At 46.2% G+C, this 128,994-nt stretch overlaps 9 protein-coding genes and 2 pseudogenes across 21 annotated transcripts; 4 read left to right on the forward strand and 7 right to left on the reverse strand.

The window, feature by feature from the left end:
- Positions 1-1,334: 1,334 nt before the first annotated feature.
- LOC308416639 (high mobility group protein B2-like) lies at positions 1,335-1,965 on the forward strand (annotated as a pseudogene). Its single transcript has one exon. The product of its transcript is annotated as a high mobility group protein B2-like (transcript).
- A 7,714-nt stretch (positions 1,966-9,679) lies between these two features.
- On the reverse strand, positions 9,680-15,565 carry NLRP6 (NLR family pyrin domain containing 6; the record flags this gene model as incomplete). Its single annotated transcript, XM_080912977.1, has 8 exons — positions 9,680-9,803; positions 10,190-10,357; positions 10,432-10,602; positions 11,730-11,822; positions 12,560-14,303; positions 14,455-14,490; positions 14,742-15,013; positions 15,537-15,565. The coding sequence occupies 8 exons, from the start codon at positions 15,563-15,565 to the stop codon at positions 9,680-9,682; spliced, it is 2,637 nt and encodes an 878-aa protein (XP_080769103.1).
- Positions 15,566-36,676: 21,111 nt separating this feature from the next.
- Positions 36,677-38,557, forward strand: LOC308418201 (cytochrome c oxidase subunit 8B, mitochondrial-like). 2 transcript variants are annotated; one of them, XM_080913579.1, is made up of 3 exons: positions 36,677-36,863; positions 38,026-38,131; positions 38,426-38,557. In XM_080913579.1, the coding sequence occupies exons 1-2, from the start codon at positions 36,753-36,755 to the stop codon at positions 38,125-38,127; spliced, it is 213 nt and encodes a 70-aa protein (XP_080769705.1). In that variant the 5' UTR covers positions 36,677-36,752; the 3' UTR covers positions 38,128-38,131; positions 38,426-38,557. The 2 variants fall into 2 exon arrangements, with proteins under 2 accessions (XP_080769705.1, XP_080769704.1); XM_080913578.1 differs by lacking the exon at positions 38,426-38,557 and having other exon boundaries at positions 38,026-38,172.
- On the reverse strand, positions 38,467-50,832 carry PSMD13 (proteasome 26S subunit, non-ATPase 13). The gene is made up of 13 exons (XM_080913577.1): positions 50,677-50,832; positions 49,709-49,787; positions 47,581-47,615; positions 47,441-47,496; positions 47,154-47,197; positions 46,894-46,980; positions 44,938-45,109; positions 44,001-44,080; positions 43,796-43,921; positions 41,912-41,974; positions 39,605-39,685; positions 39,375-39,491; positions 38,467-38,914 (listed from the first exon to the last, which is right to left on the reverse strand). Exons 1-13 carry the CDS (start codon positions 50,769-50,771, stop codon positions 38,819-38,821), a joined length of 1,131 nt encoding a protein of 376 aa, XP_080769703.1. The 5' UTR covers positions 50,772-50,832; the 3' UTR covers positions 38,467-38,818.
- A 191-nt stretch (positions 50,833-51,023) lies between these two features.
- On the forward strand, positions 51,024-74,810 carry SIRT3 (sirtuin 3; the record flags this gene model as incomplete). Of its 8 annotated transcripts, none has more annotated exons than XM_080911254.1 (7): positions 51,024-51,159; positions 58,979-59,073; positions 59,153-59,385; positions 60,502-60,602; positions 69,094-69,255; positions 73,216-73,425; positions 74,162-74,746. In XM_080911254.1, 7 exons carry the CDS (start codon positions 51,085-51,087, stop codon positions 74,180-74,182), a joined length of 897 nt encoding a protein of 298 aa, XP_080767380.1. In that variant the 3' UTR covers positions 74,183-74,746. The 8 variants fall into 8 exon arrangements, with proteins under 8 accessions (XP_080767380.1, XP_080767381.1, XP_080767383.1 ...); XM_080911255.1 differs by having other exon boundaries at positions 51,038-51,159; positions 58,885-59,073; positions 74,162-74,730; XM_080911257.1 differs by having other exon boundaries at positions 51,072-51,159; positions 58,893-59,073; positions 74,162-74,730.
- A 205-nt stretch (positions 74,811-75,015) lies between these two features.
- RIC8A (RIC8 guanine nucleotide exchange factor A) lies at positions 75,016-81,052 on the reverse strand. Its single transcript, XM_080911251.1, has 10 exons — positions 80,699-81,052; positions 80,351-80,398; positions 79,671-80,261; positions 79,279-79,370; positions 78,634-78,784; positions 77,212-77,307; positions 76,983-77,127; positions 76,760-76,904; positions 76,272-76,391; positions 75,016-75,940 (listed from the first exon to the last, which is right to left on the reverse strand). The coding sequence occupies exons 1-10, from the start codon at positions 80,780-80,782 to the stop codon at positions 75,820-75,822; spliced, it is 1,593 nt and encodes a 530-aa protein (XP_080767377.1). The 5' UTR covers positions 80,783-81,052; the 3' UTR covers positions 75,016-75,819.
- A 43-nt stretch (positions 81,053-81,095) lies between these two features.
- BET1L (Bet1 golgi vesicular membrane trafficking protein like) lies at positions 81,096-85,263 on the forward strand. Of its 2 annotated transcripts, none has more exons than XM_080911260.1 (5): positions 81,096-81,514; positions 81,921-82,081; positions 83,147-83,238; positions 83,485-83,541; positions 83,684-85,263. In XM_080911260.1, exons 2-5 carry the CDS (start codon positions 82,063-82,065, stop codon positions 83,849-83,851), a joined length of 336 nt encoding a protein of 111 aa, XP_080767386.1. In that variant the 5' UTR covers positions 81,096-81,514; positions 81,921-82,062; the 3' UTR covers positions 83,852-85,263. The 2 variants fall into 2 exon arrangements, with proteins under 2 accessions (XP_080767386.1, XP_080767387.1); XM_080911261.1 differs by having other exon boundaries at positions 81,096-81,252.
- Positions 85,264-87,074: 1,811 nt separating this feature from the next.
- CIMAP1A (ciliary microtubule associated protein 1A) lies at positions 87,075-89,493 on the reverse strand (the record flags this gene model as incomplete). 2 transcript variants are annotated; one of them, XM_080912232.1, is made up of 6 exons in its annotated part: positions 87,075-87,164; positions 87,496-87,636; positions 88,263-88,384; positions 88,540-88,641; positions 89,020-89,220; positions 89,385-89,493. In XM_080912232.1, 6 exons carry the CDS (start codon positions 89,491-89,493, stop codon positions 87,075-87,077), a joined length of 765 nt encoding a protein of 254 aa, XP_080768358.1. The 2 variants fall into 2 exon arrangements, with proteins under 2 accessions (XP_080768358.1, XP_080768359.1); XM_080912233.1 differs by lacking the exon at positions 87,496-87,636.
- A 1,662-nt stretch (positions 89,494-91,155) lies between these two features.
- Positions 91,156-92,206, reverse strand: SCGB1C1 (secretoglobin family 1C member 1; the record flags this gene model as incomplete). Its single annotated transcript, XM_080913226.1, has 3 exons — positions 91,156-91,188; positions 91,533-91,732; positions 92,152-92,206. 3 exons carry the CDS (start codon positions 92,204-92,206, stop codon positions 91,156-91,158), a joined length of 288 nt encoding a protein of 95 aa, XP_080769352.1.
- A 6,874-nt stretch (positions 92,207-99,080) lies between these two features.
- LOC308416442 (5-hydroxyisourate hydrolase) lies at positions 99,081-102,014 on the reverse strand. Its single transcript, XM_080911438.1, has 4 exons — positions 101,942-102,014; positions 101,439-101,578; positions 100,427-100,562; positions 99,081-99,588 (listed from the first exon to the last, which is right to left on the reverse strand). Exons 1-4 carry the CDS (start codon positions 101,999-102,001, stop codon positions 99,499-99,501), a joined length of 426 nt encoding a protein of 141 aa, XP_080767564.1. The 5' UTR covers positions 102,002-102,014; the 3' UTR covers positions 99,081-99,498.
- Positions 102,015-113,279: 11,265 nt separating this feature from the next.
- LOC308417336 (small ribosomal subunit protein uS5-like) lies at positions 113,280-114,150 on the reverse strand (annotated as a pseudogene). The gene has a single exon. The product of its transcript is annotated as a small ribosomal subunit protein uS5-like (transcript).
- Between the last annotated feature and the right edge of the window lie 14,844 nt (positions 114,151-128,994).

Below are 128,994 nucleotides of genomic sequence, written 5' to 3' on the forward strand. Positions count from 1 at the left end.
GAGACAAAAGCCAGTATTCTCTTAGGGACTTGAGAAGACAGTTCTTGCTTGCTAAAGGGACTTCTTGGATAAAAAGGACCCATGATGCTTCCATTAACATATGTTTGTGGTCCCTATTAGCATGTTAAGGTTGATGTTAGCTTCTAGGGTCCCTCAATCCCTACTCACAAAGTACTTGTTATACACTTCAAAGTCACCTCAGCTCATAGGCTCCCTTCCTCAAAGGTACCCATTCTCTTTTAACCCCCATTCTTTCTGCTTTCCCAAGAGAATAGCCTTGGTGGTGTGGAATAAGCTTTCCCCTTTTCAACCTTGGAGCTTTACTTAGTCTCTTTACTGCACCCTCACATTTGAGGAGGGATGAGATCTACTCTTACCTGGGTCTGCACTACTTATGGTAGCTGTGGGGTCCCTGGTAGGAAGAGATTTCTATTTTTGTCTGAGATTTTATTTTATGGGTATGAATGTTTTGACTGCATGTATGTCTGTGCCCTGTGTGTGTCCAGTACCCATGGAGGTCAGAAGAGGGCACCGGATTCCCTGGGACTGGAGAAACAGATACTTGTTAGCCATACTGAAGATGTTGGGAATCAAACCCAAACCAGATCTTCTGGAAGAGCAGCAAGTATTCTTGCCTCCTGGGTCATGTCCCTTGCCCAATTTTTATTTATTCATTACATGTATGTACCACAGTGCTTAAGTAGAGGTCAGAGTGATACAGGAGAAATCAGGGTCTCTTTTGGGGGGTCTTTAAACATTTTTATTTTTATTTATTTTTTAATTAATTAATTTATTTATTATATACACTGTAGCTGTCTTCAGACACACCAGCAGAGTGCATTGAATCTCATTACAGATGGTTGTGAGCCACCATGTGGTTACTGGGAATTGAACTCAGAACCTCTGGAAGAGCAGTCAGTGCTCTTAACCACTGACCCATCTCTCCAGCCCCCCTTTAAACATTTTTAAATGTTCGTTTATATTTTATTTTATGTGTCTGAGTGTTTTGCCTGCATGTGTGTCTGTGCACCGCTTTCATGCCTGATGCCTGCAGAGGCCAGGAGAGGGCATTGAATCCTCTGGAACTGGAGTTACAGATGCTTTGAGTCATCAGGTGGGTTCTGGGAACTAAACCTAGGTCCTCTACCAGGACCCTTAACCACCGTGCCAACTTTCCAGCTTTTTTGTTTCTTGGTCTCAGTAATAAAAGAATCTAAGAATAGACAGAAATGGAAGTTCAGGATAAACCAGTTCTCGCTGGAGCTTGGGGACAGAAGTCTCTCTGTGGAGGTCTGAGGGAAGAACTCGCGCCAGGTAGATGTCACGCCGTCATCATGGGCAAGGGTGACCCCAACAAACCGCGGGGCAAAATGTCCTCGTATGCCTTCTTTATGCAGACCTGCCGGAAGGGGCACAAGAAGAAGCATCCGGACTCGTCCGTCAACTTCGCCGAGTTCTCAAAGAAACGTTCCGAGAGATGGAAGACGATGTCTGCAAAGAAAAAGTCGAAGTTTGAAGATTTGGGCAAGAGCGACAAAATTCGTTATGACAGGGAGATGAAGAACTATGTTCCTCCCAAAGGTGATAAGAAAGGAAAGAAAAAGGATCCAAATGCGCCGAAGAGACCACCATCTGCCTTCTTCCTGCTTTGTTCTGAACATCCCCGAAAGATCAAAAGTGAGCACCCTACAAGTCTATTGGAGATACTGCAAAGAAACTGGGTGAGATGTGGTCTGAGCAGTCTGCCTAAGATAAACACCGTATGAGCAGAAGGCAGCTAAACCAAAGGAGAAGCACGGAAAGGACATTGCTGCACACCGTGCACCGTGCCAAGGCAGAGGGGAGGTAGGAAAGAAGGGTCCTGCCAGGACAACAGGCTCAAAGAAGAAGAATGAACCAGAAGATGAGGAAGAGGAGGAGGAGGAAGATGATGAAAAGGAGGAGGAGGAGGAGGATGAAGAATAAGTGGCTGTCCTAAAGTGGAGTATACGCTCAGGCAATTTTGTTAGGAATGAAATTCGAGTGCAGCTCAACATTAGCTTCAGTATAAAAACTGTACAGATTTTTGTATAGCTGATGAGATTCTTTGTAGAGAAAATACTTTTAAAAAGAGTTTGTAGCTTTTTCAGGAGCTCCAAAGTTCAGTTAGATTTAAAGTTTTTGATATTGAATGTTTCTAAATATTTAATGGTTTCTTTAATTTCTTATGGTAGCCAAAAAAAAACAAAAAAAAAACAAAAAACTTCATAGGAATTTGTATTACCAGTAAAAAGAATTTTTTTAGGATGTTGCTTTTTTTTGTTTTTTCTTTTTAAAATTTGTAATAAAATAATGTATATATAAAAAATGGAAGTTCAAAGACACTTTTATTAGAATTTAAAAGGAAACCCCAGGTCAGGCCAGCTGCAAACCTCAGCAGCTATCCAAAGGAGGTTGGAGGAGAGAAAGGAAGAAAGCCATGCTAACGAGCAGCCACATGGTAGGGTAGGAGACCTTAGAGAAGGTCCAAAATCTTGTGTTTGTGTTTGAAGTCCAAAGCATTAAGGAACATGCTTATAAAAGAGAAGAAGCCAGGAAATGGTGGTGCATGCCTTTAATCTTGGCACTTGGGAAACAGAGGCAGGTAAATCTTTGTGAGTTCAGGACAACCAGGGCTACACAGAGAATCCCTATCTCAAAAAAAAAAAAAAAAAAAAAAAAAAAAAAAAAGAAAAGAAAAGAAAAAAGAAAAAGAAGAAGAAGAAGAAGAAGAAGAAAAGAAAGAAAGAAGAAGAAAAGAAAACCAACCAACCAAACAAAAATATTGGGCTGACATGGCTCTATGCTATAGCGCTGGGAATAGGGTTTTGTGGAGGAAAAGTACAGTTTCCCTTATGTGACTTATTTGTCCAGTCCCTTAGCTTAGGATGAGCCTGCTGCTCCTGGGCCTGGCAGAAGAATGACCAGAATGCTTTGTTTCCACCACAGCTGTAGGTTCTATTCTCTCGACCAGCAGGTTGTTATTCTAACAAAAGGACAACTTTCAGTAGTCAGTTCTTTTCTTCCACTGTGGATCCCAGGGATCAGACTCAGAGCACCAGTCTTGGTAGCAAGTTCCTTTACTCACTGAGTCATTTTGCTGGTCCCGTTTTTTGTTAAAGATTTGCATACATATTTCTTGAGGCTTTGTCTTTTACCGTCTATTGTAATATTAAGTGTGGTCCCCCCAAAACTCGGAGTTTGCATGTAGCCCCTGGGACACTGTCCCCAAGTTAATTCTGATTGGTGAATAAAGATGCAAATAGCTGGGGAGAAGGGATGTAGGTGGGGCTGAGGGTTTTCTCAGGCTTAGAGAGAGGAGACCACAGGGGTGGAGAAGAGAGAAAATAAGGAAGTGGCCATGGAAGAAGAACATGCAAGAGGGAGAGCCTGAGCTGTCAGGGGCTAAAGGCCAAGAGAATGTGGCATGTGGGTTGGCCAGTGGGAACTGAGAGCAGCCCAGACCGAACAATGAAACATAGTGACAATTCAGGATCACTGCTGGGAAGGCAGATTCTAACAGCATGGAGGGTAGGCAGCTGCCTAGCGATTGTGCTGCCTAAGGAATATTTAAAAATATAAAGGCTGCCTGTGTCTTTCATCTGGTAATATAAATGTCCAAAGGTGGGTAAAAACCCTGCACAGGATTTTTTAATATTTTTACTACAGTTATTTATTTGTTGGCACTGATTTTTTTGTCTACTTTATTGGGTTCTTATATCTACTACCCTTTCAACCCTTGTTCCACCCTAATCCTTCCAACCTCCAACACCATGTAGGAGAAAAAGGTTAGAGGGGCAAGGAGCCTAGACTTCTTTAGACTTCTTCCTGCTGACTAGGGGTGTCAAGTTCCTTGGGGAAAACCTTTCTTCTTGTCAGGATATTTCCAACTTCTCATTTCTTCTATCATGAACACTTGCCAAACCGCAACAACAGGAACCAGCTTCTGCAGCCTCCTTAGAGCACCCCCAGCCCAGGCATTTGTACCCTCTCTAAAGTTTCCAGAATTCCAAACATAAACTCTCGGCAGCTGGGAAATAACATGCTCCTCCTAGTGCATGAGACAAATTATAGTCATTTCCCGTAAACCATTGTATTATCCCATGCCTGGGATTAAAACAAAACCACATTCATGTAACATAACTGTTTTTTTTTTTTTTTTTTTTTTTTTTTTTTTTAAGAAACCAAAATTCTTACTACATTTATTTAGTGTGTGTTGGAGCAAGTATGCACTTAGGTGCTTTTATGTAGTCGGAAGATAACCTGTGGTAGTTGGTTCAAATCTTCCACCATGTGGGTTCCAGGGAACTAACTCAGGTGGGAAGACTTGGCAGCAAGTGCTTTTCTCGCTAAATGGTCTCGCTGGCCTTCTTTGTCCCTTTGGACGTGCCCACTCTTTCGCTGAAGTCATCCATCTTCCACCTTCCCCTATTCGGGTCCCCATTGCTTTCTGTTACTTGCTGACCTTTATTACTGAAGCTTTCTTAGACCCTAAGGCCAAAAAGATCAAAGTATTCTCTTTTCTCCATCTCTGTTTCCCTATAAGATTTATAGCTTGCCCATTGTGATAGCTCCTCTTGGTTGTCAACTTGATTAGTCTGGAATCAACAAAAACCCAAGCAGTTAGGTATGACTGTGAAGAGTTTTCTTCACTGAATCCTTTAATGTGGGAGACCCATCCTGAATCTGGGATATTTGAGGTAAGAAGACCCACTTAAAGTCTGAACCACACCTTCTGGTGGCAGCCCACATCAAAGGACCTGGCAATTAGTTGGTATAAGATCCTACTTCTTTGGGATTCTAACATGGACTGAAAGCCAGCTAGAATATGCAGCCTCAAGGACTGAACAGTTACCAGATTCTTGGCCTCTCCATTAGGAAATAGCCATTGTTGAACTAGCTGGACCACAGTCATGTTACATAACACATGGCAAATACCTATATGATACAGGTACCCGTGTCATTCTTAAAGATCATATATACTTACATACTATATATTTATGTATTACATATTTACTGGACAATATTTACGTATCATCTATATACTTATTGTCTGTCTCTTTGCTAGGTCCAGAACACCAGCTCCAGGAAGGAAGGTGTGGTGGCTTTAATGAGGAATGTGTGCCTCATAGACTTGGATATTTGAACATTTGGATCTCAGTTGGTGCAACTGTTTGGGAAGGTATAGATAGGTGGCTACTCAAATAAACAAACAAATAAATATGTATATATACAATAATTATAATGATAATGCATATATTATAGTCTATCTAGAATATATAATGAATACATTCATTATATATTAATTCTAATATTCATTCTCTATGTTCTGTTCCTCTGAAGAACCCTGACTGATAAACTTGCCCTGTTGGTCTTCACTCAAGTTCCCAGCCAAATTGTTTTCTAGCTCCCTCCAGAGTCAATGTTTAAGGAGACTAAGAACCCAGGAACAGGAACTCCAAATTCTCAGTTAACACTAGCAATAGCTATGTATGATTTTGTAGCTTTTGAAATTACATTGCTCAAAGAATACAGCCAGGCTGAAAAAGAGTTAAAGATTAAGGAAAATGGCATGAGCTGGTTTACTCATTCTCTCAGAGAATTTTTTTTGTAAATGAGTTTTTAAGTTGGTTTATGAAGTACATTGCTCATATTTATGGATGAGAGATGAATGCTGACACAGTTAAATTCAAAAGTCACAAACGGGTGCCGGGCTTAGTGTTCCAGGCTGTGCCTTTAATCCCAGCACTAGGGAGGCAGAGGCAGATAGATCTATGTGAGTTCCAGGCCATTCTGGTCTACAGAATGAGTTCCAGGACACCCATAGCCACATAGTGAGGACTTGTCTTCAAAACAAAGCAAGGGGTCACAAACAGGCTGGTTACGCAGCATGTCAAAGACCATGATTCGCTCCAGAGCACTTCATAAACCACACCATGACACTTCAGAATCACAATGCTGAAAAGGTAGAAGGAAGATCAGAAGCTCAAGGTCATCTTCTACAAAGGGAGTCAGAATTAACCTGGGTTATACGATACTCTGCCTTAAAAACAAAAAACAAAGCCAGGTGGTGGTGGCTCGCCCCTTTTATCTCAGTACTTGGGAGGCAGAAGCAGGTGAAGCCCTGTGAGTTTGAGGCCACCCTGGTCTACAGAGTGGATTCCAGGACAGCCCAAGGTCACATCGACCTGTCTCAAAAAACCAAAAAGGAATTAAGAAAGACTTGACTCTCGACATATAAAAACTACAAACTAGACTTTGACTCCTCTTTCTCTTTTCATTGTAAAAGTAACTTTTATTTCCTCTGATATATTTGTTGTCTCCAAGACTCCTTCACTCCATCTGTTAACTCAGGCCTAGTCCTGGAAGCCTGTAGCCTCCATACAATCTAATCTAGGCCTAGAATGTGTCCAGCCTCCAAGACTTGCTGCTGAGACTAACCCTTTCCTAGTTCTTTCTGGCTCTGGCTGACTGGTTTAACTGTTCTGACTCAAACTCTTCTCCAAACTGACTGATTCAATCTAGCTCCTCTTTCTTGGCCTCTCCTGAATTACTTTGCATGGCCTCATAATAACTTTGACAATATGCTCTAATCTTCTGGCTCCTTCTCATTCTCTGCCTCTGTCTTCACCTGTGTCTAGCTTGTTCTTTCTCTGAAACCTGTCACTGTAAAAGTCTAGTAAACTTGCCTTCTCTCTTATGCACTGCCTCTTAAAAAAAAAAAATTATTTATTTATTTTGTGTGTGAGTACAGTGTAGCTATTTTTAGACAGACCAGAAGAGGGCATATGATCCCATTGTAGATGGTTGTGAACAACCATGTGGTTGCTGGGAATTGAACTCAGGATCTTTGAAAGAGCAGTCAATCCTCTTAACCACTGAACCATCTCTCCAGCATATATCCTATTCTATCAAATCTTTCTCTGATCCATCACTTTGTCTGCCACTCAATTAGACATCACTTTCAAACTTGAGTGTTTCCTTCTACAAACTAACTTTATCCTCATTGTTTGTGATTACAGGTGTATACTAAGGGCATGTATGCATTTCAGACAGAGGGATTATAGGTGTGTGCTAAGGCTGAGACACACCACAATTAGAAACAGGTTTTCTTTTTCAGTAAATACAATCTTGGGCCTCACAGTAACCAAATATCCTACAACATTCTGTGTCTTCTTAATTTTCCCACTCTTCCTGCACATATTTTTACTATGTGTTAATCTATCACGTGTCTGTGTGTCACACTATAACTTGCTTGTGTATTGAACATACACTTGATATTGATATATATCTATTTATTTTGTGCTTCATACATACATTTAATGTATTATGTCATATATAGTTACTGTATTTTGTTTCTGTGTTGTTGGGAGCTGGTTTAGTGTTCTTCTGTGTCAGTCACCTGGCTTGGGGTTGCAGGTAGGGATCACGAGGAAAGAAAGAAGGAGGGAGAAGGAGGAGAAGGAGAAGGAAGACAGATTGAACAGGAGGTCTCCATTACACAAGGTGCACCAGGAGAATGTGGCTGAAATGCACCCTGAGGACAAACTGATGGAACAGAAATAACCCAGGCAAAACTGAAACCACAATTACTGGGAAGCACAGCTGAGAAATAGACAGTCTAGCATAGTAGAATAGATTAGGGGTAATTGCCCAGTAATTGTGCTAAGGTTGATTATTAAATCTAGTAGGACTGAGTCTTGATTTTTTTTTGGGGAGGGGGGCTGGCCGAGTCATATTAAGAACTGATAGAGTTAATAAATGCCAGTTGGTAGTGTTGTTTGAAGGACGTCTAGGAAGTACATCCTTGATGAAACAGTGTGGAGGAAGACTTTGGGAACTTACATTTTCTCTACTTTCAGTTTTTTCTCTCTGCTTCATTCTTGCCTTGAAGATGTGAGTTCTCAGCTTCCTGTTCCTGTGGCCATGCCTGCCAACTGCTACCATGTTTTCCTGTCAAGGATTCTTATCCGTTGGGAACCATGTGGCAATTTTAATTTTAATTATAAACATCCGATGCAGGCTTGGGTATTTGTCTTAATTACTGGTCTACTGCAGTGAAGAGGCACCATGATTAAGGCAGGGTATAGAAGAAAACATTTAATTGGGCTTTGCTTGGAGTTTCTGAGGACTGTGATCATCATGGTGAGTAGCTGGTAGTATAGCGGCAGGCATGGTGCTGGAGCAGTAGCCGAGACCTCACTTCTGATCTGCAAGTTGGAGGTAGAGAGCAAGGGTGGGGCTGGCATAGGCTTTTGATACCTCAACCTCTGCCTCAGTTCCAATGATATGTCTCCTCCAACACTACACTTTCTAATCCTTCCCAAACAGTTCCACCAACTGGGAACTAAACATTCAGTGAGCCTATGGGAGCTTTTCATTCTAACTACCAAAATATTTTCACACTTAATTTTCAGTTCATGGCACTATCCGGGGAAGGTTTAGGGGATGTGGCCTGCTTAGAGAAAGTATGTCACTGGAAGTGGGCTCGGAGAGGGTAAAGACTCGTTCACTTCCAGTTTGTTCTTTGCTCTGTGCCTGCAAAACAGATGTGAACCCCCAGCTTCTGCTCCAGTTGCCTTGTTGCCATAGTTCTCAGCCATGCTGGCCCCTTATCCCTCTGAACTGCAAGCTAAAGTAAACTCTGTATTCTGTGAGTTGCTTCTGGTAGTGGTATTTTATCACAGTGATGGCAAAGTAACTAAAGCAGCAGGTTTTTGTGTTTTTCATTTTGGGGCTGAAGGGATGAATTTATGAAGAGACTGTGGAGAGAATTTCCCCTGGGGAGTAAAAGGGCTCATTGCAGAGTGTTCTGAGCGCAGCAGTGCTGGGCAGAGAAGATTCAGTTTTGAGGCATCCATGGCTTGCCCCAGCTCTGAAGGCTAAGCCTCTCTTGCAGACTTTCTGCAGGTCAGGCCAGCATGCCAAACCCGTTTTTTCAGTGGTGGACTGTGGATTAAAATTTGGATTTGTGTTTATAGATAAGATCATGTTAACACCTACTTTCATACCTTGACAAATGTTGCAGAAGTCAACAAAAGGGAATTCAAAAGAAAATTTATTATGTTAGGAGAGATCCAGTGTGTTGTGGCAGCGCCTACCATCAATGGAAGCTGTCACTCTTCTGTTTCCTTTCCTGTATCTCTCAGGCAGCAAGTGGATCCCTCTGGGCTAAAGTCCTAAGCTTTCAGGGATGTCATCCTTCCAAAAACCAACACCCCAAATTCCAGACTGGAATGGGGATCCACCTATCTTCTGCCTACAGAGGGTAGAACTCTGGGGAGCCTACAACCACCCATATTAAAGCTGGGTGCCAGATCACAGGTGAGTGACATCATTCAACATTCTCAGTTACTGAATACTTCTATTACTTTTGGGATTACAAGGGACAGATGGGAGGGCCCAGAAAGGAAAGTAGCGGTGGTTGTGGGGCTGAGGGAATGTCCAGGCTGAACATGTGCCAGGCCTGTCAGGAGCTCTTCAGGGCCTAAATCTACCTGGGTCTTTTGCCTGCCTTTCTGTGGCTTCTTGGCTTGGAAGACTTGCCTGGAGGGAGAAGCTGACATGTTTGCTTTTGAATGGGTGTGGAGGGAGGGTGGCATGTCGAAAAGAACTTTGGTTACATCATGTTCCGGACTCCAGGGCCTCAGAAGATGCAGCTTCATCCCTTCAGAGGCTGAGGATGTGTGTCCAATTTTGGATGCATGATGGTCAGATTTGGCTTTAATCTCTTCACAGCTTGAAGCTCCCTCAGTGAATTCTCACTCAGCTCCACAGAATTCAGACTGCAGCCACATGCACAAGACAGGGGACAAGGGTCAGTCAGGGGCAAAGGTCAATCAGCTGGGGGAAGAACCCAGGGCTTGAGGTGAGAGCGGAGTAGTTGGAGCTTGCTTAGAATTTAACCAGAAGGCAATCGGTGGAATCTATTAAACTCTGAGGCTCTTTGAGGGAATGTAGAAGAGAGCTATGCTCTTGCTGTCTCAGCTTAGGGATGTTTTGTTTGAGAACTTTGGATAGGCCTACAGAAGGTAGGTCTTTATAGGCTGGGCACCCAGATCTGTGTGTGAGCTCGATCATGTTTGAGGTCTCAGAGAGGACTCCTAAGCACCTACTCCCACCTGGGATTCACAGGCTTTGTCCTCAGTCCCATGCCTCCCCCTGCCTTTACCTGAGGGTCTTTAGGTAGCATTTAGGGTGCTTCAGGGCTGAACACAGAGGTTCCACCATGGTGCCAGGCAGCTGACAGCCACTGAGGTCCAAAGTGGTCAGGACAGGACTCTGCTGGAGCACAATGACCAAGTAGTAGATCACCTCTTGGAGACCAGGCAGCTGTATCCTGTGGGGAGAGCCGACCTCAGGGGTTGCTGAGGTATGGTTCCCTACCCCCATCCCTCCAAAACCAGGCCTCACCTGAGTGTCTGCACCTGGCACTTGGGCCAAGCCAGGCCTTGGCTCAGTAATCGCAGGCCTGTCTCAGTGAGCCGGCTCTGGAGGAGGCCCAGCTCCCTTAGGGCAGGAGCTACCTTCAGGGCCTCAGAAAGGTCTCGACAAACTGCATCAGGGAGTTTGCAGTGTGATAAGCTGTGGTCAAGAAGCATGTAGATTGGTCTGTAAGACTGGTCACTTCTCTACCTCCTTCTGAACAAACTACCTAGTCCCTGGTAGCCTGATATTCGGTCAAGAAATCTCCAGTTCTTCATAATTGGGATGGATGGGCTGAGCAGTTATTCCCAATGGCTGAGCAGTCATCCCCAGTGGCTGAGCAGTCATCCCCAGTGGCTGAGCAGTCATCCCCAGAAGCTGAGAAGTCACCCCCAGAAGTTGAGCAGTCATCCCCAGTGGTTGACAGTCATCCCCAGTGACTGAACAGTTATCCCCAGATGGTTGAGCAGTTATCCCCTGCCCCCAGTAGCTGAGCAGTCATCCCCAGTGGCTGATTGTTATCCCCAGTGGCTGAGCTGCCATTCCCAGTTGTTGAACAGCTCTGCTGTTTCTGATTTATTTATTCTTTCCTATTATAAATAATGAAGTGAGCACCTTTGTGTACTTAGTTCTCTGGAAGAATTCCTGGGCCATATGTGGCTGTCTTATTGGCTCCATTTGTTTTGTTTTCATGTTGTTGAACCCTGACCCCCATGAAGCCCGCTTTCCTCCTTATCCACCATTGATGTATGCTGACTATCTGCTTCACCATGGCCTATTGGTTCCTATCACTTTCCTTACTCTCTGCTCACTGGTGATAGCTAACCTAACAGCAACAGAAAACCTACCATACGCTAAGAGCTGTATCCGTGGAGCCTCGCTAAATCTTATACCAGTCCTCTGAGCTAGGATCAGCTGGATATCTCACGAAGAGGAAACTAGAGAATGGGCAGACTGACTTGCTAAAAGTCGGGGAGAGGCAGGATGCACCAGCTTCTGAGCTCCCTCAACACTTTCCCGCAGAGGGATGGCCCAGCAGTGTTCGTCAGCACTTGGGAGCTTCCTCCCGAAGAAAAACACCGTTGCTTTCTCTGTTTGTCCCCAAAACCTGTGCTGCACTCTGATTCCCAAGGGGTCTCTAGCATCAGCCCTTCCCTGATATCCCCTAATAGTGGTGGAACCCTAGACCTATGTTCCTAGCTTTCCCTAGAAGCAAATTCTGTCCCTACACAGACCACCCAGGTGTAAATCCTCTCCCTGCTGGAGCATGGCGCATGGTGACTCACATCAGAACAGTCAGGCCACATTGTTGGGCGACCATTGCTTCGCAGAGTGGACGCAGCAAGGAGACTGCGGGTTGTTTCACAGTGCTCTGAGAACTGTAAGGAGAGTAAGAACAAGGTTGGCGTCTGTAGTGCCCCTTCCAGGCTTTTCTAGAAAGGCCTCAGTCCTTCCTACCTAAGGTCCCAAGGTTCTAGAACTATCATTTATCCCACATCCCTACATCCTCTCCCCCAACAAATTTGAACAGGCCCTTAGACCAGGTCCTGCCGTTATCCTGGTGTATACTCTTAGTGGGAGAACATTGGTACAAGCATTGAGTAGAGCTGAGTTCATAGAAAGCAAATGCCCATGTTGGTGTAGGAACCTAGGATCAGCAGAAGGGTGGGCAGGGAAGAAGATATGGAATAGTGTGGTCAATGAGGGTACTTTGGGGCCAGTAGTTGGACCCAAGTGGTGGAGCCAGAGTAGGCATTGAAGACAGATAGCAAATAGTGTTGGGATGGAGGGAACGGTGGGTACAAGGCTCAGCACACAGGGAAATGGCATACTCCAGGATGTATGGAAAAGTGCATCAGAGAGGGGGCTAGGCTGCTCCGTGGACCTGTGTTGGCTGAGCTTGGAGGGGTGCCTTGATCTGGATGACGCAAAGTGGGCCTGGCAAGGTCATTTGTTGAGTAATAGTGGCAGCTGCCTTGCAAGGGACGGATAAAGCAGTCCTGAGGTCTGCCCTGCCATCTGGCTTATCCGGTGTGGACATGCCTCCCAGCCCTGTGGGCGTGGGTGTGTGGGCACAAGTAGCCCTGGTGAGGACAACCTTACCCTCTAGACTCACCCCTTCAGTCGTTTCACGAGGCTCTTCTTCTTCTTCTCCTTTGCCTCCACCAGCCCACAGCTCACCAGCCTCAGAGCCTGACCATCTGGGCAGCACTTCACGCAGTAACTCAGAACCTCAAGGTCCATGCGGGTCAACCTAACTCGCTCCAGTACCATCTCTGGAAGGCTGCTGAGAGCCTGGCGAACGAAAGCATCCTCCTGTGTCTCATACAGGCAATACAATAGTTCCAGTCCAAAGTTGAGATCCTCCTCTTCCTCCTCCTCCTCCTCCTCCTCTGCTTCCTCCATGTCCTCCACCCCATCGGTCTTTTCTGCCCCTACTGGTGCCACCTTGGGGTGGCTCTGTCCTTGTACCCACCGCAGGGTGTCCTGTTTCACACACCCTGGCACCACGCAGCCAAAATGGTTTCCAATGTCATGAATCCTCTCTGTACTTAGCAGCCCAAAGAGGAATCGAGTGGTTAGTGCAAGATGACCACGCAGCTCCGTGTCAGAGTTCAGGAGCATCTGCACACCTCCTGCGGGGGTCCCTGGAGCTCCCTCGGCGTCAAGCAGATACGACAGTGCAGCCAAGAACTCCTGGAAGCTCTGGTCAATGAACTGGTAGGTGACCACAGTCTCTAGCACTCCTGGCAGCTCCTTCTTGCTGAGAAACATTGTCTGAACTTGGGAACCCTGAAGCTTCAATCTCTCCAGGTCCTTTTCTGAGAACTGTGCTTGATGCTTCAGGATGCCCTCCCGGGCCAGGCGGCACAGCATGCGCAGCTCTCCCTGAACCCGGGGTCCATTGGTGCCAGCAGACTTCAGCATGCTGGTGATGAAGAGCAGGTACACAGAAGTAGTGGTCTTGGAGGTACGAGAGAGATCCTGGCCCAGCTCCAGCTGCTGCTGCAGCACCGTGCACACGATCCAGCACACGAAGGGCACAAAGCACAGTGCAAACAGCGTCTCGTTCTCTTTCACGAAGCGGTAAGCGCGCTCTGCCTTCCTCTCGTCCCGGAAGAACTTGAAGAAATACTTTTTCTTGTCTTTGTCTGAGAAGCCGCACACTTCTGCGCACTGTGGCGAGCAAAGTCTGCCCTGCAACCTCCCGGGGGCGGCACTGCGTGTAGTCACCAGCAAGCGAGCCGATGGTAACAGTTCCTGGCTCAGCAGCCCACTCAGCACTCTCGAGCCACTGGTAGCCTCGAAAGGGTCTCTGCAGGGAGTGGCCTCTGGGGCTGCTAAAGTAGGCAGCTCATCTGCACCATCCAGGATGAACAGCAGGCGTTGCGGTTGCGCCAGTATCCGCCGCACCGGAGCAGTGCGGTCCGGGCACTGGTCCAGTATCAGGTCCACCAAGCTGCGCGTCCCGGGCCGCTCCAGCAGCTCGCCGCACGGCATGAAAAAGGCAAAGTCCACATGGCCGTGGTATAGCTTGCCTGCTGCCCAGTCGTAGAGGATTTTCTTGGCGGCCATGGTTTTGCCGATGCCTGCCGGGCCCTGCAGCACCACGGTCAGCGGCCGCGAGCCCTCGTTGTCATTTCCTCGGAAGAGCCGATTAAACGTGTGTGTGTCCGAGCGCCTCGCACGCACAGGCTCCGGCTCCCCGGACGGTCCCAGGAACTCGTCCTCCACAGCCCCATTCCCAGGCGCAATGAGCAGCTTGGTGAAGCGCTTGTTGATCTTCACGGAGCGTGCATTCCTCTCCTTCACCTTAGCATGCTGTCGTAGCACGTGCTCACGGTACTTCTTCTTGTACTCTGTAAGACCGTAGAAGGCAGGGATGGGCTTGCCGCCACCCAGGCTGTCTCAACCTGGGCTTCCTTTCCTCTGCTGTGCCATAGCTTCCTCCCTCCAGCCATCTGAGGAGCCCAATAAGGACCTTTCATTTGTGTGCCCCATCGAACTTACCAGACACGGAGAGAAGCGCCGAGCAGGAGCCGAGCCCTGGAAGGCAAATCCTATTCAAGGCTCTCTGAGTATGAGGGATGGGGCAAGGCATTTCTCTGGGAGCTCCTGGAACTACCCCATACCCCCACCCCCAACCCACACTCCCGTGCATGAAACTTTGGGCTGGTTTCCGGGATGGGGAGGGGAGTGGCACAGTCTCAGGAGGTGTTAAGAGTGGAGAAAGTTGATCTTCCCAAGGAGAACAGGGAGGGTCAAGGGCGAGTCCGCATCTACTCTACCCAGCTTACTCTGCAACTGCTGCTCCTTGAGTCGCAATGCCACATCTCGAATGTCCGCCTTCTTCAGGATCTGTCGGGTCGTTTCTACGGCTGGCTCTGGCTCATAGAACTCGATCAGCTTGTCGACGAGGTCCACGGCGTCTGAGCGCTCCAGTCGCCCCCACGGGATGCTGCGGCCATCCAGGGGTGCATCCCGTAGCTTGTGGCGAAAGCGCTTCAGCTGCTCCTGGCTCAGATCCTGTAGTGCGGCCAGGAGCAGCTCCCTTGCCACCGCCTCCGAGCTGGGGATGGGCAGGGTTATCACTGTTGCGACCTGAATGGAACCTGTCCCTGGACCTTCAAAGCACCCCGGGTCACACATCGCACATTCTCCACATGAAGCCCCAGGACAATACATTGTAGAGACTCACCCGGGTGTTCCAAGGCTTCACCTCAAATTACCAACTGTGGCGAAGTGGAACACTCCTGCATCTTTCCTTTCTGGACACACCAGATAATGCCAGTTAAGGTCCCTACATGGGTCTGTGCTCTCCCTTGTCACATCCTTTGATAGGGCCCTAGCACAGGCCAGGCCCTGGTAGGGTTCCTGAATTCTCTGCTCCAAGCTCATACATAGCACACTTGGGTGAATCCTTTCTGGACCACCTATAGGAGGGGCTAAGTCTGAGTCCTCTGTGGGGAGCAGACTCATAAATGCACCCTTTGCAGGATGGGCATAGAAGATGGGCTTGGAATCCTAGCACAGGATAGGCTCTAGAGGTGAGCCCACTGAACTTGAAAGTTCTCTCTGGAAACCACACTCACCTGGAGCAGGAGGCTCCTGCGGCGTCCATGGACTCTCAGGATCTAACTCTCAGATGCAGAGGCTGGGAGCAGAGGTGATCCTTCCTGGGCTAACCGGGTCTCATCCTGGGAGTTGGGGTGTTCCTCCGTCTTGTTCATTCTAGCTCAGCTGGAGTCTTGCTGACAGTCAAGAGTCTCCCACACTTAAGCATGGTTTGAAACATAAGCTGGACTGTGGCCTTTGGTTTTTTTCTACTTTCTTCTATCAGAACTCCTCCCACTGGGTGTGGCATCCCATGCAGCTGTGAGGTGATTCAGATTGAGTGGCTGGCTCACAACCAGGTCTACAGAAATGGTTTTAAGGTGCCTTAAAATCTGCAGACAGGATGTGAAAGTCAAGGGGCAGGTGTGTGTGGGCAGGGGTAAGGTTGGATGGAGAAGGGGAACTAGGGCCTCAGCTCTCCAGCCCATTTAAGCCTCCCATGCCCAGCCTAAGGGCAGAGATTAGATGGTTTGACCATAGGATCTGCAAGCAACTACGGAGAAATGGAGTTCCACCGTGTGGCCTGTGTACAGGCACACGTGTATACCTCCACATGGCTAAGTTAACACTGTATTTAAGTGACTGTTTGTAGTAGACCAAATAAAGGCTGCAAAGACACAGTTCACATAGGCATGGCCGCGTTGCTCTGCAGTGTGTGCCTTTATTTATTTTTTATAAATTCTCGAGCACAAGTTTGCTCTGTCCCCTTGTCACCATTATTGAAGGTGGAAAACTGGAAGGGCCATAGGGCAGCCTATAGGGTAAAGGTGCTTGCCTGATAACCATAGTTCCATCTTGGGAACCCACATAAAGGTGGGAAGAGAGAACCAGCTCCACAAAGTTGTCCTCTGACCTCCACACCCAAACTGTGGAATGCATGCCACCCTTCCCTCAAGAAACAAAAGTTTCAAGGTGATGGAGGGAGGCCAGAGAGATAGATAACCTTAAGATTATCTGCCTCCCGTGCAGAGTCTACACTCTGGTTTCCAGAATCCACATTAGGTAGTTATCAACCACCTATGACTTCAGCTTCAAGTTATCCAACTCCCTCTGTTGGTACTCACATCCAAGTGTGTGTGTGTGTGTGTGTGTGTGTGTGTGTGTGTGTGTGTGTGACACACATGTCTAAATAAAAAGGAAGGGAAGAAATACAAAGTCTAACTGATCTCCAATACACTACTCAACAGCCGTGTGACCTTGTACAGTCTGTTTAACCTCTGTGCCTCTATTTCTTGTTCTGTAAAGTAAAACACTCATTCAAAGGGGGTTGAAGAAATGGCTCAGCAGTTAAAAAATTGACTGTTTTTCCAGGGGACTCAGGTTCAATTCCTAGCACCCACATGGCAGTGTAAATCTATCTATAAGTCCAGTTCCAGTAGATCTGACACACTCTTCTGGGCTCTGCAGACATCAGGAATGCACATGGTGCACAGATATGCATGCAGGCAGAATACACATCATATAAAATAATAAAAAAGAAGAAACACTTATGGTATTTCTATTACATGATATAAGGTCTGGGGAGATGGCTCAGCCTGTAAGGCGGTTTCATTGTAAATCTGGCAAAAGCTAGAGGAAAAAAGTTTGAATCCCCAGAATCCATTTTTTTTAAAGGCATGGTAGCTTACAAGATATAAAGTGTAATGGTGACAGTCACTGGGTGGCTCTCCCACACTGCTCCTTAGAAGCTGTGTTTTCTGGTCTACCAAGAATTCTGGGCTTCTAAACCCGACCCAGATCTGGTCACTTCACCAGATGTCCTTTCCTATTGTCAGAGAGACTGAGGCTGCAGTGCCGGAGACTGAAGACCAGCACTGTTGTGGCTCTTGGGTATCTGCCACAGGATGTCTGGGACCTGGGACCCTGAGGTTGTGACTAGACTCATCATCTGCTTTGGAGGAACCCTCTGAACTTTGTGTCCCATACAAGTTCAGGATTGTTGATAACTACTGTGGAAAGACTATAGTCAAGTTCCAGGGACCCAAATGACCTTCTGATCTGTGTGGGCACCGCATACATATATGACTGTACACATAAAGTAATAATGATTAAAAAAAAGCAAAGGCAAATGAAGTTCAAAGTAATTAGAGGAAAAGGAAACAATAAAAATCAGAACAGAAATCAATGAAATTGACAGTAAGAAAATAAAAATTAAGCTGGTTCTTTGGGAAGAATATCATAAAATCCTAGTCAAACAAAGAAGGAGATAAGATATAAGTTACTAGTATTAGAACCGAGGAGAGTTAATCACAATTGATTCCATGAATTAACACTCTGAGCAACCCTCTGTCTACACATTTATCAAAACATGCCAGTCTTCTCCTTCTTGTTTTGAGACAGGGTTCACTATGAGCCCTGGTTGGCCTGGAACTAGCTATGTAGATTAGACTGGCATTGAATATATGAGATCCACCTGCCTCTGCCTCCCAAGTGCTGGAATTAAAGACATGTACCACCAAGTCTGGAATAAACTCTTCCAAACCCATATAAGTGGTGGTTTGAATAAGGTGTCCTCCATAGTTTTAGCTTTGACTGCTTAGTCCACATTTGGCAGCCCTGTTCAGGCAGGATAATTGAGGGAGGAACTATGCTACTGGGAATGGGTTTTAAGAACCATCTTGAGTTGTTTCTCTCTGCTTGGTGCTTGTAATTTAAAATGTGAGCTCTTAGTTTCCAGCTTCAGCTGCCATGTCTGCTGCCTGCTGTCCCCAAAATTATGGATCCATTATGGATTCTCTGGAACTGTAAGCCCCAACTAAACCCTTTCTTCTGTAAGTTGCCTGGGTTAACAAAATTGGTCAATACCTCATAACTTTCCAAATATAAGCATAAGCTCCTATTGTTTCTGATGAATTCCATGAAACATTTGAAGAAGTGAGTAAGAATTCTCTAAATTCTGTGTGTGTGGAGGCATGCGCCTTTAGTCCAAGCCCTCAGAAGGCAGAGGCAGGCAGATCTCTGTGACTTTGAGGCCAGCCTGGTCTATACAGCAAGTTCTAAGACACAGAAAAATCCTGTCTCAAAAAAAAAAAAACAAAACAAAAAAAAAAAAAAAAAACAAACAAGCAGACAAATAAAAACCCAACCCAACCCAAACCAAACAAACAAACAAAAACCTAGGCCACCACCAACAGCAACAAAATAATTCTCTAAATATTAGAGAGGAAACATTTCCTAAAACACCTAATGAAGACACTAATGCTTTGTTAATATAAGACCCTAACAGAGATCTCAAGACAAGTAAACTGTAGACCACTATCTCATGGGAACACAGATGCAGGTGCAATGTCTTCCGCTAATGTTAAGTACTAGCGTTACTGATCCACCTTGTGTAAATAAAGTACATATTACAATCAAGTGGGATTTTTTCCCTTAGCAACAAAGTCTGGTTTAACATTCAGATATACATCAAGTCCATTGCCTCACATGATGGTATCAACTGAGAAGGAAAGAATCTGAGGCTGGATGTGTGATCCCAGTTTTCAGGAAGCAGAAGGATGAAAATGGCAAGTTTGTGGACAGCCTTGGCTGCATAGTAAAACTCTGCCTCAAACAAAGTGAAAACTTGAGAACTGTTCTTGACTTAAAGACAACCAAATAAAAAACTTTTAGTAGAGTAAGAATGAAATGGAATTTCCTCAGCTTGGTGAAGAATGTCTGCAAGACACCTACAGTTAACATCATACTTAATGTTGGCAAACTGGAATATTTCCCTGTAAGACTGAGGATAAGACTAGGTTTATCTCTTACCTTTATACCACATAGTAAAACCCTGTCTTAAAATAGAAGAAGGAGAGGAAGAGGAAAAAGAGGTGGAAGAGGAGGAGGAGGAGGAGGAGGGAGGAAAGAAGGAGGAAGAAGAAGAAAAAGAAGAGAGAAAGGCAGACTTGTGGATAGTCATAGTAAGACATGGTGGCACGCATGTGAGGAAATTCATGTGCTCACACATTACTGTTTGTGGAAAATGGCACAGTCATCTTAGAAAACAATTTTCTAAAACATTTCTTAAAATGCCAAACTGTTGTTGGGTATGTGGTGCATACTTTTAATCCTAGCACTTAGGAGATAGAGGTAAGAGGATCTCTGTGGGTTCAAAGTTAGACAGGTCTAGAGAGTTCCAAGCCAGCCAGGACTTCGTAAGTGAGGTGCTCAGCTCTCTGAATGTACAGAAGCAAACAAACCCACAGTGAGTTATTCACAGAAAATGTTTCTAGTGTGTAATTTACAAATTCCCAAAGAGTTTTAAAAACAGAACCAGCTTTGTCTTGTGTTAACCGAAGAGGTTTAGTCTAAAAGCCCAAGGTCCACTCGGTCACCCAGACTCCTTAGATTCTCCCCTTTGCTTTTGCGTTCTTCCCCTCAGCTGAGGCAGCCTTGGTGGAGAGGGCAGGGCTGTCTTCTGGTGAAGCTCCAGCGCACGAGCTGGTCCACCTGCTCTCCTGGTACAGGTGAGGCTCCCAACGTTGACATTGGCCAGGGCCTTTGCAAATAAGCCAGGACAAAGTGGCTCAGCACTGACCCCAGATGTTACAGTTTCATTGTGGGTTCTTCCCTGTTGAGTTCTGATGATGAAACCCAGAGCCTTGTGCTGACTGTATCTTTACCTCTTTTGTTTTTAATTTTTTACCTATTTAAGTAATTTAAATGCGAAAGTATGCTTTAAAGAGGGCAATGATCTCACCCTCTGTGGCTCATCGTTGCACTACAAGATGAAGGTGGACTAGATGCAGTCATGCTTGAAAAAAGAGGCCAGGGTGAGGCTGTAGTGCTAGTGTCTAGAGGCAGAGAGGGCCTCACCTCAGTGTGGTCTTAGCTCCCTTAGAAGGATGAAGCACCTTGGCAGCAGCTGAGGAAAGCTTTCAAGATGTTTACAGAAGACTGTTTCTGGTCTACAGTTATGAAATGATTTCCACAGCTGAAATCCAGTGCTCACTGAAGGTCTGTCTCTCCATGCAGCTGGACTGTCAGCTCAGTTCAGGTGACAGCTCTGTCCCTCGACATTAAGCCAAACAATTGGACCTGAACAGCATAAGGTCAGGGTCTAACTGTGTCCATCTGGGGCAGCTCCCACTTCTGGGGACCAAGCCTCAAGCCAGTGGGGAAGAAGAGAGGAGAGGCACATGGCCACCTGCCCTGTAGGGCACAACCAAGATTCACATAGGTTGCTTCTGCTTGTGTCAAGCCAGAATCACTCCTGGCCTACCCATGTGCCAGCCTAAATGACAGTCTAGCTCCATCACAAGCCTGTCCCTCAAAATGTTCTGACTCCTCCCGGCTTCTCCTTCTTGAGCATACTCAATGACCCCATGGTTCCACTCTGGGGAGTCAACATGGGTTCTAGCCTGAGTGGCACTGGAGATGTAGTCCCAAGCTCAGGTAGAGTGCCCACTCCAGAGGCAGCCAAGATCCTGGAGGATGCTCCAGGGAGATCCACATATTCTGAATAGCCTCATGGGAAGGAATATGGCTTCCTCTAGAACCTTTGGTCTAGCTTCCAGCCTTGGGGCATTGTGGTACCTGCATCCCAGCATCTTTAAAGACCAGAGAATGTCCCCCCAAGAGCTCACTTTTATGTCTCCTCAGATTGTCTCCTCTGTCCTCTCTCCCACCCTACAAGGGATGTCAAGTAGCCTCAATGGGAGGAACTAATGTCTTCAGACAACCATGGTCTGAGCTCTGTGGTAAATCACCTGCCTAGCACATGTCTGGATTTGATCTCCTGAGCCCTACTATGGCTAACTAAGTAAATCAGTAAAAATGAAATAAAGGACATTAGAAAGAAGGGCTCCATGTTTCAACCCTGATGGGGCTTGTGGACAGTACACTGAAGACATAAACCAGACGCAGGACACGTACTGTAGAGTCATTCTAGAAGTTTCTGGGAATCTTCAGAGTTATAGAAACAGAAAGTGAGATTGGGTGCCAGGGGCTGGGAGGCTGGGGGGGGGGGGAAGTGCTTAATCAGGACAGAGTTCAGCTTTTGAAGATAGTGAGTTCTGAGGTGGCTAGTGGCAAAGGCGAGGTGGCACTTGAATGTGACTTTCGTGACACTGAGCTGTGCGCTTAGATGTGGGCAAGATAGAAAAGGTGTGTTTTTGTTTTACTTATATCTATTTGTGTGGCTGCTTGTGTGTCCGTGTGAGTGCTATGGTGTGGGCACACATCCCACAGTGTGCATGTAGAGGTCAGAGTCGCTCTCTCTGTATACCATGTGAGTTCTAGGGATTGGATTCAGGTAACTAGGCCACAATAGCCTTTACTCACTGAGCCATCTTGCTGGCTCAGAAACTTTTTATCTTTTGATAGTTTTTAAAAAAATATGTAAGAGAGGTGTGGAGAGATGGCTCAGTGGTTAAGAGAGAGAACTCACTGGTTGTTCTTGCAGGGACCCAGGTTCAGTTCCCAGAACCCACATGGTGGCTTGCAACTGCCTAGAACTTCAGTTCCAGGGGACCTGAGACCCTCTCTGTCTTCTAGGCATGGGTACACACACATGCCATACTCCCAAAGTCATGAACTGAAAATAAATAAATCCTTTTAAAAATATGTAAGCAGTAAGGGGCTTCATTATAGAATTCCTTTATTTTTGTTGATATTCTTCCTTGGCTTTCCCTTTCTGCTGCCCCTCCTCCTTCCGCTGACTCTGCCTTTGTGTCATGTGTTCGGTTATTTTGTTTTTATCCCCCCCCCCCATTCTTTCTTAGGATTGCTTTTCTGCCTCTCTTGGTCCCATTTCCAGTATCTTGATCTCTACTCTAGATTCCCTCATCTCACACACACACACACACACACACACACACAAACACACATACACACACACAAATTAGGATCCACTGAAGAGAAAACATGCAGCATTTACTTTTAAAAGCTGGGATACTTCAGATAAGAATTTCCAGTTATACCTATTTTCCTGTAAGTGATATGACTTTATTATTCTTTAAGACTGGGTGAAACTCCTGCTGTGCTATTTGCTATATTCAAGTCAAATGTAGCTCCTTGGTAGATGGCATGTTTTATATGCCCAAGACCCTGGATCCTGTCCCAAGCACCACCAATGAATAATACAAAAGGAGTCATTACACACACAGTCTGGTTAATTATTAGCTTGGGTATTCTCCCCAGGGCCCCTGCTGCATGTCTGACTGAAGGCTGAAACCAAGACCTTGGGTACAGTAATTGTGCTGTCCCACTGGGACAACAGGGCCATAAAGTCTACCGTTATTACCTTTAGAGGAACAAGTCCATGCCTGCCTTTCACTTAGTGTAGCTGGCAAGGACCCTGAACCCTCGTCAAGGCTGAGTTAATATCACCATTGTCAGCAAAGCACCTGCCATCAACTGGCACTTCCTGTGAACGGGAGTCATGGGGAGGTGTTTGATTTTAAAGGAGCCAGACTTGAAATTTCTGAGGACAGACATCCCTTGCTTGCCTTAGCAGGTGAACAGAAGACAGCTTCCTTTAAAATGCCCTGGGTTAGTCCCTTGTATGTCTTAGGACAAAGGGTGGGAGCAAGAAGCCTGGTAGCGCCAGGGCAGAATGTCCTCAGGGTGCACAGAGCCTTTTCCCTGGGGTGAGAGAACTAACCTCATCCCCTATATTTTATAGTAGGACTGAGGATCTCCAAGCTGCTAAAATTATGAAGACTTTTCTGTTATACTGGGAAACTACCTCAAGGGCCAAACTTCAGCCTCCTCTTCCTCACAGAGTTGGGTGCTCAGGGCCTCTGCTTTGCCCTCCACCTCTTGGGGTTTTGTAGGCATAGCAGTCTCCATCTCTTCCCAGGAGGGCACTCTGACTACACTATGAAGACATCCAGCCTCCATGCCTGTTCTGTGAGTGTCCCTACCTTAAAGCTCTGAAGCCTGTGTCTTCCCATATTCACCAAGGCGCTCTGTTCCTTCCTCTCTGTCACACCTCCTTCATCCCTAGAGGCCTCTGGTCCCTACACCCAAGCCCCCCTTCCTGCTGAGTGGGCATCTGGAGATGGCTTGGGTTCTGATGTTCATTGCTCATCTGTGACTTGTGAAGTTCTCCTGACCTGCCTGGGCAGAAGTGATGACAGTCCCTCTCTTTGGTTGTGAGTTTGAAAGAAGGAACCCAGAAGCAGCTGAGACCCATTTCTGAGTGAAAATGTCCCTCACCCTACACCATATCAATCAGCTCAGCATAGACCAGTGCTCTATGTTCAATATCTACAATCACAAAACCCTTAGTAAAGAACACAGGAAAATCTTGTCTGGACTTGACAGTAAATTCTCAGATACAGTATTAAAAGTATCAGTAAATGGCCCATCAGAACCTTAGTAGAGAAAAGAGCTAGTCACATAACCTGAGCTGGATCCCTAAAGCCACATAAAGGTATTTTTTTCTGTCTCCCACACATGTGTGTGGCTGGGAATGAACATTCATGTACACATAAATAATAATAAAAAGAATAGACAAATTTAACAAATTAAAAAGTATAAGTCATTGGAACTATTTATTGCTTAATAATAAAGGGTCTCTGTGCTGATAAAAATTTTATGAATTTTTAAACAATATTTCAAATGCAATTAATGCCCACTGAACTATATATCTCCTCAGTAGGAGGATGCAATAAAGGAATGAGAGTTCAAGATCACCCTCAGCTACATAGCAAGTCAAGGCTAAACCTGACTTCATGAGACCCTGTATCAAGATAGATAGATAGATAGATAGATAGATAAATAAATAAATAAACAAATAGTGATAGTTAGAATGAGAATGGCCCTCACAGGCTCAGCTGTTCGAATGCTTGGCCCCCAGCTGGTAGAACTATTTGGGAAGGATTAGGAGGTGTGGCCTCATTGGAGGAAGTGTATTACAGATAGTGTGCTCTGGGGTTCCATTAGTCCATATCATTTCCAGTTAGTGTTCTTTCTTCTCTTCTCTCCCTGCCTGCCCCCTCTCCACTGCTCTGCCCTGTCTCTTGCCTGTAGAGCAGATGTAAGGTCTAAGCTATTGCTCCAGAGCCATCCCTGACTGCCTGCTGCCATGCTCCCTGCCATGATGGTCACAGACTCTAATCTTCTGAACACCAAGCAAACACCCAACTAAGTGCTTTCTTGTATAAGTTGCTTTATTCATGGTGCTTTAACAGTAATAGAAAAGTAACTAAGTCATAGTAGTTCATCAGAATAAAAAACACTGTGCATAAAAGGACACTGGAAAGACAAGACAGCACAGGAGAAAAAGAAAACTTTGAATCTATTCACCTCCATGAGATTAATACCCAGATGACACAAATAATGCCTCCCAGTCAGTATCAACACCCACTCAACAACTCAATTTAAGAATGGGTGAAAGGTGATTGAAGCGATGGCTCAGGAGTTTACAGCACTGTTCCTCTTGGAGAGGATGCAGGGTTGTTTCTCACCCCACATGGTGGCTTACAACCATCTCTAACTTCAGTGCCCTCTTCTGGCCTCCATGGGCACCAGGCACTCAATGTGGTATACTTGTGCACATTCAGGCAAAACTCTTACACACTGTCTTAGTTAGGGTTTCTAATCCTGGGATAAGACACCGTGACCAAAAGCAACTTGTACGAAAGAGTTTATTTCATCTTACAATTCCTAGGTCATACTCTGTTACTGGGGAAGTCAGGGCAGGAGGTCAAAGTAGAAGTGAAACCTAAAGCAGAAACCATAAAGGGATGCTTCTTACTGGCTTGCTTCCCATGACTTGCGCAGCCTGCTTTTACAGCCCAGGACTATCTGCCTGAAATTAGCATGATCCACAAAGGGCTGGACCTTCCATCAATTAACAATCAAAACCTGTCCCATAGGCTTCCCCATAGGCTAATCTAGAGGGGGAGCATTTTCTCAATTGAGGTTCCCTCATTGCAAATGACTCTTGTGGTGTCAAGTTGACAAAACACTAGCCAGCACATACACATAAAACAAACAATAAACAAAAATAAAAATTTTGAGCAGTGTGTGCTCTTTAAAATAATAATAATAATATATTATTATTATTATTATTATGTTTTGATTGTTTTGACTACATGTAAGTACCATGTGTGTTCCTGGTACCCAAGAAAGCCAGGAGAGGTCTTCTGAACCTCTGGGACTGGAAATGTTGTAGACATTTTTGAGCTGCAAAGTGGGTGCTGGAAATCAAAGCCAGGTCCTTTGAAAGAGTAGCCAGTACTCTTTTTAACTGCTGAGCCATTTCTCTGGCCCCTAATAAAGTATTTCTAAATGGAGAAAAAGAAAAAGGCAACAGACTTGAATGGGCATATCTATGAGGAGAAGATATTAAAACAAACAAATAAACAAACAAACGAACGAACAAACAGCAAGACATGGCGGTGTATGACATTAATCCCATCACTTGGGAGACAGGGGAAGGGGCTGGGGGCAGAGGCAGAAGCAGGTAGATCCCTGTAAAGTTGAGTACAGCCTAATCTACACAGTAAGTTCCAGAACATCCAAGGATACAGAGAGACCTGGTCTCAAGACAAAATAATATAAAATAAAGCACAAATAGAAAAAACAAAAAAGGAGAAAAGATGCCAAGCTTACAGAAACCAGATGCAGCCACTGTGGGTAAGTTTGTGATTGTTAAAAAGAAACAAAAATAGAAATCCATATGCTTGTAGTTTGAGTGAGGAACCATCATCCACTGGATCCAAATTGTTTATCACACATGATCAGATTGTCAAGTATGGTCAGGACCAACAGTGGGATATTGTTCAGCCACAGAAATGAAGGGATTTTTAGGCTGGTACCATAACGTGGGCAAACCTTGAGCGAGTCAAGGACACAGGAGCAAACAGGGACATCTATGCCTCTACATACGTGAAGCTCACAGAACAGACACATTCAGAGATATAAAGTAGTGAGAGGTTGAGACCCAAGTATCGCTTTGATTTAGAGACCAGCCTGGACTAAAGAGTGCATCTGAGGCCTGCCTAGGGTCCGTAGTGAGACCTTAAGCAAACAAACAGCAAATCAACGGAACAGCTACAATAAAAACCCACAACCAACACAGCAACAACCAAAGCAAAACAAGAAAACAAGAAGTGACAGAAAGCAGGGAGAGGCTGGAGTTATTGCTTTTGGGTAAGGGTTTCTGTTTGGAGTAATAAGAGTTTGGTAAATAGTAGACATTTGGGTGCAGTTAACGCCATTGAACTATACGCTTAAAATGGCAAAAACAAGCTTCGTGCTTTCCCTCTCACCAACATTCCCACCCCCTCCGCCGCAAGCGGACTGGCGACCTTTACTCTTTGGAACAGCATCTGTGTTTCTGCACATCTAGTCTACCAAACCCTCTCAAACCGCTCTCTTGCAGCACTTCCTCTGTCCAGAGAGCCCTGTTTCTGTCACCATAACCACAAGGACCTGTAGCTGTCGGTCACAGGATAAGCGATCAGCGAGAACTTTGCCGAGCGCTCTCAGCCTCTGCTCCTGCACCCTGAAATTTGCCCTGTTCGGCAGCACGCTGCGTGCTCTGCAGTTCCTGGCGCTTGGGCACACACACTCTGGCTCTCTGAACTCAGACTTCTCTGAACCCGGCCCACACCCCGTGTTCTGCTGGTAATCGCCAAGGTCAAACAACAAACAGCTCGACAGCTCCACCTGCAGGTCGCAAAGGAGAATTTCTGAGTCGCAGTCAGATCTCATTTTATGCGTCCAGATTATTTCTGTTCTGGGAACAGACTCACAGCAGCCCCCTACTCTTCCTTTGCTCAGGCCTCAGTGAACACTTAGGGAACAAGGTTGTAAACGTGGCTGTCCCACCACATCCGTTTTCTCCTCAACCCTTTCCCTGAGCAAATTCCACAGGTCCTGTGACTCTCTCCATTGTGCCTCCTGTTTTGTTTCGCTCACAGGCACAGTCCCTGGTAGGCGGTAGAAACACAGGTTGTGTTGTTGCACAAGCAAGCCTAGTGGTTCCAACACCCAGGGATGATGGATTTGTGACATTTACTTTTGTTACTGTTTAATAGAGTTTATTTGGCCTTACGGCTGGGAGCAATGGCAAGAATGGCTGGAATGGTGGCTGGAGCAAGAAGCGTTCACCTATGGAACTGCAAGCACAGATCTGAGACTGACATTTGAAATTAAAAGACATTTTAAAGATTTATTTATGTGTATGGTTGTTTGGTCTACACGTATGTATATGTATTGCATGTATGCAGTGCCCATCAGAGGTCAGAAAAGGACGTGGAACTGGAATTTCAGATGGTTGCGAGCCACCATGAGGCTGCTGAGAATACAACCTGGGTCTTCTGCCAGAGCAAGCAAGCGCTTTACCCACTGAGCCATCTCTGCAGCTCAAAATGCAGACATTGTTAATCTTAAAAGCAGTGGGTGTATGTATCAGTTTTAAGTAATACATATGAAATAAGAAATTAGATATTATTATAATAAATTATTATAAAAAACTAACATGCTTTCAGTTTCAGTTTCTGCTAGCTTCCAGTTTCTGCCTGCGCTCAGAGCTGACCCTGTGCTACAGCTCTCTGTACCTAGACTCCACTGGGAGAGAGCCAGTGTGATGGTTTGCATATGCTTGGCCCAGGGAATGGCACTATTAGAAGGTGTGGCCTTGTTGGAGAAAGTGTGTCACTGTGGGGCTGGGCTTGGAGACACTCCTCCTAGCTGCCCAAGGATGTCCAGTCTGTTCCTGGATTCCTTCAGATAAAGATGTAGAACTCTCAGCTCCTCCTGCACCATGCCTGCCTGGATGCCGCCATGCTCTTGCCTTGATGATAATAAACTAAACCACTGAACCTATAAGCCAGCCCCAATTAAATGTTGTCATTTATAAGACTTGCCTTGGTCATGGTGTCTGTTCACAGCAATAAAACCCTAAGACAGCTGGTCTCATAGGAGCACTGACATATCTGAGAACACAAGTGAGACCACCACATCTGCACAAATTCCTGGCCCAAGAGGAACCCACCCGGAGCCCTCAGGACACAGGAACTGAGGACAGGATCCTTTCAGTTTCTGCCTGCGCCTGGAGCTGACCTGGTACTAGAGCACTCTGCACCCAGACCCTGTTGGGAGAGAGCTGGTCCCCTAGTAGTGCTGACATACAGGCTTACAAGAGGATCAGGCCACTGTCAGAATCATCAAGACCAGCTAACACCAGAGATAAGCAGATGGCAAGAGGCAACTGCAAGAACCTAAGCATCATCAGAACCCAGTTCCCTCACCACAGCAAGTCCTGGATAACACAGCACACTGGAAAAGCAAGATTTTGATTTAAAAATCACAACGCATGATGATGTTAGAGGACTTTAAGAAGGTCATAAGTAATTCCTTTAAATAAATACAAGACAACACAGGTAAACAGGTAGAAGGCCTTAAAGAGAAAATAGAAAAATCAACAAAACAGGTGAAGGAATTGAACAAAACCAGTGAAGGAATTGAACAAAACCACCCAGGATCTAAAAATGGAAATAGAAACAATAAAAAAACCACAAAGAAAGACAACCCTGGAGATAAGAAAAAAAAAACCTCAGGAAAGAGATCAGGAGTCATAGATATAAGCATCACCAACAGAATAAAAGAGATGGAAGAGAGACTCCCAGGGGCAGAAGATACCATAGAAAACACTGACACAACAGTCAGAAAAAATACAAAATACAAAGCTCCTAACCCAAAACATCCAGGAAATCCAGGACACAATGAGAAGATCAAACCTGAGAATAATAGATATAGAAGAGAGCAAAGATTCCTAACTTAAAGGGCAAGTAAATATCTTCAACAAAATTATAAAGAAAACTTCCCTAACCTAACGAAAGAGATGCCCATAATGAAAAAAAGCCTACAGAACTCCAAATAGATTGGACCAGAAAAGAAATTTCTCCCATCATATAATAGTCAAAACACCAAATGCACAAAACAAAGAAAAATATTAAAAGCAATCGAATAGAATTGAAGATCCAGAAATGATCCCTCACACCTATGGTCTCTGGATCCTTGACAAAGGAGCTGAAACCATTTAGTGGGGAAAAGACAGCAGTTTCAACAGATGGTGTTGGTTCAACTGGTGGTCAGCATGTAGAATAATGCAGATTGGTCCATTCTTATTGCTCTGTACAAAGCTCATGTCCAAGTGATAAAGGACCTCCACATAAAACAAGATACATTTAAACTAATAGAAGAGAAAGTAGGAAAGAGCCTTGAACACATGGGCACTGGAAAAAATTTCCTGAACAGAACATCAGTGGCTTATGCTCATTGTAACTAGTAAGATCTTAATGTACACTATCAAACCTTTTAAAAAAACCAAGTACTGACAAAAATGTATTTGTATACTTTTATGCAAAAATGCTTAAAATCTGTACATTTATCTTTGTTTTTTAAAATAAAGTTGTTCAATTAAAAAAAAAGAAAAGTCTTTTGGAATTTTCTTAGAATTGCACTCACTAAAGCCATGGCACAGTAACTATTTATGGCTTCCTTAACTTTTCTCCAGAATATTTTGTCTATTTGTCACGTGTCTTACAGTCAGTATTCCTGATGTTTTAGAAGTTGCCATTTTTTTGCCGATTTGGATATCAGTCTTATCCAAAAATACGCTCAAGGACATACTTAGAACGATAATGTTTGAATAAATGTCTGACTCACGAGATGAGTCATCACACCATCGAATGTTTCTTCTTGCTTTGGGCACTGCTGGGCATTGAGGATGGGGTTCTGTTGTGTGCAGAGGAGGGTGTTAACGGGAACGGTGGTAATTGTAAGAAACCCCTGCTCTAATTCACAGCGTATCTGTCCACCTAAAACCTTCTTTAACAACAAAGCAAAGCAAGCTAGGCAGTGGAGGTGCATGCCTTTGGTTCCAACACTTGAGCGGCAGAGGCAGGTGGGTTGCTGTGAGTCTGAGGGCAGTCTGGTTTACAGAGCAAGTTACAGGACAGCCAAAGCTACACAGAGAAACCCTGTCTCAAAAAAACCAAAATCAAAACCAAAAGAACAAAACCAACCAACCAATGTACCCCCAACCTTTTCAAGTACCCAGAGAGAGCTGAAGTGTGAGAGATTTGCTTGCTCTTCTTGCTCTAGCAGTAGCACCTGGAGCCACACATGGCCAGTCCCTTTCACGGAGGGTCTCAGACAGCCTTACCAGTAAGGATGTCTGTCAACAGCCTGCTAGGAAATGGGGCTCAGACTAGTGTGTCAGTGAGGGCTCTGCTGGGAAGCAGAGCTGGGAAGCGGACCTCAGGCTTAGGGGGAGCACACAGCCTGGCACACACTGTGAATCACCTGGTGGACCCGAGAAGGGACCCAGCTCACCTGGGTTTGGCTCAGAAACCCAGATTTTGATAAGCACCCAATGTCTGGTTGCTGGGTTGGTGGCCACTTGCTGCGTAGGAACTGCTGTGCCCTGGTACCTCAGGTGTGCGTGACTGTGGAAGACGGGCTGCTCTGCAGTGTGCGCTGCATCTGTGTGACATCTGACGCCATTTTCCATGGCAAGCAGAAAAGGAGGACGGATGGGGCAGCACTGCAGAGCGAAAGGACAGAAAAGCCACCCTTTGTACGGCTCACTCTCCCCGGCTGTCAGTTCAGTCAGGAGCTGCAGGGCCAGAGAACCAGCGGGAGGAAGAGCAGGAGGAGCAAGGGGGAAAAAGAGAGGTAGACTAATTTTAGGAACCAGATCCCTTGATTATGGGAACTGGGGGGCCTGGAGCCCTGACGGGGAAGCCGGCAGGTAGAGACCCAGGGCAGCACTAACTTCGCATCTGCACTGGAAGTTGTCTGGAGGTGGAATTCTCTCTTGCTCAGGGTCACGTCAGACTTGGTTTTACTTATGCCTTCAACTGACCACAAGGACCGTTCACAGCATGTAAGGCTGTTTGCTTCTCCAAAGCTCACCAACTTGCCTGTTAATCTCATCCCCAAAACAGTTTTGCAGAGACATCTAGAATTATGTTTGACCAAATATCTGGACTTCGGAGTCCAGTCAAACTGACACAAAAAGTTAACCATTACATTAACAAAACAGACGGGGCTCTGTGGCAGGTCCATAGGGCATGTCCCTGTGAAGAGAGCTTGAGTCAGTTTGTCCTTCATGAAAGGAAATCATAACGTACATGTACAAGGGTTAGAAGTGCTGTGCTGAAAATGGTACTGACAGGCTAGTGAGAGGCTGGGAATGAGGTTACCACAGACAGAAGGTGGCAGCTGCTTATCGGATACACTGAAGCAGAATAAGATTATCAGAGACAGACTGTGGCAGCTAATTAGATACACTGCCGCAGAGCAAGCCAGGCAGCAAAGGAAAATCACACAGGCTAACAGCTGCTTTAAAATCTTTATTTGTTTGTTTGTTTTGAGACAGGGTTTCTCTGTGTAGCCTTGGCTGTCCTGGAATAAACTCTGTAGATCAGGCTGACCTCAAACCCAAAGATCCACCTGCCTCTGCCTCTTGAGTGATGGGATTAAAAGTGTGTGCTACCCACGAGGGACCTTTTCAATGTTTGGTTTTATTTTTTTAAATTGTATTTATTTATTTATTTATTTATTTATTTAGTTGTGGGGGGCATGCATAAGCCATAGCATACCTGTGGAGGTCAGAGAATAGTTGTGGGGGTCTGTTTCTTCCCTCTACCAAGTCGCTTCTAGGGACCGAACTCATCACTAGGCTGATCTATCTTGCTGGCTGCTGTTTTATAGTTTTGGAAACAGGATCTTTGGCATCCTAGGCTGGCCTTGTGCTCTCTACGTAACTGAGGATGATCTTGAATCTATGATCATCCTCCCCAGTGCTGGGCTAAGTACATATCACCACACCAGGTTTATGTAGTGCTGGGGATGCAATTCAGGGGTTTCCACATGAAAGCCCTCAACCAAAGGATCCTGCGCCTCTCCCGGGAAAGGCTCTCAGTTGCTGCTTCAGTGCCACAGTGCCTCAGTGTCTAGGTTGTACCAAGTAGGGCTCATAGCTGTTGGACATCTTCATTTGCTGAGTGCCTGTTACTCCTCCGACAGATTTGACAAACTCTCTGACAGTGGCTTAAGGATGGAAGTGCTCACTGGCTCAGAGCTGGAAGGTACCATCCATCATTCTGGAAAGGCACGGCAAGGAGAACAGGAGGCACCTTGTCATATCAATCCAGCCAGGAAGCAGAGGAGAAGGCTGACGCTCAGCTGCCTCCTCCCTCATTCAGCCTTGGGCTCCGGCCCATAGGAGGTGCAGTCCACACTCAGAGCAGCTCTTCCTCTCCACTTAAACTGTTCTAGAAACATGCACACAGACAAACCCAGAAGTATGTTTCTATGGTGGGTCCAAGTCCAGTCAATAACTAAGGTTAACCTTCACAATGACGAATAATTTTTTACAGAGTGGACCGTATAAATTGAAAAGTAGTTCATCAGTTTTGAGTCCATGGGAAGCACCAAGGTTTTAATTCATTATGTACCTACTGTATACATCCACATATGTGGGCACACATTGTATGCCATTGTGCACACACCAAGGCCAGAAGAGGGTTTCAGAGCCCTCTGAGATGGAGTTTCAGGTAACCATGAGATACCAGGCTTGTTATGTGGGTGCTGGCCTCCAAAGTCCAGTCCTTGTGATTGTGAGACAGCATTTTTAACCAAAGAGCCATTTCTCTGGCCCAACCATCACATCCCTACATAAATGAAGATGGTGATGTGACACGTGCAATAAGCCTCAGGCCTATAAATCTAATTGTAAATGCTTCCAGGAGAGCCAGCCGTGCCCGAGGCTGGTCTGCGCAGCCGCAGCACAGAGCATGGGCGTCCCTCTAGTTGATTTCCAGGTGCTGCTGGCTTTCTTCAGACCCCACATTCTGAACATCTGTTTTATGGGCTATAGATAGAAGCAGTGTCAATTGCATGGGAGGAAGACTATCAGTGACCTCTGGGCACCCGATAGGTTAGAGCATCCCAATGGAGTCTTGGGGAACACTACCCCATTCCTGTTCATTACTTTCCCCAGCGGCTCCTGTACTTCCAAATCTGGGCACAGGGTGGTGCCCTGTGTCCATGATTGTCCATTCAGCTCTCCAGGGGTCCTGCAAGCAGACATGAGCTTCATTTTTTCTAGAATGAATGTTCAGGATGAAGACTGTCCTGGAACCTGGGTATAAGAACAGGGCTAGGGTGGTGCCACTCAAGAATTGAGTGTAAGGGCAGCCTGTCCACCAGACACCCATCACCAGACACCCAGAGAGGAACTCATGTTCAGACCAAGCTAGGGTCAGCTGGCCTGTACTGAGACTTTTCCATGGCACAGTTTCTTGGCTGTTCCTTGGGGCCTTTATTTCTACTCTGTACTACACTTTGCTGTTTCCTCTTCCTCCTGACAATATTGTTTCCTTTAAGTATGAGGCAGACCAAGGAGGAGAGGCAACCACTTCTCTGCTCTGAGTAGCAGGACAGAGACCGCTTCAGTGGAGGAATGAAGAGGGTTGGGTTGTACTTGGAGAGTTCTGGAAGATCAGAAAGTCTGGGGAGGGTATGGGAAGGGAGTGGGGGGGCTCTCACTGGTGTGGCCACCTGGGTTCTAGGGGGACCTGTGGATTCTCTGCGAATTGTCTTCCTGCTCCAACCCTGCCCTCACTGACGCCTCATCCACCATGGCTGGGCTCAGAGATGCCAGGAAGCCTGAGCAGTGGAGAGTGGTGGATCTCTTTAGCCCAGATCCCACCTGAAGCGCCTCTGCAGTGCTGCACAGCATGCCTGGAATGGGGGGGCAGTGTTGGGTCACAGAGAAACACTGCGTTATCTTCACAACTTTCCTATAAGCCTAAGCCTCATAACAAACAAAGTTCCAGACAGATCTGAAACAGGAGAGATTCAGCCGCCCTGACATTGCTAACACAATGAGCCACTCTGAGAAGGGTGGCATGATCGGAGTCTAGGGCAGTATTGCAATCTGGGAATGGTCCTGCCAACAGCCAGTCAGAAAGTGGCCCGAGCCCAGAAAGGCAGACACAGAGACCTCCAACAGAAGCAGGTCTGGACGGGTTAGAGCCAGGTCTGATTTGTGAAAGGAGAAACATCAGAGGAAGACTGAGCCTCTCAACAAATTGCTTAGGTCCACAGCCTTATCCAAGACTGGGTCCCAAGGCTATAATTATAGGTTTAGGCGGAAGGGATTACACCAGAGGAGAGGAAGAGGCCCCCCACAGCCTGAGGCTGGAATCTGGAACCTAGTGCTGAGGGAAATAATATTCAATTAACCTCCCCATCAGAGCCCTCCCTCTGATCTCCTTGGACTTGTCTTCTTGCTGGACTGGACTGAGCCTGCAGGGTAGGTGGAGTTTAAGGAGTCCCATCTACACAGCCACTTCTCAGGAAGAATAAAAGCAAAGTTCCTAGGGAAATCAGTTCACATTATCATCATTTCTAAACAAATAAGGGCACAATGGTCTCCAGCAAGGGTTGTGACCTGGCTAACCTTAGGGGCTCAGACAATGGACAAGGACGAGGCTGAATGTCCCGTGACCACATTTCCCATCTTGGGCTCACACCAATATTGTCTGAAAGCAATTAGGCACACTGGGCTGTGGCCTTTATCAGCCATGACAATACCTTCTGATAATGGAATATTTTTCCTGATGACAATCCAGCTTTTATTACCTAGTCGAGCTCAGAGCCTGGTGTATGATGGGAACATCATCCATCCTCTTCTTGCCTAACTCACTACCCATGTACTTATTCATCTATAAATCCATATATCCTACCTGGCTAAACATTCTGCTAAGCCAGAGACTGCTCCAGATCCCAAAGACTCAGTGGAGAACACGGAGTTCCTACCTCTCTCGAAACTTCTACTCTAGTCAAGGGAGCACATGGTGGAGTAAGATACACTTCAGATGTCATTTGTGACCTGAACAGACACGAGAATAGAATTGGGTGTCCAGTAAAAGGCACTAGTGTGTGCTGACAGTGTATTATGTACACCGCTCAGGCCTTGGAGGCTGCGGGGAGGCAGTGAGTGGAGCCTGTAGGAGAATGCAATAGGGGCAGTAAGGATGGCTGCCTTCTAAGAACTGCTTGAGACAACGTGTAGAGAGGCCAAAGTAGAAATGTTTGAGGTTAGAGTTTGGGAAGGCAGGGACCTAATCCCTGGGGTGTGGTGCTACTGGTGGGTTGGAAGAAGAGTATAAAGTCCAGAGCAAATAGAGGCTGCTGAAGAAGGAACACTTCAGGGCCACAGAACTTGGCCCTGAGGCGGGCAGAGCCATTGTTGTTCGTCTGTCCTGATCACAGTCAGTCAGTTTCGGATGAAGTCTGGAAAGATAGAGACCCAAGAGCTTGGGGCTGACCAGAGGTCAGGAGGGGACTGAATGAGACAGGACAATCAGCAGCCGAGCAAAGCAAGGCTAACAGTGCTGGAAACTGTCCTTTGCATTTGGTAGGAGTCAGCTAGGACAAGAGGACAGCTGTTGCCTGGGGACAGAAGAGAGGAACATGTGGGAAGGAGAGTGGGGTCTGTAGGGTGACAGTCTCCCAAGGAGCAGGATAACAAGGCATTAATGTAAGTCTGGGAAGAAATGGACAGCACACTATCTGTAAGAGGCCCGAATGCTAGAGCTCACCCAGCCTGGTACTTTGACGGAGACAAGGGTCTGGGGACAGACTTAGTTCCTGCCCACAGCTGGCACTCAGAAAGTGGCTGGTCTATGCTCTGCTTTTGTTCCTTTGCAGTACAACTGTGAGGCAATTCACATGCAGAAATATATGGCTCCCTGGAGAATCTCCCCAGCTATGTCTAGACCTGTGACGAATAGAACATGACTACTGGTTCAATGTATACCGTTTGAGAATGGGAGAGCCAGTCTCTTATCCAGGAACCAGGTCATGGGACTTCAGTGCAGGCTCCGTATGCATTGTTTGGTTGATACCCCAAGATTTTTTTTCTTTTTGAAGTATGCTACATATCTTGCATTTTATGTCTGTCTTCCCTGGGCTTATTCCACTGAAGTTTCTTTCTGCAAAGAAATTAATCTTGTATGGAAGGGCCCACGTCATCTACCTATATGTTGAGGGGCTCCCAGGGCAGACTGGCTGTTACCAGCAGCTAGCCTTTCTGCCAAGTCTTGTGACAGGAGACAGCTGCAGCTCTCCGCCCCAGCTATAAAAAGCCCTAGTTACCTAAGTGAGCAGAGGACGTGCAGCGGACATTCAGGGTGCTTCTTCGGGGCCAAGGAAAAAGTGCGACCCCGAGAATCATGCCAAGGCTCCCCCTTGTCCTGCGGCTGCTCCAAACGCCTGTGAAGTACACAGTGGTTCCTAAAGCTCATGTCTCTGCCAAGCCAGACAAAACTCCCACTTCCGCCATGGTAAGTAACTTCTAAGGTGGCATTCCCTGGGCTTCAAGACAGCAGGGAAGATTAAAATGATAAAGGAGAGGGTGAATGTGGTGCTAGGTATCGGTGTTTTATGCAAGCCGGTGTCTGAGTGCCAGAAGAGGGTTCTGGCACTACTGCCTGCGGGCCAGGCCCTCAAAGGGCTACAGATGGTGGGGACCATCCTTAGGCCTCACATACCTCAGGCCAAGGTCAACAGTGACAGAACTAGGGGGCAGAGTTCAAGTAGGATACAGGACTCATATCAGGATGTGTTTATTCCACTGTTGTGGGAGGTTTTCTCTGAGGGGAAACTCCAATAGCAGAGCTGATAAAATCTGACATATAGTGTCTATCTTACATATATAAAAGATGCAGGTCATTTGGTCACACACATAGAGCTACAGTTTAGCCCAGATTCAGCCTAGTCTATGTCAAATTTGCTAAAACTCAGGAATAAGGTCAATAGGAAGAACTAGTTTCCAAATGACATACTGATTCAGCTTCAAGAATACCTGGACACAGGCCTCGTTTAAGAGGGAACTCAGGGTGTCATGCAGTTGATACCTCAGAATCTGCTTCTCTAGCTAAAGCTACTGAGAACTTAGGGCTCCTGATGGGGGTCACCACTGCACACAAGACACAAGGCAGGTGTCTGACCCCACTCAGCTTGGCTTCTGAATGGGACTGCTTTCTGAGACAGGCCCAGTGTTTGTTCCTAACAATGGAAGCCGTAGCTCTTCTGCTATTTCTGCATGGCACCCTAGAACAAAAGATTGGACAGGGGCGGAGTGAACCTCTGCCTCACTGGGAGCTGCTTCAGCTAAGCAGGATCTTGGGTTCTGAAGCCAAGGCTGTTTCTCCTGATTTCTGAGGTCATTCTCCCTGCCAAGGACTCCAGGCTGCCAAGCTCTCTGACACAGCAGAGCCTGCTTGTTCACAAGGCTGCCTAGAGAAGCAGAAGGGAAATGGGGACTATGGCTGACCAACATAGAGAGGAAGAGCAAGGGCAGTGATCTCCAGCTGGAGGGATGCTTCTGTCTGGGGCAGAAGCCCCACATGGCAGGATTCTAAGGAAAGGGAGGTTATCCTGGCCTATGGCCAAGCCCAAGCCTACTAATGGCCAGTGGACTCATGTTTGCTTTTCTTTCCACAGGAACAGGCTGTGGGGATCTCAGTCTTATTCATTGGCCTCATGGTTCCAGCAGGATGGGTCTTATCCCACTTAGAGAGCTATAAAAAAAGCTCCACAGCATGAAGTGGTACATCCCTGAGAGATTAATTAAATGCTTCCAGCCACCCATTGCTTGTGCTGATTCTTGAGCTTGGCACTCATAATACCCAGTGCCTTAGTGATGCTAGGCAGTGTGGACGCCTGAGCCTTGGAGAGCACTGATGAGACCTGCAAGAAGGACCCAATGCCTCCTTGTCTGACAACACAGAACACTTCTTTGGTGGCTGTTTTGTGCATGGTGACAGGGGAGGAGTAAGGTGAGTCCTCACCGACCCTTTGTCCCAGCTGACATGCTCATTTTTTTTTTTTTTTTCCGGCACAGGATTGACTAAGAAGCTAAGTCCAAGAACAGAAGCACCAACAGAACAATGCAAAGGCATTTATTATAGAAGCATTCTCAGACCACACTGGAGAAGGTCCACTCAGGTGGATTTGGGTGGAGACTACTCTGTCCCCATTCCCATTTGTGCCCTTCCTCATCACCTAGGCCTAGAGCTCCCCTCCCACTGCTTGCAGGCTACAAAGACCCCACACAGGAGCCTTCTCCAAGTACTCACACCCCCATCAGTGACAGGCCTCTGCTTTTATAGCAAGAACAGGTCCCACTTTTAGCAGGATCCCAAACTCCATCACAAATAAATACAGATCTCTGCTGATGGTTTCCGGGGTCACCATGCCTTGCAAGGTGAGGCAGGGTCTGCAGGACACTGGGGCACTAGGTGAGGATGTCTTGAGCCTGGTGTTCCACCAGCATCTCCATGCTCTTCACATCAGTGCACCAAAGCTCCAGGCGGTCCTTCATCCCCTTGATCTAAAGACAAATCAGGACCACATGGGTATCAGGCTGCAGGGGAGTCTGTGTGGGAGTGCTAAATCTCTAATTCTTTTCTGGGGAAATGCTAAGGGCAACAGAACTGAAGGTGGAGGTGTGCAATGGAATCACTGTGCCAATTCTGATCACGAGGACACTCTAATGGAGGAAGTACAGGATTAAATGTCCGGAAGCTATGATAGGGTGTGGGATCAAGTCACAGAACCAGGAACACGTGTGATGGAGTACCAATTTTAGGATTAGGAGGCATCAGCAGCACAGCCAGCACTGTTATCACAGTAAGCCTGTAAATGCAGGGCTCAGACCTCAGGGCTACTTTCCTAGGTCTCTACAGCAGTAATCCCACCTGCAACACCTTGTGTGGAACAGTGTCCACATAAAATCAGGACAGCACTGGTAAAGCCCACATCCACAAAGGGCAGGGGCTCAGCCCCCTTACCTGCTGCAAATCCAGCACTCGAGGCTGCACCCACGTCATGTGGACCCGCTTGTCCACTTCGTCTATGCTGCCTCTCACCAGCCCCACCGAGAGTGCCTTCATCACCAACAACTCCACCTGTGCAAGGGGCTTCATGAGACACGCTGGGAGCACAGCGCTTGCTGAGGCCAGATCTCTGCCAGGGGTGTGGCAGCACTGCTGCTGTGAACCCCTAAGTCCAAGAACCATACCTTGTTGACAGTGATTTTGGCACTTTTGGCAATTTCTTCAAAAGTGAGTTGTCTGTGGTTGGCAGGCCGTGTGAAAGTCATCTGAAAAACACAACTATTTTTCTAAGCAAAAGTGGTCAGAGAACTGTTTTCTTAAGAATTTCTTTTTGTTAAGGCTGGAGAGATGGCTCAGTGGTTAAGAGTACTGGCTACTCTTCCAAGGGATCCAGGTTCAATCCTAGCACCCACATGGCAGCTCTGATCTCCAGATGATCTGACACCTGCATACAGACATACATGCCATACACACAGACAAAACATCCATGTATGCAAAATAAAAATACATAACTGAGCAAGTATTCTTGTGGTATGGTAGATGGGGTGGAGAGTGGGGATGGGAACAGGAAGGATCAAGTGTGGGGAGGGTGGAGGGAATCAGGGCATCTCTGGGGTGAGCTAGAAACCTAAGGCAATGGAAACTTTCAGGAATCTATGAGGTGATCCTAGGGACTCCTAGCAATGGGGGTATGGAAACGGAACCACCATCTCCTGTAATCAGGCAAGGCTTCCAGTGGAGGGATTGGGACACCAACCCAGTGACAAAACCCTGACCTACAATTTGTCCTGCCTACAAGATGTGCAGGGGTAAAGGTGGCACAAGAAATTATGGGAGCAGCCAACCAAAGCTGGTCTAGTTTGAGACTCATGCCATGAGAGGGAGTCTACCCTACCACTGCCCAGAGGGCCAGGAGCCAGAGGCTGGATAGTCCAGAGATCTAGGATGAATGGTGTATGTACACACACACACACACACACACACACACACACACACACACACACACTCAATGAAATGCTTCCTAATGATATTCTGCTATACTGATAAATTGGCATGTAGCCCAACTGCCCATCAGAGAGGCTTCACCCAGCAACTGATGTTGCAGAGACCCACAGTCAAACATTAGGCAGAACTTGGGAAACTCCAAAGGAAAAGGTGAGGAAAACTCACAAATCACCCAACCTGAGCCCATAGGGACTCACAGAGACTGAACCACCAACCAGGAAGCCTGCAAGGGACTGACCTAAGCCCTTTGCACATGTTTCAGTTGCATAGCTTGGTCCTCTTGTGGGATTCCTAACAGTGGGAGCAGAAACTGTCTGTGACTCTGTTGCCTTCCTCTGGGACTCATTCTCCAACTGGGATCCCCTGTCCAGCCTTGATAGGAGAAGAGGAGGTGCCTACTCCTACTGCAACTTGCTAAGCGATGGCTGGTTGATATGTGCTAAGGCCGCCCCTTTTCTGAAGAGGAAGGAAAGAGTGGAGGGGGTGGGGGATGGACAGTAAGGGGATGGACTGGGAGGGGGGCTGCAGCTGGGATAGAAAATAAACAAACAAAATTAAAATAAAGAATTTTTTTTTCAGAAGTTGCAGTTGTTCTGTGGGGCCTTGGTTGCACACGCCTTTAATCCCAGTACTCAGAAGGCAGAGAGGCAGATCTCTGTGAGTTTAGACCAGCCTGGTTCATAGCAAATTTCTGGTTGGGGTTAGGATGACATAGTGAGAGCCAGTCTTGTTTAAAACAAAACAAAACAAACAAACAAAAAAACCAAAAAAAAAAAAAAAAAAAAAAAAAAAAAAAACCCAAAAAAACCAAACTTCTGAAAATATAGATTATCTTATTAGTCCCATATTCAAGCATTCAATCAAGTTTTCTTAAGCTAGTGTCCACTATAGACACATTTTCAATGCTCAGAGAAGGTTAAAGGTCAAAGCTAACTTGAAAGGAATTTTGACAAGAACAAATACTCATTCCTTGGTGAGTTTAGTTGAGGCCACCAAGTCCCTTGTACAGAGGCCACTGCAGGAAACTGAAAATGCACACGGTAATTCTTCCACAAGCTCATAGTCTATCAGAGAACACACAAACATGGACAGAAGGGTGTGTCATGAGGCTAGTGGCAGGCAGTGGCTTTAGGTTCAAATGGGCAAGGACAACTTACAAGTGTCTACTGGTGCCTAAGAGTCAAACTCACGGGCAGGTGAGGTGGTTCAGTGTGGGTAAAGGCGCTTGCTGCCAAGGCTGGCAACTCAGATTTGATCCTTAGAAGCCATCTGGCAGAAGGCAAGAACTGACTCCTATGAGTTGTTCTCGGATTTCCACAAGTGTGTACCCTTCTCCCATAAAAGAAGAAATGTTACCAAAAAGGTGCAAGATTCAAATCCAAACTTGGAAACAGAGAAGAGAGAGAGCATGAGAGGCAGAAAGAGCACGGCCTAGCTAGCTCATAAGCACTGTTCAGCACTGCGGACAGGGGTTCCTGAGCGCTCACCTCCATAAGGCACAACAGCTGGATTTTCCTCAGAAGCTGGGCCTCGTTGGCTGCTAAGTCAGGCTGCAAAGTACAGAAAGACAGAAACTCAGTTTCTGAGACTCTACTAGGGGTAAAACAAAAATAAACCAGGCAAGCCAGACATTTTACATTGTGGGTAGCTGAGGCTCAGTGATAGCTCCAAGTGATACTAAATCCCTTTGTCTTAGAATTTAAAGAAGAAACTGACAGGCTGTCTCTCAAGACAGGAGTGTATGAAACAGGATTTACTGATGTTCCAAACAAACACCACCAGCAGGCACTTCAAGAACAAGTTTTGTGTCTTGAAAGGTTTTGGGTGCCACGGCTGTTGGTCAGCACAATGCCAGCCATCAGCTGAAAATGATGAAGGCCTAATGGCTTGTGCTGAATCTAAAGAGCCAGTGATTAATTTGCAACAGACAATCTCACCATGGAGAATGAAAACACATCTTTTTTGCAAGTCTGCGGCTGGTGTGATGTCACACCTGTGTTCCAGCACTTAGGAGCTAAGGGAAGAGGATGAGCCTAGGAGTTCAAGACAAACCAGAACATAGGGAGACCATCTTGCAGAATAAAAACAAAACCAGGTTATATTCTGCCAAAGAAAGTTCCAGCAGGGACATTTCTACAGATATCCCTGAATCCTTTTTCTTCTTATAAATTGCTACAGCAAGTTGGTCTGTCTTGTCTTTAAAATAGGGTCTTTTTCATTATGTTCCCTAGGCTGGTCCTCAATTTCTAGTCTCTAGGGATCTTCTGACCTCAGCTGGGACTAGAGGCACAAATCCCAGTACCTGACCCCACCTTCCTTTGAGGTGGCATAGTTTACTGACAGATCAATCCACGAGACTACAGTTAAAGCTTGCTGGAGCTGGTATTTTCTGTCTTCTCAAAGCCCCTTCACTTATTCCCACCCTGCTCTATTATGCAAGCGCACACACATTTATTACAAGTTTTTATTAAACATTAGGAAAATCCAAAGCCTCAGGAAATATAAGAACACAACCATATTTCCTACCACACTTAATATTTTGGAAATATTTACTTCTAGTAATTTCATTTAAGAGGAGATGCTACTGAGCTGGGGAGAAGGTTCAGAGACTAGAGTGCTATGCAAAGGAGAGGACCAGACTTTAGATCTTCAAGACCCAAGTAAATGCCACATGGGCTGGGTGGCATAGCTACTCATTTGTAACTCCAGCCCAAAAAGACAGAGCTGGGCTCTCCAGAACAAGCTGTCTAGCAGGACTAGCCATACAGGCAAGCTCTGAGCTTAAGTGATAGAGCCTATCTCAATGAATAAAGTGGAATGTGATAGAGAAAGATTCCTGATATCAACTTTGTGTTCCATATGCACTTGCACAAACGTGAACAAATGCAAACACACATATGAATGCACACTACACACTTATGCATGAATAAGAAAAATGCAAAATAAAGAAACCAAATCAGAAAGGCTTAAACTTATTGTTAAGCACCTTGGGCTAACTGCTACTATTTCTCCTGGCTTCCTGTTCTGCTCTCGCTGCTGCACTGTGGCCCTGGGAACCGCCTACTCATGTTGGTCACACACACTCTTGAGTTCAGCAAATGTGCTAAGTTTCCTTGTCCTCTGTCCTGCACCTCTCCACCCATTCAAGATCACACAGGCACTCTTCCTTTAGGAGGTCTACGATGCGCCTTACCCAGCACAGAGAAGCATCTCGTGCCTTTCATGAACAGCTCTGCAGTGACCCAGGTCTCTACCACCCTGTTTCTGGGAGAGCAAGCCTGGTCTATCAATGTCCAGTCTATGCCTAGACCCTCTTGGGAGGCTTAGTGCATTCTTTTTGGACGAGCAGACATGGGAGTAATGAAACCTACCTGCTGGCCCCAGGCTGACTTCAGTGTCTGGAACCTATCTACATCACCACTATTGAAAGCATATAGGGTGTCAATCAGCCACTGCCGGTCAGTGTTCCTCAGTGACTCCAGGACAGGGTGCATGAGCTGTGAAGACAGAGACAGTCAGCTGGTACAAAGTCAGACTTTCCTCCTCCCCACACTGTCAAGTGCCAGGCCAACTTACAAGTTCTCCAAAGTTAAAAACTCCCTCTCCGAGAAGTCCAGCAAGTCCCAGTGTGAAGGCTCTCTCTTGTTGTTCTGACACTACAAAACAATACAAAACATATTCCAGTCTTGTCTGGTTTTATAAACCTCACATAATGAAGTACAGAAGCCATTCTTAGAATGGTTCTAGTACAAAACTTTATCATGAGCTACCTCTTAAGAAGCACTAGAATTCATGTATATGTGAATTTTGTGGAAATAGCTCTTGTATAAAATTTTCTCCATAGAGAGATGTGTTCAGCTTGTACTACTGACTGAAATAACTGACCCTTTGCTCCAGCCCCAACCCTCGACACTCAACTCTCATGGTTTTAACAGTCTAAACTCTTCAGACTGGAATGAGTCTGCTTTCTCCTCTCTTGGCTGCAGTTGTTGCTTCTCTAAAGTATTACTGTTAACATTGAATAATCAAAGCTTTATCTGCATTTCCAGGAGTTGCCAGTCTCTTTACCACCAACAGCACATTCAAGAAAGTGGTCAGATTTTCTTCCAAACACACTTTCCTTCAATTCTCACCCAAACTCTCTGACTACTCTTCCTCCTGTCCTCATATTTATTCCCACAGGCACGACTTTATTTAAAGCAAAGGTCTCAGCTGTGAGGATTTCATATGCCCTTCACCCTGTGGAGGGTTGGAGAGGCACATCACCACAATTCTGACTTAGCTACCAATATGGCCTGCAGAGGAGTAAAGGGACGAGGAAGATGAGTTTGCATGGGATTTGACTCAGCACTGCAGACAAATATGACATAAAATCTACAATGTACACAAAACTTTCCACCTTCAGAGTGATCAACACCTGTCAGGCTAAGACCTACTCTCTTCAGTGTCCCATAGCTGTTGGGCTTAGCCATGGACTCCCTGAGTGATGAGAACTGTGAGGGCCCTGGGTTACCTGGCAGATCCTTGATGTCCACACAGCCCAGAAACCGTAAAGCATCTTTGTAGTAGGATGCATGGTTTCCGATTGTTTGATAGTATTTACTGGAGAGATCATAGAAACGACTGTGAACTGATGTCACACCAGGGAGATTGTTGAGCATCTCTTCAACATCTTCAATGGTTTCCTGTACACAAGAAGTAAAATTGTCTTCCAACTTAAAAGATCTTTAAAGTAATAAAAGATGGAAAAGTCTGAGCTACCAGGGCAAAGACTGATAACATTAGGTAAAGTGACTATATTAAAATAGAAAACTTTGTTTAATCCAAAACACAGAAGAAAATATAAAGACAAGCTGTAGACAGGCAAAAGATGTAACTCTATATCCTGTAGGGGTAATGAGCCAGGAAATATGAAGCACACAGAAGAAAGAGATAGTAACAGGTAATTAACACAGTAGAGATGTGTGTGAATGGAGTTGCTGTTAAACCACTACCAACTGAGAAATAAAAAAATTAAACCACTACCAATTGACCTCCATTGAGTCATGAAGAATCAAATAGTGTGAAAATATCAAAGGCTGCCATGGGGAGCTTCAGAGGTGGCTGTAAGGTTTTGTAGAGCAACTTGCACTATCACTTTCACAAACACACACACCCAGGTGACTGCCATGCACAAGGAGACCAGGCCCAGAAATGCTAACATGAAGAGCACTTGGACTATAATACATGGCCTCAATCCTTTTATAGGAGACCAGATACATATGCTGTAAAACAGTACACAATGGGATATACCACACAAGCGTACACATATCAACTCACAAATCTGGCTAGGGAAGACTAAGATGTCCATCCAGTGATGGCTAATTTATCAATCTGAGAAGATCAAGAATCACTTAGAGAAACCTTTGGGAATGTCTGTGATGGATTTTCTAGATTGGAGTAACTGAGGCAGGGATACCTACCCTAAATGTGGGCACCACCCTAAGGGCGGGTCTTGGAGTAATAAAATGAAGACAGTACAGAGCACCAGCATTTCTCTACTCTGCCTCCTGCCTGCAGACTCATGGTAACCAACCACTTCTTGCTCCTGCTGCCACGCCTTCCCTGCCACAGTGGACTGTATTCCTTCAAATTATAAGACAAAATAAACCAACCCCTAAGTTCTCTCTCAGATATGGTCATAGCAACAAGAGTAGTAACTAGTGCATGATGGGGCTGAGATGGACCTGTTGGGGGACGAGCACAGACCGAGGACACATGGTCTGCCTATGTGTCGTTCTATGCTCAGGCTGGCTGAAGTCTACAGATAACTGTCACAGCACCCTCAGCATGCCATAGCTACTACCTTTGAACAAAATGGAATCAGGATGGACACGATCTGGGACTAGGAAGCAGTGAGTAAGACCTTTTTAGGCACTGTCTACTGCCATTTCTGATATTTTTGCTACATTAGGGTTACCAAAATTAAGCCAAAACAAAAGCACACAAAGTCTCTAGATAAACACAGTGGACTGACATGTTGGCCCACTGTACCACTATTGTGCCTGTCGCCCAATAGGACAACAATGCAAATGGGCACAAACGAAGCTGGAGAGATGGCCAGCCATTGAGAGTATGCTGCTATTGCAAAGAAAGGACCTAGGTTCAGTTCCTGGTACCCATGTGGCAGCTCACATCTGGCTATAATTCCAGTTCCAGAGACACAATGCTTTCTTCAGGCCTCCATTGGTACTGCATGCATGTGGTGCAGATATATACTCAGGTACCCACCAAACCACATAAATATAGACAGAAACCTTCAACAGTTCAAGAGGAAGAAAGCCAACAGGGAAACACTGCCTGCCATGATGAGAGTCCACAGGCTTTGTACACTGAGAGCACATGGAGTCCTGACTGGCTGACAGCTGTGCTCACACAGGAAATGCTCTCTGTTTAAAAACAAAAGAAAGTCTGCATTGCTCTCTCTCACCTTTGTAGCCTGCAGATCCCCGATGTTTAATTTCAGAGCTCCGATTGCTGTCTTACACAAGATCACGGCTTCATCACTACTTTTTACCTGAAGAGATTAAAAAAACAAGGGAGCCTCAGAAATGTAGGCACCAGACTTGCAAAGCAGACTTCTCCTTGGGCACTGACTTGACTGAGACCAGGAACATAACTCCCAAGGGTACAGACCTAAGTTACAAATCACATAAATACCAGAAAATGCTTTTCAAACTCTATACACACCTTCTCACGAGTCTTTTCCAGAAAAGTTAGAGCCACATTAGGATCTAAAATAGAAACAAGAACGAAGTCAGACCTACCACCAGCATCTTCTTACCAGTTATGACATCTTTAGACAAGATAAACAGTAACATTTTTCTCTCCGTTTATGACAAAAATTCCCCAATGTATCCCACAGTAGCCCACATAGCTCAGGTTGTACTTACTGCCTCACCCCAGTGCTAGAATTACAGGTATGCAATACTAAACCCAGCCAATTTGGTATTTTCTATTATGAAACAGAGGCTTACCGGTCATCTGTCTAACCACATGAAGAATTATTTCTACCAGGGACAAAGGGTTTACCCTGAAAAAAAAAAAATCAGTTTTTTAGTGTTAAAAGCACTAATGTATTCATTTTCAAAGTAAAAAACTGACAAAAAGGGATTACCTGTGCTCAAATTCACTGATGAAGTTTTCATAAAGCTGCAAAACCAAAGATAGAGAATTAGTACAGAATGAGCGTCACTGAGAAACCAGACTCCAAAAGACTGTCAAGAGCGAGTGTGCAAACCACAATGCCCATCACACAGACAGCACTGCCTAAACCTTTATTGAATGACAGGCTTATCTGAGTCTATATAAATGATTACCAGTGAATTATTGAAGAAAACCAGAGCTCCTAGCTTTGAGAATCAGAACACTGGTCTATAACAATCTTTTAAATAGCTGGGTATGGCAGCTCACACCTTCAGTCCCAGAACTTGGGAGACAGAAGCAGACAGATCTCTGTGAATTTGAGGCCAGTCTACTCTACAGAGCTGGTTCCAAGTCACCTAGGGTTACACAGAGAGACTGTTTCAAAAACCAAACGATTAGAAAAAAAATCATATAAACATTAATTTCTGCATTCTTCCTCCAAGGTACTTCAAGTACAACAGTTGGACCAGTGTGATTCTTCATCAAACAGAATAGAGCTCCTTCAGATTCCAGAAGGCTATAGGCCTTCCAAAGGCTCTTATTACCAAGTTTCTCAGCCAGTCAGCACAAAGGAGTACCTCTTCAGACACTAGGCTAGTACTATGGACACACCATGTGTGGAAATGCTGAGCTTCCAAGGAGCTCTTGCACTACTGAAGAAGACAGAACAAATGTTGATATTCTTAGTTTAAGAAACATAGGAACAAGCTTGAGAGACGGCTCAGTGGTTAAGAGCACCTGTTGCTATTGCAGAGTTCTCATCACCCACAGGATGGTTCATAACAATCTGTAACACTGATTCCAGGGAATTTAATGCCATCTTCTGATCTCTGAGGGTGGCACCAAGTATGCCTATGGTGCACATACACATGAAGGCAAAACATTCTTACCCATAAAATAAAAACCATCACAAAAAGAAAAGAAGATGGAGAGTGGGCATATCAACTGAATATGAAAATATAACACTTAATATAGAACATGCAGTATGTGATTTATCATTCTCACATAATTCTGAAGACAGAATACCCTGCAAAATCTTTAAGCTTACAAGTAACTGCAAATTTCTAAGGGCAGTGAAATGTCAAACTGGTAAGTAAAAACCACAAAAAAGTCTTACAGCCCCAGGAGGTAAGGTAGTAAGGGGCAGGCTTCATCTTGAACCTGACAACATATTCAAGAGAAAGAACTCAAGCTACAATTACAGACTACCCCTTTCAAATTCAGATGGTGTCAAGAAAGGTTCCAAAAAGAACCTTTCTGGTGAGAAAACTCTTGGGTATTCTTCAGGGAATCTGATGAAGGACGGGAAAGAGAAAGAGTGTTTTTATATTTTCTGCTGACAAAATCTTAAAATACTCCATTAGAGAGACAACATAGTAGGAAGTCTCCTTCAACCCTCTCACTTTTTTTTTTTTAAAGATTTATTAGATATGAGTACACTGAGAAGGTCTCTCTTTCTCGTATGTAATAGCAGACATAGTTAAATCACCTTAAGTTATAGCTAATAAATCACAACATTGAAACAGACTTTCTGGTTTTTAAAAATTTAGACTAGAGCTGGGAAAATGGATCAATGGGAGTGTGTGCTTCCATCCACAAGGTCCTGTTTCAATGTTTCAGAGTTGTCCATGAGCAGAGTTAGGTATGGCACTACATATGTTTAATGACAGCACTTGGGAGGCCAAGGCTGGGGGACTGTGAATCCGATCCCAGTCTGGTCTACATAGAGACCTTATCACAAACAAACAAACAAACAAACAGAGAGACCTTATCTCAAACTAAGCAACCAACCAAGCAACCAAGCAAAAATTATGAGCAGCGGCTGGAGGAAATGGCTCAGTGATAGCTAAGAGCATTTTTGAAGGCTCAAATTGGGTTCCTGGCACCTACACCAGTTGTCTTACAACTGCCCGAAACTCCAGATCTAGGAGACTCTTCTGGCATCCTAGGGCATATCTACGAGTACACGTAAGTGTGTACACACACACACACACACACACACACACACACACTCTGATGCACACATACATGTTAAAAAATTAGTAATAATAGTTTGCAAGAATACTCAACATAATCTGATCTGTATGGTAAGTCATTACCTTAATGAGACCATCTCCTTGGGCAAAACATGGGTCCTGCACAAAATCAAGCACTTGAAGTGTCAGCTGATGCCACAACCTACAAAACAAAAAGCCCTTCAGTCCCATACACCATTTTGAACTCCATGCTCTCTTACTTATTAGCTGAATACCTTACAGAAGAATAGAAAACCGACATCCAATCTCATCTGTCAATGGGAAGGATGAAATAAGCCAATTCTTTAAAAAAAGCCAATATATGAACCATTAGGACACTGAAATTGCACATTTCACACCAAGACTAAAGGATAGTTATAATAATAAAGATAAAGAGTTTTGAAAAACACAGAATGTTACACCATATATAAGCAGTTACATACTAAACACTGAAGAATTTCTCTTGAAATCCTAATAGTTTTAACTGTGGAACATTATCATGTGAAAAGGTTCTGGAGAAGAGGGGTTTCTTCATAGGAAAGCTCTTATACCAGTGTCAGCAATTCGTTGTTGCTCTAAAGTTCATCTTGTTTACAAACAAACTCAAATACTAAGATCCCATTAGTGGCAAAAAGGCCAAAGTAAAACATACCAGAAAATGGGGGCAGTGGGAGATGAATCAATGGTTAAAGAATCAGGAAGAAATTAAGAGGCTGTAGACAATCACACCGCGGCTCAGTCCAGGCTATCCGGGCTGTGTCTCAGACGGTGTGACACCGTAGCTTCAGAACTACTTGGTTGTTTAAATTAAGAGCTACTAGCATCACAGGCCAGCCAGCCCGGGCCTCCTCTAAGAATATAGAGAAGACAAAGCTTAGCAACTTATCATAGCCGGTAAGGCTGGAATGCAGGGAGTCTAGATTCAGAACCCTGGCAACAGCTCTGCTCCTTAGGCTGTCTACCCTTTTCTTCTATATCCCTGACCCTCCGGACTGATGGAGACTCTGGCCTTTCCAGAGCCCCCTCTCTCCCGTCCCAGCCTCGGCGCTTACTTCTTCGTGTACAGCTCTTCCAAACGGTGCCAAACGGCGGCCTGGCCCGGCCCAGAGCTCTGACTCTGCTGTAAGAAGGCCGGCACATCCTTCATGGTTGCAGAGAGCTGGGAACACAAACACCAAGCAGTTGGAACCGGCAGGGATGGCGGACGGAAGTGCTCGCTCACTTCCGGCACCGCGCCGTGCGGGGCATGCTGGGAGCGTCCCACTAGCTCCACCGGTTGTGGTCGTTAGGGTAACCGCGTTCTTGGCTTCGGCCAAACTTCTCTGGGGTTTCTAGCCCTGCCCTTGAGGCGTTAAAGAGTAGGGTGCCTGGGGACAGCTGGGCACCGACTGATGACATAACCTCAAGCCTTCAGCCATGGGTCCTCTGAAACGGATGGTGTCTGGCGAAGACTAGATGTGATGCAATTCCTGACCGCAGCAAGCGCTCAGAGAGCTTTGGTTATCACCCGCCTGCTCAAGGAGGTCGAGCGCGGGGTAAAACAATGAAATCTCCTGATCTGGCACCAATAAGTCAGAGTTTCACAGAGAGGAAAGCTGCCAGGACAAGGCTTAATTAAACACATGGGGTTAACAAGCCGGGGCCTGGGCTGGGCTGGGCTCTGTGAGAGGTGGAGGGAAGGCGCGGGAGGGCGGGGCTTGGCAGAAGAGGGCGGGGAAGGAGGGCGGGGCTTGGCGCACGGGGGCGGGGAGTTAGATGGCACTTGACCCTGTAGACGCCGTCGCCCTGCAGAGCATCATGGCGCTGAGCGGTCGACTGGCATTGGCCGCGCTCAGACTGTGGGGTCCGGGAGGTGAGCCACAGCAGGGGAGATACGGGGTCATGCAGATAGACTGTCAGCGGTGTTTTAGGGGCGGGCAGCTGGAAGCCATTGCGGGAGTAAGGACTGGCAGGTGCGCCCTTGCACAAGGTTCTGCTGACGGGCCATCTGTACCTCCTTAAACATATTTTTCTATGTAGCTGTTTTCATTGCAGCCCGATCTTTGAACTATTCTATAGAAGTTCATTGTATGGATGTCTTATAATTTATATCACCATTTCCTTATCGGATACTTTCTAATCTTGAATTATTACAAATAACGTGATAAATAACCTTGTTTGCACCCCATTTTGAGCATAAATACCCAGTACAAACCAATGTAAAGTTACATGGTTTGTATTGTTTTGAGACTGGGTCCCTTGTTTAAACTGGCCTTCAGCTGACTGGGTGAAGAAGGATGACCTTGAACTCCTGATCCTCCTTACTTCCACCAAGCTACTGAGATTATAGTCCTGTGCCACTACATCCAGCTGTTTCTTATGTTTTAATTGTCCCCCATAAAGGTTGTGAAACTAAAACTTTCACTAACTGTCTGCAAAATAGTTACATTTCTACTGTATACTCTCATGTATAGTCCTGAGAGGGATCAGTAATGGGGGTGGGTATTTTCAGTTTGAAATGAGTGAGTTAATTAAGTTAGAGAGAAATCATCACATTGCATATCAAAAAAAAAAAAAAAAATGCAGCAGAAATCTACTGAAGAAGCTCCTTTAAGGTAGCCAGGTTAAATTCCCAGTAGAGTCCCTGGCAGAATAGAGTGAGGTTTTTTCCTTTTTTTTTTTTTTTTTTTTTTTTAAGTAAAGCAACAGATAAAGGTAATATAAAATTGGATTCTTGTTACATCCAATAGAAACTGACAGAGAAAGTTGAGATAGTTGGAGTTCCCAAGCTCCCAGATGAGCTTTTTCTCTGTGTCAGAGCTTCAGGTTTCTTTTCCACCGTAGGCACTTTTCCCCCTATAGTGATAAACAATAGTAACCTCTGCTGCAAACGGTTGACCTTCTAGCTGTTCTAAAGGGCACAGATGTTCTCACACTTGGGCTGTTTTGCTGCTCTCTCTATGTCCTATCACACAGGGGAGCCAGCCCTCTAGACTTTGGACTTTGAGACAAACATGGGTCTGATATGGGGGAGGGGTTGTCAACCTTGCCTCCAAAGCCATCTTTTCAGTGAGCTCAAACAACACAGGACAATTTGTCATTGTAATGAACAAATTTGGATTTTTTTTGTCAGTGCTGGGTATCAAACTCAGGCTTTGCACTTGTCTGGTAGGCTAGCATAGTACCACCAAACTACATACACAGCCTGGAGTCCTTACATTTTTAGGGCCCACAGTTGTTAGCAAAAAGATGTAAGTGTCCTATCATGGATGAATATTTGGGTAGACAGTGGTATATTCACTTGATGTGGGGAAGACTTTAGTAAAGACTTGTTCATTTAGGTTACTGATACAGAGCTTTTTCTCTATACCAGACGTCTGGGTGCTAAGGATAAAGCAGGGATCAGAAAAGAAACTCTGATTTGTGGAAATATTTCTAATATGAGGTCATCTGTGGGACTGTCTGGCTGTTATCAACCCTAACACAGAAGTTCTGGGATGTCTGAGGAGGGGGTACCTTTACAGACTATTTCTTCTGCTCTTGACTTTAGATTTCGGGACTCTTTGATGACTCCATCCTCTGCATTTGCAATGTGTTGGGCAGCTCTAATACTAGTCTCTGGTCTCTCATCTCAGTGGCTCTCCATACCATGCAGATGTACTTTAAGTTATAACTTAAATGTGTTGTCTATATTTGGTAAAGTTTTGTCCACATGTATGTCAGTGACTTGCAAACTCTTCACCCCCTCCTTGGGAAAAAGTGACTAAGAAATGTCTTTTATGTTCCGAGTGATGTCTAGCAGTTGACAGACACTGAGCAATGGTCACAACTTTTCCATTGTCCCCTTTCTATTCTAGTCTGGTTTGTATTTAAGAGGAGTTCCAAAAATATTAAGCAAGAACTCTGAGTGGACTACCCAGGGTGCCATGTTTGATGGGGTATTTGATGAGGGAGGGGTGTGTTGGAGCCAGGGTTTGTTTCTTCTCATTCTTGTTTTCATCAGGAGACCCCTAGAAGGGTTTCACTGACTTAGCTCAGAAGAGGGACCTTTGTAAAGTGCTTTTATGCCAACACTGATACAGCAGGACCTTCTTCAGAAGCATTGCCCCATTTCTGCAGTGTGGGAGGAGGTGAGGCCTTTGTTGGGTTTTATTGTTGTTTTCCACCGTATTTCTTGTTCTCTCTCCTGAGAGGTTTATAAACACAGGTTTCTTCAAATAAGACTGTAAGAATTAGGAGTGGGCTGTAAGTCACAGGCAAAACTCTTGTCTCTTCATCCCCAGTGCAACAAAATACTCCTGTCATCTTTGGCCTCCTTGCTTTTAGCTTTGGCAGCTGACTGACTTCACACAAGTCGCTGAATAACTGACCACCAACTCTGTGTGAATGTAGTGGGTGCACACAGTTGCACAGGAGGTGGGGGAAGCTGAGAGCTAGTGGCAGTGATAATTTTGACAATTTAATTTAAAAAAAATCCACAGAAATAAGAATGCTTTTGTTTTAATTTCAGATGTGCTCATCCTTTGTCTTTGCAATGTCTTGGGCAGCACTCAATACTAGCCCTGGGTCTCTTCATCTCAGGGGCATTATAAGGGGTTGCCTCAGATTGTTCACAGCAGCTGACTGTGATTTGCCTTGTGCTCTGGTGTGTGTGTGTGTATGTGTGTGTGTATGTGTGTGTGTATACACTTGCATGCGAGGCTGTAGATTGATGTAGGTCTTTCTCAATCACTTTACTTTGTTTTTCTTTTTATTAAAATCATTTTTAAAAGTTTATGTATTTTATATGTATGAGTGTTTTTTCCTTGCATGTATATCTGTGCACTGTATGTATGAAGTGCCTGTATAGGCCAGAAGAAAGCACATGTTCCCCTGGAACAGCAGTTTTACATCAGTTACCATGTGAGTGCTGGAAATCGAAACCAGGTCCTCTGGAAGGGCAGTATATGCTCTTAACTTCTGAGCTATCTCTCTAGCCCCTCTACCTGTTTTTTTGTTTAATATTTGTTTTTATTCCTTTTAGTTATATGTAGTTGTGTGTCTGCATATGGATATGTTCATATGGGTGCAAGTGCTGGAAGAGGTCAGAAGCAACAGGCCCTCTAGAGCTGGAGTTATAGACAAGTACAAACCACCATGTGGGTGCTGGGAATTGAACTTGGGTCCTCAGGAAGAGCAGCAAGTGTCCTTAACTTATGAGCCATCTCTTTAACTCCTATCTTGCTTTTTGAGACAAAGACTCTTTGCAGTTTGGCTAGGTTGATTGGCATTTGAAGGTGACTTCAGAGCCTTGTAGAGCTGTGCGGAGAGAGCCCTCATTTGCTGGACATGTGTGGCCTTGCTTGACTGTATAGGTTTGGCTGCTGAGTCTTGGAAGCTGAGGAGCTATCTGCTCCAGTACCCTAGCTCTCGGGATATGGGTGTTTCTTTCTGGAGTCATCTTTAGAGCCTCATTTTTATCCCAATTATATAATGGTGTAAAGTCTGAGCACTTTAATGTTCTTTAAACCTCGTATTTGGGGAGTATCTTTGGTACTATAGCGCAGTGATTTCCTTGTTGTTAACAGGTACTCCTAGCATTAGCATCTGCCTGCTGCCTTGCCAGTCTGCAAAAGAGGCCTTTTCCCAGTCTGCCTAATGAAACTGCTCATCTGCCTTGCCGGGAACTGGATTACCAATGGTGATCTGAAATTCCTAAGGAAATTCCAGAGAGTCCTGATACAGACTGAGAAATATGTAACCAAAAAATTCAGCCCAGGTTTTGTCCAGGGGGTATAGGTAGTTTTATGATACTTTCTTTGTTGTGTGAAATAATAAGAAAGGCACCATCCCTTGCTAGCGCCGACTACTCTCTGGCCCCAGTGGTCTTGCTGCTTCCATGGCTAGCCCCATGTTTTGACTGCTCATTTTGCCCATCTTGAGGTTCTCTTGCTGCAGATTCTGCTCATATTCCTAGCTATCCGCCCCCCTGTGGTTAGCTGTCACAAATCCCTGTAACCCGGTAAAATCAAAACTCTAGAGGCTTGTAATTTATCAATCAGATTTATATCAGTAAATTTTCATTCCACAAAATGTCTACACAATGAACTCATATTCAATTGATATTGATATAAACTGCTCACCTACATAAGACAAATTGTCCTGGAATTATCCATCCCTTATAAGATATTCATAGCTACCTGTGGCTATTTGAAGCCACCCTAGATCATCTTTCTCTTCATCTTCTCCCTTCCTCCCTCTTGTGTCTCTGTCCTGTCTTTACCTTCCTTTTCCACTGAACAGGTTGCAGGCTCTTGCCTTATCTGTGCCTTCCCTCACCTGACAGCAACCCACAAGGCTTCTTCTTTTTTCTTCAGAAAAGTATACTTTAATGTTAGTTTTTAAAATGTAGTTGGTAATTCTTTGCAATCCCAAGGTCAGAAAGGTATTCCTCTGTGATTTCTCTTAAAAATCTTATTGCTCAACACTATGATGCATCTTTTGAAATGAGATCTTGCTATATCGCCGAGGATGGCTTTGAATTCCTAGTCTTAAAGGGCCTTCCTGCCTCAGTTTCTGAGTACCCATGATTACAGGATGTAGCAGTGTTCTTGGCTTATCTCTAATCAGTATTTATATATGCTGTGAAGGAGGGTGTCAATTATTTTTTTCGACTGACTTCCAATTATTCCAGCATTTAAATATAAAACAATACCAACACAACACTGAAAAGCACTGGATACCTTTGTTGAAAATCACATCACTATTTCTGTTTCTGGATTCTGGACTCTGCTTTGTGGTGTAAGTCCAAGAGCTCTACCTACCCTTTCCACAATTGTCCTTTGCATGTAGGCTTTATCCCAAAAGAGGCTGTCTTAGTCACTGTTCTATTCCTGTGAAGAGATACCGTGACCGTGGCAACTGTTTTTCAAGACAGGGTTTCTCTGTAGCCCTGGTCGTGACCATGGCAACACTTATAAAGGAAAGCACTGAGGTTTGTTTCAGTTTCATCATCGTGGTGGGAAGCATGGTGACAGGCAGGCAAGCTTGATGCTGGAGAGTGTGCTGAGAGGAAGCAGAGACAGATTGGACCTAGCATAGGCTTTTGAAACCTCAAAGCCCAATCCCAGTGACACATTTCCTTCAACAAAGCCATACCTACTCCACTCCTCCTCATCCCTCTCAAATAGTGCAACTTCCTGGTAACTAATTGTTCAAATCTATGAGCTCATAGGGGGTCATTCTTACAGAATTTTTGTTTTGTTTTTTAATGAAAAAAATAATAAAAAAAAGGAAAGACAAGGACATGTCTGCCCCTAGGTAGGATGGAGGAGAAAGTTTACTATAGATATGTAAGAGCTCATAGGCAGAGGCAGGCACATCTGGGAGAGTTCAGAGTGGTCAGGACCCCGAACCACATTGGGAGAAGGGGAGGGGAAGGGAGAGAGGAAACCAACTTCAGCTGCCAGGAGGCCACAGGTACAAAGAAGAGACAGATACCGAAGTCTGGATTATATAGGGAAGAGCCTCTGGGGAAGGGCAGCCAGCCTCTGAGTTGGAGAGTTCAGAGTAGAGGGTGGGGTGTGGCAGCCATATCTTTAAAAGTAGGGACTGAGGGGTGCTGGGAGAACCTAGAGGCCAGATCTGCTTTGATATGTTAAATAGAAACTTCAATCTTAATCTCTAAGGTTTCAATGTTTATTTCCTATTATTTTAACATATTAATTAAATATTTGCTCATTTCTAAACCTTTATTTCATAGAAATTAGCAATTTTAATAATTTCTCCCCTGAGATACTTTGAAATTCTAATTAGTTTGCCTATTTTTGTCTTTTATTCCCTAGGACGTTTGGTTTTGCACAGAAAACAAAACCAATTTAGAAATATCAAGTGTTCCCCATTGTTTAAATTCTTTCAAGTTGAACTATTGTAATTATCAACCTCTAACAGCTGGAGTCCTGACTGGCAGGTGTTCTCCAAAGTCTGTCTCCTTCCTTGGGGCTGTGTCCACATTAGCGGCAAATTAGTGAGCACATTTGTCCCGGGGACCTGGAGCCGCTTTGTTTGCCGCTTATGGAAGTAGCCCCCTTGCTTCTCACTGAGCAGTTCTGCCCACTGTAGTTTGGGTTTATTGTGTGTGCTTGCAGGAAAGTAAGGGCGCCTAGGATACAAGGTGATTTCCTCTTATGTGTGTCTTCAAACTGGGAACAAGGTTCCTTCCAAGGGAACAAAATCTCTTGTTTGAGGCTTCTCTCTGAGGCTATTGTGCTTCGTGGGGAGTTCGATTCCTCTGCCCCGATGGACTAGAGAGAGCAATGCCTCTCATCTTCACCATCTTTATGGTTAGGCCTCTCCCCAACCCCCAGAGGAGTTCTAAAGTAAAAGGAAGGGCCAGGTTGCAATAAGGAAGAGAGTAAAGTGTGAATGCTGGGAAACAGATTCTGATGAACACTCAGTACAATTGTTCTAACAACTCTTGCAACAGCAAGAGGCCAGCCTAGTATTCAGAGAAGCCAGTGGACCATCAGCCAAACAAAAGCAGGTCCAGACTCTGGAGCCCAGGGAGGACTCTCACAAATCTATCCAAGGAGGTGACACTTAGACAGTTGGACACAAAGGCCTATTCTGGCCCTTGGCACTGGTCCTGATGGCTCCTCTAATGGGACTGGATCAGCTATGGGTGGGTCATACTGAGTTACCGAGACTGTGGACACAGAGCAGCATAGCTTATTGTGAGCCCAGTATGAGTGCCCATGCCCTGGAAACATGGACTGAGGTTACAAGAAATATAATTTCACTTATGGAAGGAGTTATACAAGCGTTCAGTCACAGAACAGACAGTCAGAAATCCATTTATTACTGAATAAGTCAAGACTTCCACAGGTCTTACTTCATATTCAAAAGGGTGTTAGGTGTCCTATCCAAGGGATAGCTCAAGATAAGTTTAGCTCTGGATCTGCAGCATTCCACCTCTGGATCTGCAGCATTCCACCTCTAAAGTTCCAGTTGTCAGTCGGCTGTGGTTTTTTCAGAGCCCTTCAGCTCACACCATTGATGCCGGGACTGTTTACATCAGGGAACCTGTCTGTAAACCAGACCTTTTTTGCCCCCAAGTAAATCTCCATTCCTGATGCAAGATGGGCCTATGCTTTGATTGGTAGTCATGCATGGTGGGAAAGTAGTTGTTTGGACAGCACTGAGAGCCCATGTCCATCTTTGGCGGCGGGCAGAGTGCAGGTGCGCTCACTCTTGCTAGCCTAAGACCGTTGCCTGCTGCCTTTCTTCTGTGCTCTTGCCGTCAGTGTTACAGGTGGGAGAAGGCCCATAGCCCTGTCTGTGGGAACCTCGGGCGTCTTTGGATGTGGAGGAAACGGTGAGAAGAAGCTTTCTCTGCAGGATGTAGCTGAGCTGCTGCGGACCAGAGCCTGCAGTAGGGTCGTGGTCATGGTGGGGGCTGGCATCAGCACACCGAGTGGCATCCCGGACTTCAGGTACATATGCTGCGGTTCCCCCATGTCATTTCCCCCACTGTCTTCTGCGGGGCTCTCAGCCTTTCCCTTCTCTCTACAGATCCCCAGGGAGCGGCCTCTACAGCAACCTTCAGCAGTATGACCTCCCATACCCTGAGGCTATCTTTGAACTTAGCTTTTTTTTCCACAACCCCAAGCCCTTTTTCACATTGGCCAAGGAGCTGTACCCTGGACACTATAGGCCCAATGTCACTCATTACTTCCTTCGGCTGCTCCATGACAAGGAGCTGCTTCTGCGGCTCTATACACAGAACATCGATGGGCTTGAGAGAGGTGAGCCCTTCGGCCCCTTGCGTGTCCGTGTCTGTTTCTCAGGACTGTCAATGGCCTAGTGTTTATGTCAGCTCTGGGACTATTGCTAGGCAGCTGGTTATGCCTTTACCACTTCTGTGTTTGAGGTCACATGGAAACCTCCCTATAGGCTTGTCTCTCACGCACACATATTATTTTGAATCTAGTGTGGATCTTTCTCTTTCTTTCCCTCTCCTTCTCTTTCTTCCTCTCTCTCCCTCCCTCTCCATCTCTCTCCCTCTTCCCTTCCTCCCCTCTTTCTCCCACTTTCCCTCCATCTCTGGCTCCCACCTGAGGAACCCTTAGGTTCTTTCTCTCAGTTTCCATGCATGACACATGGCCAGGCCTTGCTCTCTGTTCCTTCACCTCCTCTCTCACCCTCAGATTCTTCTCAGGCAGGTCCCTCACATCAGTGTCCAGATGTTTATGGATGTCTCTGGAAGATAACGCCTTGTTGAAGCATAGCTCTGATGCCATTATACTGAAGAGCCACCAACATTTAAGTGTTGTCCCAGTCAGTCAGTGACATCTTGACTCTACTTCACAAGGCAACAGCAATGGTTAGCGCCTGAGTCCCCTGAGGGAGGGGCTAGTGCTTCCCCAAGCTGCAGTGTGCAGGCCCATGGCAGGTCTAGCCACTCTGCCATTCTGTGGGGTGTTGTGGCCTGAAGTAAGACATCGCATTGCAGGGACAGGATTCCTGTGAGAAGGAATCTACAGCCCAGAACCAGAGGCAGTAGTGACTATTCCCAGTTTTCCCTTAGCAGAAGGAAAGGTTTTAGGGGGAAGGCAGGGATTTCTTGGCTTTGGGTTTAAGCACTGCAGTTACCAAAGAGCAGTAATGAGAAACTTCATTAGAAACTGTATGTTGAGAAGATTCTGCTACAGCCCCCGTTCACCTCGAACTTACACTGTGGCTCAGACCGTCTTGGGACTCTCAGTTCTTTAGCCTCGGCCTCCCAGTGCTAGGATTGTGTGCTGTGCCACCACACCCAACTGAGAAGTCCTTTTCTGTCTGTGTCAAGCCCAGCAGGTGTGCTTGTGTGCTAACATAGCCATCTCAGAGGTTGCAACACTGACATTTGATTTGAATTTCAGCATCTGGTATCCCTGCCTCAAAGCTGGTTGAAGCTCATGGGTCCTTTGCGTCAGCTACATGCACAGTCTGTCGAAGGTCCTTCCCAGGGGAAGATGTGTGGGTGAGTCACCTAGTGGAGGGACTCTGCCTTCTGCAGTTCTTTGGGGTGGAAGGTCTTCTCATAGCTGGTTTTGTGCTTGTTTATGTTTGTTTTAAAAACTCACCAGAATATCGAGGCTGGCTGGCTAGGCGGCCCTAAGGATCCACCTGTCTCTGCCTTCCCTTGGGATTACAAGTATATATTACTATGCTTGGCTTGTTTGTTTCAGACAAAGTTTTACTATTTAGGCCAGGCTGACCTACCTGGAACTCAAAGAGATCCATCTGCTTCTGTTGGGGTGAAGGATGTGCTCCACCATGCCTGGCTCCTGAACTTTTCACTTAGGAAAATAATACATACCTGTAAAAGAACTAAGGCTGGGCTGAGGATGTGACGCAGCTCAGTGGTGGAGTGCTTGGCTAGTATACACAGGCCCTGGGCTCTATGGCCAGCGCTCTCTCCACCCCAAAAATGGAGTTCAGAAACATATAGGGAAAGTGAATTTCCCAAGGCAGGCATGGTTGTACATGACTTTAATCCCAGCACTTGGGAATGAGAGGCAGGCAGATCTTTGTGAGTTCCAGGCCAGCCAGAGTTACATAGTGGGACCCTGTCTGAAAAAAACAAACTAGGAGAAAAGAAGGAAGGAAGGAGGGAGGGAGGGAGGGAGAGAGAGAGAGAGAGAGAGAGAGAGAGAGAGAGAGAGAGAAAGAAAAGAGAAATAAAATGAATCTCTCTTTAGCTAATTCCTTTTGCCTGCCATTCATGATTGGGGGATAATGTAATATTCTGGTTTTTCAAAAACAAAGGATATATGTACATATAAACATGCATGCTGTATCTATATAGACATACCTCCAAATATTAAAATTAGTTCATTGATTCCTATTACATTTCTTTTTTAAATTCTCTACATTCCTGTTCAGTTTAATGGGCGTCTTATGTTGGCATCTGAGACATGTTTACTCCTTTTATTACTTAGTATGAGGCACTTTTAATGTCTATAATCTTTGCTATTGAAAATAATACGGGGTGGGGGATAGGAAGACAGCTCAGTAGGTAAAGTGCTTGTCATATAAGGGCTAGGCAGGTATGGCAGCCCCCCTGGAATCTCAGATTCTTAGAACAAGCTAGTATCTAAACTAGCTCTGCTAGGCACAAAGACCGGTGTTCTGATCCCCAACACCCTTGTAAAAGTTGGGCACAGTAGTATATGTCTGTATTTCAGGGAGTGAGTGGTTGGAGACAGATAACCTGTAGACCTCACTGGCCGACCAGCCTAGCCTAACTGATGAGCTGTAGGTGGTGAGATACATTAAATCAAAAACCAAACTCAAATATGCCTTTATTCCCAGCACCTGAGGCAAAGGCAGGCAGATCTCGGTGAGTTCCAGGCCAGCTTGGTCTACATACTGAGCTCCAGGAGGCCCGTGACTACACAGAGACCCTGTCTACACCACACACACACACACACACACACACACACACACACACACACACACACACATACATGGCAGAGCATGACTAAAGAAGGCGCTCAGCATCTACCTCTGTCCTCTACATGCATGTGTGCATAAGTGGGTTCATATTCATGTATACTATTCTGTAAGGTCCAGAGAACATGGAGTCAGCCACTTTGGCTCCTTGCAGCTGGTAAGGATGGTGGATGGCTCCATGCTGCGGAGAGGCGAAATATATGGGCTCCTGGGCCAGGGGGTTTCAGGTGATCCAGTGGCCCTCAGGAGAAGGGGATGGACAAAGGTTGCATCCTTCAGTTAGCCCCATTTGAAACCTGAAAGCTAGAAGACATTAACCATCCATGAGCAAGGACCAAAACCACAAGGCAAGATGGAAACAGTGAGAACCAGTAGAGTACATGACTATTCAGGCTGTGTGTAGAATTCTGGAGGAAACACGCTCAGAGGCCATTTCAGGGGGGCTTGTCTGCTGGATACAGCATTTACCTGAGGCCTTGGTCTTTGTGGTCCCTCTTGAAGAGAAAGCATGTGTCCTTGGATTAGCTTATTTATCTTAGTAGGTTCTTTTTATTTCTCATTTTGAGTGTTTTCTGAAAAATAGGATTTAATCATGGACAAGTGAATCTAGTAAGTGATTTCCTGGAATTTGCCCATAGGCTCATGCCGCCCACATTCATGGTGGTTCTTTCCCACAAAGTTAACCTTCTCTAGAAACACCCTGCAGATACTCCCAGAGTTGTGCTTTACCGGTAGTTCAGTCCGGTAGTTTTCCTTCCTTACTGAGTCACTTCTGAGGACTCTGTTGGTCCAGTGCATCTGCTTTCAGTTGGCGCTCATCTGCATGCACCTACTTCTGTCTTATTCTTTTATAGATTATACAAAGAGTTGTTTATTTATTTTATGTGTGTGCGTACATTGTCGCTGTCTTTAGACACACCGGATCCCATTACAGATAGTTGTGAGCTGCCATGGGTGCTGGCAATTAAACTCAAGTCTTCTGCAAGATCAGCAAGAGCTCTTAATTGTTAAGCCATCTCTTCAGTCCCCATTTTAATATTTTTAAAGTTTAGTTCCAAAGTATCAATGTTCTGCAACCAGCACTGCCATGTATTTCTAGAACAATCTTTATCATACCAAGCTGTTATATGCCAGCTTCCCCTAAGCCTGTGGTAATGTTCCTTCTATTGTCACCTCAGAACTGGATCATAGAGTCACTCAGTCCACGTCCTTTTGTGACTGGCTTGTTTCAGATATAGTACTGTCTTCAGATTTACCCGTCTCCAGGCACGTTTTATGCCTGCATGCTTTGTTGATGCAGACTTGTGTTGCTCTCTCTTTTGACGAAAACACCCTGCTCTCAATTCTTTTCATTATATTCCTAGGAGTGAGGTTGTTAATGTCTCTGGTAAACCTGACTTAGTTTTCTGAGGTTTCCTTGAACTTCCCCCAGAGGCTAACCCATTTCATCCCTGCCCATTGTCTCTTCTGCACTGCCATTGCTCTAAGGACTTTGTCACCATGCACAGAGCGTTGGGCTCTAATGTTGTTGGGTTGTTTTCCTTTGGAAGACTGGGCTGTTGGCATCTGTCATAGCCTCTCCTGTGTTTTCTTCTTAGGGCTTAAATGTTTTAGCTCTTACATTTAGGAATTTGATCCATTGAATTAATTTTTGTATACAATACATACACAGTTTCAAGTTACCAGTTGAGGTGAAGTCAGTCTAGTCTAGAACAAAGAATTACATTTATTTGGAGCTTTCCCTAACCCCAAAGACAGGCTTTTATTATGTAGCACTGGCTGTCCTGCAATTCACTCTGTAGACCAGGCTGACTTTGAAATTCTTTGGATCTTAGTATTCTGTTCTCAAAGATAATTCAGGAAGTAGAGAATGTGCCGTCTGATGGTGGCCAATTTCATAGCTTAATTTTGTGGTTGTGACAGGTGTGTGAGGGATGAACTTGTCTCATGGTGAAGTCTTGTTTTGCATGGTTCATGAGGTCTGCATATACCGGTGAGTACAAGCAGCCTTGGTCCATAGTTCATCTGCAGACATGCCTGCCACCTACCTTTACAGAGCCACACATTCCATTGAAGGGCTCACAGCCACCGCTGTTCAGCTGTGACTTTCTTCATTAACAAAAGTCATTTCTTCAGTGTACCTGTCCACTTTTTTTAGCACTTTAAAATTTGATATTATTTGTTTTATGTGCATGGGTGTTAGCTGTTATTTTATGTTTATGTGTCTGTGCCCTGAGTATGTGTAGAGTGCCCAAGGAGGCTAGAAGAGGGAGTCAAATCCCTTAGAATTGGAATATGGACAGGTTGTGAGCCACCATGTATGTGGAATTGAACTCTGGCCTTTTGAAGAGCAGCCAGTACTTTTAACTTCTCTGTTTTCCCAGCTTCCCCCAGGCTCTCCTCAGTCCCCTTTTTGGCAGGGTCTCACTATGTAGCCCTGGCTAGCTTGGAACTTGCTATGTAGACCATGCAGGCCTTGAACTTACAGAGATCCATTTGCTTCTGTGTTCTACATTCTGGGATTTTAAAGGTATGCATCACCATGCTACCATAGTGGATGAAATTATATCCCCCACCCCAAACAATAGGCTTGATGTCATTTTTTTAAAAAGTATTGATTATGTATGTAGGGGTTTGTCTGGGGGCTCTCTGCTCTGTTCTGTTGAGTTGTCTATCTATTTTTTTTTAAGATTTATTTATGTGAGTACACTGTTGCTGTCTTCAGACACACTAGAAGAGAGCATCAGATCCCGTTACAGATGGTTGTGAACCATGTGGTTGCTGGGAATTTATGTGTGTGTGCTATGTACAGAGGTCAGAAGAAAGCATTGGATTCCCTAGGACTGTAGTTACAAATAGCGTGAGCCGCCATGTGGGTGCTGAGGGTCAAACCAGGTTCTCTGCAAGAGCAACAGTGCTCTTAAACCACTAGGCCATTTCTCCAGTCTATGCAATATGAACTTTAACAAGTTTTAGGATGATCATGTCAGCCTTTTCTATTACCACAAGAAATACCTCAGATGATAAACTTAGAAGACAAAAGGTTTATCTTGGCTCCAGTGTCAGAGATTCTGGCCCATGTTTTGGGCCTGTGACAATGTATCATGATGGGAGAGTGTGTTACAAAAGTGTCCTAGTCAGGGTTTCTATTCCTGCACAAAACATCATGACCAAGAAGCAGTTGGGGAGGAAAGGGTTTGTTCAGCTTACACTTCCATATTTCTGTTCATCACCAGAGGAAGTCAGGACTGGAACTCAAGCAGGTCAGGAAGCAGGAGCTGATACAGAGGCCATGGAGGGATGTTTCTTACTGGCTTGCTTCCCGTGGCTTGCTCAGCCTGCTTTCTTATAGAACCCAGGTCTACCAGCCCAGGGATGGCACTACCCACAATGGGCTGCCCCCTCTCCCCATCACTAGTTGAGAAAATACCTTACAGCTGGATCTGATGGAGGCATTTCCTCAACTGAGGCTCCTTTCTCTGTGATAACTTCAGCTTGTGTCAAGTTGACACAAAACCAGCCAGTACAAAAAGTTCTCATCCCATGGTTATGAGGGAAAAGAGAAAAAGGAAGAGGAAGTCTACGACCCTTTGAGGACATGCTCCATGTGACCTGATTCTCCAGTGAGACCTGTCTTCTACAGGTTCCACCCCCACAACACTACCACAGGCTGGGGAGTAAGTCCTCAACACATGGCCTTTGGAGAGAAACTCTTTTGTTTTGATTTAGAATCTTTATTTTTAGAGCTTTAGCAAAATTCAGTAGAAAGTCCAGATGTTACCGTGCGTCCGTACTTTTACGTGAACGCTTCCATTGCTGCCAGCGTTTCCACCCACAGACAGCTCACAGCTGATGGACTCACGGACACTCTTCATGTTCATCTTTCATTTACCCAAACCCTTGGCAACTCTGACCTTATTTTCTTACTGCTCTGTCTTGTCTAGAATGTCATTGGGATCATACAGTGTGGAACTTTTTCAGACTGGCTTTTCTCACTGGGCAGTGTGTGTTAGCAGATGAGACATTGTTCACCCCTCACACACCTTTCACAGCCCTCAAATAAACCCTCTGAGGTTAAGCTATGAAAACGGCCACCATCAGTCGGCACATTCTCTACGTACTTACGTACTTTCTTGGCCCAGCAGCTGACTTCTTATTAGTACTCATTAGTACTTATTAGTAATGTATAATTTGTCTAGATGTGCCATGGCTCATCCACTCTGCTAGCAATATGAATGCTTCAGTTCAAGAATACAAATTACTTTATGCAAGTTTTTGTTTTTAGTTTTTTTTTTTAATTGGATATTTTCCTTACTTACATTTCAAATGTTATCCCCTTTCCCACTTTTCCCCCTGGGATCCCCCTATCCCATCCCCCTTCCCCCTGCCTCTATGAGAGTGTTCCCCCACCCACCCACTCCCTTCCACCTCCCCACCCTGGCATTCCCCTACACTATGTGAATGTAAGCTTTCAAGTTCTTTGGGTAAATATTAAACATGATTTTGGATCACAGTAAAAGTGTGATTGGTTTTGTGAGACGAAAAGAGCTAGGACTAGATATAGCTTAATAATATATGTAATGGCTATAGCTTAGTAATATATGTTTAGATATAGCTTAGAGAGCTTGCCTAGCTCATGTGAGGCCCTGGGTTCCACCCCCAGCAACACACACACACACACACACACACACACACACACATACACACACACACATACACACATATACACACATATACACACCTGTCTCCCAAAGTTACTATGATCCTGCGCTTTCCACCTGGCAGCCAGAACCCCTACTGCTTCATGTCCTCTTCAGTATTTATTAATTATCCACGTTCAGGATTCAGGTCATGATCAGGTGTGCAGTGATACCTATTGATTTGATTTAGTTCCTTGGTGATTTTTAATGGTGAGCATCTTCTCAGGTGTTTTTTTGTTCTTTGAGGAGGTGTCCATGGTTTTTGCTATTCTCTCTCTCTCTCTTCCTCCCTCTGTTCCTCCCTCTCTTCTCTTTCCTCTTCTTTCTCTCTCTTTGTTTTATTTTGTGCTTTCCTTTTTTTTTTTTTTTTTGTTTTTTTGTTTTTTTGTTTTTTTGTTTTTTTTGTTTTTGAGACAGGGTTTCTCTGTGCAGCCCTAGCTGTCCTGGAACCAAAACCTGCTCCCACTGCCATATCTCCTCCAGCCAGGCAGCATCTCCTAAACTGCCCAAAGCACCGGAGCTGAGACCAGGTGCTCCAGTGTCTGATCCTGTGGGGTCACTGCTTATTCACAGTGCCCAGGGGAAGGTGCTTGCTGCCAAGCCTGACGACTGAGTTCTATCCTTGGGATTCACATGGTAAGGGAGAGAAACAATCCCTACATGCCGACTTACATGGGCATCATGCCCTATATATACACAAAAATAATTAAAAATGTAATAAAAAGGCTTTTATATTTTAGTTAATAGTTCATTGTCAGATATGTCTTCTATAAATATTTTCTCAATCTGTGTCTCCTCACTCTTTGTACAATGTCTTTCTCAGACTAGAAGTTCTTAATTTTGATATTACAACGTCCTTTTTTCTTTCATGGGTTTGCTTCGGTGTTGAATTACAAATTTTGTTGCCATACCAGAGTTCACCTAGGTTTCCTCCCATGCCATCTTCTAGAAGGTTTTGTCTTTGCATGTAGGATTCAGATCCACTTTGAGTCAATTTTTCTGAAACCTGTAAGTGTGTGTGGGTTCATTGGGCTGCATGCGAATGTGTGTTCCAGCACATGTGTTGGCAATGTCCTTTCTCTACTGACCTGCCTCTCTGTCCGTTTGGAGTCTTCTTTGTCGTGGTCTCCCTCTCACCAGTTTGCAGTCTGTGGAGCCCAGATGTCTGGGCCCTCTGATGACTTCCCTTCTTCCATGCTGAACTGGTTTCTAAATCCATTAGCTAATCATGTTTCCTGCGTATTGTTCAGACTTTTTCCTCAAGAATTTGCAGTTTCCCTGTATTGTGTTTTCATACAGGTCCCTTTGATCCATTCTGCTTGAAATGCACAGGTCTTTCTCCATCACTGCAGGGGAGTCCCTGGCCAGGCTCACCTTACTTGTTCATCAATCACTTCCCCCTTCCTCCTGCCATCTGTTCTCCATGAGCCTCCCCTTCTCTCCAGCATCCATGGCTTCTCTGCAGTCTGTACTGTTGCTGCTGCTTGTGTTGCATTCTGGGTAATTTCTTCTGATCCGTCTCAAGCTCATCAATACCTTGCTGTGTTGTAGGGAATAAAGTTCTTTCATTGGATTTTACTTTTGCTTTTAACTTCGGGTAGTTCTATTTGGTTCTTCTTTAAAAATAATCCATAGCATTTAAAGATGTTCTTTTTCTAGATATCTTAAGCTGGTAATTTTCCCCTTTTAATTTAAATACAATATAGTTTTATTATCTGTAGCTTCTAATTTCTGGCATCTGTTGGCAGTTGTTTCTCCTCATTCTTGCTGAATTTATTCTTCTAAAATCAACTTAGCTATAAATCTTTATTTTACAAGGATGTTTCTGTGGCCTTGTCAGAAAGCGTATTGCCTCCTTTTCTGTTTGGCGTGAGACATGGTCTAGGGTCAGTTATTAGTAATTGTCATCTACTTTATCTTAGCCTGTAAGGAGGTAGTGTGTGGCAGCTCTGGTCACTCCTGACAGTGTCAGCAGGGAGCGGTAGCTGACCTCTAGGTGGAACATAACACTGGGGACAGGCCTGTGTTGCCTTTCTCACTGTATTCAGGACGCCCACAGGACACTCTAAGAGCTGTGGTCCATCCCAGGTAGAGCCTACAGGAGAATCTGTGGGTAAAACTGGACTTGATGTCTAGGACTTTTTGAAGTATTTCAGCCCTCCTCCATTTAAGAAACAGTTGACAAAAACCGCTAAAGCCACACGGGGTGTATGACAAAGTAAAGTTTTTGGATGTGTTCAAAATTGCCTTGAGAAGCTGTTGCCTTTTCATCTTTTAAGAGTCATTTTCCTCCCCCTCCCTCTCTTGATTCCCCAGGCTGATGTGATGGCAGACAGGGTGCCCCACTGCTCTGTCTGTACTGGCATTGTGAAACCTGACATTGTGTTCTTTGGGGAGCCGCTGCCTGCAAGGTTCTTACTACATGTGGCTGATTTCGCTTTGGCAGACCTGTTACTCATTCTTGGCACCTCCCTTGAGGTTTGTTGAAAAGCATGTGGGGATGGGTGGGAGGGTGGTATGGAGGGCTACGGCCTGGTCGATGGTGCCACCTTTTCAGGTGAGCAGTCACTGGTGGTGACACTCAGGATTTGAGAGCAATGGCTGTGTAGGAGGTGTAAGGGTGCATTAAACGGTTAGCCATGAGGCAGGGCTAAAAAGACTGATCTAGGCACAGAGCTGTACTATGGGATGAAGAACACAGCCCTGAAGTTATCTTTGGTGGGAGAAGGCTTGGCTGCAGCCTCAGCAGTTAGCTGGTAGGGGGCAGTCCAGGGACCAGTGGGGTTGGGGTTTACATGCAGGTATGTCTGTGGCTCTATGTGGAGATGACCACTGGGGGGGGGGTACAAGTTGTGGATTTCCATCTGAGTCTGAATGCCAGGGACTTTCCAAAAGATGTAAAGAGGTAAGACCACGGGCTGGGACCCATCTGCGTGTAGACATGGGCAGAAGGTCCACAAAACTCTGCTCAGGAGGCCAGATGTGCAGAGGCTGAGGTCTGTGCACTCAGCCTGTCACTGTTACTGCATGATGTGAACCAGACCAGTCTGGTGCTTTATCCCATGAAAGTGAGATTCAAAGCTAAGACACCATTATGGGTGGTGTGTACAGAAGGAACGTGTGAGAGCGACTGAACAGTGTGGCATGGGCTGTGGAGGGGTGACATTGCAGTGCAGTTGTTTAGTATGAGTCTTGTCAGTAGGTAAATAAAGAGGAAAGGAAGACTTTCCACTTAAGGTTTAGCGGGGCTCCCCACAGTGGCTGGCAGTGAGGCCAGAGCCATGGAGATGACCACTGGGAAGTCTGATGCTCTGGCTTTCTGCTGAATTGGCCAGGACAGGACTCAGCAAAGGCCCTTGCTGCTGGGGTTGGATAGTCCTGGCATGTGGTTAGGTAAACCAGCAGCAGCCCAGGACTGTGGGTGTAAAGACAGAGGGTACTGTGCCATATAGGACATGAGAAAGTGTCAGTTACCACAGAACTAGGATGTGGCCTGTTCCCATTGCATGGGTTTGAGGACACTAGCTCAGACTTACACAGGTATCAGATAGCAAAGGTATAATACCTTATAAAAGTATAAGGTAGCAAAATGTGGGTGTGGGAAGTAGAGTCAGGAGGGACCCGAGAAAGAACTGGGTGAGAGGTGAGCAAGTAGAAGATTCCACAGTGCTGTCATAGGTACAGGTTTGGAAGAAAGCACAGACTTGGGTGGGTGAAGAGAGGCAGTCAGGGGCCAAAGGGTTGGGCCCTCTGATCTGTGGTACTCAGAAAGTGGGCCCAGTTCTGACTATGGCAGCTATCCGATAAAGATACTAAGACTATCAGTCAACTTTATTTTTGAAGTAAAATGAAAATAGTTGTTTCTCCTTGCTTATAAATGTACCATCTGATTTTTTTTTTTTTTTTTTTTTGAGAGAGGGTCTTTCTACATATCCTATCTATTCTGGAACTCAGTATGTAGACAAGGCTGGTCTTGAACTAACAGAGATCCTGTCTCTGTATTCAGAGTGCTGAGATTACAACCACTCTGAATACAGAGTGCCTGCCAACCTTATACCCTGGTGGTGGTGGTACACACCTTTAACACCAGCATTTGGGATTCAGACACAAGACAGCCAGGATTATACAAAGAAAACCTGTCTCAAAAAACAAACAAACAAAAAAACAAAAAAACAGCCAGCCAACCAACCAACCAACCAATTGACTCATTTACAACATCAGAGGCTAAGTGGAGAATCAACTTTTAATTTTTATTATTGCTACCGTGTGTGTGTGTGTGTGTTATGTCTGCATTTTTGGTGCATGTGGAGACCAGAAGAGGGAATCTGATTCTCAGGAACTAGACTTAGAGGTAGTTGTGAGCTGTCATGTAGGTGCTGGGATTCTTTGGAAGAGCATCTAGTACCCTTAACCTCTGAGCCATCTCTCCAGACCTAAGACTCAGCTTTAATGACCAGGAGCTACTAATATTTTGGCTTGTGTCCTCATGGGTGTCTTTTCTTGGGGACAAATGGCCAGAAGCTGCACATTGTGTTATGTGGGTGGTGTGAACATCTACCTGAGCAGCCTTGCTAGTGCCCTGCCAGTGGTGTGCCCTGTGAGTGTGAGAGCACAGACAGGACAGGCCCCAGTCAGTTACCAGTGTGGGGTGACAGATCTGCAGTGTCCTACACCCCATGTTTGTGGAAAAAATAAGAATGTGCTAGATTGTGGAACACCCAGGATCTCTACTATGTCTTGTAATAAATAGAACCATATGGTCTTTTTAAAAATTGGAAATATCCAGAACTCTGCAACATTTTCAGTCATAGGGTTCTAAGTCAAGCATTTTCTTATAAGTCAAGACCTATAAGAAAATGTCTGTAGGCAGTTTCTTATTGGTGGCCAGTAGAGACAAACAGTAATGTGTGTGCTGTCTGCCTGCGGTGACTTTCCTTGTATTTATACCTCTGCAGGGCAAATGCTGATACTTGGTGTATGAGGGTCCAATTTCTCATCTTCACCTATGAAAATGACCTATTTTAGCTTTCGGCCAGTCTGAACATTTACAAATCGGCATGAAGGGGCTGCTGATGTGGCTTGGTGGGTTGCTTGCCTAGACCGGGGCTGGTCCCCAGCACAGGAAGTGAGACCTCACCGCTCATGCTATGTGCTGTTTGTCTTTGCGCACTTGTATCGCTCACCCACTCTTCTCCGGGCTGTAAGTTAGCAGCGTAACTAACGTGCATAAGCACACCACCATACCCTTTCCCACGGTGCTTTATGTAGATGTCAGATGGTGGTGCTCGTCACCCGTCCTCCCACTGAAGGTTCACATCTAGAACACCTTTCCCTCCTCGCACCGACAACCCTAGTTTATCTTTCTGAACTTTGAAAGATGTTGTTTATATGTACGTGTAGGCCAGAGACCGATGTGAGAGTCACTTCTCTCCTTCCTCTATGTGGATCCTGGGGCTCAAGATCCTTCCCCACTGAATTATCTTGGCCTTCCCTTACTTTTTAAGAGCTTTTAAGGTCTTTTGGCCTGCTTTGCTTTTTATTTTAAAATATATATAGGTATGAATATTTGCCTGTATGTATGTATGTACATACGTATGTGTGGACACCCTGGTGTGTCTCATACCTACGGAAGGATATTGAATACCCTGGAACTGGAGTTTCAATTGTGAACTGCCATGTGGGTGCTGAGAACCAAACCCAGCAGCAAGTGCTTTTAACTGCTGAGACATCTTTTTGCCCCCCCCGCCCCTTGAGGTGAGGGTCTTAAGTAGCCCTGGATGACCTTAAACTTACTGTATAGCTGAGGATGACCTTGAACATCTGACCCTGTGTCTCCATCTCTGACTGCTGGAGTTATAGGTTTACTACTATCATACTTGCTCAGCAGCTGCTTTGCTCATATTTAAATCTATAATCCATTTCAAAGTTCCTTAGTAAGAACCGGTTTTTTCCTTTTAGATAAGAACTAGGCTTGATATCACCCCTTAATGTACTAATTATTTAGTTATTCTTGGTGCAGAAATGACAGTAGTGTCGCCCTTTAGGACACTGAATGGGGACCCAGGAGGTGGGACAGTAGCAGGATGGTAAAGGGTGCTTGCTCCTCTGTCCGGCAAGTATAGGGGAGGCTCAGAGCAGGGCCCCGGCTCAAGAGTGGACAGAGAAAATAGGAGGATGATCCTTGCAGCAGAGCACGCAGACCGGGAGGAGGGCGGAGCATGGGAAGAAGTCAGGGTTTGTGTTGGCCCATTGAGCAGGAGAGGCTATAGATGGGAAAGAGATCACCCAGACCAGAGGGTAAAAGCCTTCAGAAAGGAAGTGGCGGGCTCTGTGTCACAGTGTCAGCCTTGTCTCCTGCTCTAAGGCCTCAGTGACTGTGGTGTTCAGTGTCTTGATGTGCATGAACACCCTGCCCTTCACTTTTGGGTTATCTTTCAGGTGGAGCCTTTTGCCAGCTTGTCTGAAGCAGTACAGAAATCTGTGCCCCGACTGCTCATCAATCGAGACTTGGTGGGGCCCTTTGCTCTGAGTCCTCGAAGGAAGGATGTGGTCCAGCTAGGGGATGTAGTCCATGGTGTGGAAAGGCTGGTGGACCTCCTGGGGTGGACAGAAGAGCTGCAGGACCTCATCCAGCGGGAAAATGGAAAGGTGCGAATGCTAAGCTCTGGGGCCCAGTCCAAGAGTACATTATCTTCTGGTCACTGCCCTCGGTGCATTCCCAGCATTTAGGATGGAGCTCCTACAGACCATTGCTATTTGCTTCCTACTCTGCAACACTCTGCTGGGACATGGTTCTGTGACCTAGGGGAGGGCGAGGGCTGAGAAGCTGATATCCTCTGCACCCTGCATGGGACAGAGCCAACCAGGGATAGTTTGTTAATCAGTGCCGTTATCCATTATAGCCATTGGGACTCAGGAGCCTGGGAACACTATGTGTTCTAAGCTTCATAGTTCCTGTGAGAACCATGTTACATGTGATTATTATAAACAGGTGCAGCACTGCCCAGAGGGTCTCACCCAAATATATCACAATCGATTTTATGTGGCTCCAGCCATGGCCTGTGGTCTCCTCAAAAGCTCAAAACCTCATGTGTTTAGCCCGAGGAGCCTTGGCATTTTCTGCTTCCAGAGACGTGACCACCAGGATTACATCTTTTCGCTCCAATGTTTGGCTCTTAGGGCTAAATGTACACAGGTGCCATTTATTAGAAAACAGTCTTTATTTAGCTGCCTATGTGCTACGCCTTCTGGGATCCCTTTCCTTGCTCATTTCAAAGACAAGTTTGTTCCATAAAATCTTTTGCTTGATTTCAATGACTGCTCCATGTCTGGGATGTGCCAGCCTCTCCGGCTGTGATGTTAACAGAGCTCCTGTCTTTTCTAGCAGGATGGACAGGACAGATAAGACTATGGCTTCTTCACCTGCGGGAAAGTCACACAGGAGATCATCCTATTTCCAGGGAGACCTCATCATGCCTGAAAACAGTTCCCACAGGTTTACAAACATGGGCCAGACCACAACATGTGACCTGGACTGTGGTCTTCTGAGGCTGCCTTTGGAAAGGCTGACCAGGGACAATTACTCTTGGGGCCATACCACCACCTTGCAAAGGAGTTGGTGCCACTCCATGTGTGTGCTCTGTCCACCTGTCACTGCTGAAGCTTGTAGTGCAGATGCTGCTTTCTGACAGGGGGCCTTACAATTACCAAAAGGGCAGTGCAGCATGTCCATCACCAGACAGCTGTGCACTAGGGCAGTCTAGCATGTTGGTTGATAAAGTGGCATCTTTAAAACATTATTTCTCGCACAAAATAAATTTAGTATAAAAATCTGGCATCCTTTCATTTGTCTCTTTGGGATAGTAAGTGTTGACATATTTCGGGTTATGTGGGTGTTCTCTTGGATGACAGGACTGAGCCCATTTGTCCCTTGACTTACCCTGGTGTTAACTCAGGCCCCTCTTCTATACTCCCTCAAGAATCCCCATCTACCCAGCCTTCCCTGAGGCACTTCCCACTACTTGACCCAGGCTTCTTCCTGTAACGATGGCAGGCATTACTCTGGGAAACCCCATGGGTCTCTTGTCTTCCTGTCCTGTGTGCAGTTGTGACTAAGCACAGGCTGCTTCCTCCTTGATTTCTCCTCAAACACTTTAGGCTGTTTGCCAGGTAGAAGCAACCCATTACTGTTACAACCCATTTTGACTGCAGCTGATAGTATGTAGTCGACTCAACAAGATTCCAGGGACTGGGGTCTTGCCTTCTATCCTTGTTCTTCAACGAAAGCAGACGTGTGATGATCTAGGAAATCTTGAATGTTAAATAGAATGAAATCAGTTTCCACTTAATATCCTCTCACCTGACTACGTCACAGATATACAGTCTTGTCCCAAACTCTTCTTTATTCTGTGCCTCACAAATCTCAGATTTTTACCTTGTCTTACAACTTTTGCCTTCATATAATTACTAAACCAGTGGCTGTGACTGAGTTAGCTGTCACAGCCAGTGAGACTTGGGTATGTGATACTGCAGTGGGTGGCTGAGCCAGGACCAAGAATTTCGAAGAGGCAAATGGCCCTGTGCTCAGTGGAGCCAGAAGCAGCCACAGTGATACCTGGTGTGTTTTCTGACATACTTAAATCATTCCAACAGATTCTAGAATGTTGAAAACACAGCATATGCCCCACATACGGGCTCTGGGCCGGCACCAGCACAGTCATGCTTACACCGTGTGCACCCTACTCAGTTACCATCTTCATAAATACACATTCATTTATGTGCCAAGGCAACTCTGCCCATGGTTACAGCCACATCCAAGAAGCAACTTCACTTGTGGAAATGAAAGGTGGGTTCCTGGTCTTCACAGAGGGTAAGACTACCACAGTCCTAAACATAAGAAACTGGACCAAAGGCAGATGATGGATGTGAGGAGTAGAGAGAATGGCTCCCCAGTTGGAGAGGGGTGTGGCTTCTCGAGGCAGCACCCCAGGACATGTCTGGAAGCAGCACCAGTTCTGAAGGGGAGCAAAGCCGCTGCCATCTTCAGTCAGGGTCTGAGTCGGGGTCTGAGGAGAGCTGTCCCTCCATAGTTTCACACATCGCATCTTGCAGAGAAGTGAGGTGACCCCTGGGACTCATCCCCATGGGTTGGATGACTCTGTGCCTGAAGGGAAAGGACAGTGTGGTTGGGGAAAGGACCTAGTGGGCAGGGCAAGGGGCTCTTACTCACTTCTTGGCTGCTATTTAACTAGGGTTAACTATTAACTAGGGCCTGGTCCTAACTACCTCTTAATTAGCTTTGAGACGTTAGACAGTCCTTCACAGTCTTGTCCTCATTTTCCTCCTCTAGAAACAGGGCTCAATGTGGACTGTACCCTCTCTCTTTGCCAGAAGGTTACCTCTAGGGCAAGTTATCTCCAATGTCTAATACAGTCTCACCAGGAACAGAATCATTTCCATGTCTTCTAGCTACATGCCTTTCTCATAACACATACCTGGAGAGCTTGTCAAACATGTTCACTAGCTTCATGGCTTCATGTTCCTTCTGCTCCTCTGTCATGCCTTCCATAGGATTAGGCGGCTTCTCCTCCACCCTTCCAGTCACAGGGTTGATGCTAGTTCCCAGGAACAGTGCATGGGAAATGGGTTAGAGATGCTACAGGAAAAGTGGCGCTTAGTGGGGCAGGTTAGTCTTCATCTTCATGCTTAGGGCTGGGTTAGCAGAACCCACATTCTTGGTTTTGGTGGTGATGGGACTTTAGAAGGGAGATCCCCCTCGAACACCAGCCAGACAACTCGTGCCCAGGACCTCTGGATCCCAGAGAGCTCACTTACTGGGCCTCAGTACATGACTTGTCATCAGAACACAAGTTCCTGAATTTAGGTCTTATCCTGTCCTACGTACTAATGGCTCTGGTTGGGGAGGGGGTGGAGAGGGAAATGGGGGTTATGAATGAACCAAGTATACGTTAGGGGCACCTACCTGGCCTTAGCTTCCCTGTACTCCTCTGTGTCAGTGTCCTCATCCTCTGAGTACTGGCCCTCGGGCCGGCCCCCAGCCATGAGGCCCCTGGCAGCCAGGAGGCCAGCAGCATTCCCGTAGCCCGTGTACTTGATGAATCGGGGCACTGAAGACCAGGGCAGAGGTCAATGTGTGAATATGGCTGAGGCAGGGGAGGCCTGGGGCTTGGGCTCCCTCAACTCACCACTCTCAGAGCATAAGACAAAGAGGAACTCAGCAGCTACTCTCTTCACATCTGTATCCAGGTGTGTCATGAGGCGGACAAGCTTGTTTCGAAGCAGGTCCCCCACCTCGGGCCGAGTCCTCACATCCCTCAGAGGGGGCAGGACCTAGGGAGGTAGCTGTCTCTAAGTGTTGGCCTATAAAAAGGATCCAGGCCAGGTTTCCCAGCTTCGTCTCATTTTTCCAAGTACCTGGGCCTTCAGGAACTTCCTGGCAGGGCGGTGCATGCGGGCACATTCTGTCAACACGCTCAGCACAGGTGCCACACACTCCTTCAGCCTGTGGGTCTGTAGAAGTGCTTTTGTCACTGTCATATGCTCCCCAGGAAAGATGGGGTTACATTGCACACTTCACCAGATGGTTCTGACAACCTCTTATAGAGAGGCCATGCTGCAGTAAGTTAGCTAAGGGCCAAAGATAGTGCTAAGTGTTTATTAACTTAAAATGGTATGGAAACATTAAGCCAGTCATGGAGGTACGGGGCTGTAACTCCAGTACTTGGGAGGCAGGAAAATCAGAAGTTCAAGTTCACCCTTGTCTGTACAATGTCTACGAAACTCTTGAGAAAGTGATGAAAACCAGACCTACTTCTGGAAGTGACTAACAACTTTGTGACTTGGGGTCAAACAACTTGCTTCTTTAAAACCAACTGTTAGAACTACAGAGCAGAGCCATGAACAAAACAAAAAGCATTTGGAGCCGTCTGCACACCTGAGGTACACACACTACCCTCAGGAAACGGCAAAAGCAAGTAACAGATTTCCTATTCAAAGTGCCTCAGAGAGCAAACAATGCAGCTATCCCTTCCCTGCCTTCCCAGAATCTCCCTGGAGCAGCAGCTACAGCAATACCAGACACATCTCCTCACCCAGCTCACAGGTGCTGAGCACCCTCTCTGGCCAGCAACATGGCTCCTCAGATCTAATGAATCTCATGGCTTTCAGCTGTGGGGGGGCTCCACAAGGACAGGCTAGATCACCAGCTCTCTGGATGTCCCATGGATACCCATAAGATTCAGATAACTTTTGGTTATGCCTCTTTAAGATGCAGAGGGACAACTTGGGGAGATGGTGGTGTCGGTACACACTTTTAATCCTAACACTCGTGGCAGAGGCAGACAGATCTCTGTGAGTCTGAGGCCAGCCCGGTCTACATAGAGAGTTCTAGGAGAGCCAGGGTCACCCAGAGAAACCCTATCTCAAAAAAAAAAAAAAAAAAAAAAAAAAAAAAACCAGAAAAAAAATGCAGAGGGACAACTGATGTCATCTCTGGCTCCCCATGTATAGAAACATTAGGAGCATGAGGCTTCTCAGAATGACTTAACATTAGAGCCACAGAGACCTAACAGATAACTGTTGCCTTAGTAGACGCCGAGAAGCTTGCTTGTCTTTGGTAATCAGCAGCAGCAGGGCTCACACACACAGCATATGAGCAAGCTTCTGAGAGAGCCTGACTGAACGGCCACCATCTAGCTCCACGGAGCAATCAGAGGAATTGTCCGAGATACACCATCAAGCTCAGCTCTACTTGCCAGTACCAATGGTGCAGAAACAGTTATCGACAACGGGTGCCCAAGCCCCTGGGTGTGTCCACACAGCAGGTCCCCCTCCTACCTGGTGCAGACGCTTCTCTAGGAAGACGAGGAGGGCATTGATCACATCCATATTAACTCCCATAAATTCTAAGGATCCTTCGTGTAGCTCCAGGGCAAGAAGGACATCCAAACATTTGAGGGGCAAGTTCCCCAGGAGATTTACTGCGTGGCTGGGGACAGACAGAGGTCTTGGCACAGTAACTATATTTATCAGACACAATCCCTGGCCCTTCTCCTGGGGTATACATGATATGTGGGCCTGAAGGATAGCACTGAGGACTACAGGAAAGGGCAGGTGGTACCCTAACTCTAGTTTGGTGGGGAGATGCTGTAGACACTTTGTCTGCGCCATTCTGTCTGAGCTGAGATGTCAGGCAATCTCTTGAAACCAAGATGAGCTGAGGCACCAGCAAGAGACCATACTGTCCTACAATGGCAGGGCCACCACTGCCTCCACCTAAGGCCCTGTCTTAGCTTTAAGTTCATAGCTCTTGTCTTAGTCATACCTGGGTTTTCTAGGCTCTCTGGAAACTCACTGGTGTCCTGATGAAGCCATACTCAAAGGTGGGGCCTGGGTTCCTGTGCTTCTGATTCACAGCTAGGATTAAGGACTTCTGTACCCATACCTAGATGCTCTTGCCATATTGTAAGCCCTGCCCCTCACCCATGGAACTCCTCCGTGCGGTCTCCAGCAGCATCAGCCATCACACAGTGCCGCAGAAGGGTCCCCAGGTACCGGTAAAGGGCAGCGTCTTCCTAACCAAAGACAGAAAGGGGCTCCTGTGAGAATTGGTCTCCGATCTTATGGCCCAAGGCTACATGGAGCTGATCACTAGGCCCTGTCCACAGCACACTTGGTGATTTTGGCCCCCTGAGGCATTGTGGAGAATACCCTTCTGCAACCCCAAGCACAACACAGCTCAGAAACCTTGAGTTCCCGCCTAGACTGTCCTCTACTCCATGCCCCCTGCAACTTGAGGTACAAAGGGGAGAAGCAAAACCACAAAATGTCCCAGCTGAACTGAGTCCAGCCCATGACTTCCGTCTACAACCTACCTCATCAACCTCCCTCTTGACAGAGTCAAAGGTGATGTTAAAGAGCACTTTGAGGATCTCCATGGCTCTCTCTGTCTCTTGGGCTGGAAGTATCACCAGAGGGTTTTCTTTGGGGGCCACGCCCAGCGTTAATTCCAGCGCATCTGTCAGCAGGCGCACACCGTGCAGCTCCTGAAACAGTTGCTGGCGCACATCAGTGCGAAGGGCTGTTAGCAGGAAAAGGAGCCTCAAGTCAAAGAACTGGACTTCGTGGGGGTAGCTCCTTTTGCGGTACAGTCCCACACGCTCCGCTAGCCTCACCACCAGACGAGCCTCTGCTGCTAGCATCTGTGCTGTAGGACTGCTGAGCACAAGATTACATAGGCATTTGAGAGACTCGAGTAGGGCATCCATGTCTGGGGGTTGTGGGATGGGCTCCTCGGAGATGGTAATGTCAGCATAGCAGGCTAGTGCATGTAAGCTCTGGCGGCTGGCAAATGAGTCCAGACAGCTGCGGTCTCGGGATAGGATTCGGATAGTCTGCAGCCAGGTGACACGGTGTTTTGGTGACAAGCCCTGCTCCAGTATGGAGACCAGCAGCTTTGCGAGTCTCTGGGGAGGGACAAAAGTGGTTCCACTAGGCCCTCCTCTTCTTGGAGCAGCCCGTGTCTGCCCTTGGAGCCCCTTGGCCTGACACCTACCTTCCTGTCGTCCTGCTGGGCATCATCGAAGGTGAAGCTCTGGGAATGCTGCAGGGAGACCCAGGAGGCTCAGATCCACAAGCAGGTAGGACCTGTGCTTCTCAAGCCAGAGCAGCAGGTCTGCTTCTACCTTTGAAGCAGCAGCCATCGCTCTGTACTTAAGACAAGGCCCACCCTCGCCTCCCATACACCTGCCCCATCACACGCCACCTCAGAGACACCCGAGGCCCAGCCCACCACCCACCGCCGTGCTCCCTGCCACACTCGCACGCACACCCCAGCCGAGTTGCACGCACACCGCTGCTTCCTCTCTTCCTGAAATTTCCTCGGCAGCCCGATGCCTCTCACCTCCCGGTTGAATGACCGCAGAGCTTCTGTCACGGCATCTTCCTCTCCGGTCTCCAAGGCATCCGCAACTGCCCGGGGCTCCATGGCCCCCGGCACGGGGTGCTAGAAGGCTAGGGAGGGGAATACGCAATCGGTCAAACCCGGGGGCTCCGCCCAGGTCCGGAAGCCCAGCGTCCACGCGTGAGGGATGCTGGGAGAGCAGCCGAGCCCAAGGGTGTGTACAGGCACTGGGCTGGCCTCCGGCTTAAGGTGGAGCAACTCGGCTGTGGTCGCTGAGAGGCTTGTCTTGGCGCAGCGATGGCAGCTAACCAAGCACTGTCCTCCTTCTGAGCCCGAGTTCCTCGCAGGCGGGGGTGGGGAGTGGGGTGTGGCTTGGCCCGTGCGTGGACTGTCCTCCTTACGCTCTGGTCCCGGTACTGTGATAAAAAAGGGAGCGCCGGCTCCTGGCCGCCTAGTCAGTTGGGGAAAAGGATTCTCGTGATCCAGACCCTGGAGCTCATCTTCCATGGGCAATAGGGAAAGAGAAATATAACGACTTGGATGGTCAAAATAATGTACGTGGTTAACCCGGCGTTGTGACGCACGCCTTTTCTTTTTTTCTTTTTTTAATCCCAGCACTCAAGAGGCAGAAACGGGCAGACCTATCTAAAGACAATCAAAAGACCAAACCACCAAAATAATGTGGTTATCAAAAGAAAAGGGAAATTGCAGAGTGCATGAGGAAGGATCGGATAGCAGGAAAGTAAAGAACTCCCGTGAAAAAGCCACTCCCGCGGGAGGAGCAACGGAGGGGTGGCCAGCCGCGGCGTGTCTGAGGTTAGAAGCGTAGGAGCGCTGTGTAGTGGGGAGCTAGGTCCGCATGCCACTTAGCTGAAGGCAGAGTCGGTGCACCCCGCGATGACATCCACAAGCAATGCTCCAGTGGATGATGTCACCGCTGTGCTAACAGGCGCTTGCCCCTACTCAGTGTCAGGTAGGCCCTGGCCTTCCCCATCACCAGTCTGTTTGGGTTCTGCCTGTCCTCCCCATCCTGTCGTTCTCACACCAGGACTTCACAGCGCCCGAGGTACTGGACTGCTTTATCGAGCCGGTTCCTAGCCTTGGTTCCAGATTTGGGTCTGAGCTCCGGCTTGGGGTAACACCCACAGCGGGGGACTAATATTGCTGGCCAATCCCTGGGCCCGAATGCTGATGGCCCGCCCTTCCCTTATTTACATTCCAGAGTAGAACTACAAGTCCGTTTCTTCCGCTTCAGACCCTTCTCCCGGAAGTTATTAGACCTGAGGCGGAACCGGAAGACCCGGTAGTGGTGCCACGTCCGTCGTTGTGTTGCGGACTCCCTGAGTGGGACCTTGGAGGGCGCGATGGCTGATTGGACTCGAGGTGAGCGCACCTAAAGGTAGTAGGGATAGGAGGCAAGGTCCAAGTCCGGAGCCGGAGACATATCTTCTTTTTTCTCAGTGGAGGGGACCTAGGTGGGATGGCGCTTACGTATTCCAGGAAAAACAGGGCCAGATTTTGACCGGCACTGCCTTGGAAGCCAAGCCGGGATGACATCCGTTTTGTGTATAGTTGATGCCAAGAGCTGGAAACAGAGGGTCCAAGCAGGGTTTTACTAATGAGGGCCCGATTGCCGCGGATCACCCACACCCTCTGCCTCCGTGCCTGTGTTCAGTGTGACAGTTGTGACATTGGTACTTTGACTATACTAATGACTGACTATGCAGTGGTTGGTAGGACACAGCCGTCTGCCTTTTAGAGCCTGGTCTCACCTGTTTGCTGGTGCTGCTGGCTTTTCCCTAGGTGGGTCACATCGAGGCTGGGTTGTTTTTATACTTCACACCGGTGCCAGTCACTCTTAGGTAGGTGAGTCTCAACTACATACCGTGACAGAAATTCTTCATGTCTGTCTGTCGGAGCCAGGTTCCCACAGCCATAGTGCTCTGGGGTTTCTAGAGATCCTGTGTGGGTTGTAGCAGTAGAGCTAGGTAGTTTCTACAGTAACCTTGGACCTGATTCCTAAGTCATCCCCAAACAGCCTTTCTGTCACCTGGTTGGCTGTTCTGTTCTGTTTTCCCTGTGAACCCTACCAGAATTTACTGTTTTCCTTTGAGACCTGTCCCACACCCTCAGATGGTGATTTCAGCTAAAGCAATATTTGCTTCAGTTCAGGAGCAGAATACAATAGGGTAGTATAGATTGATAGGACCTGCTGGTTCCCCTGCCTATCTTTGCCTGGGCATGCATACAGGTACTTACGTGACCTATGCTACATGTGTGGTGTGTAGGTGGTCTACCTGTTGGAACATATGGTGGGACATGCTAATTTAGCAGACGTATATGGGCGGAATGCCCTTAGATGTCTCACTAGGCCAGACTCCACATGAGTGAGGGGTCAGGGACCACGTTTATGAGTGAATGCTGCCCTTCAGCCTCTTTCTCTTGCAGCTCAGAGCTCTGGTGCTGTGGAGGAGATTCTAGACAGAGAGAACAAGCGGATGGCTGACAGCCTGGCCTCTAAGGTCACCAGGCTTAAATCGGTCAGTGGTGGCCCTCTTCCCTTCCATGAGATACTTTGGTGAGTGGGGCTGGGAGGGTAGGAAGGAGGCCATGTCTTTCCATGGGTGTGCTGACTGGAGGAATACTTCAGGTAATCCCTTGGCCTTTTTAGCTTTTTCTGGTAATAGGTACCTTGCAGAGCCATGGGTAAAGTCTAGCTGGTTTGAAGGGGATGATGGGTACTGCACTCTGTGTCCTTGCTTGACTGTGCCTTCTGTTACAACTAGCTGGCTTTGGACATCGACAGGGACACAGAAGACCAGAACCGATACCTAGAAGGCATGGTAAGTGCCTATGTTCTGTACAAATTACAGTCAGCTCTGCCCATACACCGTCTGCTCCGCTGCCTCTTACCCTTTGGTGCTAGTGTGGTGGGGAAGTCCAGGGTCCCAACTCTCTGTGATTCTGTTGGGGTCTCTCCTGCAGGACTCTGATTTTGCCAGTGTGACTGGCCTACTCACAGGGAGCGTGAAGCGCTTTTCCACGATGGCGCGGTCTGGGCGAGACAACCGGAAGCTTCTATGTGGTATGGCTGTGGTCTTAATTGTGGCCTTTTTCATCCTCTCCTACCTCTTGTCGAGGACAAGGACGTGAGCCAGTGGGAGCCAAGGGCAGCCAGGCTCTTGTACACCTGGTTTCCTAAGTACCTGACTACAGAAGCAACATTTCTTTGAAATCGTCACCATGGGTCACTCATCTTCCTAAGTCAGGACGACTGCAGCAGTGTCTGTCATGAAGAGCTCATCTTGGCTTGTCCTGTGTATGAAGGAAGAAGAAAAAGGCAAAATCCAGCGCAACTCCCTGGTGCTAAAGACACTGGCAGAGCCAGAGCCATGTTGTATGAGAATGAGTCAGGTCTATGCAAAGCATCTGAGAGTCCCAAATGCACCCCCTGTGTCCAGCAGCCCGTGGCCACACTCCTCAGAAGCCAGTATCTTAAGGGCCTTCTGTTTTGCTCTAATCTGTTTATGTCTGGTTTAAAATGTCTGTGTTCTCGAAGAGTCTAAAGCTGACACCAGAAGGGAGCATGGCCATGAGCTCTCTGCAAATGACGGTCATAGGGATGGGGCTGGCAGTGAAGCCAGGCTGAAGCTGCCGGTCAGGAATGGACCTGTGCAGGCTGTACCCACCAGTTGTTGGCTGGAGTCTGATCCCAGGGAAGAGGCAAAGCTGTGGATGGAGGAGTGGACTGCAGTCCAGAGGCACCAGACTAAGATCCTTCTGGGCCATAAGACCATGTGTCCTTGGGAGTGAGAATCTCCCCAGTGTCAAAGATGTCTCCATCCCTAGGCAAACAGACTTAGAATAGTACAAGGTGGCTTTTCAGAGTCAGGCTGGAGTGGCCTCTCTGCTGGGATCCTCATGGGGCTGGAGGCTACCTATGAAAGCATTTGTGTAGGGGAACTTTTGACCTGTACTGAACCTTGCCCTGCCTTGTACAGCCAGTTTTCCCTGGGTGTGAGGGAGATTGAGCCACCTCCTTGTTGCATAACTCCACAGACTTGCCTGCTCTACCTGCTGCCTTGGCCAGCCCCATTTGCACACAAACTGACCTGTGGAGCTGACAGAGTTTATGAGGACCTAGCACTTTCTGTCTTCACATAAAATATCTTTAAGATGAAGTTCTGTGCCCTTCTCTGACCTTATTCATGTCTGCCTTTCTCTCTCTCCCTCTTCCTACACTGGCTCACTCTCTCCCTATGAGGCCATACCATGAGGCTAATTGACCCATAACCACTACCTCCGAGTTCTAAGTTAAGCCAGATTTTGCCAAACCCCGGCCTCTTAAGGCCGTTAACAATACTTTGCTGTAGCACTAGGTATCCACCCGCTTCTCCCTTTGTTGAGCAACTTCTCTCTGAATTTGTTGACCTTGGGCTTACTTGGCCATTGCATTGTGTCTACCTGAGCCCCAAACTTCTGGAGGAGGAGGGCCCGTCTTCGTTTGGCCTAGTGCCCCCCCTCCCGCCATACCCCCAAAGGTACAGCTCACTGGCTTTGCTGTTTGTCCCACACACTTCCAGCTGGGCTCTTCTAGCTTGTCCTTCATTCTGAGGCCTCCTTTTGTAGGCACTTCATTCTCATCTCCCAGCATCTGTGGACCAGGGCCTTGACTTTGTCCTCTGCTTATAGCCAAGCAGGGTAATAGCTGCCTGTAACATTCTTCCATCTAGACCCATGGCAAGCATGTTCATGCTTCGGATTTGACTCCCTGAAACCAAGAACTGCTAATGTCTACTTTCTAGGAGTGCTGCTGGCCCCGGGCACTTTGCTGTTTTGTTCCCGTGAGATAGTGGCTTGCTGTGTATTCCAGGCTGCTCTTGAACTGTGTGGCCTAGGCTGGTCTCCAGCTGATGATCCTCTGGCCTTAGGTTTCTGAGTGGATGGCGTTACAGGTGTGTGCATTCACGCCTGGCTTCTAAGGCACTTGAAACAGCCAGCACCTTCTCATCAAGCTGGTGTAAACCAGATCTAACTTTCTGCTTTTGGGGGTAACTTCTTCTAGAGTTACCATTCTAGCCTTGCCATCCCTCTGAGACTTCCCCACCACAACCCCAAACGTGGCTAGTATTTTCCTCGGGTCTCTACCCTGCCCCACCATCTCCATGGCTGATTGTAGGTCTCCAGCTGCTTTGAGGATCAGGGTTGTAGCTCCTGTCACATTCAGTTATTCTTCGTCGCATGACTCATGTGAAGGGGGGATACCAGCTCCACAGCCACTAGGTCATACCGACTTCCTGAAGGTCCTAACCTTACCTTCCAACTTGGGCCTGTGTCCATGACATTTCCCCTAATGCATAGGTGGGTGCTGAACACCAGCAAGCTGTAAGAAGTGCTGGTGCCCAGTGTGAGGGGCTGTGAGTGCAGGCTACCAGGTTCATCCTATAGTTCAAGGCCTTGGGAATAAATAAATACTTGGTATTTCTTGTCCTCATTTCCAGGAATTTGAGTTCTTTTGAGTGGACCCTAATCTGTGTCTGGCCTTGGGCACTGAAGTCCACCTTTGCTCATCTTCCAGAGACGTCTTATCTCCCTGGGTTTGGGCAGGACAGCCACAGACCCACCAGCTTCCTTACGAGTGGCCCTTCTCTGCCACCCTTAGGGTAGGGTGGTGTTAGCATTACCTCCTAAGGGCTGAGGGATTAAGGGCAAGTTGACTGGGACTCGAAGGCTTGTGAAAGTAATAATACCACTTGTTTTGCACTGACCTGCTGCAAAGTCAAGGCCATACTGAATCTGTTCCCTGAAGTTGGGCCTGAGACCCTGAGAACCTCTGCAGACACTGTCCTCAGGCCCAGCTGAGATCCAACTTTCTTACACACATTATCCCACAGGCTATGATGGAAACGAGCTCCCTGAGGTTTGTACTTACACACACACACACACACACACACACACACACACACACACACACACACACATATGCGTGCGCGGCATCAGTCAGCACTTTAGTTGTATCCCATTTTCAAGCTCTTCTGGATTCCTGTGAAGGAAAGCCCACATATCAGGTGGAGCTCTGAGCCTCCAGTTCTAATTTCTTTGTAGGACCTCTAGGTGAGGAAGCCAAGATAGTCTAAACAGGCTTTGTGAAATGCAATCTGTGGTTTATTTAATAATTTGGACATGGCAAGAAACAAGATTAACAAACAAGAGATAGCATAGAAAAAAATAATTTGTCAAAACCGTCCAAACTAGTGTGCCCTGTAGTGCAGGGCCAGGCTGGCAGCAGACCCCATTGGTGAAGTGCCCAGTCCACTGCCAGCCCAGCACATTTCTGTGGGAGGATGGAAGTCACAGATGGGATGGAGAGCAGGGGCTATTCCGCATCGACAACCAGGGGTGTCATGTAGTCAGAATGCTTGATACCAAAGGTGACAACCGGGGCACAGGGCTTGGTCAAGGTCACCTAGGAGGAGGAGGACTGTGAGGAGCATTCTCCGCCTGGGGCTGGAGTGATGGGCTCAGTCCCTCCCGCACTTGGGTTCAAGGTTGCCAGTGTAATGGGCATGCTGTGTTTGGTACCCCTGTTACTAGGGACAGTGGGCAAGTCCTTGGGGATGAGGTTACAGCTCAGGTTTTCTACAACTGAAAGGTTACCATCAGAGTCACTGCTGCAAACGTACAAGATTCTAAGGGTGCATCACCCCCCCCCCCCCCGCAAGAGCAGAGTGTAGGCTCTTCCTGTACATACAGGATCATTTCCCCTGACCCTTATGTGACCCCTCTAGTTCCTGGACCTTCTCGGGGCTGTGGGCTCCTGGTCCTGGCTTCAGGGTCTTGTCCCCGGGGGGCTCCACACGGGCAGCCATGGTGTACTGTGGAGCCTTGAACTTGGTCACTTGAACCTCAGTCTGACGGTATGCTGCAGGACCCGGAGTCTGGACGATGAAGAGGTCTCAGACAGGCTTGGCTTTCCCAGGGCATAGGGCCCCAGAGCGTAGGGTTAGGTTTGGGACCTTGATTCACCAAAGGCATTTTTAAACTGCCCGTCAGCTATGGGTTAACGGGTTAGGGTGTTACTGTCACTCTCAGTCTCACTGTCGCAGTGCATTCTCAGTGTGCCAGTCTTGTGTCCATACCTCATGGGTATGTGCAAGGCCCTCTCCCTGTTAGGACACTATTCTCTTGGCCTTGAGGGCAGAGGCCAGGGACTGCTGAGGTCAACATACTCCTGTAGTACTCCTGGGTGTTACATGCCCACTACAGGGGCTTTGCACTAACTGTTAATATGGGCAGAAATTTCTTCCCTGTCTAAAATTAGTGTTTTCCTCTCCAGGCAGTACCCACATACCTTAACTTGTTCTCAGTATTATCACATCTCCCAAAGTTGGTCCCTTAGCACCTCCCCACCACCTGTAGCCTAGCCATATGGAAGGCATCAGAGGTGAAGGGGACTCAAGAGCTTCAACAGGGCAGTTGTAGGCTGGGGATTCGTGGGTCTTGGGGAAGAGGGTCAGAAAGGTCTCTGGGGCCAGGCTTTGTACTCAGCTGGGGTGACCCTTGCCTTGTGTAGGTCGTCACTGAAGCTGCCCAGCTTGCTGCGGCCCTTGATGGAGAAGGAGGGCTGGGAGACCTTGCCCACCGTGTGGGGCCCCATCACCACAGGCAACATATATGCGGCAGGGCCTGTGGGTGATGTGAGCCTCAGGCTGGGATAGGCCCACTACCTCCTTTCTGGGATACCCTCTTCCTTTTGAAGTTCTCTGTTGGGCCATCCTTCCTCCACCCCTGCTGGGACCCCAACTCTCTTCCATTAATTAGTTGACTGGGCTGCAGCAGACCTGGAGTGCTGTCCACTCGGAAGGTCTTAGTCCGGGCAGAAATGGAATGGCTGGGTGCTGAGTCGAACACATGCTTGGTAGATTTCTCTGGAAAGTAATCACCTGGAGAGGAGGGAGGGTGTGCAGGAACAACAAGCATTTGGGGTTCTGCATCCCACCCCCCCAACACTTGGATACCCACGAAGGATGTCCCAACAGTTAAGACACAAGGCTTCTAGACCGCAGCATTGTAGTTGAACAGATTTGGTCAGGGATGTGCACAGTAGAAATACTGGCTCTAGGGCTGTTTTGAAGCAGTGACCATGAGATCTGGTGTGGGCCTTGTCTCTGGACTCCATAGAGGAGGATTGGTGGGCTTCAGGCTCTGCTGTTCAGGCCTGACAGTGTCTGTTCCCAGAAGCAGGAGAAATGAGACTATCTGGCTTTCACATGTCTGGACATGGGTGTTAGAGTGTGGAACAGAAGGCAGGGTTCACTCACCCGGGCCAGGGGTCAGCAAGGTCTTGGAATGGTAGCGCCCCAGGATGGAGTAGGCAGGGCCAAGGTCCTTGCCAGTCCTCAGGATCCTGGGGTTCACACTGTAGCGGGGCCCTGGGGAGCAGTTCTCCGCCAAGAGCATGGGGGCCCCACGGAAGCTGTAGGCCGGTGCTCGAAGTTTTGTGGGTGTGTGCTTCACAAAGCCTGTGGGCACAGGGGCTCAGGGCTGCTGCTGGAGCCAGACATCCTTCTCTCCAATGAGAGTCAAGGATTGAGCCCAGATCCATCCCAGGCCACACCAATCCTGGCTTCTTCCCCTGTTCCCAACAAGCTCTCCCCCACTGCCCCCCAGCCTTAGGCAATCTTACCCGTGGTGGGTGGAATCAGGTACTTGGGTCCAGGACTGCTGTAGAGGGCCATGATGGGCCCCCGGGGGCGATGGGGCCTCCAGGTGCCCACCCATACCTCCTCTGCCATGACTGGCTCTGTCCATGGACAAGAGGGTGACCAGGTGCTGGAATGCCCTCCCTGTTACATCTCATTCCTGGCCCTCATGTTCCCATCCCTGGTACTGCTGATACTGCATCTTGCAGACCCAATCCTTGCCCAGTAAGGATATGGGAGTCTCAAGCTATTACAAACAAAGGAGCTCCCCATTTGGTGTGGTGAGCTCACCCCTACCCAGCTCCAGGATATGGGTGGGAGTCATGACTTCAGGACAGGCCCAGAGGAGCTGCTTGCTCTGGCCCTGCACTGATTATTCTTTTGGCTCTGAGTGAGCTTGGGCTGGCCAAAGAACCCTGGGTGCAACTTTCCAAAGAGCTGGCTGGCAAAGGTCCAGAGCTTCTTGGCTGAGCTGTGTCATGGGCAGGAGGGGGGCAAATAGGGAGGCCTCACCTCCTCTGTGCAGGAATGGGCTTAAAGCAGCTTAGGACCCAGTCTCCTCACCGGTGGCCTGTCCCCCTGATGTCTGTGCCAGGCAATTCCTTAAAAAGAAGCATGGAGAGAAAGCTTTCCTTTCTCCCCCAGTTTTGAGAATTGGGGAGGGTTCCTTGCCCCTGAGCTCTAGAATGTGGCTCTGTCCCACAAGGAGTTCTAGATCCTAGTGTGTGTGATGAAGACAATGACCTCTGCCCAAGGCCTCTCTTTAGACCTCACCCTTTCCAGAGACCCTGTTTTTGGAGAACTAGCCCTCTCCAGGGAACCCCCCTCTCCGTGGACCTCTCCTTTAAGGGTTATGCACATCTCTAGCGACCACATGCCTCTTCAGGACCTCCTACATCTTCAGGGAGTCTCCAGGGAGCTCCTGCTCTCTCCAGGGAACTCCTTCCAGAGGCCATCCCGACTTCTCCAGGGACCCCCTTACTCTCCAGGTTCTTTAACTCTTTGTGGTGGCTGGAACAGATGTAGAGACAGTGAGGTTGCAGGTTTCTTTTTAGCTTTGGCCCAGTACAATCCACTGATTTGGGGAAACTGGGGGCAGGGCTTTCTGACTATTGGGAATCTTGGAGTGCCAGGCTTAGGTTGGAGACTGGGTTGATTGTGGTGGGCATACCCAGAGAGGTTGCTTTCTCCCTACAGCTCCTCAGAGCTCTCTGTCGTCTCAGTTTCCCCACTGGCAAAGCCCACCTCTCAGGCACCCAGGTGTCCTTGTGAGCAGTCAGGGTTTCCATTCTTGACCTCAGTGAGGATCTGGCTCTTAGGTTCTGGCTCAGACAAGACTCTCTTTGCTAGGGTGTGCTCTTGCTTGTTTTTTATGCAAAAACCCTGTCTGCCTGCCTTTCTGCGTTAGGCTCCTTTATCCTGCCGCTGTAGGCCTCGTCTTCCTAGATCACTCCCCTGTGTTCATGTGATGTCCCGAGGCCACTCTCACACATTGCTTCTAGAAGGTGACTCTCATATGAGTTTGTAGCTTTTGGGGTATCTCTCAGGGTGCCCTTGATAGGACTTTTTTGTGTGTGTCCCTGTGTTGCATGGAGAGAGAGAGAGGCCAGTGCATGGGCTGCATTAGGCTTTATTGATTGTTTAACAGTTCGAGGGTGAATTTACTCGTGAAGAAGCAGTGGTCTTAGCACATGTGTGGTTGCTTGTACGGCTGGTCCTGTTACTCATGGAAGTCAAGCCATGTTTCAGTTCTGCTTATGTGTCCTCTTGAGCATCTAGCACTTGCACCTGAAAGAGAAATGTGTGGGGACCAGGAGAGCTGGTAACTAAGAACCAGAGCCTCCAGTCCCAATGGCAGAAAATGCTGTGCACACCAGTGGAGTAGACAGGTTCCTGCACACTGTAGTCTACCCCTCCTAGGACCTTGGGAAGGGGTTGTGTGCACATGCACTGCCTAAGTGGGACATAGTTCTTGGGGGTGGGGAAGCAGTTCTAAGACACTGGAAACGTCTCTCCACCTCTGCTTGCTGAAGGAGATCTAGGGATGGGGAGGACTGGTGATCAGGTACCATGCATGGGTGGATCTTGGAAGAACTGCAGACATTTGGGGATGGGAGTCCCAGCCCAATTACCAGCAGCTTGACCAGTTGCTCCTTATGCACAGGCTGCAGTTCGTCAATGCAGGACTTGAGCTCATTCAGCGCTGCCTTGGCCATGTCATTGACATTGTACTTGCCCAGGGGCCCTTCATAGAGCTCTTCTGGGGTTCCCACCAGGAGTGTTTGCAGGAATTCCATGAAAAACTCATTGTCATCCTCTGCTCTAGCCAGCCCTGTGTTGCAAAGGGGATACAATGCCAAGGGAGGGACTTGATCTCCTGTCCTTTGTCTTCTCACTCCCAGGGCAACCTTCTGCAGATCACTTCCTCATCACCACTAGTGGGAGCTGCTATGGTTTCCCCTCCGACTTCCTGACCACACCAGGGAAGAAAAGGGGGATTTTTTTCCCCCTGGGCTAACTGGATTCAGAGGGCTAGGTCAGGTTGGATTGAGCCAGGGTGGGCAGCACTGGCCTTGGTGGTTGGTTAGTGTTAGATCAGGTGGGTTGGGATAGGACTGGCGTCAGCAGATTCCCTGCACTCTGGGTTTGGGGGTCTGTGACACAGTTAGGCATTGTCCACCTGATCCCAGGATTTTAGCCTCTTAGGGCCCCTTACCTACCGAAAGTACTAGAAATAAGGCCCAGACTTACCACAGATGCAGAGCAGGGTTAGAGCCACCAGCAGAAGAGCACTGCTCCCTTTCATGATGACTGTCACAAGAACAGCTTGGGGGATACTAGGCTTTTATGCTGTAGAAGGTGGCATCTTGCCCAGGGGCGGGGAATACCTCTCAGGACCTGGCAGGTCAACTGGGCCAGGCATGTCACTGTGCTCCACCAGGTGCCAAGAAGTGCCAAACTTGAGTGGATCATAAGGGGGCTGTTGGCAAACATGTTGGGGTAAGTGGAATAAATTCCGGTCTGGGTAAACCGACTGCTATTTAGCAGGGAGAAGCACCAAAGCTCATGCGTGGTCTCCATGGTGCCATGACAGCTTCTGGCATGGGTCTAGATCTTTGTGGTTGGGACCCCCACTTCTGCTTAATGAGCTGCCTGTCCTGCTCTGTGCTCAGGCTGAGGCCACCCTACTACTACAGGTGGGAGAGGATCCTGGGACAGTGAGGTCAGAGGGGTGGGGGCCTCAGGGTGGAGGACGCAGAGCCACGGGAGGCCTGAAGTTTGGAGGCAGTGTTCCCTTGAGGTTGGTGGCCTGAGAGGTGCAGCTGCATGTTGTCCTATCCTCTGCTGCCACCTGGTGGCTTGATGGCCTTTCTCACATGGTGCTGGTTGCAGATCAGCCTGGAATTCAGCAAAGCAGAAGTCTCCCTCTGCCCACTGTCAGAGTGGGCCTCACTATCCTGTGTCTGAGCAGGGCATCATGATGCCTTCATCACCCCACCCTGTCTTTGGTTGTACTTAGCCTTTCGTATTCTCTGCCTGGCATAAGCCCCGAGCCGTGCTCTGTGCCCTTCAAATACTGTTCCAGTGTCTGGAGTTCTTGCCTTCTTAGACTCCTGCTTATAAGGAATAGTTGCTAACCTCCTTCATTAGCATGATACTAATCAATAGTGACGGAACTTGTCTATGTGCGTGAGTCTAGAGTGTGGGAGCAGTGTGCGATGCAGTATCTGTCACCACAGTCAGTGGAGAGCAGATCAGCCTCCCAAGTGCTGTGGCGCTCACCTTGGGTGGTCTTTAAATTCTGGCTCTGGGGGCTACATAGATGGCTTAGTGTGCTGGGGACAGCATACTAGGACAGGAACTGCCAGTAGTAGGCGGGGATGGAGACATTTCAGTAGCCTGCGGCAGCTCCTTAGCATCTGGGACCCTGAGAAGCACGAGACACATTCCTCCAGGGGACGTGCCATCTGAAATAAGGGGCCGCCTGCAGTAGGCCTGGATGGAGACATCTCAGAAGCCTGCAGCAGCTCTTTGTAAAACATAGTTGTTCCCATTTCTCCTACTTTAGCCCTGGACAATGGCTGTGTAGATTTCATTTGTGGGTGCCTGCTTTTCAGCTGGCCTTGGTGTGCATAATTATTCTAAGTGAATTCTGTGGAACTAGATGTTCCTAGACGTAATGATTCTTAAACAATTAAAAACTGAGGCACAGGGGCTCAGCACAGCACAGTCCCAATGGCCCAGGTGCAAGCTGTGTGCTCTCATCTGGGAAACAATGTAATAACTGCACAATGGTAGTTCCAGATTAATGCTTGACTTGCAAAGAAGTTTGAAGAAGCTAGTAGAAAATGAAATAGATCCAACACTGGGACCTCGAGAAAAGTAGAAGTTATTGAAGTTGTGGAATAAGTTTTGCACAACATTTGAGAGTGGTTCCTGGATAAGAAAGTATAGAATACATAAAAATGTACACTAGTAAAACTAAGTCAAAACACTGGGACTCTTAGGAGAGTCATTGTGTGCAATGTGCAGAAGCAGAAAGCAGCGGAACTACTGAGTTAAGGATTAACTTGATTCTCTCTGGCTACTGCCTGGCAGATTTGCCCATGTCATTTATCATTAGAGCGTCTTATCATTAGGAAAATGCAAGTAGGTGACCTCAGAGCTCTGAAGTATAATAAGTCAAAAGTTAATGTTTATATAATGATAAATTTGCAATTATTTTGGCCACAGGCTTGGGAATAGGGGAAGCTTGAAACTTTGGGCAACAATTGTAACTCTTAATTCTTTGTGGGATGTGGTTGTGTTTTTCTAATTTGATTTGGCAACGATTATACAATGTCTTTTTTTCTACTTTTAAAGTATCAGTGAAAGACTGGGGCAAGACAAAGGTGAGAGAACGAGTGAGGTGTGCGTGAGCTGAATGTGAGAGTGTGTGAGGAGAAGGGTGTGTGTGAGTGCCTGTGGTGTGTGTGTGTGTGTGAGTGAAAGGGGAATGCATAGAAGCGTGTAGGAGTGTGGGAGTTCAAGAAAAGAAGAGCCCACAGGAGAAAAGCAGAGCACAGGAGAATGCAGAGTGTGTGCAGCTTCAAGCTGTGAGCAAGTGAGAGAGGAAGAGAGGGAGAGAGAGAGGGAAGGAAGGAGGGAGGGAGGGAGGGAGAGAGAGAGGAAGAGAGGGAGAGAGAGAGGGAAGGAAGGAGGGAGGGAGGGAGGGAGGGAGAGAGAGAGGAAGAGAGGGAGAGAGAGAGGGAAGGAAGGAGGGAGGGAGGGAGGGAGAGAGAGAGGAAGAGAGGGAGAGAGAGAGGGAAGGAAGGAGGGAGGGAGGGAGGGAGAAAGAGAGGGAGAGAGAGAGAGAAGACAGTAACTTTAAGTCTTGAAAAATTGCCTGTCAGTTTGTACCCGAAAAGTAGTCTGTTTTTATTTATTATGCGCCTTCCAGATATTCTGCTTCCAGGTGAGAACTCTGATCCTTGCCAAGGCTGGACCACGACATTAGTGAATAAGGGGGCTTGACACCAGTCATGGCAACCTGAGTTTGATTTTCAGAACTCAGATGATGGAAAAAGAGAGCTAACTCCTGCAAGTAGCATCTCCAGGGGCATGGCCTGGACACCTGTTTTGAGACGCTTCTCCACCCCCCAGCAAATTATGTCATAAAACTGCTCTTGTAAAGACTCTCTGTCTTGGCTTCTGTCTCTTCACATCGTCTGCCACTGGGCTTCCATGTGGAACAAGCGGCCCCTTGGTGGTATCCAGTTAGTAGGTGTTCCTCTTACATTCTGTAGATGCTCAGCAGCATAGGCTGGCTGACACTACTCTACAGGCTAGCCTGGGATAAGCACTTGGGAATCTCCATGCTGACACTACTCTACAGGCTAGCCTGAGATAAGCATTTGGGAATCTCCATGCTGCCTGCCCCTGTTTACTCCTCCTGTCTCATTGTAGCAACCTCATACCCTGAGCTCTTGTCCCTTGTCCTCTCCCCTATATGATCTTGCCCTCTATGTCTTCTGATGCCACTTCAAGGTAGTCTTATAGTCATGGGCAATGTTTGTAGCAGTAAACTCTCAAATTCCATCTTAAACACCCTCTGATCATCCAGCCTCCCGCCTTCGAGTACCTGAGCTCTGCAGTTGTTTGGGATTGCACTTCCTGGCCCACTTCATGTCCAGACACGTGTATTTCTTGTATCATCGTCACAGTTACTCCCTGACCTATGCCATCCACCTCTGATACTGTCTTGTTCTGGTTGGCCTTTGTCAACAAGCCTAAATGTATCTGAGAAGAGGGTATCCCAGTTGAAGAGTTGCCTCTATCAGATTGGCCTATAGGAAAGCCTGTGGGGTATTTTCTTGATCGCTGATTGATGGGAGAAGTATCAATCCTCTGTAGGCAGGACCACCCCTAGCCAACTGGTCCTTGGTGGTATAAGAAATCAGGCTGAGCAAGCCACGAGGAACAAGGCAGTGAGTGGCATTTTTTCATGGCCTCTGCCCCAATTTGCCTCAGTGATGGACTGTGATGTAGAAATGTAAGCCAAAGTGGCTTACATAATTCTGGTCATTGTGTGTTAGAACAGCAATAGAAAGCTAACTAGAACACATGTGTTCTGAAAAAGCCCCAACACAGGTGAATAGTCATAGCTGCTGTCTTCTGAGCCCACTGACTCATGGGTTGGTCCTGTTGATGGTCCCTCATAAAAAGAAAAGAGTGAGGGTCTTCAAACCCTCACCTGAGATCTCGGCTACTCCTTCTGAACTTCCCTGCCAGCTGTCTGTCCTAATTACATATGGTCTTGTGTTAGAATACATAGAGTGGAAGAGGAACCAGAGGGGACTCCATCTATTCAGCTTTGGGTATGCCAGGACCCATGGTGGGCAGTGCCTTGTTGACTAAACAACCGTTTGAGTCACCCACACTCCAGTAAGTGACTCCTCACCCTGTATGTAGGCCCAGTAAACTCCCTGGATTGCTAAGTTGAACTTGTGTGGAACTGTACTTTGGTCTGTCATTGGTACTCCATCTGGGGTGCGTGGGTGTAGGAAAAGTTCATGTAACAAGTCTTGACAGAACTTCTCTGGCAACCAGCACACCTCAAATGACACTGCTGTTGTTTACAGCCAGCCTTGTTATTACCACAGCGGCTCCGTTCTGGTACACATACAGGCACATGTACAGGCACACGGTTCTGACCGGCTGGGGCCATATTCATAATAGTGCACTGTTAGAATGAAGGAGACAGACAGTCCACTGACTTAGAGCTTAAGATTCACTCCACAGTGGCTATGCCAAAAGAAAACAGCACAAGGCTAAGCTTCAAATCACGCCTCTTGGGAATGGAATTCTGCACAGGACCACACACCTCAGAGCTACCTATTTCAGTGGCAATGAAATTGAAAGCAAATTAATTTTAAGTCAACATCCTATTCAAGAAACATAGATGGTAGGAATGGACATGTTATGGGAAAGGTTTGCTAGGGTTCTGTGAGTAGGTGGTCTTGGTAGTTGAGCTATGGCATTAGCTCAAACTAGTTTCTATGTTATGGATTACTCAGTTTCTTTTAGTGATTGTTTGCTTTATTTATTTATTTTTTTGGAAGTGGGGAGCAATTGACATTGGGTTTCTCTTGTATAGCCTTAGCTGTCATGGAACTCACTCTGTAGACCAGGTTGCCCTTGACTCATAGAGATCTGCCTGCCTCTGCCTCTCAAGTGCTGATATTAAAGGTGAATGCCACCACCATCAGGCTGGATTAACCAGTATTTAATACTTTCAGGGTCAGCACAGGTTTCCATGGCTGTATGAGCTTTGTTTGTTGTTTCGTCTCAGCAACCTGAACCCTACTTGATAGAAAGATTGTAAAAGACATTTTATGTAAAATACTGAAAAATCTGTTTTGATAACTTTTTGAGCAGATTTAACATAGATTTACTAAGGAAGGAGAGAAAGTACTCCTTAGAGTCCATGTATTGGGCATTTCCAAGGGAGAAACACCCCTTTGTTAACTGTAAACTCAGCACCCTTTCTTTCAAAGATCTCCTTGGGAAGTGTGTTGACCACAGGAGGAAGCAGAGAAAGCTGAAGTGATTTCAGAACCTTATTTCCAAAGAAATTCTTGTCAAGGTCATTCAACAAACTCTCTCCTCACCTTCACCAACCCTCCTCCTGTGCCTCCCACTACTTTATTTGCCTCTCTTCAAAGCCCGCTGTTAGCTGCCATTCCTCCATGATTCTTCTGTTGCTGGTGTCCCATTCCAAGTACAGCCCACTTGTCCCTGTGATCAGCCAAGTCCTTCTTTGGGAGCCAAAGCCAAATTCTCTCAACCTTTCCACACCAACTCCCCAAACCTGTGACAGACGCTTCCTCTCACCGTTAGCCAAGTGCCTCTGTTCCTAAAATATCTCATTTTTAGACCAGATTTGGGTACCCCAGAAAAGACTATTCTGATATAACAAAAACCTTTCACATTATGTTCTCCCTAACACAAACCATACCCTGGTGTCAGATAACAGATGCTTCCGAATTAACCTTATATAGTCAATCTAAATTTCCCTGGTGCCTTTAACAAACTCTCAGATAGACTCCAGATAAGGATTCCTGCCAATCAACAGCCTAACTTTCTTGTCTATTGCTTATCCCAGAGGGTGGAATCTCCCCCACTTTCCTTGGTTTTGGGACTCCTCTTCCTAACTACCAGGACCACAAAACTTAACAGTTTCAAATGTACATCCAAGATAAAAAATATTTTCTAAACTCCATAACTTTACCTCTGTCCGTAGTCTGTCTCAACAGATTTCAAATCAACTATAGACTGCTCCAGTAACTCCAGCCATTTTCTGTCCAGCCATCCTTCCTGGTCGAGCCTTACACTTTCCTCTGGTACACAACTGGAACAGCCTGCTCTTCCTGGCCTTGACCAGCAACCCAGCTTCCTTGGGGAGGGAGCCACTTCCTGTCAGACTCAGCCCAATGGGCCAGCTGTGAGGGGAGCTGACTAGAAATAGACTCCAATCGCCTTGTGCTTGACTGGCAGCTAAGCACTTATTTCTCTTCTTTATTCTTAATAGCTGTGAACTTGTAATTAACTTCCTTAACAGAGAGGCTCAGATAATAGGCCGAAGGTAAAACCTAAGACTCACTGTCAGTGGAGAACTTCCTGCTCTGCTCTTTGAAGGACCTCATGGGTGGCCTGTAACCCATCTGTACCATGCCCAACTTGCATTTCACCTGTGACCTCGGCTGCTTCTCCTCAGAGGCCTCTTCAGTCACCAGGTGTGATGGTTAGCATTGTCAACTTGGCAGAATTTAGAATTACCTGAGAGGGGGCCTCTGGGCATGCCTGTCCAGTGCTAGCTTATGTTCATAGATGTGGAAATACACATTAATTGTGGGAAGGTCAAGTCCCTGGGCAGGGGATCCTAACTGCCTTAAAGAGAAAGCAGTTGAGTACTAGCAATGTATTCTTCTTCTCTTCCTCCTCTTTCTCCTTTTCCTCTCTCTGTTTCTCTCTTTTTCCTTTTTGGCTTTTCAAGACAGGGTTTCTCTGTGCAGCCCTGGCTATCTTAAAATATTATAGACTAGCTCTATAGACCAGGCTGACCTTGAACTCAGAGATCTGCCTACCTTTGTCTCCCAAGCCTTAAAGGCATGAACTACCAACTGCCTGGCACTGCTCTCTGCTTCTTGACTGTAGCCACAATGTGACCAGCTCCCTCAGCCTTTCTTTACTGTGACTTCCCTACCTCGAAGAACTGTAACTTGAACTAACCCAGAAAACAAAACACCTCTTTCTCAAACTGCTTCTGTCAGAGTATTTTATCATGGCAACAGGAAAAGAAATTACGATACTTGGAGCAGAAGCAAAGCTCTGGCTTATTGTTCCTGTCCCAGGGATAGATTCAGATTTGCAGGTTTGGAACTCTCTTTATTGACATCCAAGTCATAGCATCCCACTATAAAACTCGAGAGCAGCTAGAACCTCTTCATCAAGCAGCAACTTCATGTCCTTTGATGAGGACAAAGCCCATGATGTGTGTGGGTGGCCAAGTCTGAGAAAGGAGCAGGGAGACAGATATTCCTCAGGTCGCATGTCTCTCTAACTCCCTCGGTAGGTGGTGTAGGACCATGGGCTCAGCAGCAGAGGTACGTGAAACTTCTGGGTCTCCTTTGTAATAGTGAAAACAACCTATGAGAAGTAGAGAAGGCACTTGAAGACAATGAAGATGAGGAGTCCTTCCTGCAACAGCCCCTGAGCCTTCCAGACAGCAGGAGGTCAGGTGTCATGGTGGCTACTTAGCAGGGGGAGACACTTAAATAAGATCTGATGTTACCATTTGAATAGTGTCTCCAATAAGAGATGTCCTGTTGCTAGTTGGTGGGCTTTGGGGGAAGTGATTTGATCCTGAGGGCTCTGATATGATTGAGTAAACTGGTTAAACTCTTGGGGTTAACTGGATCCATCATGTGATGACATCATTAGTAGGTACTGAAACTTGGAGGTGGGTCCAGCTGTAGGATGGTCTCTGAGTAGAGTTCTAGGGACCCATGTCTTGTCTTGTGCTCCTTCCTGCTGCTGGTCCACCATGAGGTGACAACTCTCTTTCATATGTACCCACTGCCATAGAGAGTACACAGAGCCAAGCAATCATGGGCTGAAATAATGATACCAAATAAAGAATTCTCCCTTAGGCTGTGTCGGGGCTGTACAAGTTACTAACACACCCACTGTTCCTGGGTCTGGGCTCAGATGAGCATCTGTCTGCAAAGGAAGAAGAGACACCCTCAGCCTGGCCTCTCCCTCCTACCCGCTTGATCCAGGGCATCTCAGTGTGTCCTCATGAAGTATCACAGTGCCTCATGCCCCTGGACACCTTCTAAGAGCACAGAGGAGATGAATTCACTCGTTACCACTCTGGGAGAGGTGGGGCCACACTGACCCTGGTCTGGAGGAGGCCTGGCTGCAGGACCTGGTTGTGGCCAAAGTGAGTCAGGTTCCAACTGCTCTGCCCACCCACAGCACTCACCTCTACATATGGGTAAAAGCTCTCTTGACCTCGTTCTTTCCAGTAGCGCTCTGTGTCGAAGGACAGCTTATAGGTACCTGGCTTCATTTGGCTTTGTGTCAGGAGCCCAGGACAGCGACCATCCAGGTTTGTGTAGCTATGAAGACACGGCATGGAGAGAGTTGCTGAGAAACCTCCCTCCCTAGCTCTTCTGATCTGCGTGCCAACATCTACAGATGATTCCCACAGTCTCACAGAAGGAGCGCAGATGGGGGCGGGGTGCTGGTGGGGGAATCACGACAGTTCCTAAGGATATCACCACGCTGCCTATTTAGGAAATCATAAAGCAGAGAGGCAAAAGATAAAACCTCGCCAGGTTTTGAACAACTGAGCCAGGAGGGGACAAGCCACACCCTGTTCTCACTGGCAGGTCAGAGGGAGGAGATGTGTGAGCCTGCCTCCCTTAAATAGAACCTGCTCTGGAGGCCACACACCCACCAGCTTCAGCTGGCTAAACCTGAAACAGGTCCCCCACAAAGCATGCGGGGGGGGGGGGGGGCATGGCCAGGGCCGGAGGCTGAGGATTGGACCAGAGTGGAGTCTTGGGTTTTACCTCAGTCTTATTATCTTAGCCTCTGTCTGTAAAGGAAGTTTATTACAAGTTCACAGCTATTAAGAATAAAGAGAAATAAGTGCTTGGCTGTCAGTCAGGCACAGGCGATTGGAGTCTTTATTTTCTATCAATCCTCTCTAGTTGGCTCCCCTCGCAGCAGGCCTCTGGGCTGAGTCTGACAGGGAACAGGACCTAACAAAGCTGTCTCAGACACTCCATGATGTTGTCCCACATCTGGTGAAAAAACTTTTTTGTCCCCATCCCTGTTATCTCAGATGAGGAAAACAAGGCTCAGGGATCAATAGGGCAATGGTCAGTCCTGCCTTCTAGCCCCACTCAGTGTTGTTCTGGTCTTTCTACTCCACCTCAGTACCACTGCCTAAGACCTTCCCCGGGTGGCACCCAGAAACTGTCTCCTACCTTGTCCTCAGCTCCATCCACTGCTGACAGGGGGCCTCCAGGCGGGACAAACGGAGGCAGAGGCCTTGGGCAGGGAGCCCCGAGGCAGTGTCTAGTACATGGGTAGTCAGGGGACTGTTCTCCGTAGCCATGTTGTCAGCCTAAGCAGAGAGAGCGAGTGTGATCACCGTGGCGCCAGTGTGTACAGGCCCAACTGTGTCTTCGATCCAGTTGTGAGGAAAACAAAGAGCTCTACTGCCCAGAGGCAGGCTGAACTGCTGAGTTGCAGGATAGGGTGCCAAGTGCTAAACAAAGCTGACCTGTGCCTTCCTTTGCCCCTGCCTGGACACTACCCCCTCTCCCTTGTATTAGCCCTTCAGTATCAGGAGGCCAGTGGCTTTTAGTGTCCCAGAACTCAGCTCTCCCGTGCCTGCCTCTGGCTTATATGTCTCCTAGGAACAACCCTGCTCCCAAACTCCCACACCCGCCTTGCTCTGTAAGTATCAGACAAGCCAACTCCTCACCCGCGACCAGCCTAGGTGTCTCTGGAGCGTCATCAACCGCGGGGCGGTCCTGGAACTCATGCTCTGCCCTGGAGCTCTGGTTTGTGCAACTCCCACCGGTAGTCACCCTGCCAGCCTCAACAAGCTTCTCAGGTTATCCTGAACCTGCTCCACCCAAGGCCCCGCCCCAACTCCTGGGGCCACCTATTTGAACAGCCCTGGGAAAGCCACCTTTCCTTCCAGATGAGCTCTGGCTGCCTGCTCGGATTTTGGGCCTGAGGGGTGTTGATTTAAAGGAAAAGAATGGACCGGGTTGGGAGCATGCTGTGGGGGAGGAATGGAAGGGCCATTCTGGGGAGGGAGTGTTGCTGAGGGGAGGGGTAGTTCTGAGAGGTGGGGCTAGTGGGACCTACTGCAAAGATTGGTGGGAAATTGGTTAGGTTGCTGGGTCAGGGAGAGGGAAATAATTCAGTGGTTAAAACACTGAGGCTGCTCAGTCATTTTGATTTGCATTTCCGGTGCTGGAGAGATTGCTCATAGGTTAAGAGCACTGACTGCTCTTCCAGAGGTCCTGAGTTTAATTCCAAACAACTACATGGTGGCTCACAACCATCTGTAATGGGATCCGATGCCCTCTTCTGGTGTGTCTGAAGACAGCTATAGTGTATTCATATACATAAAAAATAAAATCTTTGATTTGCACATTTCTGGAAACAGTCTGGAAGTCCCTCAACAGAAGAATGGATAAAGAAAATGTGTTGCAATTACATAATGAAATATTGCTCAGTTATTAAAAACAATGACATCATGTAATTTGCAGGCAAATGGATGGAACTAGACAATATCATCCTGAGTGAGGTAACCCAGACCAGAAAGACACACATGGTATGTACTCACAAGTGGATAGCACAGGATAACCCCACTACAATTCAGACCCAAAAAACTAGTAACAAGGAGGGAACAAGGGAGGATGGATGAATCTCACTCAGAAGTGGGGAATAAAATAGACATAGGAGGTGGGGTAGGGAACTTGGTGGGATAGGGGACGGGAAGGGGAACAGGAGGGATGAAGTGTGAAGAGGATTGGGGGAGAGAGAACTGGGAGAAAGAACAGAAATTGGTGGTGGTGAAAGAAAGGGAGGAAGGACCAAAGGAGCCAGAGAAGTTAAGGACACCACAAGAAAACCTCTAGAATCAACTAACCTGTGCTTAAAGGGGCTCACAGAGATGGAACTGCCACCCAAAGAGCATGCATGGCATGAAACTAGGCCTCCTACATATATGTAACTAATGTGCAGCTTTGTCTTCATGTGGGTCTCTGAACAACTGGATCAGGGCTGTCTCTGACTCGACTGCCTTCCTTTGGAACTTTTTTCCCCTAACTGGGCTGCCTTGTCTAGCCTCAATAAGAGAAGATACACCTACTCCTACTGCAACTGGATATCTCATTTGATTTCCATGCAAGAGCACCCCACCCCGACAAACACACATACAACACTGAATTAATTTTTGAAAAAATGGAGGCATTAGTTGGCCCAGGTTAGCCTTTCTGCTAACATTTGATAAGGCCATGCTGAAGGGGGCAGGAAAGATTCCCGGTCTTGACCGCTGATGGGTCATGTGCCCTTGCTTCAGTTTCCTCAAAGGTATAGAGTAGTAAGCACTTCTAGTATGGTTGAGATTCCAGGCAAAGACCCTCTGCCCATTCCACGTTTTTGGTACAGTTGGGTGGGAGGGCAAGGCTGTCTGAACCCTGCGACTTTACCCTAACTTCTCTGTGTTAGGGTTGTATAGTATATGAAGCACATTCTCAAGGTATTATGTGATGTATAAAAACAAAGGTGGGCTGCTGAAGTAACTCAGCAGGTGGAGGCTCTTGCTGGAGGGTCTGATGACTAAATTTTGATCCCAGGATCCTACAAGGTGGCAGAAAAGAATTGACCCCAGAGCTGTCGTCCTATCTCCGCGACTCCTGCTGTCCAGAGGAGATAAGAAGCCATCCTTAGAATATTCCCTAGAAGGGTCAATGACCACCTTAGACCTGACAAGGTAACTGAGGTAGTGTGTAGAATTGTCACTCAGCAGACTTTTCTTTGAGGGAACAAAGCTTGATTTTTCTGGGGCCATCAGAAAATTCAGTGGGGCTAATGATAAACTCCCTGGGGCTGGCAGTAAACCCTCGGGGGCCAGGGATAAGGATGAGGGAAAAATCACACATACATGCACACACACATGCACACACATTTGGTGGATGAAGCAAGCTCCAACAAACTCCAACAACTTTACATATATACACATATATACATTTGGCAGGCAGAGCAAAGCTCTGACCATTTACCCCCCACACACATTTGATGGATGCAGCAAAGCTCCAACAACTTTGTTTTTTCTTTCACAGTTTATATATCCCAGCAAAATCTTTGAAGCAGTATAAAAAATCACAATGTGGCTACATTCTATTTTTCTTAAAGTGGACGATTACAATGAGTATATGTAAGAAAAAACATATTCCCCAATACCCTCTGTGATGGTTTGTATATAATTGGCCCAAGGAGTGGAAGTGTTAGAGGTGTGTCACTGTGGGCATGAGCTTAAGACCTTCATCTCAGCTGATGGAAATCAGTATTCTGCTAGCAGCCTTCAGATGAAGATGTAGAACTCCCAGCTCCTCCTGCACCATGCCTCCCTGGATGCTGCCATGCTCCTGCCTTGATGATACTAAACTGAATCTCTGAACCTATAAGCCAGCCCCAATTAAATGTTGTCCTTTGTAAGACTTGTCTTGGTCATGGTGTCTGTTCACAGCAGTAAAACCCTAACTAAGACATTCTCACATGATCAAATGTTTTACTTGTTATTGGATTAAAAAAAACCCAAATTATTCTCAAGAACTCACATACATTTGTAACTAAGCAATTTATTACAGATTAACAAAAGTATAAGCAAGTTTTTTTTTTTTTTTTTTTTTTTTTTTTTTTTTTTTTTTTTTTTTTTTTTTTACTGGCAGCCTACAATTTGCAGTGACAAAGAAAGGACCAATTATTTTATTATTTATCTTAAAATGTAACCCTAAAAGAATCACAAACCTAAACTTTTATATAAAAAACAACCAGTCATTTCTACTTTAAGTCCTCAGGGTGCACACTGATTCACTGCTGTTCCAGAAGGATGCATAGAAAGTTGGTGGCCACTGCCCAAGCTGAGCCTTTGTGGACTATGACCCCTATGTTTCTTTTTACCTTTTGTGCTCCTGGCACCTTTTCCCTTAGATTCCCTTATTCTTTATTTTATGTGTATGGGTGGTTTTGCCTGTATGTGATGTCTGTGTGCCACATGATAACGTGGCAGCAGAAAGCCAGAGGAGGGTGATCGGTCTTCTGGAACTGTTAGCTGCCATGTGGGTGCCAGAAACCAAACCCAGGTCCTCTGTAAAAGCAGCCCGTGCTCCTGGGCCATTTCTCCAGCCCCTCTTGGCACTTTTTCAATATGGTCTTGGATCACTTCTTATAAAGTCTCAAATGTAAGTCAACTACCAAACTTCCTGAAAGTTCTCTTTAAACTCTTCCTAAAAGAGACTGTGCTGTCTACCTTGGACCGGATGGTGTAGAATGGGGGTGTAGAAGGTTTGCAGAGTACCACAGCTGTTCTGGGTGGGCCTCCTGGTACTTGACTTTTTAAAAGAACCAACCAGGTTCATCACGATGAGATCTCCCAGAACTTTTCCAAAGAAGGCTCTGCATATCCGGGCCCTACGGTGCCGGTAGGCAACCTGAAAAAAAAAAAAAAGAGTCCTCATTATTTATTTATTATTTTGGTATCAGACCCACAGTCCTGTGCATGCTAAGCAAAGGCTCTACCACTGAGCTTTACTCCCAATCCTGAGGCCCCACTTTTAAGGGAATTAGCTACCAAAATTTGTCATAATAAACATTTGGCCTATCTTTAGATGCAAACAAAAAATAATAAAATGTGAAAAATTTTTAAAAAATTGAAAAACATTCAAAATTGTTAAGGTGCCCTGCAGCATAGATGTAAGATGTGTAGTTACAGCATTCTGTCAGATATAAACAGAACGAGATATTTGGAGCTGGCAGTTCTCCCAAAGTGAACTGGGGTTTAATTAATTACCCATCAGAAGGCCAGGGAACCAACACAATAGTAGAGGACTTGCCTAACCAGAGCAAAGTCTGGAAAAACCTCAGAACACAGAAAACAAGTAAAACAACACTTATCCAGATCTTTTCCATTTTTCCAAATGGAAGCTTGTTATTAGGGGAGAATTTCAAACATACAAAACCGGAACCAACACTGCAATGATCACTAGAGTTAACGTTACTTTGTATCTGTCTGTCCTTCTGTGCAACTCTCAGTACTGCTTTTCTACTACTGCAGAGCAAGTTTCTTTATACTTTGCCACCAAACACTGTATGTCTAGCTCCATTTCAGGAAGCCAGGAGCCCAGATTGGCTAGATCTCTGCTCCAGGATCTCGCAAAGACACATTCTCATACAGAGACTTCCAGGGAAGGTCTGCTTCCAGGCTTGCCCAGTTGTTGCAGGAGTACTCGGACACCAAAAGGAGTGGAACTGAGGGGGTGTCATCAGCACAGCGAAGCCAGATCAGCTCTTGAAAGGCTTTGACAGGTCCAGTCTGTATTCTTGCTTTGTATTCCAAGACCACAAGGTGGGGTGGGCAAGCAAGATTTTACGGAAGCCTATGTGGCCGTCAGCAGGTTGTTCATGGCAGAGACTCAGTGTTTTAGCTATTTCTTCAGGTCATTTTGTTCTAGGTTATTAAGTGAAATCATGCTTGACAAAATAGGCAGCGTACGTAGTGCTTTAAGTAAATCACTACGTAATTCAATAGGCAAATCTACCGCATTCCACTTCCCAGTTTGTTGGTAGTTGTGGGTGTCAGATGGAGGCTTCTGTTTTCTGATTGGTTCTTGCCCATGGCTCCCTCCACAGTCTGTTGATGATACCTGTTCTTGACTCTCCTGGCAGGAGGATCTTTGGCTTCAGATAAGACAATCTTACATAACATCACCACAGAAGTAACGACATACCATCTGCGCTGTGTTCTCTTGGTTAGAAGCACACCCACTCTAGGAAGAGATTATGCAAGGGTTCGCCTCCCCACACTACTGATCTGTTCATCCTCTTCCTGGCCACGCCCCCTTTCACCATCCATCCCTTTGATTACTTATGATAACAGGTGAATTATTGACACTTGGAAGGGCCAGTGTAGGACTCTATTCTTCAACCTCCATATCCCAAAGATCCTTCTCGTATTTTATTATAGCAGCATTTCCTCACATGGGAAACTTGGCACCCATTTTTAATATATTTATAACATCTTTTAAATAGATATCCCATCATTTAAAAATTTTATTGGTATTTGTTTTTAACTTGAAAAAATTGAGATTACAATATACTTACATTTCCCTTCCTTTTCTCTTTCCACCCCCCAAACACTCCTCCCAACTCCCCAAATTCATGGCTGCTTCTTCCATTAATTGTTGCTGCATGCGCAAATGTATATACATATATATTTCTACATGTAACCTGCTCAGTCTGTATAATGTTACCTGTGTCTGTGTTTTCAGGGCTCACCACTTGGCACTGAGCAACCAATTGTCGTGCTATTCCCTGGCGAAGACCACCTCCCCACTTCTAGCTTTCCTCGGTTGCCTATAGTTCTTTTTGTACAGTTGAGGTGGATGGAGGGAGGGAACTGTGTGGCAGAGCAGGTGAGAAGGGGAATGGGGAGAGCAATCAGGTGTGGGGTGGGAGAGGACTGGGGGCGAGCATGGAAACCATAAAGACTGTTTTAAAGTCGTTCTCTGAGCTTCAGCTGTGCTGAAATCTTCAGGGCCTGCTGAGGCTGGCCTTTAGTGGTGACATATTGCCGTGGTTGTTGATTGTGCTCTTTTGCTGGGTTTGGAAAGATCTCTGGATTTATCTTTTTGGGTGGGTGTTTTGTTCTTTGGTTTCTGCTTCCTCTGTGGATTTTTAGAGAGTGTGATGGCTATGTGTTGCTGTTTTCCTGGCCTGTTCAGATGGTGTGTTCACAGGGAATGCCTGCTAGTGTAGGAGGCTGGGTAACTGGAATGCGTTGGAGGAAGGATTGTTGGAAGAGGTCTTTGTTATCCATTGGACATGGGGCTAGAGAGGACAGGGAGAACACAGCAGGTTCTCAGCAAAAGAGCTGTGGATTAAGACTCAGGGGGATTTGTTATTAGGAGTAGTAGGAGAGGGTGGATCTTCATACAGCCAAGTTGGTGCCCCAGGAGGTACAGCCCTCGGGCTAGCAGGGGTTGCCTGCTGGAGCTGGGGGCTGGCATGCATTGATGAGTTGAGGGGCAGGAGCTTAGCAGAAGGAAGTCTGTCTGTAAGATCAACAGGAGATGAGGGCAGGGTGAGGGAGGCTGCAGCAGCTGTTCTGGTACAGCACTGGGAACCAGACTGTAGATCAAGTCTTGAGGAGCAGAGAGACAGAAGATGGAGCTCTGCAGGTCGCCTACCTGGTTTTCTGGCTGGCTTGGCCTGAAGGCTGTATAATTCTGAGAGTCTTTTCAACAGCCCTGGCCAACAACTCAAAAGAAGGCCTCTCATTTCTGGTATTTGGGGTCTTTATTAGGTAGTCTGGCTTTTGGAGGGAGTACTGTCAGACCAAAGGAGAAAAATTTATTAAAACTATATATTTATACATGGATTACCTGTGTTATAGTTTTTTTTTTTTTTTTTTAAAATGTCTGACACTTTTGTTAAGTGTTAGAGTTTCCATATAAAACCTAGAATCTCCACTTGGGGCTCACATCAATAAACTCAGCCCGATCCAGGTTCCTTCCACTGTTATCACCACTGCCATACATTTCCCCCAGACTTCTGTTTGGATGAATTAGCAAACACATTAAACTCTTTAGAAGTGCATCGCACCTCCTCATGGACTACACTGCCTCTCTTCCCATCTAGGAGCATGCTTAGCCTTAAGTCTTGTTATAAATCTAGAGGCAACTATTGGTGGGCCCCAAGGGACATCAGTATTATGTTTTTTTTTTTTTTGTTGTTTTTGTTTTGCTTTTTCCCAAATAGTTAAAAGACTCCTGTGGCTTTTCAGACCCCCTTACTGTTATTTTACTCTCCTCTCTCCTCTATATTTACCTCTACCCTCTCTCCCTAAAGAGATTCCCCATCTCCTCCACCAGGTCCTGTGTATTCTGCCATCCCCTTCACTGTATCTCTTTGTTAGGGTTTCTGTTGCTGTGATTGGGACATCATGACCAACACAACTCGGGGAGGAAAGGGTTTGGCTTACTCATCTGAAATCACAGTCCACTGAGGAAAGCCAGGGCAGGACCTCAAACAGGGTGGGAACCACAAGGTGGGATCTGAAACAGAGGCCATGCAGGAGTGCTGCTTATTGACTTACTCATCTTACAGCAACCAGGACCAGCAGCTCAGGAGGTGGCACCATCCACAATAGATGGGCTCTCCCTCATTTACCACTAATTAAGAAAATGCCTTACACTCTTGCCTATAGCCCAAAATCATGGAGGCATTTTCTCAGTTGAGGTTCCCTCCTTTCAGATGACTTTAGCTTGTGCTAAGTGATGTAAACACAGCCAGCACACTCTCCTACCCTCTTCTTTATTTACCCGCCCCTTCCTAAAACGCCCACTTTCTTGTTCTGATCAGAACACTTTCTACTCTTTTATTCCTTTCTCTTTTGCTCCCCAGCTCCCGGTCCTGGCAATGGGTTCATGTCTTTTCCCTGACGATTGTATCAGGAACTCTAAATGCCAGAGTTGGGGCTGCAGGATTTTATGTTTTTCCTGTGGGCTCTGGTTTGGTCTTTCTTTGCTAGGGTTCCATTTCTTTAGAAGTGGAAATTTTACTGTGTGCTATTTTACATGAAAAGTATGTAGCTTGTTTTTGTTTGTGCAGGGGTTCACAGTTAAGAGAGATCCCAAGTCTGAGAAGAAGCGTTCGTTCTTACATTTCTGACACTACTGAAATTATTGAAAACCATGGGGACATTTGAAGTTGAACTGAATGCTTTTTTTTTTTTTTTTTTTTTTTTTTGCATAACGAAATGGCTATGATTCTCTAGGGGCAAGGTTTGGAAGGTTATGGCTTACAAGTAAGCTATTTGGCTGTCAGGTAGATTTGTGATGGTTAATATTGATCACCAACTTGATAAAATTTAGGATCACTTAGAAGACCAGTCTTTAGGATTATTTAGACAAGCCTTCGGGCATGTCTATAAGAAATTATCTAGTTTAGTTTAGTTGAGGTAGAAGATGCATTTGGAATGTGATGGCCGTGGGCTGGTGTCCTGGAGTGAGTGAGAAGGAGAGCGTGAGCTGAGAGCATCAGTGTTCATTTCTCTCTGCTTCCCAACAGCATGTGCGGCGTCGCCAGCAGCCTCGCCCTCCGGCTGCCGTGCCTTTGCCACAACCATAGTCTTCCTTTGGATGGTGGAGAACTAGAGAAACCTGCTGTCTGTGGGTGAGGACAGCTTCCCTCAGAGGTGTACCTCCAACACGAGTTAACTTCCTTTGGGGAGTATCTACTGCAGATCTTTCACTGCATGAGTGTATTCCAGATCTCTGCCTTTTAGGAAGAAATGAGGTATTCGTTGGTATATATAAGAAAATATTCATGTTGTGCTTGTAACTCATTCTGTTTCTGGAGGTAATACACATCCTTCATTTGTGGTCATTATTAGGAATTCATTGGTTTAAAATACTGTGGCCTACATCCAAAAATACACTGTCTTCCCTTTACCCTTGATTTGGTAGTAGCTTCAAGTAGATTCCAGGATTTGCAAATGGAATTCTTCTGTAAGTATTATATCAGGTCTAAAGAATCAACATTCAGAGAAACAGATTTCTAGAATCTTGTTATATCTTTAAAATTTTTTATTATGCTTTCTCTATTTTCTTTTTTATTTTCTATAAGTATTTTGCAGTTTATAAGGGGAATATAAAAAAGCATTTTAAGTACATAACACTACTTTAAATTGGTAATAAACCTTCTTTAATTCCATATAAAATCCTTAGCTTCTGCTAATAAGACAGCTACTTTATATTATATAGCCACTAACCAGTTTTTATGAAGATTTTATCTTTTTCATATCCTGCAAAGGAATTAAAATGTTTTATGTATCAGCAGGAGAGAACTAGAGGACTCCATATTTATATAAGTATCTGTTCTTCTCAGAGAGCTTTAAACTGTCACGATCTGTGGAACTTCCAGCATCCTTTGATTCTCCAGTGGTGAGGACGCCCTTGACTAGTCAGGTGTAGGGCATTTCCCCTTCACTGCTGATGGGCAGTTTGCTAGGTACAGTGTTTTGGTTGCTTTTGTTCTTTTATCTCTATATCCTCAGCTTTCCTTGACTGTATTTTCTGCCTGAACATCAAGATAATCATACCAGAGCATCCTCGCAGATGATATATTGTTTCCATTGCCTTTCAGGATTTTTTTGTGACTTTCGAAACTGATTAGAATGTGCTTCATTTCGAATCTTTTTCTGATAATCCCAATTGGAGATATTGAGGTTCTTAAATTTTGATAGCATCCTAGTTCTCAGACTTTCAATTTCATGCCATTGTTATTTAAAGATGTTAAATGACCTAAATTAGAATAAAAAGAAACAACAAAAGAAAGAAAATGAGAACATGAGCAGAAAGGTAACACTGTGAACTGAAGTAGGAATTATATACCTAAAGAATTCAGTAGAAACTAATGGCTGAGCCAGTGACGTGCTGGGTAGAGGCACCCGCTGCATTCAAAAGACCTGCATTTAATACTAGAAACCAGCATGACAGAAAGAGAGAAGTTGTCCTCTGACCACATCCACACAGTGCACATGCATGCCCACACATAGATTAGGAACACTATAACATTATGTATAATAAATTGCTTTATTGTGGTGTGCCAAAGAGAAAATCAGTTCCTGCATGATTTCACTCATGTGGAATTTGGAAAAGTTAACCTCAGTGCCTTTGTTCATTGGGAGGTTTAGATTAATTTAAAGGCTATAGAATGTTGTTTAATAGGTTTAAGATCATCAGGAGTGCTGCTGTACAGTTTGGTGAGTAATCAAGTTAAGTAATAAAGTATTTTCTCTCTCGTTTCTTTAAAAATTAGCATTTTAGACAGCATGTTTCTCTATAGCCCTGGCTGTCCTGGAACACCATTTTGTAGACCTGACTGGCCTCAGATTCACAGGTCTACCTGCCTCTGCCTCTCACGTGCTGGGATCAAAGGTGTGCACCGCCACTGCCTAGCCGTATTTTGTCTTCTTGATAAATATTAATAGAATGGATAGACAGTTTTCTAATCACAAAGTGATAATTGTGTGATGAGGAAAAGAGGTAGAGATTGTTTCCCTGAGTCCACAGTATTGTATGGGGATTGGAAAGCTGTGGTTACCAAAGTAACAACCCCAGCTGCATAACATCTGTTCATCTGGGGTGTTCTGGAAGGTTTGCAGGTAGATTTGTTTAGCATGTTGTTAGCTGTGGGTAATGAATGCCTTGGGTTTGTATGGGCAGCTCTGCTGTTCACACCTGTCTGCTGTGATCTCATACATTGCATGAGCAAAGTGTTTTCACCCCAAGCTCAGTCATTGTTTTTATTTCTTTTCTTTTATTGGCTATTCTCTGTATTTACATTTCAAATGTTATCCCCTTTCCCCTCCACTTCCATTCCCCCTCCCCTTGCTTTTATTTCTTGCAGTGGTATTCTCTGAGTGTACCCAAGACTTTTCATTAAAGCAGTACACAGAGCCTTCCTTCCAAGAAGAGGTAAGCAGACCACCCAGCAAGTGTCGCTCTGATTGTTTCCATGTGAGGAAGAGTGAAAGTCAAGAAGTGCCTGACAGTGTGTGTGATAGCTAACAATCACACAGAGAAGTGTCTCTGCCCACAGAGATCAAGAACAGACAACATCTCAGAAAAAGCCTCAGGTGATGGCAGTTACTCAGGAAGAGCCCAACCTTTCAATAAGCACACACTCCCAGCCACATTTAACACATGCCTTTTCTCTGAAAGGAAGCTGGGACGTCTGAAAGGGGGCCTGGGCCATTGCACAGCTGGTAGGCTGAACAGTTTAAAATGGAGCACTGGATTGCACTCTTATTCAAACATCTCTGCAGCCATATTAAAAAATGAACATATTTCTAAATGTGATGAGTTTGAGAGCTTTTTTACAAAACATCCATTATTTTGTAGTCAACAAACAACTCCTTGTGCCAAAATTCAGTGTCATGAATGTGGGGAAGATTTATTTTAAACCCATCATTTTTTTTAACAGATTTAGTTCATTTATTTTGTCTTTTATAAAAACCCTTATGTGGTAGCCACAGCTGGAGCCTGGGTCCTCTGAACAGAGACTCTGGTGTGGGTTTTCACAAGATGATCAGTGAATTCCTGATAAGGAGACTTGGTGAACACAGTTTCTTTCCAGAGGTCCGGAGTCAAGTAGCTGTACGTTTTTGAGATAGCATCAAAAGTGGCCTTGGCAAAGTTGCCCAGGGTGGCAGTGCAGCCTCTGGCTGAAGTGTAGCAGTCATCTATACCGGCCATCATCAGAAGCTTCTTGGGCACAGGAGCAGAGACAATGCCAGTGCTTCTGGGGGCAGGAATGAGACGAACCAGCACAGAGCCACAGTGGCCTGTCACCTTGCATGGGACAGTGTGGGGCTTGCCAATCTTGTTCCCCCAGTAGCCTCTCCTCACAGGGACGATGGAAAGCTTGGGCCCTCGAATGGCAGTGGCAACCTCCTTGGAGCACTTAACACCAAGACCAACGTGACTATTGTAGTCCCCAATATCGATGAAAGCCTTGAACCTGGTCCGCTGGCCAGCCCGGGTCTGCTTCTGCACTGGCATGATTTTCAGAACCTCATCCTTTAGAGATGCACCCAGGAAAAAGTCGATAATCTCAGACTCCTTAATGGGCAGGGAGAACAGGTAGATCTCCTCTAAAGACTTGATCTTCATGTCCTTAACCAGGCGGCCCAGCTTGGTGACAGGGATCTACTCCTTGTCTTCAGCTTTACCTCCACGAGCCCCGCGGCCTCGACCACCGCCTCGGCCTTGACCATGACCGCGGCCCCTAAGACCACTGCCGAATCCTCCTCGGAAGCCGCCGCGGCCTCCTAAGCCTGGGCCCCCGCGGTCCTCCGGGCCCTCTCACTGCACCGGCATCATCCACCATTTGGTGTTTTCCCGAAGAAGAAGAAGAAGCACCCATCATTGTTAAATCAAAAACACAGACACAATGATTTGGGAAGCAGAGAACATGTGTAACGAGACTGCCCAGACTGGTAGAGGAAACTGTATCCTGACTAACAACTACCTGGATTTCTATACTGGAGAGAAAACCTATGAATATACTAAGACACACACAAACTTCAGCCATGGCTCAGAGTATGGGAAGTGAATTCCTTTTCCAGAGAATGTTTACAGAGGTAACAAATGTGGGAAAGTCTTTCATCGGTGCTTAAAAGGTCTTCAGAGTTCCCGCCTTCAAGACGAGGCTTACCATGGTGAAGAATGTGTCCCGACTTTTAGTCAAAACTCAGATCTCACAGGACACCAGAAAACTTACAGAAGAGCCAAAGCTATACATGTAAAGGAATGTGGTAGAACCCTTAACAGTTGCTCACACCTTAGTGTACCCCAGAGAGTTCATGCTGGAGAGAACCCCCTTGAAGGTAGAGTGTGGCAAAGCCTTTAGTGATTGTAGAGTTTCACTTACCACCAAAGAACACATACAGGAAAGAAAGCTTATGATGACGGTAAAGAGTGTGGCAAAACCTTTAACAAACATTCAAACCTCAGACAACATCAAAGAATTCACACTGGAGGGAAACCTTACAAATGTCAAAATTGTGGTCAAGCTTTTAACCAAAGCTCACATCATATTCGACACCAGGTTATTTATGTAGGAGAATGTGGCAAATCCTTTATCCGAGACGGTGCCGTGGCATTCGTCCTGGAGTGAATCCCTCCAAGTGTAAGGAGTGTGGTAAGACCTTTGCTCATATTTCAAATCTTACTCAACACCAAAACGTTCCTACTGGAGAAAGACATTCAAATGCAAAGAATATGGCAAAGCCTTTAACAGTGGTTTATGTCTGAAACAGCAGTAGTTCATACTGGAGAGGAGCCCTGCGAGTATGAGGAATGTGGCAAAGCTTTACCCAAGGTCCGGATTGCAGAAGCCATCACGGAGTTCATAGTGGGGAGAAACCTTACAGATGTAAGTGTTTGTAAAGCGAGTGTGGCAAAGTCTTTACCACAAACTCAAGTCTTAGCATCACAGAGTTCATACTGGAGAGAAACCCCACAAGTGTGAACAGTGCAGCAAAGCCTTCAGCTTTTGTTCACACCTCACTGTACACCAGAGAGTTCACACTGGAGAGAAACCGTACACACGTAAAGCATGTGGCAAAGCCTTTTCCAGGTGTTCAAGCCTCAGACATCATAATAAAATTTATACTGAAGTGCTCCTAATGTAAAGTTTATAGCAACCTGTGTGTGTGTGTGTGTGTGTGTGTGTGTGTGTGTGTGCACACGAGAGTGCAGGCAAAGGTGACTACATGTGTGGAAGTCTGAGTCAATATTGGATGTTTTCCTGCATTGCTCTACCGATTTGTTTCTTTTTTAATTACATTTAATATTTTGTTCTGTGTGTTTATGTGTATGTATGCACATGCTTGTGACATGGTTGGAGGGTTGGTTATGCCCTTCCGCCACACAGGTCTTGGAGATCTAACTCAGGTGGTCACTCCTGGTCACAATGCCTTTACCTGCTGAGCCATCTTGCTGACCTCACCTCATTTTTTGATACAAAGTTTAATTTTAAAAAGGATGAATTTTTATGTATGTAATGTGTAAGTGTCTGTGAATTGTGTGCACTGCCCAGGGGCCGGGAGAAGGCCTCGGGGATTTCCTGACTGTAGAGTTACAGGCAGCTCCCTCTGTGGCACGCTCGCTCTATGAGTGGTGCAGGGAGGCAGACCAGGTCCTCTGCGCGAGCAAGTGCTCGTAACCACTAAGCCAGCTCTCCAGCCCTGTCTTCAAACTTTTTAAATAAACAACTTATTTATATACTAATTTATTTGTGTGGGCACACACATCTATGCTCAGAGTTAGAGGACAACCTGCAGGAGTCAGTTCTTTCTGCCGCTGGTCCCAGGGATTGGACATTTGGCATGGTGGCAGGCACCCTTATCCTGAGCTGTATCACAGTCCCGAGACTGGCTTTCTCAGTGAACCTGGAGTTCACCGACCGAGACCAGCAAGCCTCCAGGATCTTCACTGTCTACGCCTCCAGAGATGGAGTCATTCAAGTTGTGCTGCTGTGCCTAGTTTGCTTTTACTTCATTAAAAAGAGATTCTTTTTGAGACAGGTTCTCTGTAATTCTGGGTGTCCTAGGACTCACTATGTAGACCAAGTTGGCCTTGAACTCACAGAGATCCACCTGCCTCTGCCTCCCTAGTTCTGGGATTAAAGGCATATGCCACCATATCTGGCCTATGCCCAATTTTAGGTGTGGGTGAGGGGGTCTGGATTTGGGTCTTCGTGTTTGAATAGCATCTGCTGTGTCCATTGAGCCATCTCCCCAGCCTGCATGGTAAAGAGTTTGCTTTTTAAATTGATTTTATTTATGTGTGTGGATATTTTGTTTGCATGCATTCTATATGCCTGAAATACACCCTGTGGAGGCCAGAAGAGGGTATCAGATCTCCTGGAACTGAATCATACACAGTTATCAGCTGCTATTTGGTTGCTGGCTGCCACCTGTTTAATCATTTCCTCTGTCCTGTGGCAACGGTTTTATTTAAATATCAAACAGTTTCATAAATAGTTCATTCTGAATGTATTATACATGTAATGAATGCAGGAGACTCTTGTCAAAAATATACAACTTAGAAAATAGTAAAAATGTTTACATTGGAGATTTTTTTTTTTACAAATGTTATTACCCCTTCCCCGAATGTGTGTGTGTGTGTGTGTGTGTGTGAGAGAGAGAGAGAGAGAGAGAGAGACAGACAGACAGACAGACAGAGAGAGACACACAGACACACAGACACACACACACACACACACACACACAGAGAGAGAGAGAGAGAGAGAGAGAGAGAGAGAGAGAGAGAGAGAGAGAAAGAGAGAGAGAGAGAGAGAGAGAGAGAAAGAGAGAGAGAGAGTGAGAAAGTGAGTGAGAGAGTGAGTGAGAGAGAGTAAGAGAGAGGACAACTTGGAGGAGTCAGTTCTTTTTTCTCTGTGTGAGTCCCAGGCATCAAACTCAAGTTATCAAGTTGGTGGCAGGTGCCTTTACCAGTTAGCCAGTTCACACCAGCTCACTAATGTAGAACAACACCTTTTTTCAAACTTTAGGTCTTGGTGAATGTGAAAGAATTATTGGAAAGATCCGATATAGAGCGGATGCATGGCAGTCTCTAACTTGCTAGAGTTGCATATTATTAGTGGAAATGGGGAGGTGCTCACAGGTATAAATGGTGAAGATAACTCCTGTCTGAAAAGATACCTTTTGTTTTTTTTCCCAGTAGAGGTTTCTCTGTGTAGCCCTGGCAGTCCTGAAACTCACTCTGTAGACCAGGTTGGCCTTGAACTCACAGAGATCTGCCTGCCTCTACCTCCCAAATGCTGGGATTAAAGGTATGCACCACCAACAACCAGCAAAAAAGATGCACTTTTTCTTTTTAATTTATTCTGTCAAGATATATTTCTTATAAGTTCAAACTTCCTCTTCATGGAAACAAAATCCTATAACTTGCACATAAATTAATGTACCTTGTTTGACTAATTCTGTAGAGCTTTTAGCCTCAGTTTATTTCCAAGATTTTATAATAGTCTATTTAAATTGTGTGTGTGTGTGTGGGGGGGGGCTGGGGAGGGGGGAGGGGGAGAGGGAGTGGAGAGGGAGAATGAGAGCTATAAAATTGTGCTTGTGTGAATGAATTGTTCTGGCACAAGCATTAGACTACTGGAGGGTCCAGGCAGCATGTTAGTAGCATTATAGTGTGTAAGCAGATATCTCTAGTAATCATTTTCTTATTCTCATTAAAGCTTAAAATTGTTGCTGGAACATTAACATGGGAGAGATAGGAATATATAAACTCAATTTCTGAGTCTTCAATGATTATAAAATTGTAACCTATAATATTTTTTATATGTTATGCTTTGGATCCTATGAAGCACACAGATTTGGGGGTTCGTTACATTGAAATACACAGCTATTACAATATAACGATCAAGTTTTGGACTACGAACCACGGGAGAAATAACTAGCAGGTGCATGTCTTTGAGTGGGTGGGTGTTGTGCTTGCCGATCTTGACAGTAACCACTGACATGAAAGACGATTCAAATTTCTGCCTACTGTGATTCCAGTCCTGCATTCGTGGCTCTTCCTGTAATCTGAGGAAAAGATTGGAGCCTCATCTTCCTGAAGAATGTGTGGGATAACTGTGTGTAACTAAGAGGCTTAACCCTAGCTTTCCCAAGGTCCTACATTCCACAGATAAAAAAAAAAAATTCTCTCCATTCTTCACAGATGGCATTTTGATTCTGTGAAGTCCTCATCTTTAGTCCCATGGGCAGTGAAAGCATTTTCCAGTCGTAACAGCCCAGTCTAACACTCTCTCTTTTCTAAAGGGGTTAGAGTTTGTTTTAATTACAGGGTGATTCATATATCTAATTTAATTGCTAAAAGGATTGAATGTACTGCCCTTTGTTCTCCGTATAGTTTCCCAGTGCTTAGTTCTGTGAGAGTACAGAAGGCAGGGCCTATGGGCTCCATCTGTCTCCTGATACTTAAGATGAAAGCATTCTGGGAGTGTGTGGGAGGGGCACAGAAGGGCACTTTCAGGGAGTGGGCACAGATATTCGAGGCCCTGGAGCCTTGGACCTTCCAGAGATCAGGCTTGCACTTTGGGGACATTTTACTGATTGGTAATTTCTACTTATTTCTTTTGGCCGTTTCAAATTTCTCCCTGGGCTGGAGCACATTACGGCTCTGGCTGTAGTCTTGAGTCCATCCTGTGTTTTCTACTGAGTGCTGGGTGATCTTGCAGGAAAATAAGGAGTTGGACAGGGAATTTGAGGCAGCTTTCCTTATTTATAGAATAAGCAATTGAAGGATGGTATAATTCAGTTTCCCATGGGCTGGGTGTGGTGGTGCTTGCCTTTAATCCTAGCACTTGGGAGACAGAGAGAGGTACATGGATGTCTTAGTTTGAGGCCAGCCTAATCTATGTAGTACCAGAACAGTTAGTTCTGTGTACAAAAACCTTGCCTCAATAAACAACAGAAAGCCCTGAGGCCATTTAAAAAAAATCTGTCCCCACCAAAGATATTCAGGCCCTGTATGTGTTGAAGAGGATTTCCTTCCTAAGCCATTGGAGGTGTAATCTGCAAGCCAATAGTCCTAAAGAATCTTCATAGCATTTGTCCCCATCTGTACAGTGAAACCAGGGTTGGGAGATACTAATGGAGGTCCCCTAATCTTGACTCAACACAGTGGAGGAGGAAGTTAGTGTGACTCACCAGAGCACCCCTAAAATCCATTCGCAGCGTGGGACTGGTTCTGGTTACCTACACCTGTCATTCTGGCCCCCACCAGTTTCTCATACCTCAGACATCCCTGATTTCTCCATTTTAGGAAGTATACTAATTCCCTTCTCACCTTAACCACAAATGGAAAGATCAAGGTGAGAGGCACCTTCAGCCACAGAGGTGGGGCTCTTCCTTTGGAAGCAACATAATGATTTAAGGTCTTATCCTTTGGTATGATGCAAACTTAGAGGGGGCAGGGTCCAAGGCATCTCAATGGCCCGAAGAAATGATTAGCCAGCAGGAAGATGCTGTACTGATTGGCCAGACAAGCACTTGGGAAGCTCCTGGCCAGCCAGTGAAACTGTAGAATGTCTGAGGTGGAACAGAAGGAGGAGGGATTACTCCTCTGAATTTCCTCATTTGTCTCTACCTTTCTGAGGTCGCAGAAAGGACGAAGGAAAAGATAGATGACATGAAAGAGAAAACAAAGGGTGTGGATTGCTTTCAACTGATAATGGCTGCCCAAACACATATTTTTCAATGTCCATTTTTACTGGTGACAACAGAGACAGCCCTTCTTTTCTTCCCATGAGAATTTGTTGTGAAGCATCACCACCCCCTTGGCCTACCAGTGAGTCTCTATAAGCCCTGTACTGGTGTCATGAAGATCACCTTATGCTGTAGGCAGGTGGTCTTAAGATCAGCCTCCTTTAAGTTCGCTGAGGGAATCTCAAAGTTTTTTTTTTTTTTTTTTTTGTTTCATTTTTTATTTTAATTTCCCTGCTTCAAGGTTTTTAAAATTTTCACTGATTTTTTAATTTTTTTTGGTGTGAATTTCACATTATGCCCCCAAATCCCACTTAAACCTCTGTCCCTTTATATCTGCCTTCCACTCTTGCAACCTCCTTTCCCAACGGAAACCACTACCAACAACCAAAAGCCAAAACCACATCACGAGGAAGCTGAAGTTTGCTGGTGTGTCATGGTGTGTCACACAGCATACCCTTTTGCCCAAGCAGCTTTATGGTTTGAGGCCTCTGGCTTCTGCTACACCGTCCATACTGGATCCTCACCAGGACTTTGAGTTGACCCACCCCAGTGTCTTCTCCATCTCTTAACTGATAGATCCAAAGCTGCAGGATCCTTATGACATAGACAACAACAGATATCCTAGAGGAGTCCTGCGTGGTAGCAGAGTCAGTTCTTCAGCCTGCTAACTCTCCTGCGCAACTAGGATCAGGTCTCCTGCTTTGTCCAGACAAGGGGTGGGACAAACTCTTCCATGCCCACGTCATTGCTCTTGTGCACCCAGGCCACCAGAGCCAGCTCTGCTATGTTGCCCAGTGGAGGTCTCATGCACGGTCAGCTGCAGCCATCAAGGGGCAGGGCTATTCTGAGTTTAGGTCAGTAGGGGGAGCTAGCTAACCTCCGTCCCTGATAGGGATGGTGAATGGAATCTAGGTTAGCCAATGGCTTGATTTAAAGAACTGAATACACTTTCAGCTGCTTTGCTTTACTTGTTTGTTTAGATTTAGAGACAAACAAAGAGAAAAGATTATTCTGTCAGAATCCTTCCAGTAATGGAAAAAAGATGAGTAAAAAAATCAAGTTGAAAAATTCAATCTCCACAGTGGTAAACTCAGGAGGTCTCCCTGGAGTCAGCTGAAGACCTCTGCCCACTCCAGGGGTAGTTTCAGAGGTCAGAGCTATCTGAAAAAAATCTCTTGCTCTCTGAACACCTTGAAGCTAAAGGCTGAGGGGGATCCCTTCCTGAAATAAGGACATAAGTCAGTTTTGGATTTCTACCACACCCAGACACACACTCATTGCAGGATTGGGGAACATCTAGAGGCTCAGCCATTCTTCCTATCTTTTTATGATCAGTAGCTCTTAGAAGAAATCCAAATGTTACTGCGTAGGGGTCTAGATCGGGTTCTTTTCTTTGACAATTAAAGAATTAAAGGTAGGAACAATCTTGAGCAAGCAGGTAACAGCAGTGAGAATTTCAGACACATCAGACACAAGCAAAGGGTTAAAAAGTGTTATCACAGGCAAAGAAACACACAGCAAAACATACCTAGTGACCCCTTGCAGAACACAACAGGGTTTTTAGAAGCCGAAGTTCATTTTCTCCTGAGTGCTGTGAGTGGGGTGTCTTAAGAGTCTTTTGAGGTCCTATTTCCTAAATTTCAGATTGGTCAGTTTAAACAAAGAAAGGGAAGTTGGTAGACCCACACACAACTTTGGGTGAACATGTCCAGGTTTAACCTTGAGCTTATCTGACAAGCCTGAATAGTCAACTGGAAATAGGGGACAGTGATGGGAGAAAGAGCCTGGCAGGCCTTTGTCTCAGATCAAGAGGGTAAAGGAAATCAAGTATAGCACCATTTTCTGTTTCCTTCTCTGTCTACCCATCAGTGACTTAACTCCCAGTCCCCAGTTTTAGGGTTAGAGCTAGAGTTAGGTTTGAAGGATTAGGAGTTAGGTTTAGAGTTACTTAGGCTTAGCCTTGAAGGCTAGGAGGGTTAGGGTTAGTGATAGAGGATTAGTGTTAAAGTGCTAGGGATAAGGGATTCTTAGGGTATAGGGTCAGGCCTCGTGGTAGAGTTAGTTTTCTATTGCTGTGACAAAATACTGTTCCCAAGGCAACTCAGAGAAAAGTGTATATTGCTGTAATTTGGAAGTTGAGTCTATGACACCATGGCAGGAAGGTGGCTATTGGTCAGTGTGGTGCTGGAGCAGTAACTCAAAGCTACTTCCACTTTCACTAAGGCAGAAGGGAGGAGGATGGGCTTTCAACATGGGGATGACAAGGGCTTTTGAAACATCAAAGGCCACTCTTAGTGACACACAGGAGTAATCCTTCCCAATCAGTCCTACCAACTGGAGAGCAAGCATTCAACCATGAGGCTAGGGGACCCATGCTTATTCAGAACATCCATCACAGGGAGGCATGGGGCTTAGGTTAGGAGTGTGGGGTGAGGGTTAGATTATACAGTTTTGGTATAAAGAGATATATATGTTTTCTAACCCGCACCAGTGCTGTTGCCCTCCTTGTGCTAAGAGCCATGGGGCAATTGGAACAGAGTCAGAGTTCCAGATAATAAAGTTAAAGAAAAGCAAATCCGAGGATTGCAAGATTTTCTTTTTTTCTTTTGGTGGGGGCATGTTTGAGACAGGGTTTCTTTGTGTAGCTTTGGTTGTTCTGGAACTTGCTCTGTAGACCAGAATGGCCTTGAACTCAGAGATCCACATGCCTTTGTCTTCTGAATGCTGGGAATAAAGGCATGCACCACCAACTCTGCCTCAAGATTTTTAAAAAAGCTATAATGTTTCACTTTTAGTCAAACTAAAAGCTCAACTTCAAGTGGCTTAAAGGCCTCCACATAAAACCAGGTACACTGAAACTAATAGAAGAGAAAGTGGGGGAAGAGCTTAGAACATATAGTCACAGAGGAAAACTTCCTGAACAGAACACCAATGGCTTATTCTCTAAGAGTAAGAATCGACAAATGGGACCTCATAAAATTGCAAAGTTTCTCTAAGGCTAAGGATACTGTCTAAAGGACAAAGTGGCAACCAACAGATTGGGAAAAGATCTTTACCAATCCTACATTTGATAAAGGACTAGTATCCAATATATACAAAGAACTCAAGAAGTTAGAATCTAGAGAATCAAATAATCCTATTAAAAAATAGGATACAGAACTAAGCAAAGAATTCTCAACTGAGGAATACTGAATGGAAAAGAAACACCTAAAGAAATGCTGATCATCCCTAGTCATCAGAGAAATGCAAATCAAAACAACCCTGAGATTTCACCTCACACCAGTCAGAATGGCTAAGATCAAAAACTCAGGTGACAGCAGATGTGGAGAAATAAGGACACTCCTCCACTGTTGGTGGGGCTGTAAGATGGTACAACCACTCTGAGAATTAGTCTGGCAGTTCCTTAGAAAATTGGACATAGTACTACCTGAGGACCCAGCTATACCACTTCTGGGCATATACCCAAAAGAAGCTCCAACATCTAACAAGGACACATGTTCCATCATTTTCATAGCAGCCTTATTTATAATAGCCAGAAGCTGGAAAGAACCCAGATGTCCTTCAACATAGGAATAGATACAGAAATTGTGGTACATTTATACAATAAAGTACCATTCAGCTATTAAAAACAATGACCTCATGAAATTCATAGGCAAATGGATGGAACTGGAAGCTGTCATCCTGAGTGAGGTAACCCAGTCACAAAAGAATACTCATGGTATGTGCTCACTGATAAGCAGATACTAGCTCCAAAAGCTCTGAATACCCAAGAAACCATTCACAGAAATTATGAAGCTCAAAAAGAAGGAAGGCCAGAAGGCAGATGCCTTAGACCTTTTTAGAAGGGAGAACAAAACACGCATGGGAGGAAATAATGGAACAAATAGAGGAGCATGGATTGGAGAAAAGATCATCCAAAGACTACCTCACCTGGGAATCGATCCTATATGCAGCCACTAAACCCACATACTATTGGAGATGCCAAGTAGTGCTTATTGGCAGGAATCTGATATGGATGCCTCCTCAGAGGCTCTGCCAGAGCCATACTGATATAGAGGAGAATGCTTGCAGCTAACCATTGGACTGAACACGTGGACCCCACATTCAGGACTTAAGGAGCTGAAAGGGTTTGCAACCCCATGGGAAGGACAAAATTATTAACTAACCAAGCCCACCACAGCTCCCAAGGACTAAAACACCAACTAATGAGTTTGCATGGAGGGACCCATGGCTCCAGGTGCATATGCAGCAGAGGACGGCATTTTCTGGCATCAATGGGAGGAGAGGCCTTGGTCCAGAGAAGGGTCATTTTCCCAGTGTAGGGGAACACCAAGGTGCTGATGTTGGAAAAGGTGGTTGGAAGAGGGAGTACCTTCATGGAGGCAATGGGGGGGGGGATGGAATTTGGGGAAAGGGGATAACATCTGAAATTAAAATACAGAGAATATCCAATAAAAAAATCTAAGAAAAAAATAAGATAAATAAAATATTGCTGTTGAAGCCACAGTGAGTCACAGTGTGTTATTTAGTATATACCTTTTTGCCTAAATAGCTTTACTTTTTATAGGTCTAGTTCAAGGCCTCCGGCTTCTGCTATGCTATCCATACTAGATCCTCACTGGGACTCCTCTTGGATATTCTGTTGTTGCCCAGTGTTGTGGAGCAGCTTTGGTTCTGCAGAACCAGCCCCTCATGCACTCCAGCAGCTCATAGATGGGTAGATGTTGGGGTGGGCCAACTTAAAGCTCTGCATCTAGGCCTGGGTGATAGCTCAGTTGGTCAGCCTACCAGCTAGCTCTCCTGTGCCCATGACTCTGGGACCAGCTCCCCTGTGGGACAGAAAGGTAAAAGTTAGAAATACGAAAGGTTGAAGTCAGTTGATGCCCCGAAGATGGTTATGCAAATAATCATCAACCGGTAGGTGCTTTCTGAACTCCCGATTGTAAATTCACTTTGGCTGCACACACCACATTGGGGCAGATGTACAAGGCTCTAGGCAAGCCCCAAACCCCACCTCTACAGGAGAGAGTGACGTAGACGCTAGCCAGATCAGCCACTTTTTAAGTCCCTCCCCTGCACACACACACACACACACACACACACACACACACACACACACACACACACACACAGCATTAGAAAAACAACTATGGCCAATTTCAGAGACAAATGAATGGGAAGTGGGTGGTTGGATCCTGGGCTGTTTAAAAAGGACAGAACATAAGAGAGAAGGGTGTGAAAATAAAGAAACATGTTGAAACCTTCTCCCCAGTCCTGGCTCCTTTGTGATACTAACTCCTGCATCCTCCATGAATGCTTTATTCCAGAGCCTTATCGCTGGCCTTGCACTGATGCTGACAGTCTGGCTGGGGTTGACAGCCCTGTGGCAGGGCTTTAATCTCAGTACCCCACTGAACATTGACCTGGAGTTCACAGGCCTGGTGGCACCCCGCTAAGATTTGTTCCCATGCTTCCTAGCCTGAACTCCAGTGGGCCAGGAAGAGTGCTCCAGAAGCTGCCTTCTGTCAAATAGGCTGTGTGAAGCTGCCTTCCCTCAGACTGGCTGTGCAGGACCCCACTTGGAGTACAACACTCCCCCACTTTGCCCAGGAGAAAGGCAGGGCCAGCTCTCCAGTACTCATGCCCTCAGGGGTGGCTCTCCTGTGCCTATACCACCATGGACAGCTTTATTATGCTGCCTGGGTGAAGTGCTGGGGTGCGGTGTGACTCTCTCAGGTGCTGAAGCCAGTAAGGGGCAGATCCAGCTCTTCTGCTCTATGGGCCAGCTCTCCCATTCTGCCCAAGTGAGGGGCAGGGCCAACTTTGTGCAGTCCTCAGATATCAACATGACCCCAGGTGGCAGCTCAGACCAGTGAACCTTGGCTTTTGATGGTCACATGGGTCATGATCAACACATTAGGATATATTATTTAAGCACTAATTTATTAATTTAGTAAGTTAATGTTTAATATAAAATGCTAACTCAACTGGTTGGAAACACTTAATACTCTCTCAGTTTTATTAGTGTGAAATATTGTTTATGGGGAGTCTAGAAAGTTGAATTTAAGGTAGTGGTACCCCTTTTGAGTTTCCTTTAGAAGATTTAACACAGACCTTTGTGAAGCCATGGAAAACTGGAATCTTTGCAAATGAGGTAGGAGTAATTCTGTGTAAAGAGACATAATTAATGAGAGCACATAACACTGCCATCCTTATTTGTTTAGCTTCAGTAAAATAAAGAACATTACCAGCTTTATAAGTACACCAGCTTCATAAATATACTTTAATATACTATGCCCTTGGTCATGTGGAGACTCGATGCCCCAATTTAGGGGAATGCTAGGGTGGTGAGGTGGGAGAGTGTGGGTAGGGGATCTCCCTCATAGAAGCAGGAGGGAGGGCAAATGACATAGGAGGGGTTTGCAGAGGGGAAACTGGGAAGGGGATAACATTTGAGATGTAAGCAAATAAAATAACCAATTAAAAAATTCCAAGTATCAGAGAAAACCTTTAAAATAGCAAAATGTAAAATAATTTAAGAAATATGTTTATAAGAGTAAGAATGAAGAGTTGTCATTGGAAGGAACTTACATACCAGGACACTAATTGGTATCTCTGACAATGGGCACAATCTCACTTTTCTGATGTCTCTATCAGTATCAAAAGAAAGTGACACAATTTTGAAGCTAGACATTAATCTGAGAGTTTATCACTTAAGGTTTTATAGCTCAAGGTCAGCACAATCTTAAAAGATTTAAACACCTAGATTCTAAAATAAATCCTAACATTACTACTCTAAGGCCAGGTCTTACTGATGCGTATCTTCCGCATGTTTTCAGGAACATGACAAGGCTCCCAGTCAATCTAATGTGTTTGTTTTCCCAGCAGATCTCTAAGATTCCTTCAAACACAAAATCAAGGTAGAGCATCATGCTTTCCCTCTAAGGATGGTGCATGCTGTTTATTTTTTGTTTCTGTTTCTGTGACAAAATTCCCAGATGAAAGTTACTTAAGGAGGGAAGGGTTTATTGCAATTTACAATATATGGTACCATTCGTCATGTCTGATGTCAAAACCATAGGAGCTGGAAGCAGCTGATCATCCTATGGTCCAGAGAAGAGAGTACTGAATGCATGCATGCTGGTGCTAGCTCATGTTCTCCATTTTATACAGCCCAGGATCCTTTGCCCAGGAAGTAGTCATGCCTACAAGTAAGATGGGCCTTCCCATATAAATGGACATAATAAAGAAATCTCATGGGGATGTCCAAAGGCCCATCTCCCAGGTGATTCTGCCAAGTTGATAATTACCTCCACCATGTTTGGCTGTAGGCCACAAAGACAGTGAACTTTGGGATCTTTGTGTTCAGACACTCAAAGAACCTCTAACCTAAAAAGAATGAACAACACTACAATTAGCAGGAGAGGAAATAGAAAAGTAGAAAAGAGTGGCTGGGGTAAAAGCTGAGCAATAATAAACACATGAAGTATCTGAACCCATGCTCTGAGAACAGGCCAAAATAAACACCCTGTCCAACTGTCCTGCAAATAAAATAGGAGGCAATCCAATAACCTGCTCAGAACAAACAACTAGATCGAATATTAGCCAAACCACACAAAGATCTGAACCTAGAACAAATTTACTAGCATGTGCCCAAAAACAACAGGGGTGACTGAGCACAAAAGTAATTCTAATCCACATTCTTTTCTTAATTGAAAAGAACTTTTTCACACAATATTCACATCATAGTTTCTCCTTTGTCTCCTCTAAGATTCTGCCTGCTCCTTGACCCTTCCAACTCCACGCCTTCCTTTTCTTTGTAGAAAATAAACAAATGGATCATGTGCTTGCCCTGGATCATCCTCTCCACACTCCTACCCCTGCCCTGGGAGGTGAGAAGAAAGATCCCCAAGCACTTGCCATGGGTGCTATTATGACGGGTTAATGTGTGATGGAGTGATAGGAAAGATGGAGCATGTGGTGAAGAGATGGAAGAGAAAGTGAAGCCAAGGGGTTCATATACTGTGGATAAACGTGGAACTGAAGGGTCAACTTGACAGTGGTGAGGGACAGGTAGATATGAGGAGGCTATTGTGAGGTCCTGGTCTGGGCTGCTGTCAAGGGCCATGTCTGTGGTCCTGCTGCAGCTGGGGTCTATGTTGATGTCTGTGACCTGAGTTACCACCTGTGATGGTTTGTATATGCTTGGCCCAAGAAGTGGCACCACTAGGAGGTATGGCCTTGTTAAAGTAGGTGTGTCATTATGGGCATGAATTTAAGAACCTCACTGTAGCTGCCTGAAAGTCAGTCTTCCACTAGGAGCTTTCAGATGAAGATGTAGAACTCTCAGCTCTGCCTGCACCATGCTTGCCTAGATGCTGCAATGCTCCCACCTTGATGATAATGAACTGAACTTCTGAACCTGTAAGCCAGCCCTAAATATATGCTGTCCTTTATAAGACTTGCCTTGGTCATGGTGTCTGTTCACAGCAGTAAAACCCTAACAAAGACAGAAGTTAGTGCCAGCATAAGGGAGTACTCCTGTGACAACCTGACATGTTTTGGGGAGGACTGTGGAAGGACTTTGGAACTTTGAGCTAGAAGAGCCATTGGGATGTTAAGAGCTCTGTGGGATGTTCTGTAGGAGTTTGGAAGATAATGTTGGGAACAGTGAAGAAGATGGAGGTTTGTGAAATTTCAGAGGGAAGATTAAAGACTCTTATCAGGGATGTTTCTGTTTTGATTGTGAAGATTCTGTGGTTTTGGTTCAGGTGGGACTGAAGAATCAGCTGTGATTAACAAGATACCAGAACTACTAAAGCAACTATTGTTGCTGGTCGGCTAGAGCTAAGAAATTAGTGGTGATTAAGAAGAGACCAGAATCATTGAGGTGAAATCTTCTGCGAAGTGTTTTCTGAGAGCACAAA

The sequence above is a fragment of the Micromys minutus genome, assembly GCF_963924665.1.
Source record: "Micromys minutus genome assembly, chromosome: 2".
Classification (NCBI taxonomy): Eukaryota; Metazoa; Chordata; class Mammalia; order Rodentia; family Muridae; genus Micromys; species Micromys minutus.

Bases quoted from the DNA above. Each gene is read 5' to 3' on its own strand.
- LOC308418201 (XM_080913579.1), top strand. From the start codon at position 36,753: ATGCCAAGGCTCCCCCTTGTCCTGCGGCTGCTCCAAACGCCTGTGAAG. The intron at 36,864-38,025 runs GTAAGTAACTTC...TTCTTTCCACAG, and splicing joins AAACTCCCACTTCCGCCATG to GAACAGGCTGTGGGGATCTC.
- PSMD13 (XM_080913577.1), bottom strand. From the start codon at position 50,771: ATGAAGGATGTGCCGGCCTTCTTACAGCAGAGTCAGAGCTCTGGGCCG. The intron at 41,975-43,795 runs GTAGGTTTCATT...TGTACTTTGCAG, and splicing joins AGTCAGCCTGGGGCCAGCAG to CCTGACTTAGCAGCCAACGA. The intron at 39,492-39,604 runs GTATGGTTCTTG...CCCCTTGCACAG, and splicing joins CCAAAATCACTGTCAACAAG to GTGGAGTTGTTGGTGATGAA.
- RIC8A (XM_080911251.1), bottom strand. From the start codon at position 80,782: ATGGAGCCCCGGGCAGTTGCGGATGCCTTGGAGACCGGAGAGGAAGAT. The intron at 80,399-80,698 runs GTGAGAGGCATC...GTCTCCCTGCAG, and splicing joins TGCGGTCATTCAACCGGGAG to CATTCCCAGAGCTTCACCTT. The intron at 76,392-76,759 runs GTAGGTGCCCCT...CCTGGGAACTAG, and splicing joins TACAGGGAAGCTAAGGCCAG to CATCAACCCTGTGACTGGAA.
- BET1L (XM_080911260.1), top strand. The intron at 83,239-83,484 runs GTCAGTGGTGGC...TGTTACAACTAG, and splicing joins AGGTCACCAGGCTTAAATCG to CTGGCTTTGGACATCGACAG. The intron at 83,542-83,683 runs GTAAGTGCCTAT...TCTCTCCTGCAG, and splicing joins ACCGATACCTAGAAGGCATG to GACTCTGATTTTGCCAGTGT.
- LOC308416442 (XM_080911438.1), bottom strand. From the start codon at position 102,001: ATGAGTTCCAGGACCGCCCCGCGGTTGATGACGCTCCAGAGACACCTA. The intron at 100,563-101,438 runs GTAGGAGACAGT...GTGTCTTCATAG, and splicing joins TGGATGGAGCTGAGGACAAG to CTACACAAACCTGGATGGTC. The intron at 99,589-100,426 runs GTGAGTGCTGTG...TACTTCTCATAG, and splicing joins GCTTTTACCCATATGTAGAG to GTTGTTTTCACTATTACAAA.